This window comes from Aythya marila (genome assembly GCF_965140915.1).
Source record: "Aythya marila genome assembly, chromosome: Z".
Classification (NCBI taxonomy): domain Eukaryota; kingdom Metazoa; phylum Chordata; class Aves; order Anseriformes; family Anatidae; genus Aythya; species Aythya marila.
The window spans coordinates 47,816,604-47,960,782 of NC_139080.1; the positions used below are offsets into that span (position 1 = coordinate 47,816,604).

The following is a 144,179-nucleotide window of genomic DNA, read 5'->3' on the forward strand; positions in this document are numbered from 1 at the left end:
AAACAAAGGGAAATAACCAAGCTTGCTTGGGTGAAAGTACTTTTGTTACAAAAACATTTGTGATAGATAAAGTTTGAGAAATCAATTTATTGTTTATTTGTTTTGCTTTGTTTTGTTTTGTTTTCCCTCACTTTTTGTTCTTTGGGCTGCTTAAGGGGCCATGTAGAGCCTTTGCACACTTTCTGCCTGGACTTTTATCCACAGAATCTTTTTTAACACAGCAGTATCAGGGATATTTTGTGCTCTGCTTGGAAAACATCCAAATACGTTCATGTGATTGTTGATTTCTATGGTGGTACAACTGTGTGAGGTGAAAACAACAACAACAACAACAACAACAAAACACTGTGGTTTTCAATATTACAGCTGTGACACCATAGTGCTATTTTGTTTCACATAAGAGGAATATGATTCTCTCAGGTTCTCTTTGTAACAAATGCCTATGTGAAAATGTCAATAAAGCTTCAGCTGTTCCTAATCAGACAGGACTTCCTTCATTCTTGATCCAAATTTCTCAGACCCACAAAGCTACTATTTTCCACTGTTGTTGCAAGTCACAAACATTTGAGGTCTTAGCTTCAAACCTTTAAAAATAATACCTGAATCATGAGTCATGGAAGTCTCTCACTGCAAACAAAGGAAAAACTAAACTTTTCATTGAAGACAAATTTACTCCCTACAAAATGAAAGGCAGATCCTGCTTGACGAACCTGATCTCCTTCTATGACAAAGTGACGCGCTGGGTGGATGAGGGAAAGGCTGTGGATGTGGTCTACCTTGACTTCAGCAAGGCTTTTGACACCGTTTTCCACAGCATTCTCCTCAAGAAACTGGCTGCTCTTGGCTTGGACTGGCGCACGCTTCGTTGGGTTAGAAACTGGCTGGATAGCCGGGCCCAAAGAGTCGTGGTGAATGGAGCCAAGTCCAGTTGGAGGCCAGTCACTAGTGGCGTCCCCCAGGACTCGGTGCTGGGGCCGGTCCTCTTTAATATCTTCATCGATGATCTGGACGAGGGCATCGAGTGCACCCTCAGTAAGTTCGCAGATGACACCAAGTTAGGTGCGTGTGTTGATCTGCTTGAGGGTAGGAAAGCTCTGCAGGAGGATCTAGATAGGCAGCACCGATGGGCTGAGGTCAACTGCATGAAGTTCAACAAGGCCAAGTGCCGAGTCCTGCATCTGGGGCACAATAACCCCAAGCAGAGCTACAGGCTGGGAGAGGAGTGGTTGGAAAGCTGCCAGGCAGAGAAGGACCTGGGAGTGATGGTGGATAGTCGGCTGAATATGAGCCAGCAGTGTGCTCAGGTGGCCAAGAAGGCCAACGGCATCCTGGCTTGTATCAGAAACAGTGTGGCCAGCAGGGCTAGGGAGGTGATCGTCCCCCTGTACTCGGCTCTGGTGAGGCCACACCTCGAGTACTGTGTTCAGTTTTGGGCCCCTCGCTACAAGAAGGACATCGATGTGCTTGAGCGGGTGCAGAGAACGGCGACAAAGCTGGTGAGGGGTCTGGAGAACAAGTCCTACGAGGAGCGGCTGAGGGAGCTGGGTTTGTTCAGCCTGGAGAAGAGGAGGCTCAGGGGTGACCTTATCGCTCTCTACAGATACCTTAAAGGAGGCTGTAGCGAGGTGGGGGTTGGCCTGTTCTCCCACGTGCCTGGTGACAGGATGAGGGGGAATGGGCTTAAGTTGAGCCAGGGGAGTTTTAGGTTAGATGTTAGGAAGAACTTCTTTACCGAAAGAGTTGTTAGACATTGGAACAGGCTGCCCAGGGAAGTGGTTTAGTCACCATCCCTGGAAGTCTTTAAAGGACGTTTAGATGTAGAGCTTAGGGATATGGTTTAGTGGGGACTGTTAGCGTTAGGTCAGAGGTTGGACTCAATGATCTTGAGGTCTCTTCCAACCTAGAAATTCTGTGATTCTGTGAAAATGATTGCTAGAACTCCCTAATATAGGCATATATAGAGACATGTATACAGACAAAATATAGAGACATACAATGATTTAAAAATATGTTTTCAGAATTGAGCTATTTTGGACAGCTTGTTTGAAACGGCTGGCTATGCAAAAGTGTGAAAGGAAGAGGTATCTTTGTTTCACAACTCATACCTGCTGTGCTGAAGCAAATTCTCCATTCCTCAGAGAACAGTAGGTTTGCAAGGCAGGAATGCTTTCTCCCACTGTTAGTCATGAAGCATAATGCACGACTAATTTGTCTACAGAAATGTAAATTTTCAGATAGAAAACTGAAGTAAAAGTGGATCTCTGGTGAAGTATTAGCTATCTGCTAAATTAGGAAAATCATGCTATATATCTCTGCCCTGCTAAGTAGTTCTTATCTTCTTGTGGGTCTCTGTTGTCTTTGACATTTCTATTTGCCATGTGTAATAGACATAATAAATATCTTTTTAAATGTATAGTAGATTATGTTCTTAGTTCTGCTTTCAACTGCGGTATCACTTAAATACATTTATTGTATGTCCCATTCTAATAAGTCCTCATGCTCTTGTACTGGGCAGCCCAGAACTGGGCACAATGCTCCAGGTGTAGCCTCACCAGGGCTGAGAAGAGGAGGAGGATCCAACTCCCTTGACCTGCTGGCAACACTCTTCTAAATGCAGCCCAGGGGCTTCTGGCCCCAAGGGCACACTGCTGGCTCAAGTTCATCCTGCTGTCTACCAGGACTCTCAGGTCTTTCTCCACAGGGTTGCTTTTTTAGCCGGTGAGCCCCCAGCTTGTACTGGTGCTTTGGGTTATTCCTCCCCAGGTGCAGGACCCTGCACTTGCCCTTGTTGAACTTCATGTTGTTCCCCACTTCCCAACTCTCCAGTCTGTCCTGATCTCCTGATCCCTATGGTTTGTCAGCCACTCCTCCCAGTTTTGTATCATCAGCAAACTTGCTGAGGGTGCACTCTGACCCTTCATCCAGGTCACTGATGAACAATTTGAAATTACTTCATGTTTAAGCTGAAATTTACCTCTAAGTCATTTTCAGTAGCATTGCTGGTTATCAAGATTGCAAACCCATGTAAATACTCACTGTTCATGAAAATGGATTTACTGATCCCTGTGCTTCCAAAGGTGCTTCTTTGACTGTTCTCTTCACCTTGCCTTTCTTGTACAGAAAAACATGTTTTTTTCCAAGTAGACATAATTATGAACAATTTCTAAGTGCTTATCATCCCCCTGAACTCATTTCCTCCTAACACTGTTCACGTCAGAAGAAACAGCAAAAGGGGGTGGGAAGGTATAAGGATAAAGCAGTAGAGTCAGTTGTTATCTATCAACACTGTTCTGCTTAGTTATACAGGCCTTTGGCTGTATTGGCGCACAACCCCTCCTCCCACTTTTTTTTTTTTTTTTAAATTCATCTCATTTTATCGACAGAACAAAAAATTCTAGATTCAGATAGATCCTAGATAATTATTGATAGAAAGCTTTACAAAAGTCACATAGCCATATAGAACAAGGGCTACTCAGCAGGAAGATAAGTGCCACCCAGCCACTCACTCACTTTCCCCAGGTGGCATGAGAGAGAATCAGAGAGGTGAAAGAGAGAGATCTCATGGCTTGAGATAAAGACAGATCACTAGACAAAGCAAAAGCTGTGTGCACAAGCAGAGCAAAACAAAGAATTCATTCACCACATCAGCATGCTGGTGTCAGCCACTTCAGAAAAGCATGTTTTATCACACATAAAAGTTTCTTGGGAAAACAAACGCCACCACTCTGAATGTCCTTACTTCCTCCTTCTTTACCACAGCTTTATTTCTGAGAATAGTTCCATGTGGTGTAGGACATTTATTTGGCCAGTTCGAGTCATCTGTCCTGGTTCTGTCCCCTCACAGCTACTTGTGCACCCTCAGCCTCCTCTCTGGAAGGGCAGTATAAGAAAATGAAAAGTCCTTGACTTAGTGTAAGCACCACTCTGCAACAACTAAACATTGGAGTCTTAGCACTATTTTCATCAAAAATCCAAAACACAGCATCATACAAGTCTCTACAAATAAAATTAACTTCATCCCAGCCAAAACAATGACACACTGCAAGCAACAAAGTCAACGTACTGCAGAGGCAAAATTTAGTCAGCAAAGACTTTAAAGAGAAAAACAAACAAACAAAAAAAATCTATCTTGTTTCCTCTATGGTAAAGATACCTAAACTGTACTGTATCTAAACTAATACCGTAAAATCATTCATTGAAAAATCAATTTTTTAAACATTAGTTTAACCATAAAAGTTCACTTATTTGCTGGTTTTGCTCTTGATAATAGGAAGAAACACATAGTTCTCCATTTGAGAGCTGTTCTGGACCCAGTAAGGCACTTATCTGTATAATTAATGAACTTAAATCAGTTCTCTGTACACAGAGCATGAGAAGGTAGATAAGAGGCAGCTAGTTTGGTCCTGTTCTCAGACTGTCAGGCATTTAACTGAAAAAAAAAAAATAGCATTTCTGAGCATCAAAGCGTGGAAATACATAGAGACTACGACATCTCAGAAGTTATTTTTCCCTAAAGCATTAACAATACTGCCCACCTCCACATGAGATTTGGTAGAGTAGGAGCACTCCTAGGCTAGCCACTTGAGAAGACTGGGAAGGCATTGTATCCTGCTACCCTAAACCTGCTTTATGAATTTAAATACATAACAGATGCGCTTTGTAGGCCATTCCGCAGTTCTGATTCACTCATGGTCCATACTGCAGGGGAACTACAAAGTCATAGCTAGCTTCCTCCCACAAATTTTGCACCACAAAAGAATCCAGGGTATGCATAAGGATCCCCTCAGGTCTCTTGCAGTTGGTATGTAATATGGACACAGTGAAATGTTTTTAAGGTTGCCAAATAAAGACATGTTCAGTGCCCTTTATACTTATTTGGTCAAGTCATTTATATTAAATCTGTCTGCAGTATCATTCACTGCTGCTTATTTAATGCTTGAAAGTTTTTTATCCATTAACTCTGTGCATGTGTGCGTATGTATCTGCATGTAGAAAGTGTTTATCTTCAGATTGATACTCATTCACTATGACCCAATTTTACTACCAACATATGCCCTTCTTTTCTGTAAGATAATAGGTATATCGTGTTATATGGAGCATAACAAAGATGTTTTAAAATCAGATGTGCTCTCAATTCTCTTCTCTAAATAGTTTCAAGTTTCAGTTTTGTCTTTTTTTTTTTCCATTCCATGCTCACAATTTAATCCCACATTAATCAAATAATTTAATACAAATAGAGATTGAATTGTTAGATGACCAGCTGTTTTCTGCTTCTTCCACTGTAGAGATGTATAGCCAATTATAGCTAAGATCCTTTACAGTATCTTAAACAATATATTAACACCATAAAAATATGAACTGTACTGCACTGCTGAGAATATGTATAATTTGAAAATCTGAAACAATTCAAACTTGCAGGAAAATTGTCTCACTTTGTGTATTGTCTCACTTTGTGCTGATCCCAGATTTATTATGATTTTGAAGTCAAGCTGGTAGAATAAAATTCCTAATGTATTGAACCATTAAGAAAAAGTTCTGAATGAAATTCATAAAAAATGTGAACAATTTTAGACATTGCATTTTCAGTGAGCTTGTGCTATGATTGAAATTATAGTAAAAAAAAACAAACAAACAAACAAACAAATAAAAAAACTAAGAATTACCAGTAAAAAAAAAAAAATAAGAAATTAGTTACTTTAACATATGCAGATCGACTGCATTAATACTGTATTAAAATATATATACATATATAATTAATTTCATTAGTTTATATTTTCCTCTGTTTGTATCTCGTGCTATTTTACCAGTTGAGATGAATCTATGCCATTAATTTTATGCAACTCAAGGCAGAAGAATGTGACTGCTGTGGGAAAAGAGTTGGTGCTGTGGAACACATGGGAAGACCTCTCATCTCACCAACTAAAATGATTAAAATGATAAGTGAGATACTTAATCCTGGTTGCTCCTAGAGCCTACTGGGGTGAACTTTCCTAGGAAAATGCAGAATAAATGAACAGATCTCTACAGAAGGAAATATGTTAGTCTTTATTGTATTAACGAAAGAGTCTAGTTTGATATTTTGAAATATTTCTGGACAAACTACTTGGTAAAGGTTATCAAATGCCACCATAGCTAACACATTTCTAAGCAGTTTTTTTTTTTTTTTTGACTAAAAAAATAGTAAAGTGACATTTTCTTAATACTTCCTTGATATATTATCTTGGAAAAAAAAAAAAAAAAAAAAAAGGAAAAAAAAGTTAGAAAGTACCTCTAGAGGTCATTACCTTGGGACTTGTTTGGGTGAGCTTTGAAACTCTGAAGATTCCACACTGTTTTTGGGCACCTCCTTCCAGGATCTGCACTGGAAGCAAATTGTTCTTTATAACTAGCTAGGTTTTACACCACTGTGATTTATGACTTGTTTTGCTGTGCACGTCTGGGAAGTATCTGGCTGGTTAATGCTACCACATGTCCATTCACCTGGAAGATCACTGTTGGAGTGTAATGTACAAGTTTAGGTAAGTAAAATGATGTCCTGGTGGACAGCAGGCTGACCATGAACCAGCAACATGCCCTTGTGGCCAAGAAGACCAATGGTACTCTGGGCTGCATTTGGAATAGTGTTGCCAGCAGGTCAAGGGAGGTGATCCTGCCCCTCTACTCAACCCTGGTGTGGCCACACCTGAAGTACTGTGTCCAGCTCTGGGCTCCCTAGTACAAGACAGACAAAGAACTACTGGAGTGAGCCCAGTGAAGGGCTGCGATGATGATTAGGGGACTGGAGCATCTCATGTATTAGGAGAGGCTGTGAGAGCTGTGCCTATTGAGCTTGGAGAAGAGAAGACTGAAAGGGAATCTGATCAACATGTATAAATATCTGAAGGAAGAGTGTAAAGGCTATGGGGCCAGACTCTTTTCAGTTGTGCCCATTAACAGAGCACTGGAACAGGTAGCCCAGAGAGGCTGTAGAATCTCCTTCTCCAGAGATGTTCAAAACCCACCTAGATGTGATCCTATGCAGTGTGTTGCAGATGACTCTGCTTGTCAGGGTGGGGTTGGACTCGATGATCTTCAGAGGTCCTTTCAGCCTCAGCCATTCTGTAATTCTGTAGTGGAGATTAAAGATCTTCTAAACTAAGAAGAAACTCTTAGTTTATTTACTTATAGCCTCAAGTTTCCTCAAATGTTCTTCCAGTTTTCAACATTCCTTTCACTACATAAAGCTCTGTATAGCTAAGAATATTGCAACACTGGCAACAAAGCTCATAATAAGACCTTGTAGGAAAGGAAAAAAATAATAAAATAAAAATTAAAATTAAAAATAAAAATAAAATAAAAATAAAAATAAATCACCCACACTTTCATACCCACCAAGCACCAAGAAGTGCATGTCCAAATTGTTTATCAAAAATCAGGTGCTGCCAAGGGTGCAGCTAGGTGTCTTTCTAGCATTCAGACTTCTCGGTGATGCGTAGGCTATTATTCCTCCATACTTCTTCTGGGTCTCTTTTAACATTGTTGATGAAGTGCTGACTTGGATGTACATTTTCATTCTTGTTAAGATCTGATAGACCCTTCATGCTGTCCAGTGTCTGTGAATCACTGGTATTTACTGACTGCCCTTTGTCTTCCAAAGGATGCTCTGATTATACACATAGACTTGAAGGGATCTTGATGATCTGCTAAAATAGGTGCCATTAACTCATTCCATATCCATATCTCTTCTGGTACTGTTTATTCCCTTTGATTCTCCACACTCAGACCCTCTCATTAAAAACAATCTAAACCTTTGTAATACACTACCTCCATCTAGACAGAGTCATTTGTCAAGAGTTTTAAACCGGTGGTGCTGACCCCAAACTTCTCCTGTATGTACATATGCTTGTCTGTATGTAATCTACAATTTTCCTAATGCTACTCAAGCAGCTGTGTCAATACAGTGTAGGAAGGAGGTGGTGAGATGAAGACAACAAGCTGCAGAGGGAGGTAGGAATAGCTTACTGTTCTGACAGTGAGGAAAATGCAGCCACAACCTAAATCCTCGTTTCACATCTCTAAGTACTCTGACTGCTTTCTCCTTCCACTCATGGTGCAAGCAGGTGTTGCTAATTGACCAGTCCATGTTACTTGTTTCCTCTCATTAGTAGTCTGAAAACAAAATAAAGTAAAATAAATTAAAGTAAAGTAAAATAAAGTAAAATAAAGTAAAGTAAAATAAAGTGAAGTAAAGTGAAGTAAAGTAAAGTGAAATAAAACAAAACAAAACAAAACAAAACAAAAATATTTATTTTCCACCAACATGATGGAGAAAGTATCTTTGAATTCTCTGGAACCACAGAGAGAAAACTTCAAGGATCATTTTCCTCACTCTTTCTACAACATAAAACTACATTTACAACTACAACTACAGCCAAAGATATTCATAGAATTGTAAACTCATAGAATGGGTTGTGTTGGAAAGGACCTTAAAGATCATCTTATTCCGACCTTCTGCCAGGGGCAGGGACACCTCCCACCAGACCAGGCTGCCCAAAGCCCCATCCAGCCTTGCCTTGAACACCTCCAGAGATGGGGCATCCACAGCTTCTCTGGGTAACCTGTGCCAGTGCCTCACCACCCTCTGAGTAAAGAATTTCTTCCTAATGTCTAATATAAATCTACCCTCTTTTAGTTTAAAACCATTCCCCCTTGTCCTCTCAATACACTCCCTGACAAAGGTCCATCTCCTGCTCTCTTATATTGGAAGGCTGCTATAAGGTCTTCCCAGAGCCTTCTCTTCTCCAGGCTGAACAACTCCCCAGTCTGTATTCACTGGAGAGGTGCTCCAGCCCCTTGATTTTCTCTGTGGCCCTCCTCTGGACTTGCTCCAACAGGTTCACGTCCTTCTTGTGCTGTGGGCCCCAGAGCTGAGCTCAGTACCCCAGGCAGAGTAATCACAAGAGTAGAGTAAAGGAGGAGAATCACATCCCTTGACCTGCTGGCCAAACATCTTTTGATGTAGCCTAGGACACAGTTGTCTTTCTGGGCTGCAAGCAAACGTTGCTGGCTCAGGTTGAGCTTCTCATCAGCCAACACCCACAAGTCCTTCTCCTCAGGACTACACTTAATCCATTCTCTGCCCAGCATGTACTTGTGCTTTAATTCAAACATAATTCTGTTGCTAATACTGCTAGTTTCTACTAGTACATAAGACTACATTGAAACATAAGCTTTTTTTGTGGCATAACTCTAAACATCTAATAGTAGGAAAGTATCATTTGTTTTTAATTTCCTAATGAAAACAAATTCATTCTGTATCAAAAATTAATAGGAACAATTTGCCTAAGTATTTTTCAAATCATTTCCTTACTCTATTAAAGTATTACCTAGAATTTGCTTGCTAAAGTACAAGGCCATCAGTTGGTCAAAACTCCTACATTCAGAATTTTGTCAACAGAAGAATAAATTCTCAGAGGCTATTTCACTTATTTTAGATATATTTGATTCACTTTAATTCAAGCCAGAACTGTTTGAGGCAACTTTTCATATTTTTCTATATTGATTTTGTTTTTATGGCACATTTATTCTTCCCAGTGAGCACCCAATTTCAGGTTAGTAGTTTCCTATCACTGTGGAAGTGTGTGAAATTCTCATTTTCCTTTGACAAAAATATGTTTTCCTCAATATAACACTTGAATGAAAATACTTCTGGTTTTTTTAAAACATGATATTTTTTGTAACTATCTACATTCCAGCATCCACAGGCTGTAAACTACTCAATTCTGTCTCAAGAGATGAGTGCCCAGATTAATAATACTTATGCAAGATCTGAAACAGCACACTGAAGTCTGTCAATCAGCGCTCAAATGTTTATGGAAGACTGAAAGAAGAAGAACATTTAAATCAGAGCTATCAACTTACCCGTGAAAAGTTTGTGTTAATTCTTACTTTTAAAATGGAAAACGTTTTAAAAAGTTTGGAAGTTTAAAACATGGAAAAGTTTAAAACATGGAAACATTCAAAGCGTTTAAATGGCAAAGGTGACACATAGAAATGAATGGAAGAAACTGCTGATCTAGAATGGCAGTGACCACTTAATTCTATCACATGAAGGGAGTACTAACAATCTTTCTTCAATAGAAACCTAAATGCTAGATATGTTTCTCCTTCAAGTTAAGAAAGACAGAAAAGATTTGATATGCAGATGCCGGAACCTTGAATTGTCATCACTGAACTGTATATTAACTGTGTAATAGAAATATGTATTGTGTGCTACATGTTGGTTCCAGACTTCAGAAGAGTACTCAAGCTGTCTATTCCAATAGTGTTATTCAATGAAAACAGGCTGAGAAGACATGATCTTAGACTATAGACTACACAATTTCATTACATGAATAATCAACGCACTTAGTCTAGTTAGGTCTGGCACAAAAAGCATGGGAAAGCCTTCAGTGCTCTTCTAGACTCTTATGCCCACAAGAATATTAAGGTTACAGTAACTCGACTAGGTATTTATATATGAAGTAATTTCTGTTATTGCTTCTACCAATATAACAGGGAGTTGGAGGCAGAACCAAAACAGAATAATTTTTAAGTTATTTTGAGAAAGGAAACAGAAATAATACACACTGAAACAAGATATTTAATCTAAATTTAACTGAATTGTACTAATCAAGATTAAATAAAAAAAGAGAGAGAGAGAGAAAAAAATCCATGGTCAACACCACCAAGGGTCCAGAAAATGTTAGAAAGGGATTAAGAAAAAATGAGTGCTAGTTATGAATAAATGAAATTTTAGACCATGTATAGAGGAACACCATGTAAAAACAACATGCCAGTATTTTTATTAATACTAGTTAGGGATTTTTAGTCTCTTTCTATGAATGTTTTCTCCCAGGCTTATTTTTGAAGTTTTTTTAGGCACAAAGTGTCATAATTCTGTGTAAAATACACTATAATTAAATAGGTGTTTCTATCCTCCACTGACTGTCTGGCTCAATGCTGATCAGCAGTAGCTATAATCCATGCAGTTTCCACAAAGACTAATGATAACTTGGGTTATATCACATTCTGGTAAGCGTATGTATGGAATTCCTATATTTTGCTAGCTCAGCTGTAGAAGGCACCTATTAAAATGATTGTGAAGGTCTTCTGGTAAGTCTTTTTACCCACTAGCCTGGTGCAATCTGGTTCTATTTGTTATATAGACTCCTTGAAGCCTGGCTCTAATGAGTCTCTTTGGGCTCTGGGCAAATGGGATTTTTGTAACACACAAATTTTCTTTCAATATATTTATTGAATTCTCACAGAACTTTCAAAATGCAATAGTGTATAATTAACTGTATGAGTTATCTATAGGTTATTATTATTTTTTTTTAATTTGTTTTCTATGCTGAGCCTCTCAAACGGTACTACCTTCATGAATCTCCCTGATTTCATGACATCCTTTTCAGGTGGTACTGCAAGTGCAGAAGTATACAAAGTAACTGAGGCTTTTGTGCAAGTGCATGTTTTAGATCATTTCTGGTTTTAAGAAGGTACATGTGTTAAGCACACCTAGTAGTCTGTAGGTTGCCGTTTCTTCTGTTGTGCATCATCCTACTATAAGCTTACTGAAAAATATCCGTATCAAGGCAACACCATTAATATCCTTAGACAATCACAGCTGAGACAGCACTAAAATACAGTAAATCATTCTACCAAGTTATGTACGTACTCCATCTGCAGTATCAACACAGAATAGACTAGTATTCAATTTTGTTTTTACACTTAAGCATAAAAACTAGCAAATGAATCTAAACTAAAGTTACTTTATTATAATTATCACCTCCCCTTTTACCTCCCCTCCAAAAAAAAAAAAAAAAAAGTAATGAAGATATTATACATAAAAATGTAATGAAAAAGAATAATAAATACAAAGTTATATAAATACTGTGGAAAACTGAAACAATCTGAATATTTGTTAATTAATCCAACATTACTATATGCAAAATCACATAAAGGTTATCTATGTCATATTTTCTATCTTGTATGTAAATAAAATTAATTGCTTAAAAATGGATCAACATTTCCTATTTTTTCACTCCTCTCTCAGTATTAAATTTTTGAAATAATAGAGCTTCAGTATCTTCTTCAAAAGCTACCAATAGGTAAAGTTGGGATGTTATGCCTTTTTATCTGATATTTCTCACAATGTTTTTTTGTTGTTGTTATTGTTGTTGTTTTATCTTTTTGTATGTTTAAAATATTATTCTTAAATTCTCTTGGAAAGTATTAAAACACATTAAATAAACAGCCTATGTGTCTCAAATATTTCTCTACCTGCTTTAGAGCAAAAATTCTCAAATTCTCAGGATGAAAATGAGTATCATGTATTTGCAAATTAAGTTCATCAAGCTTCTTGTGTTTCAAAGTCCATCTAAAAGAAATAATGAAGAAAAGATGTATTTTGGAGTATGATCTTTCTTGTCTGTCACAGAGTTTTCTATCTACAGAAATTATCAAGGGGTTGAGGGGGAGGGAATGTTATACTTTGCCTACCAAAAGCCTGAGGACTACTACCTCTGTGTGTAAGTGAAAGGTAGAAGGGAAGATGTAAGAATGGGAGAACAGTTTAAATTTCTGCAATAGCAGTATGATTCATTTGGTATTCTCTCTTGCTGTGACCAAAGAAAATCTGTGAATAAGGGTCTCACCTTACATGACAGAAAATCATATCTGTTTTAAAAGGATGTCTGGCTAATATCAGTATTTTCCATCCAGGCACATTTAATAGACTCCTTTTCCCCTTCAGGAGTTTATCATTCCTTGACACATAGTAAGGAATCAATTAATTACAAAAGGTATGTAACTATTCTAGTAAAAATTAAGAATTTTACTGACTGGAAGAAAAATCTAAGTATGGATTGAGACTTAACTATGAAAAAAATAAATATTTTTCCCCTAGAATTTCCCCATATTGACCAAGTACTGAGAATGAGAATCTCACTTTATATATGTTATACGTTTTTACAATAAATCCTCCAGCTCTCTAATACTAGTGGTTTATTTTTGAAACCCTTTAACTGGATTGAATTCATTCAACCCAATAAACCTGAGGCTGAACTAATTAAACCTTTCAAGCCTCAGTTAGTTTTTGAATTTTAGTAGGATTGAAGTATCGATTTAATTTATTTTAAATATGATTTTCCACCTATTTTTGACATTTGTTTCGATTCTAAATAGAACTGATTCATTGTAAACTTGCCCCCGGAAGTCAAATAAGTTGATCAGAAGTCACCATCTCTGCTGCCCATGTAGGTTGGGGCAGTGTCTCTATCAACCTATTTTCCTATTTCACAATGCCAACAAAACTAAACTGTCTAACTGCCTGCATCTGAAATAAGAGGGTGTCCTGGTTTCAGTTAGGACAGAATTACTTTTCCTCCTAGTAGCTGGTAGGGTGCTATGTTTTGGATTAGGATGAGAAGAGTGCTAATAACATGTTGATGTTTTAATTGTTGCAGAGCAGTGCTTACACCAAGCCAAGGACTTTTCAGCTTCTCACTGTCCTGCCAGCTGGCAGGCTGGGGGTGCAGCAGGGGCTGGGAGGGGACAGACTCAGGACAGCTGACCCAGACTGGCCAAAGTGGTATTCTGTGCCGTATGGGGTCATGCTGAGCAATAGATAGGGGTGGCTAGCTGGGGTGGGAGGAACGCCTCCCACCAGACCATAGGGCAGACCAGAGATAGGACATCCACAGCTTCTCTGGGCAACCTGTGTCAGTGCCTCACCACCCTCTGAGTAAAGAATTTCTTCCTAATGTCTAATCTAAATCTACACCCTTTTAGTTTAAAACCATTACCCCTTGTCCTCTCAATACATTCCCTGACATAGAGTCCATCTCCTGCTCTTTTGCAGGCTCCCTTTAGGTACTGGAGGGCCACTGTAAGATTTCCCTTTAGCTTTCTCTTCTCGAGGCTTAACAACCTCAAATCTTTCAGTCTGTCTTAATAGGAGAGGTGCTCCAGCTGCTCTTTGATCATCCATGTGACCCTACTCTGGACTCATTCTATGTTCTTCTTGTGCTGGAGTCTCCAGAGCTGAACATAGTACTACAAGTGGGGTGTCACAAGAGCAGAGTAGAGGGGGAGAATCACCTCCCATGACTTGCTGGCTACCTTTCTTTTGGTGCAGCCCAGGACATGATTGGCCTTCTGGGCTGCAAGTGCACTTTGCCAGCTCATTGTGAGATTCTCATCAAGCAGCACCCAGAGGTCCTTCTTATCAGAGCTGCTCCCACTCTGTTCTCTGCTCAGCCTGCATTAGTGCCTGGGATTGACTTAGCCCAGATGCAGCACCTTGCACTTGGCGTTGCTGAACCTCATGAGGTTTGCACAGGCTTACTTCTCAAGCCTGCCAAGGTCCCCTTGGATGCCATCCGTTCCCTCCAGCATGTTGCTTGCATAATGCAGCTCAGTGTCATCAGCAAACTTGCTGAGGTTGCAATCTCCTTGTCCATGTCACCGACAAAAATGTTAAGCAGCACCAGTCCCAATACTGACCCCTGAGGAACACTACATGTTGCTGGACTCTACTTGGGACATTGAACCATTGTCTGCAGCACTTTGAATGCAACTGATAGCAGTAGATATTTAATCCTGTTTTGTATGAAAGAGATACAAATAGGTATTTTAAGGGAAGGCAAGATGACCCAGGCCTTGGCAATGTGTAAAGGATGACTAAGTGAGGAACTGCTAATCAAGAAGACCATTATGTTGACATTCTTGAGGGAGACATCCTGACTATGCCTTTGAACAGACACCAATCAACATAATATGAATAGTTGGCTGAAAAACAAAGATTAGAAGTATTCTAGTGTAAATTAGCTGTGAACTAGTCTCATCATATAGTAGAAATCATGCCCCTACACTGGGAGACCCCTTACCAGCAAGGGACCCTTCTTCTCTGAGGATACACAGAATGATTCTGTCATGTCAGTTGTATGTGAATTGTGTAACCAACCAGAGGCTATGGGCTTCTACAAATGTGTATTTGCAGTGATAAGGTATTGTATAAAGAATGGCATCAAAAGTTTGAATGTGTAGCAACTTTGTGGGAAACCACCTGGAACCCAGTCTTGCACAATTCTGAAACAAATAATTTCTAGATCTAGTGTGTGGATTGACTTATTGCACATCAGGTAATGAATCATAATTTTTTATCAGACAACACAGACATCCAGATGATTCCTTAACCTCCAAGTGGTCCATCCATCAAATCCATGTCTCTCCAATTTAGAGACAAGGATATCATGGGGGACAGCGTCAAATGCTTGGCACAAGTCCAGGTAGATTATGTCAGTTGCTCTTCCCTTATCCACCAACTCTATAATTCCATCTTGGAAGGTCTCCATAGATTTGCCAGGCATTATCTGCCCTTAGCAAAGCCATGTCAGCTGTCCCCAGTCACCTTCTTATCTTCCACGTGCCTTAGCATAGTTTTATTATAAATGAAGTCTCAATTCAACCTGAATTTTGTAATATTTATAAAACAAATATTTATAAAAGGTATAAAAGCTATAAAAGGTATAAAAGGCAAGTAAACAGCACTGGGTGTGTGGGGAGTCTATGCTCCACCAACACGCACACACAAACATCAAACATTCTAAATATACAGAACATTGCTTTTACATACTAAACCCGAGTATGCCTATACAATCAGAAAAGATAACAAACAATCCTTTAAGTTCCATGACTTAACAGTCTCCATCTTCCATTCTTTTTCTCAATTACAAACAAGTCTCCATTTTCCATTCCTTTTGAACAATATGTCTTGCTTTAAATTGTAAAGCAACTCGGTCTTCAGGCCTTATGTATCCCGTTCTTCCCATGATTATTGATGACATCATCACATCGTGTTGCCTTTTATTATTCTTTTTTTCTCTTGAGGGCAGGCTCCTCTCTCATACCCTTCTCTCCACAGCAGTTCTTTTCAAAACAACTTTTCGTTGGTCAAACAACTTCGCATATAACAACAACTGCAAACACCCAGAAACTTCCATGCCTTAATGGCTGGAGAACATGAAACCCTGAGTCTCCTGAATCACCCTTCTTTGTTCCCTCTAAATTCTTTTATATTCCTGATGGCCTCATCGTTAAGAGTCTAATGTTATCTCAACCATGGGGCTTTCCAACCCCCATGGCCACATTCCCAAATCTCCCCCTTCTTTATTAATATCAACCATTTTCTTGACATGGATTACCACTCCATATATAACAGTTTCCAGGAGGATCTGCTCCATGATCTTACCAGGCACAGAGATGAGACTGACTGGCCTGTTCTTCCATGGGTCTTCCTTCTTTCCCTTTTTAAAACTGGGTGTCATGTTTCCCTCTTCCATTCAGTGGGAGCTTCACTGGACTGCCACAACTTCATAAATATGATGGACAGTGACTTAGCAACTTCATCCACCAGTTCTCTCAGGAGAACCTTCAAATGAATCTTATCAGATCCTATTGTGGGAACAAAAATGTTTTTGCACCAGAATTGGTAACATAAGCACAGTAAGTACCAGACATTCTGCTTCTTGGGAATACCCAATATATGGCAGGAGGAGTAAGAAAGACAGGTACTAAATTGATATTCAACAGAAAAGCATTTACTGGATGTATGTGACCACATAAGAAAGAGTTTTGTTTTTTTTTCTAGAGATGTTACATTGCTTAGAGTTATGTTTTTTAGAGGAAAGGAACATGGTATTGAGGTGTGCTTGCAGTGATAAGAAAGCTTAGCAGAGGACCTTGTAAAATGCAGACAACCAGACTCCTTAGAGCAAATCAGGTGAAATTCTCAGTATCAAGTCAAGACAGATAAGGGAAGAAACATTACCACCTCAAAGAGTAAAAAAAAAAAAAAAAAAAAAAAGTCAAAAGAAATTTGAAAAGTAACAGGCTGGCAACTAAAAGCCATGTATTGTCTGTGAAGCATCAGATAGGTTGTGAACCTGGATTACCCAGTCAATGAGGAAACAGGGGAAGGTCCTTGTCATTGAGAAATACAGCAGATAAACTGTACTTTGTGACTAGTAGGTACGCTCCTGCTTGCAGGACGCCCACCATTGCAATCATGAATTGATGCTACTTGACTGAGATCCTCACCTGAGCATATGTTATTGGCAACAGAGTGTCTCTCACACTATGGTGGACCTTCAGGTTCTTTAGATGATCTTGAACCTGATCTTCTCCTACAGTGGGTAGTTCCATCATTCTCCCAGTCCCTCTTTGCCTTCTGGGACTTGGGCCATGTGGCTGAAGCTCTTGTCAGTAAAGACTGAGGCAAAAAAGTCATTAAGTACCTCAGCATTCTCCATGTCCCAGGCAACCATGACTCGTTTCCTTCCACAAAGGACTGACAACTTCTCTAGATTTCCTTTTATCACCGATGTTGATGTAAAAACCTTTTTTTTTTTTTTTTTTATTGCTCTTGACATCCTTGGCCAAATTTTCTAGTAGGGCTTCAGCTTTCCTGATCTGATCCCTGGCTTCTCAGACAATTTCTCTGTTTTCCTCCCAGGCTATCCGTCCTCGCTTTCACCCTTTGTTGGCCCCCTTCTTCTGCTTGTGCTTGTCCAGGAGCTCTTTGTTCATCCATGCAGGCCTCCTGGCATTTTTGCCTGACTTCCTCTTTGTTGAGATGCATCACTCCTGAGCTTGGAGGAGGTGATCCTTGAATATTAACTGGGAGATTTTTTTTTTTCCAAGCTTGCATTCAGTCAATCCACTGACTCATGTAGCTGGAGGCTGGCTGAACTCTCACATCCAGGTCACATTCAAAGCTGCAAGGGTTAAACACTTAGGTTTGCCCTACCCTGCATAAGGATGAGTCAGGCAGCAGCTGTTAGCAGTACAAAAGAATGGGTAAATGGCCTTGATGGGCAATCTATCTCAAACCTTCTCAATCAATTGGACAAACTTTCTGACCAGCTCAGGGGTCACAGGACCACTGATAGGTCTGCCATGGGAATGTATGGCCATGCAATTCTCCCTTCAGGTAAGAACACAGAGTATTCTGTGGACAATGCCCAATACCCAGAAAGAGAGAAAGAGCTACTGGCTTGTGATAATCACAGAATGGCAAGGTTGGAAGTGTAGCCAATAACATAGGCTCAGGTGAGGATCTCAGTCAAGTAGCAATTTTATTCATGATTGCAATGGCAGGTGTCCCACAAGCAGGAGCACACCTACTAGTCTCAAAGTACAGTTTATATCTATATATATAGTTCTTTCTCAACGACCAGGACCCTATCCTGTTTCCCCATTGACTGGGTAATCCAGGTTCACAACCTATCCGATGCTTCAGAGACAATACATGGCCTTCAGTTGCCGGCCTGTTAATTTTCAAATTTCTTTTGACTTTTTTACTGCTTGAGGTGGTAATGTTTCTTCCCTTATCTGTCTTGACTTGGTACTGAGAATTTCATCTGATTTGCTCTGAGGAGTCTGGTTTTGCATTTTACAAGGTCCTCTGCTAAGCTTTCTTATCACTGCAAGCATACCTCAATATCATATTCCTTACCTTTAAACAATGTAACTCTGTGCAAAACCAACATTTTTAATCCCTCAGAAGGGACATGGGAAGATCATCAAGTCTAACCCCCCTTCCAAGCAGGATCACCTGGAGCACATTGCGCAGGATGCCATCCAGATGGATTTTGAATATCTCCAGAGAAGGAGACGCCGCAACCTCTCAGGGCAACTCTCTGCAGAGCTGCTCTCCAGTAGGTTAGCCCCCAGCCTGTACTGGTGCTTGGGGTTATTCCTTCCAGGTGCAGGACCCTGCACTTGCCCTTGTTGAACTTCGTGAGGTTCCTCTCAGCCGATCTCTTAAGCCTGTTGAGGTCCCTCTGAATGGCAGGACAGCCCTCTGAGGTTATCAGCCACTCCTCCAAGCTTTGTGTCATCAGCAAATTTGCTGAGGATGCATTCTGTTCCATTGTCCAGGTTGTTGATATATAAATTGAACAACACAAGACCTTGTACCGACCTCTGGGCACACCGCTAGGTACAGGCCTCCAATCAGATTCTGCACCACTAAGTATGATCCTGCTCTCGGTTGTTTCCCAAGGTACTGGCTCTCTGGAACCTCTCTTTTATTGCCAAGAGAAGACCACTGCAACTGCCCAGAATTAGATGCAACTCAGCCCAGAATTAGATGCTATAGTCTGGAATTTCCTTTTTAATTTCTCCTCCCTTTACAGGGTAAAGAAACAATAATGTAGGTGTGTTAGAATGAACACATTCCTTGCAAGTGAGTGCAAAAATTTCTCAACAAATGACTTTTTTGGATATCACATGTGGTCTGATGATTTCAGGTATTGTCCCCAAGATAATCCTAGTTGTTCTCAAACAGTATTTCATGCAAGAAGCTGTCCTAAGGAGCACGCACATCTTAGTTTTATTCAGCAGCCCATAAACTGAGGGACAGGTCCTTCAGTAAAAGCGGATGGCTTGTGCAGGTTTAGCGTGGTTTTCTGCATCCTCCAGGTAAAAAATAAAAATGGAACTCTAGAATTGGTTCTTACAGAAGTCACTCTTAACACTTCTTATTTTATAACCTATAGAAGCAACAAAATTCTCAACACTGTTTGTGTAAAGGCAGTATGGAAAGTGATAAGATAGACCATGCAGCTCAAGCTAAAAAATGTTACTAACCTTTATAAGTGGGTGATTAAATGATGGAAATGCCCATGGAGCATCAGCTGTTAAAAGTAGCAGATTCTACGTCTGCTACGTGTGAAACATACACTAGACATTGCAAATTGACCAAACTGAAAGGAAATAAAATTGACACTTGGGATATTTGGACTCTGTTGTATGCCTCACATCATGCATAGGATCAACTAGGAGAAAAAGATGAGGAGGTGAAGAACTTAGAAATTCAAAATCCAAGGAGGATAAAATTAACAGAACACCATCTTAATCAGAAAAGAAAATCTTAGGGCTTGTGTACATAGGACCTTTGCAAACTAAACAATTAGAAGTTGAAAAAGTTCAAGACTTAGAGAAGGGTTTAGAAAATGAGCTAGAGAAAGCTAGAACAGCAGCTTAGTTCCTAGCAGAAGCAACCTAAAGCTATGTAATCAATTTATCAATTCAATCATAGCAGATCTAAGAGAAAATTTCCTTTGCATGAAGTGCAAAGGGTACAGAGAGAACTGGCAGAGGAGCTGGCCAAGCCACTGTCCATCATTTATCAACAGTCCTGGCGATCGGGGGAGGTCCCAGTTGACTGGCGGATAGCAAATGTGACGCCCATCTACAAGAAGGGCCGGAGGGCAGACCCGGGAAACTACAGGCCTGTCAGTTTGACCTCAGTGCCAGGGAAGCTCATGGAGCAGATCCTCCTGAGAGTCATCACGCAGCACTTGCAGGGCAAGCAGGCGATCAGACCCAGTCAGCATGGGTTTATGAAAGGCAGATCCTGCTTGACGAACCTGATCTCCTTCTATGACAAAGTGACGCGCTGGGTGGATGAGGGAAAGGCTGTGGATGTGGTCTACCTTGACTTCAGCAAGGCTTTTGACACCGTTTTCCACAGCATTCTCCTCAAGGAACTGGCTGCTCTTGGCTTGGACTGGCGCACGCTTCGTTGGGTTAGAAACTGACTGGATAGACGGTCCCAAAGAGTCGTGGTGAATGGAGCCAAGTCCAGTTGGAGGCCAGTCACTAGTGGCGTCCCCCAGGGCTCGGTGCTGGGGCCGGTCCTCTTTAATATCTTCATCGATGATCTGGATGAGGGCATCGAGTGCACCCTCAGTAAGTTCACAGATGACACCAAGTTAGGTGCATGTGTTGATCTGCTTGAGAGTAGGAAGGCTCTGCAGGAGGATCTGGATAGGCTGCACCGATGGGCTGAGGTCAACTGCATGAAGTTCAACAAGGCCAAGTGCCGAGTCCTGCATCTGGGGCACAATAACCCCAAGCAGAGCTACAGGCTGGGAGAGGAATGGTTGGAGAGCTGCCAGGTGGAGAAGGACCTGGGAGTAGTGGTTGATAGTCGGCTGAATATGAGCCAGCAGTGTGCTCAGGTGGCCAAGAAGGCCAACGGCATCCTGGCTTGTATCAGAAACAGTGTGGCCAGCAGGGCTAGGGAAGTGATCGTCCCCCTGTACTCAGCTCTGGTGAGGCCGCACCTCGAGTACTGTGTTCAGTTTTGGGCCCCTCGCTACAAGAAGGACATCGAGGTGCTTGAGCGGGTGCAGAGAAGGGCGACGAAGCTGGTGAGGGGCCTGGAGAACAAGTCCTACGAGGAGCGGCTGAGGGAGCTGGGTTTCTTCAGCCTGGAGAAGAGGAGGCTCAGGGGTGACCTTATCGCTCTCTATAGGTACCTCAAGGGAGGCTGTAGTGAGGTGGGGGTTGGTCTGTTCTCCCATGTGCCTGGTGACAGGACGAGGGGGAATGGGCTTAAGTTGAGCCAGGGGAGTTTTAGGTTAGATGTTAGGAGGAACTTCTTTACTGAAAGGGTTGTTAGACATTGGAACAGGCTGCCCAGGGAAGTGGTTTAGTCACCATCCCTGGAAGTCTTTAAAAGACGTTTAGATGTAGAGCTTAGGGATATGGTTTAGTGGGGACTGTTAGTGTTAGGTCAGAGGTTGGACTCGATGATCTTGAGGTCTCTTCCAACCAAGAAATTCTGTGATTCTGTGATTCTGTGAAGTGTTAGTAGCTGTTGTGAAGGCCGAAGGAATTTTTGATATTCTTCTAAACCTTGAACTTTCTCAGTCAATTTTTTTTTTTTCCAGACTTTGTCAACCTTCTCCCAAAGACATACTGCTAGAAGTTCCTTCCAGTCCTGAGCTGGGGAGAATTCACCCAGTTAGCACTATAGTGACATAAAGGGTTGGAATAATGGGAAATAGCAAAGCAAGTGTCCGATGGGAAATTATCCAGTGGAAGCCCCATGAGGGTCCATTGCAGAATGCTTAGGCCCTTCCTATAGGAATACTCTAATTGGTACAACCAAGAGCAGAGCATGTATCCATATGGAGGAGATGCAACTTGGCTAATGGAAGTCTGTTTAACACAGATACACGTATGCTTAGGGAAGACTTACAAACTTTAGCCAATCCAGACATAAACCTTAGCAGGTGGATGCAACAGATTTTATCCCCGTTATTCCCAGTTAAGAGTCATAATCCTCTCTTTTGAGAGTAATTGCACTGTCGTAGCACACTGGAATCATCAGGAGGCATAGTCAGTCACAGGGGAAAAACTGTGAAGCTGTTCAAACTGTGATTTATTCTAATCATAGAATCATAGAATCATAGAATCATAGAATATCCTGAGTTGGAAGGGACCCTTAAGGATCATCAGGTCCAACTCTTGACACCGCACAGGTCTACCCAAAAGTTCAGACCATGTGCCTAAGTTCACAGTCCAATCTTTTCTTAAATTCAGACAGGCTCGGTGCAGTGACCACTTCCCTGGGGAGCCTGTTCCAGTGTGCAACCACCCTCTCTGTGAAGAACCCCCTCCTGACGTCCAGCCTAAATTTCCCCTGCCTCAGCTTAACCCCGTTCCCGCGGGTCCTGTCACTAGTGTTAATGGAGAAAAGGTCTCCTGCCTCTTGACAACCCCTTGCGAGGAAGTTGTAGACTGTGATGAGGTCCCCCCTCAGCCTCCTCTTCTCCAGGCTGAACAGGCCCAGTGACCTCAGCCGTTCCTCGTACGTCTTCCCCTCAAGGCCTTTCACCATCTTCGTAGCCCTCCTCTGGACACTCTCCAACAGTTTCATGTCCTTTTTATACTGTGGTGCCCAGAACTGCACACAGTACTCGAGGTGAGGCCGCACCAGCGCAGAGTAGAGCGGGACAATCACCTCCCTTGACCTACTAGCGATGCCGTGCTTGATGCACCCCAGGATACGATTGGCCCTCCTGGCTGCCAGGGCACACTGTTGGCTCATATTCAACTTGCTGTCTATCACGACCCCCAGATCCCTCTCTTCTAGGCTGCTCTCCAGCGTCTCATCGCCCAGTCTGTACATGCAGCCAGGGTTTCCCCGTCCCAGGTGCAGGACCCGGCACTTGCTCTTATTGAACTTCATGCGGTTGGTGATCGCCCAGCTCTCCAACCTGTCCAGATCCCTCTGCAAGGCCTTTACGCCCTCATTTGAGTCCACAACTCCTCCAAGTTTGGTGTCATCAGCAAACTTGCTCAAAATACCCTCTATTCCTACATCCAGATCGTTTATAAAAATATTGAAAAGTACCGGCCCTAAAATGGAGCCTTGAGGGACCCCACTGGTGACCGCCCGCCAGCCTGACACAGCCCCATTTACCATAACCCTTTGGGCCCTGCCCGTTAGCCAATTGCTCACCCATCGTATGATGTTTTTATTTAGCTGTATGGTGGACATTTTGTCCAGTAGGATCCTATGGGAAACCGTGTCAAAAGCCTTGCTGAAGTACAAAAAAATCACATCAGCTGGTTTCCCTTGGTCCACCATACGGGTGATCTTATCATAAAAGGAAATCAGGTTAGTTAGGCAGGACCTACCCTTCACAAACCCATGCTGGCTGGGACCAATGACTGCTTTGTCCCCCAGGTGCGCCTCAATAAGTCCGAGAACCAACTTCTCCATGATTTTACCAGGCACTGACGTGAGACTGACAGGCCTGTAATTGCTAGGGTCTTCTTTCTGACCCTTCTTGAAAATCGGCACAACATTTGCCAGCTTCCAGTCTACCGGGACCTCTCCAAATTCCCAGGATCGTTGAAAAATAATCGATAGAGGTTCCGCGATGACATCCGCCAGCTCTTTCAGCACCCGGGGATGAATCCCATCCGGACCCATGGACTTGTAGGGATCCAGGTGGAGTAGCAAATCCCGCACACGTTCAGGGTCAGTTGGGAGTTTGTCATCCCCACCGTCCCGGTCCTCCAGCTCAGGGCACCCTGGGTCCCGAAGCCCATCATCGGCATTGAAGACAGAGGCAAAGAAGGCGTTAAGCGTCTCTGCTTTGCCTACGTCATTGTCTGTGAGGAGACCTTCCCTATCAAGGAGCGGCCCTATGTATTCTTTAGTTCTCCTTTTTCCATTTACATATCTAAAAAAACCCTTTTTATTTTCTCTCACAGGCACAGCCAGCTTCAACTCTAGCTGTGCTTTGGCCACTCGAACTTTCTCCCTACAAACACGAACAGCATCCCTGTATTCTTTCCATGACGCCTGGCCCTCCTTCCAGTAGCGAAACACTCTCTGTTTCCGCCTAATCTCCATTAGAACGTTCCTGGTTAGCCACGCCAGCCTCCTGCCCCGCCTGCCTGACTTGCGATATTTTGGAATTGCCTTATCTTGTGCTTCTAGGAGGCATCGCTTAAAGAGTGACCAGCACTGGTGGACATCGAGGCCTTCAAGAGCAGTTTCCCAGCGGACCTTACTGACTAGTTCCCTGAGCAGCCTGAAGTCCGCTTTCCCCATATCTAGGGATGAGGTTTTGGTGGCACTTTTCCTTCTGTCACCATAGATTTTGAACTCAACCACTTCATGGTCGCTATGACCGAGGCGGCCACCAATCACCACATCTCCCACCAGACCCTCTCTGTTTTCTAGCAACAGGTCTAGGAGGGCACCTTTCCTAGTTGGCTCCGTTAGCACCTGCACCAAGAAGTTATCATCTAGGTGCTTCATGAACCTCCTGGACTTGCTCGTGTCAGCCGTGTGGCACTCCCAGTTAACGTCCGGCAAGTTGAAGTCCCCCATAAGGACAAGGGGAGTTAATCTCGAGGCCTCTCTTAGTTCTGTAAAGAATAATTTATCGGCGCTATCATCCTGGCCAGGGGGTCTGTAATAGACTTCGTTCGTCCCTTGATCCTTACCCAGAGGCTCTCAACTTTGCCATCGCCGACCTGAAGTTCCACACAGTCCAGCCCCTGCTTCACATACATCGCCACCCCACCACCTCGCCTACCCTGCCTGTCCCTCCTGAAGAGCCTGTAACCATCTATCGCAACACCCCAGTCACAGGACTCATCCCACCAGGTTTCGCTTATGCCGATGATGTCGTAGTTGCGGGACTGGGCCAGGACTTCTAGCTCATCTATTTTATTCCTCATACTGCGTGCGTTTGTGTAAAAGCACTTCAGGTGCGTCTCCTTACACTCAGCACCTTGTGGATCTGACCAAAGGACCCCACTGGCACACAGCCCCTCTGATTCTAGCGTACCATCCCTTAGGTCTTCACCGGCGCGCCTGGTTTTAGCCCCTTCCCCCTTCGACTCTAGTTTAAAGCCCTATCTATCAGCCCTGCCAACTCCTGACCTAAGATCCTTACCCCTCTCCGAGAGAGGCGCATCCCATCCGGTGCCATCAGGCCTGGTGTAGCGTAGACCTTCCCATGATCAAAGAAACCGAAATTCTGCCGGTCACACCAGTCTCGAAGCCACGAGTTTATGCGAACAGTACGTCTTTCAGCTTCGTAGCCCTCATCATAGCCCTCACTCAGCTTCAGGGACAGGATAGAAGATTTCATAAAACCCAAACTTCAATACTTCTACCCACAGTAGTCTAATCTTTAGCCAGAGGAGACCAACCTATAACCAAAACCATGTCAATAAAGAAAAACAAGGCCATTGAAAGATGCAGATCACGTCAGCCTATGGAAATCCCTTTACAAAATCTCTGGAATACACAGAATATCTGTGTATTTACTCTATATTTACTTTACTATTATATTTACAGATATTTACTCTGAAAGGAATTGAATGATTTTGGAGACTTCAAGAAGCGCTTGGACAAGGTGCTATGAGATATGATTTAGTAGCTTAGTGTTGGTGATAGGAGGATGGTTGGACTAGATGATCCTGTAGGTCCTTTCCAACCTTGTATTTCTACCATTCTATGAGAATATAATGATCTACTATACCCAATCTATTGATACTTTTATGGAAGCTTTCACAGAGATGGAAAGATGAAGCAGGGACTAGAGCACCTTCCACCAGAAATCACTACAAATCCTGATACCTTTGCCAGTGAATTCTTGAGGAAAATACTCAGTCAAAATGGCCATTAGGAACCTGGGAAAATTGGCTTAGTTTGAGACAAGGAACAACGTAAAGGATGTTGATTCTGTGGGTCTTAGCTAACACAACTGCATGTTAACCACAATGACAGGACAACGCCAAAGATAAGGGAGTAAAAGACTGTATTCATAGATAATGGAACCAGAAAGAACTGGCTTGACTGCTGAATCCTGTCAAAGAAAGGAAAGGTCACAAGTTTAGTAGTGAGGAAGACTTCTGGCCATCATCAAAAGACCACCAGCGTACACTGGACAATCACCCAAGATCTCCAGAATGCATGTGAATAGGGATGGAAACCTATGTTAATGATTTTTCAGAGACATGATGAATACACAAGAGACATATGGGAAATGCAATGAATATATATATATGGCACTAGTATAAGCACACTGCCAGTAACCCTTGGTGTGTGTGTTAGGCGGAGTGATCCCCCACACACCCAGTGCTGTAATAAAGAATACTTGCTTAGTAACTTTGGTTACTGAGTTTTCACTGTGTCAGGTTCTTAACAGACACAGGAGCATCCGTGAACATTATTGCACTGTCTATGGTAAACTCAAGCCAGAAAACCTCAAGAGCAGGTCTTTTTAAGTAGCTAAAATGGAGGCCATCTGGATGCCCCAGTTTGGGAAAACATCACATTACAACCAGACAAATTAAAGGGAATAACATATAGCACTATTAGCAAAAGCCCAAAAGGAAGAATTTGGGGTGTATCAAACTTATCTTACAGTGGATTTGTCAAATACTTTTTAATGGTATTTTGAGGAAGGACCAAGTCATTTCTGTTGTGTATAGCCATAATGCACTACCATTGTTGGACCCATTGCAACCACAACTGATGATGCTTGGGCAGGTAACTTCATGAAAACCTGGACACAAAACAAGACGGAGTGTGGTAGGATTAAAGCTGATACAATGATTGAAGTTTACAATCATGCAACTTGAAAAAAAATATAAATACTGAGATGAGACTGAGGTAGTAATTAAGGTAATAGAAAATTTTGTACATCAAGGTGTTCTCATAGAGATGTTGACAATCTGTAATGTTCCTCTGTGGCCTGTGCACAAAGGAGATCAGACTTCGAAGCTTGGTCTAAAGAGCTTTGACTGCCTGTACACTCTGGAAACTCTTGTAGTTGCCAAATAAAAGGAAGTTGTGACAGCAATTGCAGCAGTGTCTTTGTAAGTAATTATTACTGTAACAGACACCCTTGTACCCTTGCAGCAGGCTTTCTGTTACAAATGTGAGTTTTGCATTTCAGGACTTCTTTTTGCATTCACTCACACCCCCAAGGTTACTAGTCTTCCTTCAGTATTGTCTATACACATGTAATCACATATGTCAGAAAAATTGTGATCAGAACCCAAGCAGTATGTAATGTCATTTGTGAATGACATTTTAATCCACTCACACACCAAGGAGAGAACAAAAGAACTCAGAGAAGACAGAGAAGAAGTACTTCCTGTTCAATTAAAATATGACTTAAAATCAAAAGGTAAAAGGCTCAGTTAGTTCAAAACTAAGTCAAATACTTAGAGATGTTGTTGGGTGAAAAATAGTTGGTCCTTAGATGTTCATAAATTGGAAACACTACAAAAATTCTGCACTAACCAATATTCACTCGTTATGGTCATTTTTAGGCCTAATTACTTTTTCCCAAGACATTACAAAGCCCTTTGGAGAAAGAAAAAAAAAAATGGCTCTACAGTGGCAACTCAAGAGAAATTGTAAAAAGATGTGGGAAAAGGAACAGAGTCAAGCACTTATATATTTACAAAGAGCTACTGCGTTAGCCCACTCAGACTCATCTCTCCCCTTTTCACCAGTTACCTGGATCCTATGAAAGCACTGGAGCCATCAATTCTCAAATTCAAACAGGCAAGTCAAGGCTTATGCATCCAGACTTTGGATGTAAATGAATAGAAGTTCAGCTCATGTGAAAAGGTTTGCCTCATCCTAGTACGGTGTATGAAATATTGGAGTTATGTAATTGGAAGGTCCAAAGTGATGATGAAAACTGTACATTCCCCTTTAAGGTAAGTAATGTCAGGTAAAAACAAGGAGAGTCAGGTTAGCAACATCAGAACTGTACATCAGACAGTAGCTTTAGCTCATCATAATGTCAGCAATATCAATGCTGTAGTCAAAACTCCATCCCAGGAATCTACAGTCCTATATGGGTGGTTAGTGGAGGGCGATTGGAAAGGGATATTTCATACCATATGAGGTCACACGCAGCACTAAAAGGTGGGAAAGGGGAAGGAGGAGGTTCTTGTTATGAAGACGTCTGTCCTCGCAAAAAAAATGACACGTGTATTGAAGCCCTGATTCCCAGGACATGGCCAAGCATTGCTTGTTGATGAAAAGTAGAGAATAGTTGTTTTTTTTCTTCCCTCTTTGCTTCCACATGGCCTTTCACCCCACTCCCCCGCCCTTCCTTTACTCTTTAATTAAATTACCCTTATCTCAACCCGTGATCCTTTTTTATCTTTCCATCATACTTTCTTCTTCCATCTTTTTGAGGAGGAGGAGTGAAAGAGCGGTTTTGGTGGAGTTTAGCTGTCCAGCAGGGTAAAACCACCATAGAGCCACAGGCACTGCTGGAAGTTTTGAGAATTTGAATTGTCAAATGTTCTTCTGGTGGTTTTTATGGCTCAGCCTAGATCAAAGCTGGCAACAGTCTGGCCTTCATGTTCAATTAACAAGGAATCTGGAGACTTCAGATGGCAAGCCAGTAGCACAGAGATGAATGGCAACAAACAGCTAATCTTTTCCAGATGAAAACAGGAGTTATCAGAACCACACACACTCCTGAACATAGTGAATAGCAAACTGAAACAGCACACTGGAAATAAGAAATAGGGTCAATAATATGTCCAAGAAAGCTGTATACAAGTCTGAGCACAGCACAGAGCACTATCCTGCTTGCAGCTGTCACAACTTGTGTTCAGGGCAGAACTGGGAGAGTCATGTTGGAATTTAGCATCCTCTTGGAAAGGGATCCTGAGTTTAAAGAACTGGCTGGAGAAGGAAAAGATAAATCAGATCAACTCACCACAATAAAGGAGAGTAATAATTATTACACCACAAGAAGAGTGAATGACACTAGGTGGAGGCCTAATATAAAAATGAATGTATACTGCTAGTATGACAACTGACTTTCTTGTCTATGGCCAACGCAGATTGCACAGAAGTAAAAGTTCCAGTCCAGCACCGATATATTAAATGACCATGGTCAGCTGATTGACTTTGGGGTACCTCTGCCAGTGACAGTTCAAAACAACATATATATTTTGGTTGTAGTAGAACCTTTAAGTAACCAACACTGCAGCCATGACTGCGAAGTTTTTTTTTAACATCTTTTTATAATTGAGTCTGCCCCATACAATAGATTTTGATCTCTGCACCCCCTTTGTCAGAAAAGTTATATACAAACTGTGCAAAGCCCTAGGAATAAAGCAGAGGTTCTACACTGCCAGGCACTCCACATCTTCACATTTAGGTAAACCACACAATTAAGGAAGCTTTAGAAAAACAGTGCAAAGCTAACTGCAATGCAAGAATTAGGATGAGAAACTCCCCATCATTTTCATGGAACTGAGAGAATCTAAAGCAACTCATGATTATAGTCCTAATTTATGATGGGGCAGCAAAGGAGAATGCCTAGGTCCTCATGTTTTGGAATAGGGTTACCTGACCCAAGCATAAAGTAATTACAGATGAGTAGGTAGAAACATAGAAATAACCAGGGATCACCAACACGTAGAAAGACAACTGGGGAAAGCCCAAATGGATATGGATGAAAGGTTAGCATGTGACTGAAAACCAGTTATGTGGGGTGTAAATGAGGCAGTAATGTATGGGAAATAATACCCTGTGAACATTCTCTGACACGTAAGTGGGATGGACCAGTCTACTTTGTGGATGAGGTTAGTCCTGATGTTTATCAGGCTGAAATTTCACAGGGTAAGCATGGTAGGCTATGGAGGAAATAATTCCGTTTTTCTCAGTTGAAAAAATGAAAAAGTGAACCTTCATCTGCCAAAGATAAGCACCCATAGGTGAGTTCCCTGAGCAGATTTGAGTAACTTAAAATTCATCTTTGCACAGTGTGGTAATAGCTATTAAAATGTAAATAGTTTCAAACACTTCTGTTACAACTTTGTCCTTTACTGGGGCATGGGGGTGAGGGTTTGGCCAAAACATCCTTCTCTAGTTCTACTCTTCACAAAAACAAACAAACAAAAAAAAATGCAGTGATATTTACTAATTCTGTTGATAAATGCAATGAGAGTAATAACAGACAAAAACATCCAAACAACTGATGAGGAGCTAAGACCTGTGCCTTTACCGGTTTGGAGTTGCTATACAAAGTAGTACATTGGATTGGACTCTTATATGCAATGGTTTAAAGGCAACAGCATGAGTGAAACAAATGAATAGACCTCTCATACTTTCCATACTCTCAGATGACCTGATAGTCCCATGTGCCTCTGGTGATTTGCTATGCTTTTATTATAGCACACACACTTTCATAGATGATCAGAAGGGAATTATTGTGTCTTGTAAACCACTGTGGAATTATGCAGGGAAAATCCCAGATGTCAGCATCACCTATGATGTTTATACTGAGAAGCATGAGGCAGCACTGTCACCTATTGCTTGAGCTGCAAGTTCTCCTTTTAGTTTTGCTTTTGTAACAGGGCCTAAAGTCTTAAAAGAGACAGGTTGTGTCTTAAAAGAGATGAACTGTACTTTGGTTCAGACACCCTCACCTGTCTTAAAACTAGCCGAATTGTTGCAGAAAGGACTTCTGTGACTGGTACACTCTTCTGGCCCTTCGTAATATGGTTAACATAACCAACACCATTTTGTAAGGCAAGCTGTCATAACTTGTAAGGGGGGTGATCACATATAACCCCCCTTTTCTCTCCCAGTTTTTGGCACTGTGATAAGAACATCAGCCCACCAGTGATATCAAAGCCCGAGCACTAGGTCACCAGTGTGTGATGACACCCATTATGGAACAGGGAATTGTAACAGTATTTGAGATACAAAATCAAGAAGCAGCACATCCTAAGTGGGACTTGGAACAGATCTGCTACTGGACAGAAAAACCTTTGTTTCCCTGGTGGTCAGGAATGCCTCCACCATTGCTATCTTCCTCCAAGGATCAACTGAGTGACTCATGTTCATTTAGGTATAGATTATGATTATTGGATCACACACTGATCATTAAGAATTTGACTGAGTCTTCAGAGGGTCCAGGTGACTGAAGAGTCCAGTATCTCAGAATTCTAGATAATAAGAGAATTACACTAGTTGCTAGCAATTCTGCGTAATGGTAAGCTATGCCAATTATTAGAAATTCTGTGTAAAAATAAACTATGTTAAATACTAGAAATCACAGATAATAACCTATGCTGATTGCTAAAATTTTCATGTAATCATAGAATCATTAAGGCTGGAAAAAACCTCCAAAATCATCTGGTCCAAATATCCCCCTACCATCTATGTCTCTCTCTAAACCATGTCCCTAAGCCCCACATCCAACCTTCCCTTAAACACCTCCAGGGATGGTGACTCCACCACTTCCCTGGGCAACCTGTTCCAATGTGTGACTGCTCTTTCTGAGAAGAAATGTCTCCTAATTTCCAGCCTAAACCTCCCCTGGCACAACTTGAGGCCATTTCCTCTAGTCCTGTCACTAGTTATCTGCGAGAAGAGGCCGACCCCCAGCTCCCCACACCTTCCTTTCAGGCAGTTGTAGACAGCAATAAGGTCTTCCCTGAGACTCCTCTTCTCCAGACTAAACAAGCCCAGTTCCCTCAGCCGCTTCTCACAGCACTTGTGTTCCAGGCCCTTCACCAGGTTCGTAGCCCTTCTTTGGATGTGCTCCAGGGCCTCGAGGTCCTGTATTAGTGAGGTGCACTCAATTCCCTCGTTCAAATCATCAAAAAATATATTAGAGAGGATGGGCCCCAACACCGACCCCTGGGGAACACCACTGGTGACCAGTCGCCAGCTGGATTTCACTCCATTCACCACTACTCTCTGGGCATGGCTGTCCAGAGAGTTTTTATCCCAGCAGAGCATACCTGTAGTAATGTTCTACACATAACTACAACTCTGTGGCCAGTCCTCATTCTACAGAGGATCCCTAAAAGAATCTGTCTGTCCCTATAGCAGTGTGTGACAAAGTCCTTCAATTGGGCTATTAAAGACAGAGATTTGAATAGAAAGTCTCACATTGGCTCATCCCACTGAATGGAACCACATCCAGTAAAGATGTCAGTTATCCCCTACAAACACTTTGGGGAAGTGTAAATTATCTTTACAGAAAGTCTGAAAGGGAATTACACTTTGGCATTGGGAAGAAAAAAATCAAACTCTCCATGGGTTTAATCCTTTCATCACCAATTAAATGTATCTCTAAAACAGGACAAGCCAAGGCATTTAGAAACATACAAATTCAAGTTTAAAAGAGGTTTGCAGAACTTTATAGGTCCTAATGGAGCAGGCTTGTTTGCTAGTGATGCTGTAAATCAACTAGACAGCAGACAGTGCGATATTGGTAGAAGACTTCTGATGTGGGAAAATATTCTAGAAAATCATGAATTGTTTTTGCTTTCAAGTACTCAGTATTTGGCAAATACATGTATTGTACATACGGCTATACTAAGTATGCAAACTCAGGAAATATTAAAGATTATAATCATTGTCATGGCTGGAACGGCTAGAATAGGTCAAATTTTTACAGAGGTGGTATAACTGATCAAATAACAACCATGACAGAGATATCTCTAACTGAATGCAGCCCATTGATAAATGCTACTTAACATCCAGATACAAAACAACTGATTTTTCATAATCTCAATTTCAGATGCCGACTATTTAATGTCTATCCTGTAATCCACTTCTGTTTGCAAACAAAGTAGAGCTTAGCAATGTTTTCTAGAGAGATGAACCACTCTACAAACAAATAAATAAACATCTCTAAAAGTATGAATGCAGAAGGTTGTCATGAACATGAGTCCTGGTGTTGTTTGTGATCTTCAAAGGCTAGAGAAACAATCCTTCTTTGTTGCCACACCCCACAATCTATCTTCATGTATATTCAATTTAGTAAAGAATAACTGCTCTATTGCCTAGGTTGGTAAAGTTTTGTGTCAGAGCTCCTGGCAATTACTGTCATTTAAATCTAGGAAAATTAAACAAATAGTTGCATTTCTCAACAGCTGTTCCTGTAATAACTCTGACATTCATATGGGATTTCCGATTTGACAACCCCATTTAAACAGTATGCCATTATTAAGCTCCAATTTCAAATTTACCAATTCTTATCACATATTTTATGTGGTATATGTCTCAACATAGAGAGAGGTTCTCAAAGTGAACCATATTCACTCAGTCCATCTTATATCAATAGTTAGAGCAGTAAAAGCAATTTGAAAAACAGCACCCTTTATTTCCATAACAATATATTTCTAGCATCAATGCTAAGGTAGGCAGGAGCAAGGCATTATGAGTAGTGTTAGACCTTGTTAAATTGGTCGCTCTCCCATAAGAGATGTTCTCAATCATTTTCCATCCCATAATAACAAATTCAAATACTCACAGTTCTCACAAAATTTTGGATGGCTTGTTGGACCAAAATGAAAACTTTTACAGCTTGAGACACTGACTTGCAATCACTCACAGTTCTTCTAGAAAAACACCCTGGAAGGTGCCCAGCAAAGACTGTGCGGGGAGCGTAATGCAGGCTCCAGGCTTGTGCTCAAGCAATCCCAGCTCACGCAGTCTGAGTCCGGCTGAAGCAGAACATCCCCATCACATCCAAAGCTGCAAGGGTTAAACACTTAGGTTTGCCCAGCCATGCTTAAGGATGAGTCAGGCAGCAGCTGTTAGCAATACAAAAGAATGGGTAAATGGCCTTGATGGGCAATCTATCTCAAGCCTTCTCAATCAATTGGACAGACTTTCTGGCCAGCTCAGGACCACTGATAGGTCTGCCATGGGAATGCATGGCCATGAATTCTCCCTCCAGGCATAAACACAGAGTATTCTGTAGACAATGCCCAGTACCCAAAAAGAGAGAAGAAGAGCTACTGGCTTATGATGATCCTGCTCTAGGTGGCTTCCCAAAGTGATGGCTCTCTGGAACCTCCCTTTTTTTCCCAGGAGAAGACCACTACAACTGCCCCGACTCAATCCAGGATTAGTAGAAAACTTATTATTCTGTGTTTGTACTGCCTCAGAGTTTTAAAGCTACGGACTCAATACATGAAAATCAAAAAAGATGGTGTTTCACTTAACTATAGGGTCTATATGTAGGAAAGACAGAAGCATTGTGGAAGCATAAGTAGAAGCATAGAAGGAAAGCAAGAAGATCCAAACCAGACAACAGAGAATTGCACTCCATCCCACACAAAACCTCAAGACAGGTATGTAATTCTCTTTACCTCACTGTTCTAAGAGAATGAACCCCTTTCTTCCACACAAACACTCACACTTTTTTTCTAATGGTCTTGGAGAACTGTATCTTTAGTTATCTTTGCTGAAAGTTTCCTTAAGGTGTGTGAGAAACACTCCGTAGCCAATAACTTAGGCTCAGGCGAGGATCTCAGTGAAGTAGTAATTTATTCACGATTGCAATGGCAGGCACCCCACAAGCAGGAGAGTGCACCTACTAGTTCCAAAACACAGTTTATATACCTTTTGATGGCAGGACCCTCCCCTGTTTCCCCACTGAGTGGGTAATCCAGGTTCACAATCTATCTGATGCTTCACAAACAATGCATGGCCTTCAGTTGCCGGCCTGTTAAATTTCAAATTTCTTTTGACATTTTTACTGCTTGAAGTAGTAATGTTTCTTCACTTATCTGACTTGACTTGACACCGTGATTTTCACCTAATTGTCCTAAAGTCTGGTTGTCTGCATTTTACAAGGTCGCCTGCTAAGCTTTCTTATCACTGTAAGCATATCTCAGTACCACATTCCCTCCTTCTAAACAATGTAACTCTGCAAAAACAACATTTCTATTCCTACAAGGTGTAAATGGATAATCTCCCAGATTCTGGGGGAAACCTTTGCAAGAAGAATTCCAACCATTACATACTGTCTTTGAAGAAATAGAGAATTGTGAAATTACCCTAGAGCTCTCTAAATTCTTTATTCTCCTGTTTTGAGCAAAATATACATGCTTGAACACTTATGGTCTGATATTTTATTTTCTCACTCAAAAAAAGACTATGATTGGGAATTTGGATCTTTTCCTGCACAATTGCTACAACTGACTATACAGATCCCAAATGTATAGACTTGCTTGAAATAATTTCCAAAAATAATTTTCCATTTTTGTACATTGACTGCATGTCTCTGCTAGTTACATACCTACACCTAACAATACTTCATTGTTCTGTTGATGCATTAAACTTTCTTTGTCTTACAAAGATTTAAAGAAAAAATCATATTGTGTCTGATATGCTTGCCAAGGCCTACCCTGAAAAAAAAGCACTCATTGCATTTGTTGAGGCAGACCATGCCTCAGCTGCTCAGCCGCTTTCAGTGTTGGACCAATTATTTAATTTGTCAGAGAACACCATCCTACTCATCAATGTTTCCCATTCTGTTCTCTGTTAGTCTGAAGCTATGAATGGCTCATGGACTTCCATGCTTGAACAATGTAGCAAACCCTGAGGGACTACGATTTGATGACACCACAACTCATTTTCATCACTCCATCTAAATTTTTATCCTCTTTTCTACCAGAACATCTACAGGTGATTCTTCTTTTTTTCTGGCCCATGATTAGATGCTTATGCATGGTTTCATCTGACAGTGGGATTGAGTGCACCATCAGCAAGTTTGCTGATGACACCAAGATGTGTGGTGCAGTCAACATGTTGGAGGGAAGGGATGCCATCCAGAGGGACCTGGACAGGCTTGAGGGGTGGACCTGTGCAAACCTCATGAGGTTCAACAGGGCCAAGTGCAAGGTCCTGTATAAATCCCAAGCACAAATACAGGCTGGGTGGAGAATGGAGAATGGCAGCTCTAAGGAGAAGGGCCAAGGGGTGCTGGTTGACAAGAAGCTCAACACAAGCTAGCAATGTCCACCTGCTGCCCAGAAAGCCAACTGTAGCCTGGGTTGCATCAAAAGTATGGCCAGCAGGGTAAGGGAGGTGGTTGTCCCTCTCTTCTCTTCTCTTGTGAGACCCCACCCGGAGAACTGCATTCTTCTCTGGGGCCTTCAACGCAAGAACACTCAAATATTTGTATGAGTCCAGAGGAGGGCCATGAAGATGATCAGAGGGCTAGAGCACCTCTCTTATGAAGAAGGGCTGAGGGAATTGAGGTTGTTCCGTCTGCAGAAGACAGCTCCAAGGAGACCTTATAGTGGTCTTCCAGTACCTAAAGAGGGCCCACAGAAAACCTGGGGAGGGAGTCTTTGTCACCAACTGTAGTGGTAGGACAAGGAAAAATGGCTTTAAACTAAAAGAGTGTAGATTTAGATTAGACATTAGGAAGAAATTCTTTACTCAGATGGTGGTGAGGCACCAGCAAAGGTTGCCCAGAGATGCTGTGGATGCCCCATCCCTGGAGGTGATTTGAGGCCACGCTGGATGGGGCTTTGATCATTCTGGTTTAGTGGGTGGCATCCCCGCCCATGGCAGGGGATTGGAACTGGGTAATCTTTAAGGTCCCTTTCAACCTAAACCGTTCTGTGATTCTGTGCCAACCTCTAGTATGTCTCAGTGTATTTCTTCCTTGTATTTAACTCCCTCAAGACTGTGCACGTTTCTTTAATTAGAAAATGATGGCCACTGTAAAGAGACGAGAAGCTTGCTGCCCCTATTCTAGATGTCCCTGGATTTAACACTGATGGTTCGGTAGATGAGACTTGTCTGGTAATTTCCAAACAACTGCCTTGACAGTTGCCACAGGTTTTCTCTCAGCTGCCATCTCAGGTGTTGTCCTTCAGTGTAATGAAGACAGAAGTGGGGAGCATCAACTTAAGCTGGGAGTCATGAGTGAAGACTGTGTTAAGAAAGTTGTCCCTAAGGCTCTTGCTGCTGTTTGTCTGGGATTTTGGAGGTGCACCCCTGCTCCACACACACACACTCTGTTTTCCTCCCTGCTGCGTGGAAGCAGAGGAGGACACTTGTAGGGCACCCTGCCGAGGGACCCGCTCCGCCATCCCACGAAGCGATGCCACCACTCCTCCGACACGAAGGCAGCTTCACTCCAAGCGCAGCCTACGCCCTTCCGAGGTCTCCTTGCTCTCCTCCCGGCACCGTCCCCCCCACCCGGCGGGCGCAGCGGGTGCTGGGTAGGGGGGGGAGCGGAGGCGCCCAGTAACAGGGGAGCAGGGGGCGGTGGGCGAAGCGGCCGCGCATGCGCGCTGCGCCCGCCAGCGGCGGGGCGGGGCGCGCTCCCTGCGCTCCTGTCGCAGTTGTGTCGGCGCAGTGCGCCTGCGCGCCGGCGGGGCGGCCGGGAGGGAGGGAGGGAGGGAGGGAGGGAGGGAGGAGGGGCGGCGGAGGGCGGGGCCCGGCCCTGTTTTGAACGGGCGGCTGCGGTTGGCTCACTATTTGGCAGGAAGGTGAGCAGGCCTCTATCCTGCCGGCTGCGCTGGCGTAGGCAGCGGGGGGCTCCAAATGTGGCAGAGCCGAACAGGAGGAGGCGGCGGCGGCGACGGCGGCGGCGGGGGGCAGGCGAGACAAGGGGAGCGGCCGAGCCCGCTGCCGCCGCGGAGGAGCTGAGCTGAGCGGCGCGGCGAGGCACGGCGAGGCGAGGCGCGGGGGGGCGGCTGCAGCAGCGCTGGCACCCCCGGGCCGCCCGCCCCGGCGGCAGGTGAGCGAGGGGGGGGAGGCGGCGGCGGCGGCGGCGGAGGGGGGGGGGCCGGGCCCAGTACCGGGCAGGGCCGGAGGGAGGCGCTGTGCGGGGAGGGAGCCGCCGCCGCCGCCGCTCCCGGCCCGGCCTCCCCTCCCCTCCCCTCCCCTCTCTCCCCTTCCCCTCCCCTCCCCCGGGGCCGCCGCGATGTGCTCGGCCCGCACCCTGCCCTCCTCCCCGCTCCGCTCCGCCCCCGGCCCCGCCGCCGCCACCGCCACCCTTCCGTGCTCTGCGGCCCCGCTCGGCGCCCGGCCCCCGCGGCGGGGAGGGCGGGCTGTGCACCCCCCACCCCCCCCAACACAGCACAGCACAGCACTGCCTCCCTTTCCCCTTCCCCTTCCCCTCCGCCGCCCAGCCGTTGCACTGCACCGCCGGGCTGGGGCCCGCCGAGGGGCCGCCCGCACGGCTGCGGCCCCCGGGGTAGCGGGGGCGAGGCGCCCCGAGCGGGTGTGTGAGTTGTGTATGTGTGAGTGAGTGAGTGCGGGGATCCTTTGTCTGCTGCCGCTGTTCCCCTCCTCCCTCCCTCCCTCCCTGCCCTCGCTCTCCCGGTGCCTCTCGCGCTCTCCTCCCTCCCTCCCTTCTTCCTCGCCCTGCTCCCTCCCTCCCTTCCTTCCCCTCGCTCCGAGCGCTGCTGCAGCTGCAGGTTTGTAAATACTGGACCAACACACGCACACACACACACACACACACACACACACACACAACATGGCTGACGCTCGCCCTGCTCCTCCACCAGGCTCTCCGCCTTCTCCCTCTGTCTCCGCCGCTTAGCCTCATCTCCGATTAGGCTTTTGTTTCTTCCCCTTCCCCACCCCCCTCTCCTTCGTCTCCCATCCAAAAAAAAAAAAAAAAAGGGAGGAAAAACAATTCACCCTCCTTATTGCGCGCATGGCGGGATTTCAAGGGTAAGGATCCTCGCTTTGGGAGCTTTCTCCTTTCGTTTTGCTGTTTACCACAAAATGAAACCTAAAAATCAGAAGGGGTTTGGGAACCTGGCAAGGCCGGGGGGAGGGCAGGAGGGGAGGGGGAGAGCTGGTTGAGCCCCGCTGAGAGAGGCTCGATTGGAATGTGCGTATCATTTTCGCTTTTTGGGTGGGGGGAGGCCGATGCACCAAAGTGCTGGCACAGACGAAATACTGTATTACACTTACAGAATGATCTAGGGCCATTTCTTTCGTTTCAGGGTGTAGTTCAGTGTAAGGTATCAACTCGGTACAGTCACATTTAAAAGAGCTGAACTAGTTGGATCAGAACAGGCATTGTGCAGATAAAAAACAAAAACAAAAAAAAAAAAAACGCAGCACAGGCTTTTTGTGTTCTGTTGCATTCCCTGTATCATCTTGTCAATATCTCAAATAGCTGGCAGATCATGGGGTACAAAACTGGAATTAACGCTTGCCAGGTCTTTGTGCTGCTAGTTTTTTATCACAGATTAATTTGCCCTTGTGATGACAATAGCAAACTGAAGCATTTCCTTTTTGTTAAAAGGCGCACTCCTGCCTTCCAGCTTCCTTTTTTGTTCAAAAGGCATGGCATCGTGACTTAACTGAGCTCCTGAGCTAAAACAAGACAGCATGCTTCTGACCTCTCCTAATGCAAGGCAAATGTTCAGTTCGATACCCCTCCCAACCTCAGTTATTCAGAGCACCCCCTTATGGCTTCGATGGAAACTGTTTATTTTACTGCTTTCTTATGGCCTAAAACCAAAATAAGGTAGTTTGCTGGGCACATCTGAAATGACCTACTGTGAACAGATTTATATCTAGGATGTAACTGTAGGGAAGAATGGTGATGATGCAGAGGTGGATGCCTCCTATTGCTTTCAAGACGTGTTATTGTCACTCACAGTAAATGTTTCATTCTTCAAAGGTTGAAGGCATGGGATTTATTCAAAGCATATGCATGTGGATTGCCCCGGCTTCTCTTAATACCTTAGCAGTGCCCTAAAGTAACAAATGTCCTAGCTAGCTCTGTCGTCTTTGTCTACTTGGCTTTGGAAGCTTCTAGTAGAGAAGCACTGGGATGGCGTAGTCATACAGCTTTTAACTGATACATAGTTACTTAATTCTAGGGTTACAGTGTAATATATATAAATACTTTTTAATTTTGTGACTCTTCTCACCTGCTTTTTCTATCCATGTTAGCAAGTGTTGATTAACGGGCATGAGTAGAAAATAAATTGTAGTAATGAGTTTACAACAATGTAAAACTTGAGTGGAGTCATCCAAGTTACAAGATCATTTTGGAATGTGTATCTACGTCATGGCTCCTGAGCCAACTGTAATACTCAGATGGAAAAGTCTGAGCAGAAGTCTGTAACTTGATATATCATTAGTTTCCTACGGCAGTCAGTTACTCTTCTTTACATTTAACAACCTGTTCAAGAAAAGAATTTTGGTAAAGCCACTAGAATACTGTACTAGCAGTAAATAATCTGTCGTTCATTACAATAGCCACTAAATATTTTGGAGTCACCACTCTTCTGCTAGTAGTGTGAGATGGTACCAAAGGGAAACTGAGGTATGCAGCTCTTCAATCTGAATAGACCTTTGGGTACTTAAGCCTGTTCCTTAGGCTACTGAACAAAATGAACAAAATAAAAATATGCTGTCCACAACCCACCCATTTAAGGATGGATATGGATTGCAAAGAACCACTTAGTTGCATTTCTTATTCTACTTAGTTGCATTTCTTATTCTAGTACATTCTAGTTTTGCTACGAATTGTTTTATTCTGTAGAACGCAGCTATGATTTGTTAGCCTTATTGAAGTTATATATTGTTTATAACATCTTTGCTCTAAGTTGGAATTGTTCTTTTGTGTGATACCTGGAAGATTTTTCTTCTGTCTTTTTTGTGTTGATGATCTGGTCAAAAATCAATATTGTTGCTTTAATAAGTGTCCCATGATGAGCCAATCTAGTTCAATAACTTGCCAAATCTTTGTGTGTTTGGTGCTTCTAAGTGAGGACACTCCAGTGTTTTTGTAACTGTGGGTAACACTGGGCTATTTTTAGCCAAATTAAAAACTAAGTATCGGTAAAACCTTCTTTTCCAAAACTGTTCAGTTGTTCATATTGGGAAATAAACCTGAGGAAAAAGTCAGTTAACTTTGATAGTTTGCTTGCTACTGTAGAAATGAATAGTCTTTTTTTTTTTTTTTTTTTTTTTTACAATAAATATTTTTCAATGAATCAAATATGTTGTGATGCAGTTTCTGTGAAATTACCAATTAAAATGTAAAGTCTTGAAGGTAACAAGTACTTCTAGTTGATCTCATGCTTCAGTAATTCCTCTGTATTATTTTGATCCATGTATTCTTCCATTGACTTTTTAGCCCGTGTCATCCATTGCCAAGATTCACTTTTTGACATGTTGAGATCTGTAAACATCCAGCTGATGCAATAACTGCTTTAAAGTGTTTTTCTTAATGTAACACTTTATTTGCTTAGTGTTTAGCAAAGGAAAGAATCTCACTAAGAGTATACTTCTGAGGAAGCAAAAAGAAAAGGCCAGTCTTTGTAGACTTTAAGGTCTGTTGCTGTGAACTTTTGGTGCTTTCATTTTGTTTTTCCCTGCTTGCTTCCCTCTTTTTCCCCCAGGTATTAAGTAAAACTTGATTTCCTGCTGGTAAGGCATCAGAATGTGCTTTTTTCTTTTTTTTTTTTCTTTTTTTTTTTTTTTTTTTTTTTTAAAATGACTTTAAAACTTATTTGATGAATTATTAAAAAAATAAAAATCTTTAGAAGCTGTTAAATGAAGCTGAACCAAAGGAGAAAATTAATTGTTATGGAAGGGTTATCTTTTCTAACATGATCAGATAGCTTGCTTCTCATATCCAGTGTGAGAGAATTTATACATACAAAAAACTAATATATATATTTATATAGTTTGTTTTTCTCGTTTTCCTTGCCTGACTACTCTCCCAAGTTTGTTAGTTTTATGATTGGAAGTCATAAACATGCTGATGTTTCTTGATACTGGTTTTCCTTGTAAGTACTTTCTGTATATCAAGATGTGTCCCACTTGCTATGCAGATGCTACTTAGATGTCAGCATACCACATGACTTAAAGGAATTTGGAAAGTGGTATAAATGTTCAGACCACTTCCATCTGTATCTCTATGACATGGATAAGTGTTGAGTTCCTCAAAACACTGTAGTTAACTAACTTGCAGTTATGTATGAACAGTTGATTCTAGTGACAGAGAGGGCTACATCATTAAAGCAGTTTTCAAGTGATGGTGAAAACATTTAATTCAAACAGTTCTTTCAGGGTGTGGTAGTGGTTGGATTTTACTTCCTATTATAGCGTAAAATGTGAATTTGTTGAAGGCAAGCAGAATTTAGGAGGTGTTTTGGTTTGGCTATTAGGTTTCTGTACATGTTTCTGGCTATTAGGTTTCTTTATGTGTTTCTTTTTTGTTTGTTACCATGTTGTAAAACTGCTGTAAAACCATGCTACATGAGGTCTGTTTTGACATGCTTACTTGGAAATGTTATTGTTGTGCTTCCACAAACTGCTGAGTTAGAAGTTGTAGTCAGTAACTGTGGTGACTAAATACTAGCTAATTGTATTCGGATATTTGCCATTATTGCAAGGTGTTTGAGAGGTTGGACTACCTTTTGTGATTATTTTTTATTTTTTTGCGCTCTGTCTACGGAATAACAGTAACTGATAATATGCTGTAGGCACAGGTAGGTAGGTTATTATAGCCTTTTTGTTAAGGTCAAGTTCATAGGTTTTTTTGATTGCTTGGTTATTGCTTTTTGTTGTTGTTGCTGTTCATTTGTTCCCATTACTGTTGAATGCTTTAATATATTCAAGTTCTTGAGCTACAAATAGTGGTCAGAGATTATAAGTCTTTTAACAGTAGCTGTATGGATTTCAATGATCTAGTAAATAATTAACCTATACAGAATGACAGTTGAGCTCTAGATTTTTCATTTCAGATGTTAGTTTGAGCAATACTCCGTTACTGTGTTCTCTATTAATTTTGTGTTTATTCTGACATTGCTAACAGTAGCCTTGTACAGGGAGAGTATTTTTTTTATCATGGTCACCAGTTGCTGAGCCCTCTTGCTGTGTTTGAAGGCATCTCTCTTTTCCTTTTTCACTTCTCGCACAGCTGTATGTGTATACTACTTTTTGATCATCTTGCAGCTAGCTGGTAGTCCCCATTTGGCTGTGCCAGCTACCCCAATTGAAAAGCCTTGGGTTCAATCACTAGTAATAGTAGAGTGCAGTAACAAAACAATTCATGATCCTTTTCCCAAGTTGTGTTTTTTTTTTTTTTTTTTTTTTCTCCTTTCTTTGATTTAGTGTTAAACTGTTGCGGAGCCAATCTGGTGAAGTCTCAGACCACATGTGTCTCCAAGTTTGAAAATGCTAGAGAATTAAAGTGCACTTGTAAAATGTGTTGCTACATTTAAGGTCAGAGGTGGGTCTTTCACCCTTTTGGTTTAAGAGCTTTCCTAATTGTTCAGAGGTAGTCTTGTATCATGAGTAACCCTGACACAGTAACCATGTAACTTTGGGAGTAGCCTGTTAAGATAACAGTTCCCTGGGAATGTGTACTTCCAGTGTTGTTTTTTTTCCCTATATGTTATGCTACTTGTCTTTTTTTTTTTCCTTCCTTCCTAGATGCCTGTTATAGCAAAGCAATTAATGAACACAGAATGATTGTGACTTTCACCTGTTTTAAAATTACTCTGCTGAATTGTAAAGTATAACATTACTTGGTAGTTTCATGTCTAACATTGGTGCTGCTGCTATGTGATACTGCTCTGCACAGATGTGGTCAGTCATTTGTTAAATAAAAAAAAGTAGGGGTTTAGTACTTCTTTTTGGTAGTGTTAATTTACTTGCTGTGAAGCATAGAAAGCTGTTCTAGATGATCTATGGTGATCATCCTGAAGGCTGCAAAATTTCACCTATATACACTTTGACACCCTTTCAAAAAAATCAGATTACTTTTTTTTTCTTTATTAATCCAATTTAAATCTAAAAATGAATTTTACTAGATCATGTTCTCTTACCCTCAGTGGGTGAAAACTGGAAGATTTGTTGGGTTTCTCATCTGGTATTTATTAAAATCAAACAATTATGTGTTGCAAAACCCATTTTACTACATTTGTATGTATGTTCCCCATGCAAAATTCTTCACCAGTGTGTTGAAAAAATTAACTTAAATAAGGGGTATAATCTTATATTTGCTGTTGAGGTTTTTAAGTATGTAAGTTTCTATCATTTTAGATTTAATTTAGGTATTGTGAGCTAAGTAGTATAGAAGAGAGCATAATCTGGAATACTTCCTTGGTGACATTTCTGCTAAGTTCTCTTGGCAACTTTTTCAAATACCTTGAAAAACATAACATCTGCTTAAGTTCATCACAGTGTTCAGGTCTCCAGTAAGCAATAATACGTACCTATCAGATACTGATGAACATCGTGCCTGTTCTTCTTTGCGTCTGTAACTTAGTCACTGGTCTTCGATTTATATGCTCCAGTTTTCATTGTAAAAATCTTTGGAGGGTAGACAGACTCTTTTTTCTTTTTTGGTAGGAATGATACAATGAAAATAAAGCTTGGAGGATGTAGGTCATGTAATTTATATCTTCTACTCACAAGGCAGTTGGCTATGTCTCTAATTCTGGACAGTTGCTTGCCCATTGTCTTCTGTAATAGTTTTTTATGCAGTCACATGAATAGCAAAGTGAAATCAAAATGGGAGCAAATACATTAGAGATTAATTTACTACCTTTTCAAAATCCTTCGGTTGCAGGGAGCTTTATTAATGGGCATAATAACTTCTTGTTCATTAATTGCTTTTGGAAGATCTTTGTCTTCATCTTGAAAAATGACACACGAATTTGTTAATGGTTGTTTTGCCATCAGTGGAGCTGCAGCTTTGAGAGATTTGATCAGTTAAACTGAATGCTATGACAAGAGTATATTCAAAAAATAGCTTATCAGAAAAGTCTGTCATTCCCTGATTCAAATAATTAACAACAAAAAAAAAATCATTATCATAAGTTCTTCTAGAGTTAAGGAATAGGCAAGGATTTGATGTGACAATGAACCAGAGCTTGTGCCTGATGTCATGTTGGTAGATAGAGCTTTCACAGGGGCTGTCCTCAGGGTCATAGTCTCTCTCTGCTGCTGAAGGGAGGAGAAAAAGTCTTCTAGGGGTGAATAAGGACAGAAGTCTCTTTTAGTCCCTTGACTGCAGGAGTGTGTATCTTGGGGTGAATTATGCCTGTCAGTATTCCGCACCTCCTTTTTTTTTTTAAAAAAAAAAAAAAAAAAAAAAAAAAAAAAAACACAAAAGAGTATTGTTAGTTGCTAGCTCTAAGGCAGAGAGGGAAAGCAACTTTCCAGATCATGTGTTGGCCTAATAATTTAAGTTTGGGGGTGGGATTCACTCCTACTCTCTGTTTTACCTATATTGGTTTGTATAGAGAGGATCATGAGACAATTTTTTTTCATATCACTAGGGACATGTGACTTTTACTTTGCATCCATTATTAATACACTTTAAAATAGTAATACCTTCCTGCAAACATGATGGAGACAGGATGATGAAGGAAACTCATTGCATTACAGATAAAAGTTTTAGGGTACATGCAGGAAGGATTTATATGAGAGGGAAGTGATTGTCCTGCTCTACTCTACGCTGGTGCGGCCTCACCTCGAGTACTGTGTGCAGTTCTGGGCACCACGGTACAAAAAGGAAGTTGAAACTGTTGGAGAGTGCCCAGAGGAGGGATCCAAAGATGGTGAAAGGCCTAGAGAGGATGACATACGAGGAGCAGCTTGCGTCACTTGGCCTGTTCCTCCTGGAAAAGAGGAGGCTGAGTAGAGGCCTCGTCGTGGTCTACAGCTCAATAAGGGGAGTGGAGGGGCAGGAACTGATCTGTTGTTTTTAGTGACCAGTGGTGGGACCCGCGGGAATGGTGTCAAGCTGCGGCAGGGGAGGTTCAGGCTGGATGTCAGGAAGAGGTTCTTCACCGAGAGGGTGGTTGCACACTGGAACAGGCTCCCCAGGGAAGTAGTCACCGTACCAAGCCTGTCTGAATTTAAAAATTGATTGGGCTGTGCGCTTAGTCACATGGTCTGAATTTTTGGGTAGACCTGTGTGGAGCCAGGAGCTGGACTCGATGATCCTTGTGGGTCCCTTCCAACTCAGGATATTCTGTGATTCTATGAAATGTATTCATTTGAGATGTTTCTTTTATCTTTGTTCACTGGGTGTATAAGAGTTAACTGAAGGAGAAAAAGTAGTGGGGTGAGATTCTTTGTGTGTAAACATCCTAGTTTCTAGTCATGCTTAGGCCTCTAACTATGTTGCTCGGAGACAGTATGTTTGAGTGGAGTGGGCACACAGCAGGGATCAGCATGAAAGGCAGAGGAGTAATTCCCTATTTTTGTGTGCACCCTGTTTATCTACAGGACAGATTTCTAGGAAGCCTGTCTTGGTTTTATGGGGATGGATACCCTGCCTTTTGAGGTGGTGTTTTCATTGGTCTTTCCTGTCTTTCCTTTTCTGGATTTCTTTCTCCCCATGTCTGATAGTTGTGTAGATTTGATCTGATTTCAAGCACTAAAGGTCAAAAAATTGCACAAAAAGGTGGGTTTTTTTTTTGTTTGTTTGTTTGTTTTTTTGTTATTATCAATGCCTAGACTGTTGTAAAATTTCAGGAAAAAAGGCATAATTATGTGTTTGTTAGTTAATCTATTTCAGGTCAGACACAAAGCTTTCTGCAGAGACTACCAAGCTAACAAGAAGAGAAAGATCTATACCTACCTTTTGCTGCAGCTGAAAGTTCTTGCTCTGAAGTCCTATCTTGATGAATGTGCTTTCTCATTTCTTTTCCATTTGTGCAATAAAGTAATTACATACACAGTAAAGTAATTTCAATGCCAGGATATTTAATGAGAGCTTATTATCCAAGTCTAAGAAAGGAATGCATGTTTTCTGTGAGACAAATAAGGTATGGTAGGGAATAAAGAGTACTTCAGAGTCACTTTGTTTTTAGGGGCTTGACTTCCTTCTTACCCTCATTTTTCACCTTTCTACTATGACAGGACAAGAATTAAATGTTGGAGGCAGCTGTTTTTGCTTGTCTGTAAAGGCAGTTCCTCAAAGCCAAGCAAATTTATTCACAGGCAGTACTTCCAGTTTTAAAAACATTTTGAAATACAATTCCCAAATAAAATTATCTTGCTTCTGTATTGAATTGTGTCTTGCATTTGTGAATAACTTCTTGATAGCATTTACAAGCACCTAATTCTACCAAAAGCCACAAAGGGAGTGTTGATTCCCAACGAAATAGATACTGTGCTTTGGGAGGGGAGGGAGACACCTCTAGAAAGGGGGATGAGTAGTTGGTGTAGACTGAGCTACAGGCTGTTTCTGACAGCTGAGTTTAAGTGGATTCCTTGATTTTTAGATTAGTTTTTCTAATTTCTGAGCAAAGCTGTCATATACGCAAACTCTTGCAGGTATTCTCTAAAATACATTTCTTCCACAGTTCAGTGAATGACTTTTCACAAAGCAACTTGAAACATTTCTACAGCCTTTTAAATACTTCAAGATCCAATTAGCTTAATGAGTGTGCAGGTAGCAGTTTCAGATCTAGCTCTTTGTGTATTTATCTGCCTATTAAAAAGTATGAGAATTAACCTGTATGAGGTTCGATCTGTTTTGATTTCCTCACTGCTTTTGGGGAAAACCATTACTTTCAGAATTGTTTCCCATCTTCCTCTTTGCAAGCTGTCCTTCCCTATCAGCTTCGACCGTTGCAGGATGTGGTGTGTTTTCTGCCAAAAATCTGAAAGATCTGTATATAAACAAAGAAAATACCATGTAGTGTTCTAATGCTGAGGGTTCTCATCTTTCATACAAAGAAAATAAATAAAACAGTATAATCAACAATTTAGTAAGTTCTTATCATACCTTTGCTCATTTATCCAGTGTTGATTTAAATATTTAAGTAATCAGTATTGGAGATTTCTTTTTTTTTTTTTTTTTTTTTCTACAGCTTTACTGCTCTTCTACAAGTAACAGTTTTTATTTTAAAGTGCTGTTCTTTCCCTGACCCTACAATTTTATCAGGGTTGGGAGGAAGAACGCACACAAAAACTAACGTATTTAGCTGTAGCTGCTAATATAACGCTGAATTTTGTTTTCAGTGCCTTACCATTACTACACATGACAACTTTGACAATCATTGTTTGACAATCATTGCAGCTATTCACCTTCTAAAGCTGATAATCTGTTTAGGTTGATATTTATAATAACACCATAGAAGCAAAGTGAATATTCTGCAGTTGGTCTGAAAAATAACATATCATTGGCTGCCGTGGCAAGAGTCTTGGCATTCTTACCTGCAAATGCGTTCACTTAAGTGACTTACTGTTCCAATGTAAACAATTACTTTAATGTATTTGCATGAGAACTGCTTTTGGCTAAGTTAAAATGGCTGGAGGTGAAGAAAATAAGTAAGATAAATTCAGTTCATGACTAGTTGCTTATTTTTTTTCAAGATGCAAATAAAAGACAAGAGATACTTTCCGGGAGTCCCATTTCTTTTTTCTCCATTTCAAAGATAAGGTAAAACTGACTGCTGATGATTTAAATTGTCTAATCATGTCTGTAAGTTTTTCTTTGAATCAGGCATGTAAGGAGACATTTTTTTCTTTTTTTTTTTTTTTTTTTGCACTTTGACTAGCAACTTAGGATCTCTGTATCATGCAGCATCATGTGTCATGTAGCAGCTTGCAAGATGTTAATATTTACAGTAATTTTTAATGACATTATCCGTTCATTTTTTACGTGACGAGGAGGCTTTTTGAGTCCTGATTTACCCACTGTCTAATTCATTAATTCCTTTCCTTTCCCCAACTAATTTTAAAAGAAACAGACTTTTAATAACGTAAGGGCAGTCAATATTTGGGTATGACAGATATTCAAGTTAGTGCCCCTGATGCATTCAATGGTCTGATATGATTGTAGTTACAATGACTTTGATTGTGGGAGAAGTATAGGCATGCATGTCTCAAATCCAAGAATAAACGGGCTCATAGAACAACTTGTCAACTTTTGGGTTGTATATAGAGGTAATGCATTGTAAATGCATTGTCCCTCTTACCAATTATTTTGCAGCTGTATCTTTTTTAAGTGCCAAATTATTATTTATTTGTCTATCCTTATTCGTTATTTAGGTTGAGGTTTGTAGCAATTAAATTTTGACTTCTTTTAATTAATGCTGTGGATAATAGCTTGTCATGATAAAAATTTCAAACATGCATTGATTTTGTCTACTTTTAAAATTGGTAGATTAGTTGCTGTAGCAAAGATCTTAAATAATGTTACATAAATACTTGACTTACTATCCGACACTGATGTCTTCTGACACTGAATTCTAGCTCCCTCCAGACTGGTAATCTGCTACTGCTCATCTTGGGTAAAGTGATTATGCTGTGAGTAAATTATAAAACAGCTACAGAAATTGAATGTAGACCCTAAGAATCAACAACTTCTAAACCTTGGACTGTCATTCCTGAAAGAAGGGAACAAAATATGTTCTTGGTTGAGGACCTTGGTGAATAAAGTTGTAGAAGGCTTAGGGAAAGTTTCAACTATGTCACCAGAATGTTTGCTCTAAAAAACTGGTGCCACAAATTTTAAGGCTGACTTAGGAAAACACTTCAATTACGCTTATTTTAAATTCAATGTCACAGTGGCTTAGTTCAGTACACCTTAGAATCCAAATGCATTGGACTTAGAGGTTCTCAAAACACATGTTAAAGACAAATTTTTTACTTACAGTCCACTGGTAAATCAAAGAGCTTGAAAGTGGTCTGTGATACAGCAAGTCTGTTTTTTCCATTCCTTTATGTTATGGTATCAAACTTACATTCCTTCAGTGTTGGCAGCAATGTGTAGCAGCATCTGCTAGTCTGGATTGTTGAGAACTGACTACTGGACACTTAAAATGTCAGTGAAAGATCAAACAGTCTCCTGAAGAAATGTGAACCCAAGAGTTTGATTTACAATGATTAATTAACATAAGACTAAGTGTAGCAACTTACAGTCCATTATCTTCTAACAGCAGGGTTAACTATGTTTGCCCTGGGCTTGCCCTTCAGAATGCCTGGGATGTCCTTTTGACTAGAGCACATTTTAGACTTGGAGAATAGCAATTAAACCTACCCTTCAAACAAAAGCTAATGACTTAAGTAGCACCTTTGAGGAGACACTTAAACAGAGAACAGGGAAATGTCTTTTCAGACAGGCATTTCCCTCTCTGATTTGCAGAGATCTGTCATTGTAACTGTTAACCAAACCAACCTGAGTAAACTTGCTTACAACTGTAAAAAATGAGTTAGGTCAACTCAATCTGTAAAAGAATGAGTAAGGACAAAATTTGCATTATACTACTAGAAGTTGCATTTACCACAGAATGAGTGCAAGCGCACGATGATTGGCAGCACCTTATTACAGTACACGTACCCTGGGCAGGGGTTGTTTCTGTGCATATGCTGTTGGGTTCGGAGGAGGAGGAGGAGGATGGCCTATCCGTAATCAGAAGCTACAGTACTTTGTATTTACCATGATGGTAAAGTGTGCAACTTAAGGCAATTACGTGGACATGTAATAGCTTGTTACCTTGATGCCTATACATGTTCTTGCCCTGTGGTTAAATGTAAGGTAATTTGAAGTAGACTGAACAATTAGGAGTAATTTATGATTACCTTTGGGTAAAGGGATCCAGGGAAGGTTCTCATGGATTTGAAAAAATACGCAGTCTTTTCAAATTGTTGATAGGAGCATTGCCTTGTAAGACTTTATTTTTTTTTTTTTAATATTAAAGGCTGTGCCTTTATTAAATGATCAGTCAGTAGAGTTGGAACATACACAAGGCTTAGCGAGTAGTTCTTCATTGCCATGAAGAATAACTGTGGGATACCTTAAAAGGTCCACTGTGCTTCAGAGTCTTGGCATATTGTGCAAAGTCACAAGAAGAGCTGAAGTACTGGGATGAAAAGAAAGTCATATCTTTAATATTACCGAGTGATAAATTTTACCACTTTTAAAGCTAGCTGGCTAAACTAGCTGTTTATATTGGTTCCATACTAGAACAGAAGGATACTGAAATCAAACTGTTAAATTCCTATTCTCCTAATTCTTCTGTTGGCATAGACAAATCATTCCAGAACAAACAAAAGTTTTTGCTTAGCCAAACTGCTTGAGGAGAGTAGAGTACAGATTTAAAAACTCTAAAAATGCTCTATGATTGTGTCTTCAGTGTTCTGGTACTGAAGGCATGCATACTATTGCAGTAATGGGCAAAATATTCTTTGGCACAACTAGTTCTGCCAAAGAATAACTGAAAGTTTTGTATATAGAAAAGTGTTACGCTTTTTTTTTCCACATCTTAAAAGGGAACAGACCCATAGTTAGTTTTTTAATTTAAAATCCTCTACGTAGTTTCAGGTGGAAATTCAGTTTATGTTGATGAGTATATTCTGTTGGTTTAAGTAAGCTTTTGTAAGCACATTGGACATTAGCCTATTCTTTTCACCCTTTTTAGCTCAATTCCTGTTGATAGTGGAACAGCCAGCGTGCATGTTTTTAATACCAAAGTTCAAATCAAATTTTTGTGATTTTTGTGTTCTGTTTTGGTATGTGTTATTTGGATTAATATTGTAAACAATGAATTCTTCAAAGGGCAGAGATATGGCAATATGTCATTCAGTCCCTTAGCCAAGTATTGGTGTGATGTTGCTGATGTGGTAGGCAAGTCAAATAAGAAACCATTATGTTTAAATCCGTTTGATTTTAGACAAATACATGGTACCTGGCTTTACTGCAGATAAGTCCTAAAAGCAGACTAAAACTCTAAAGCTTTGTAATATGTTCTCCTGGAGAACTTAACCCAAAGAACTAAAAGTTATTTATGAATGTGTTCTTAAAGTGGTAGTCATATAGTTGTCCTTTCTCCTGATACCTGGGGGGAACTGCAGAAAACTGATTTTATTTACTGTGATATAAAACTTCAAACAGTTTGTCTTTTTTTTTTTTCCTCATTACTTTTTGAATATGTAACTACCCATTCCCACCCCTTTTTCCTCAGGAATTTAATTCTTTAATGATTTTTGTCACTTCAGTTTTGTCAGTGCTTTTAATTTTTTTTTATGTGTGTGTTGATGTCTGTCTTTGAAGAAAAATCCTGTGCCTATAGTGAATGGTAACCATCAGCGGACATACTGACAGCATGTCTGGTTTACTGAAGGTTGTTTGCTGTGGTCAGTTTCTTACAGTCAGCCAACATGACTTGAGGATAGGTACTTAAAGATTGGATATAAAACCCAACTTCACCAGTTACAGTGAAAGTGATACAAAAAGGCTACAAGTCTTTCTTGGCCTTTTTTGTCCTCTGAAGAACTGCAGGGACGTGTAGAGCAGCACATAATTACCATAATGATTTGATCAGAGGTTCCTTAAGTGCTTATAGTTTATCTCAAGCCCAAAACAGTGTGAAGAGCCTTGATCTATGAACTACTGAGCTGCATCAGGCACAATGAACATCTCTTGTTAGGTGCACCTGTCAAGGAAAGATCAAGAACTTTGGAAAACAGATGAGCTAATTTCTACGTAGCAGTACTGGTCTGAATAATGTATCTTCTCTGACTTCTGCGTGAAAAAATGTTGAAAAACAGATCAAGCACATTAGAAATACACTTTTCTTTCAATGAAAGCCAAGTTAGTTATCCCCTTTCTGTCCTTCTTTATCCATATTTTTAAGTCCACAAAAAGAAAAATCAGCTGGCCTCTGGCTAGCTCATTTGGTAGCAGAAGATTCTGGGGAGAAGAGGAGTCAGTCTTGTGTATCTGCATTTACAGTGCTGTTGTGAAGATCACTCAGTTTTAGTATACGTGGGTATATCCGCATTTGGCAGTCTGCATGGTGTGCAAGTTCCTAAAGTTCAAAGGAATGCATTAATTTGCTGACTATACACAAGACTGAATATGTAAGTTTTTTGTATTGCTTTGACTTCAGTAATTGCTATCCCTAATGCATGAATAAGGCTACAACTTGAAAAGAACTGTGCTAGAATATTTTACAGACAGCTTAATGTTCACAAATTTTATGGAAGCTTAATATTTCTGAAGATTTCTACTAATATCTGCTCTACCAACAAATGATTCTTCCTTTTATTAGTTAAGTGTTCTTCCCTGACCAGTTTCAATGGCAGTATCAGCCTCTAGTGGTTTGGAAATTGTGCAAGTCTGTTTACAATTATCTGTATGGATTTCTTGCTTTCTGTTGAGCTTATATTAGCTATAAGTTATCCAATGTTTTAACATTATTTAGGAAACAGATCTCAATAACTGATAGTGAGTTGTCCTGTGTCTTGAACTGTTTTGCTGCTTAGAGTTAGTAAGCTACATTTCAATGCTGCCAATTTGAGGGCTGAGAGGTATCTTTCTTATCAACTAATATCATTTAAAACTTGTGAGGGCAAAAGAGGAATTTCATTGCTGAAGTTCACAGTCAATTTACCTTGACTGCGTTTGTGCAGGTATTAAGATACACTTTAAAAGAAAAAAGGGGGGAAAAAAAAAAACACAACTATATATGGTGATATTTCAGGTGTTTGTGTGCACCAAATTTCTGGACTGGCAGTTTTTCATGAACTCATCATTTAAAAATACTACCAGTATTTTAAAAAATTACTGTATTTTTGCTCCATAAGGATCTGTTGCAATGGTTGCATGTTCTTTTGGGAAAATAAATGTTAAACCTATTAGAAGTATTTTTTTAAACATAGTGAGATATAGTGGGGGAGTTGTATTGAAACAAGTGGCTGGCTATTGCAATTTACATCAGTGGATATCTGTAAGCCTTCAAAAGTTCCTTGCGTAATCTGCTAATGTGTCTTTATAGGTGTTCCATAGAAAATCCAAATATTTAAATGTTTAGATTATTAAAAATATCTGTTTTATTATAACAGTAAATCTTTCACTTAGAAGTAGTTAGCATGGTTGGGATATGACAGTAAAGCTTGTGGAACACTTTGGCGGGTGGTAGGTGCTGAATATATGGGAAAATGCAGTAAATCAGTTTCTCATACTCTTTTCAGGAAAGAAATCTTATTGAATAGCCCTGTACCATATGAATTAAAAAGCAAAGCAGCTCTCACGTTGATTTGAAAAAGAACAAAGTCACTTTATTTCATCAATCACTTCTTTAAATGAAAAACATTGTTTGCTTTAACCTGCTTACGGAAGCTGTTAAGTACCAAAAATAAATTATGGTTGTGTACTGAGAGGTAGTTTTCAGTAGGTTGGTTTCTTCAGCTGTTGATGGTTCTTATAGACATAAAATGTACCATGGTCTCCTGGGCAGTTCTGATAAACAAACCATGCTTAGCACATCTTCTGGGATTCGTTTTCATTCATGTTCCATTAGTGATACAAAAGGTAAAATGGAAGCATGCTTACAAAATTTGACAGAAGATTTTTAGGCAGCATACTTCCTTAAAAATAAAGATGGAAAATGTATAGGAACAGTATAGAAACACAAAACTTAGAAAGTATGGGTTGAGCTTTAATCAGCATTCTGTCAAATAAAGAGATTAAAATAGATGGCCTTGAAGACTTCTCAAAATGGTCTGCTTCTCTAACGTGCTGTTTCATTATATGCTTTACAGGGAGGGGGAAAGCACTTACCTGTCTGTGAAGCCTTCAGCATACACAATAGCTCAGAAACATCTGGAAAAACTATAGACTGGTAATGCAGACATCTTTAGGAAAACTGTTGCCTTGTTTTTATATAAGCTGGTAATCACTATTTTTAGAAACAAAAGAAAATGCTGATAACTGAAGTAAAACTCGAGAGTTCGGTCAATTACTTGCTTTTTTGTTAGGGTATGTGTTTGTTTCAAAACAAGTTTTTTTAATTTGGTGATATGGCGTGGATCATTTTGTTTACTGTAGAGGAAAATGTTATCCTGCCCCTGTTTTTAAAACAAAACAAAGAGTCTTTCTTAAATCATATGAAGAGAATTGAACAATGTGATAAATTAGTCTTAGGATAGCCAGGATCATCATATTCTTACTGTGTTCGGACTGGACCACTGGCATATTAGTAGAATTAGGTGTTAAGGCTTCTAATGGAAGAAATAAAATTCACCAACTTGTTAGTGAAGTCATAACCCAACTGCTGGTGTCCTGGAAAATTAAAGGAATAGGATAGATTTGTTTTCTAACAAATATTACATTTTTTTCTTGTGTTATTACGGCAAGGCATATCCTCTAACTCTACCAGTATGACCAAAAAAAAAATCTTACAGAAATAGGATTACATTAAATCACAATGTTACCTTTTCATGATTTCATTATACTGGGTTAGTAGGACACCTCAGCAGTGTTGGTCGTGGAACTTGATTCCAGCCAGCTCTGTGTGTGAAAAGATCTGTAATGCACTGGAAACGGAGAATATTAAAAGATGATTGCACAAGCTGAATGTTAAAGCTGATGGTCTGGGGAACCTTTCAGCCTCAATATTTATACCTAGAAAAGTTAGCTTCTCTTCTAGAGAACTAGCAAGATCCAACTTTGTGACTCTTTTGTAAGGAGGTGTAGCTCACATGACCAAGGCTGAATTACATTATAGTAATCTTTCATTTAAAAAAATAAAAATCAAAAATCCAATGCATTGCTAATGGAACTAGTTAGCATGAGGAACTGTGTTTCTGAAGATCTTCTAGAAATAGCTGTATTAGTAGAGTAGATCAAGAATGATTTTGGAATGCTAAGATCCTACTAAGTGCATCATGAGAGGTAGATGCTGAGTTGCTGGACAGCTGGGCCAAGTGTTTAGTGTGGTGTTCACAGCTGGAATGTTTGGCTTTTAGAATGGTATTAACAATGCCTAAAGCATTTCTTAATACCATTTAATTAAATAAAAATAAAAAGTGGTTTTGGTTGTCACAAATTGTGTGCCTGTGTGCACTGTTTCAAGAAAGCAAGAACAATAAGCAGGTCATAGAGTCCCAGAAAGGTTTGGGTTAAAAGGGACCTTAAAGACCACCAGGTTCCAACCCCCCTGCCATAGGCAGAGACACGTCTGTCTAGACCAGGTTGCTCAAAGCCCCACCCAGCCTGGTCTTCAACACATCCAGGCATCCACAGCTTCTCTGGGCAACCTGTTCCACTGCCTCGCCACCCTCTGAGTAAAGAATTCCCTCCTATCATCTAATCTAAATCTACCTTCTTTTAGGTTAAAGCCATTGCAATGAGTCCTAACGCTGCACTCTCTGATAAATAGTTCTTCTCCATCTGTCTTTAGATACTTAGTCAGAAAGAACAATGTTATGTGACTGCCTCCCATAGAAAGGGCAAGGGACAATTTCTCTTCTTCCCAAGGTGGGAACAAGAACAGATTTCCTGTTGATCTGCAACTGACAGTCTTAATTCACTGACTTTATAAAACAGGAAAACTTTTATCTCTTTCACTAGAAATGTTGACAATCTTACTAATTCTCTATACCTAAAAACTGTTGCTTGGTTAGTGTATGTGAAGTGCTTATGTGATAATCACACTTTAACTTGTTTTCATCTGTTCTAGATAAATATTTTCTGCTTGTAGTGCTGTTCCACCTTTCAAACCTGTAAAGTGAAGATGTCATCCTGAGTTACTAGTATAGTTATTTTGCTGTAACCAGTAATGTATGTATGGATACGTGTGCTTAAAATTCATTCTTACCAGTGATTTTCATTAGCTCTCTTCCGAGAAATTTGCTCTGAATGGTTAGGACAACTTCTTTTCAGTCACTTTAATTCATCAAGAGATAAAGGCTGATGTGATTAGGGCTAATAAAGTGTTATTTGACAGCACTTTGTTCCTTAACAATATTAACTCATTTTGGTCCATTTTGCAGAATTTGGTAAAATTACACTTTTTAAACAGGAAGGAGATGTGAAAAACACTTCCAAATTCGTTTTGTTTGTCCTTAAAGTTGTGACTCATAATTTAAAATCAAAACTACGAGCCATTGAGTTCTATGCATTGTAATGAAAAATTATGCTGGGATTATCTAACTATTTTTTCGAATACTATTTTGAAAGCTTATATATACGCCTATTCTTCTATAACTTTAAGAGAATATGTGTAACTGCTTGCATGTGTCCTGCATCGTGCAGTAGCATGGCTTAAAACTCTTCAATATTTAACTGAAAGTGATCTATGACTTGTCAAGTATCAGGTTAAGTTTTTGGTCAAATGCGGTTCATTATTAAGATTCACTTAAGGTTCGTTATTATGATACACTGCAATGAGTGTGACTTAAGAGCTGAATGAACGGAAGAGAAGAATTAACAGAACTTCTGTTATACAAACAATTTATGAATGCGGGTGACATTGTGAATTGTCCTGGTTTCCGTTAGGACAGAGGTAATTTTCCTCCTGGTAGCTGATAGGGTGCTATGTTTTTGGATTAGGATGAGAAGAGTGCTGATAACATGCTGATGTTTTAATTGTTGCAGAGCAGTGCTTACACCAAGCCAAGGACGTCTCAGCTTCTCACTGTCCTGCCAGCGGGCAGGGTGGGGGTGCAGCAAGAGCTGGGAGGGGACAGACCCAGGACAGGTGACCCAAACTGGCCAAAGGGGTATTCCATACCATATGGGGTCATGCTGAGCAATAGATAGGAATGGGGGGGCCGGACTGCTCGGGGATAGGCTGGGCATCGGTCAGCAGGTGGTGAGCAATTGCATTGTGCATCACTTGTTTCGTACACACTGTTGTTACTAGTACTGTTATCATCATTATTGTTATTTTTCTGTCTTAATGAACTGTCTTTATCTCAACCCACAGGCTTCACTTTCCCATTTCTCTTTCCCATCCCAGAGAGGGAGGGAGGAGGGTGAGTGAACAGCTGTGTGGTGTTTAGCTGCCGGCGGGTTAAACCACAACAATTGTAACTGATACTTCAATGGGTGAAAAGAGGGAGGAGAATCTGATTTGAAAACTTTGCAGAAACATGTTTTCTCTAACGAAAAGATGGAAAGACCAGTATTCAGCAGTTGGTCAGAACTGGTTGGTGTAAGATTAGAGATTTAAAATTGTTTTCACTTACTGCATTTTGGAATTAACATGGCATGCTGGCAGGATGGTACTGTGGTTGGTAAGTGATGCTACAGAAGCTATATAGAATTTTGTGGTACTGCAATTCTGTTTATGCTGGAAGCTGCTTTGTGTTTAAATTTGGAAGTGTTCGTTTGGAATTGCTTTTGTTTGCCCAAGATGGACCATTAAAGTTTGCTCCTTTTAATGCTAGATGTATGCATTAAACTAACTGAACTTCTAAGAAAGTTTCAACCAAAATTGCTTCTTTGTCTTCATGATGATATAACAAAGAAAAATATTTTTTTTCCCTGGAGAAACTGTAGCCTTCTGGATCTTATTTGACCTTTTAAATAAGAGAGGTGTAACAGGATTATTCAAGAGTGTGTGTATATGTGTATATATATGTCTTTGATAAGGACATGGTGTTATTACTAATGAAAAAATAGTGAAGTAGTAATGAAGAACATCAACTCTGAACAATTAAACAGTGAGCAATTCCTGTTCATGCATATTTAGCAGTGACCTACTGGGGTTTGGCAACAGAGCTCTCTCTAAGTTCTTACATATGTTTTCTTTCTATCCAGCATTGTGTGGGCTGGGTAGGATTGTGACCATAATTTGGGAATGTGGCATTTGTTGTGCTGCTGAAGACCAGAGAGGCTTTGTCTGTTTGTATTCTCTGTTCTGCTTTGTGTGTTTTTATTTTAATAGATTTGTTTTTGACTGAAATGCAGGTTTTCTCAGGGGTGATGGCTAAAAGTTATTTGTGACAAGTAGCCCTCACTGAGAAAACCTAAACCCCAGGCAAGCATGTATTATAACCAGCTTTACGAATAGGCTTAGACAGAAAAAAATGCTGCAGTGATTCCGAGAGTATTGGTGTGAGGAACTATGTAAAAAAAATTTGTGTGTGTGTGTGTGCAAATATATAAATATATCAGTATATGCAGGGAAGAGTGGAATCTGTAGGGAATAATACAGGAAGAGGGTGTAAGGCAGTGCTTGGGAAGTAAGGTCTTTAAACCATGTTTAAAAAGGAGTGAAAAGCTTGTTTTGCTTGCATTGAACACGCTTGGAGTGGTAGCTTTAGAAACTATAGTGCAACAACATGTTTTTGACAGATAAAGAGACCTAGGCAATCTGGAAGGATAACTGATGCGTAATGAATGCGGAGAGCCAGGCGAGGTGGGTGCTGACAGTGGCAGAGACTTCTTAACCTGATACTTTCAATAGAAGTGCTTCATTGTACCTATACAGTATTAACAGGCCTTTCTGTTATGCAATCATTAGGGCTTATCTCACATCTCAAACAGCGTTATCATTGTACTGAAAATACTGTGAACTGTGAGAGGAGCATAGCTCTAGAGAACATGGCAAAAATTAGCTGTATTTTTGTGTTCAGAGAAGTACAGAACTGAAGTACACAGCTGGGCGATTTGTTGGACTTAGGGTTACTGTAAGTGGGATTACATCAGTCTGGTAGCCAGTCACTATTGGGGTTCCACAGTAAAATGGGGCTCCATTTTAGGGCCAATCTCCTTTAATCTTTTTATAACATTATAATGAGTGGTGTCTGTTCCACTCTGCCCTTACCTCAAGTACTTGTGCGAAGTTTGGGGTGCCACAGTATGAGAAGGACATAAAACTATTAGAGAGTATCTAAAGGAGGGCTGCGAAGATGGTGAAGGGTGTACAGGGCAAGACATGTACATAGCAGCTGAGGTCCATAGGTTTGCTCAGTCCCGAGCAGAGCAGGCTGAGGGGAGGCCTCATGGCGGCCTGCAGCTCCCTCATGAGGGGAGCGGAGGGGCAGGCGCTGAGCTCTGCTCTCTGGGGACTCTGAGACGGAACAGCATGGAGCTGGGACAGGGGAGGGTCAGGCTGGGGTAGGGAAATGGTCTGCACCCAGAGGGTGGTAGGGCACCGGGACAGGCTGCCCAGGGCAGTGGTCACAGCACTGAGCTGGTGAAGGTCAGGAGACGCTTGGACACTGCTCTCAGATGCATGGTTTGGTTTTTATGTGGTCCTGTGTGGAGCCAGGAGTTGAACTCAAAGACCTTGTGCGTCCTTTCCAGCTCAGGATATTATGTGATTCTGTGATGCTAGAGTGAAGCAAATCTAATGGGTGCAAGACTTTGCTATTAAGTAAGAATTAAACAAATATTAAAAGCAATGTGTTGTAGCAAGTACCAGGAATCCTACTGGGGGGCGGGGGGGGGGGGAGGGGAGGAATTGTATTGATTTAGCAATGTAGAGTAACGGGAAATTTTTCCATAATCTTCTGTAGAATAAGAATTGCGCTTTACACATTTATCAAACAATGTTTTGTACACCAAAAAAAGTCAAATTTAATGTAGGTGTGTCCAGGCTTGTTTTCTTTTTTGAACTTCATAGATGAGGTTCAAATACTTCCACAGATATTTCACAAGTACACAAATACTGTGTGCTGCTTCTTGTCTATGTGTTTAGCTTGGATGTTATTTGAGCATTTTCTTCATTACTGTGAAATATGAAAGTAAGTAAAATGTTTATCTTGGAGTTTTAGTAGTGAAGGCCACAATTGTTCATGTTGCAGTTATTACGTAACTTTATATGTTGTAAAGCAAATAGCTTTATCAGTTTTCTTTGATTGAAAATGTCCTGGGGTTCTACTTCCCACTTTCTCTTCAGTTTAACAGATCTTACTCCTAAGAGAATCTGTAGTAGCATCAGGCAATTAAACACATAAAATGACTGATATGTGACCCAAGTCAGAAGTTTAAACCTAAAACTTATGTCCAATGATATTGGTGTCAAAATTTTCACTTGTAATTATTTTGTAATTAAATTTTGATGCTGCATAATGTGTAGATGACACATACGTAAACATCAAGGTTCTGCTTGAGAACACGATGAGTTAAGAATCTTTCTGTGTTAGGTAGCAGAGACATCCAATTCTATTCCGTAACTTCTGGGTGGCGGTCTGTCTAGGGTAACTGCTAATTCTGACACTGCTTTGTTCTGAATGTCCAGTTATAGTGCTTTCTAAAAGTAGTCCTTTGACCATTATAAAGTCAGCATGAATATAAAGGTGTTTTTCTAAACTGCCCTGTTAACAAGTTACCTCTTAAAATTATAGTAAATTCTAATAAATTCTATGCTTAATCCTTTATCCTCTGATGTTAACTTCATGCTAGAGTAGAAAACTCATAATGGCAAGGCTTGTTTTGTTAAGCATTGACCTCCTAGCTCTGTAGACATAGAAAGCAGGGTTTCATTTTCATAACTGCACGCTAAAGCTTCCTGCACAGTGGTATCTTGAACTACTTTGAACAGAGATTGGAGGTTTAATAAATAGGACTTTTTTCACATTACACTGAAATTCTTACTGGACTTTATATATAGGAAACTTAAGATGATGTCATCCAGAGGAACCTTGGCAGGCCTGTGCAATACTCATGCAGTTCAACACAGCCAAGTCCAGGGTCCTGCACCCGAGCCAGCGCAATCCCCAGTGTCAATACAGATTGGGTGATGAATGGATTGCAAGCAGCCCTGCAGAGTTGGCTTTTGGGAGGTACTGGTGGATGAAAAATTGCATAGGAGCTGGGAATGTGTGCTTGCAGCCCAGAAGGCCAATTGTATCCTGGGCCACATCAAAAATATCTAGATGATCTTTCAAGTTCTTCCCAACACAAACAATTTTGTGATTTTTCAGATGCTTCTAGGCATTTCTTTGATGGATCAAGCTTCAATTTCTGCTTTTGTTTGCTAAGAACCTTTGGACAATTTGTTCTAAAGGCTTTTTACTCCCCCACTGAAGACAGAAAATTCAAGCTGGTACAACCTAAAACTTGGTAACGTTAAAGGTAAATACCAGTTCTCTTGTGATGTGTTCAAACATACATAAGCCTACTTGAACACATGACTGAATGTTTTAAAATATTCAGTCATCCACACAAAAGTGTGTGCAAAGGAATAAAATCCTTCATTTGGAAGGGACCTTCAAAGACCATGCAGTCCAACAGTCAGACCTCTGCAGAGCTAACCAGAAGTTAAAGTATGTTATTCATGTCTGTTGTATATCCAAATGCCTCTTGAACGCTGACAGGCTTGAGGAATCAGCCACCTCCCTAGGAAGCCTGTTCCAGTGTTTGACCACCCTCACGGTACAGATTTTTTTCGTGCTGTCCAGTCTGAACCTCCCCTGGCACAGCCTTGTGCCATTCCCATACGTCCTGCCATGGGTTCCCAGGTAGCAGAGGCTGGCACCTCCCTCTGCAATTCCCCTCCTCAGGTTGTTGCAGAGGGACTTTGAGGTCACCTCTTGGCCGCTGCCTCTTCTCCAGAATGGACAACCCAAGTGTCCTCAGCCTCTCCTCATGCAACATCCCTTCCAGACCTTTTACCAGCTTTGCCATCCTCTGGAATACTGAGAAAAAGGGAAAGAAATAATGTGAAGTTCACGTGCAGTAGTACTACAGTGCATGCTGGGCTCATGTGCCTAAATGTTGACTAATTTTAGCTATCTATCTGTACTAGGTCTGGACTGTTTTTTTTTTGTTTTGTTTGTTTTTTTTTTAAAAAAAAAAGTTAAATGGATCTGAGGTACATGTGTGTTTTCACTGGACAGATGTGCATGTAGCCATAAGGCTGTGACAGACAGCTCACCTGCTAGTCGCGTCATCTCAGGACAAATTGTTTGACAAGCTTAATATTCACTGGTTTTACTTGTGACCCACTCAATGAAATCTTTGATATGTATAAATGCAGTGCATTTCGTGCAAACCCCTTGGAACTACAACTATTGTATATCACTTTTAGAAGCTCTTGCATTTTTAAGCCAGAATCCTACATTCATGTTGGATGTAGATTTTTTTTATTGTTAAGGTTAACATACCATATCAAGCCAGTCACATGAGGATGAGATGACATTGCTGTACTTTGTAGATGACAGGGAAGTCTAAAATACTCCCGATTGTGGTAGGGTTTAGATAAGCTCTAAAAATTGCCACTTTGCTATCTTTGAACTCCTGAACTTGAACTCCTACAAAGCGAGAGTTGAGTTCTAGATACCTAAGCTTTCAAAACAGTAGCTTTTAATAAAATAGTAGCTTTTAATATCTGGAGAGACTTTAACCATTATAGCTTTCTAGAAACAGTGCTGAAGGAAGCAATTTCACGGGTGTGGCACTAGTCAGATTCATCCCACGTTCTTGGGAAAACATTTGAATGTCTTGCATTTTATATTTGCCTTTCACATATGGATATTTTGTTTTACAACTGCAACGTATACTTCTGTGACTGTCTTAAATACCCTGCCCTTTGTTATAGGGTGCTTAGAGAGAACCTGAACCATTCTCTCTCCAAGTAACATACAGCTTTTCAAGGGACAGATGCCAGCAAAATACAGCCAGTCTTGGTCCTTGAATTGCATATGGTATATACTTCCTATAATTTATAGCAGTTGTCCAGGATGGAAGAATTGGATACGATCACCCTGTGTTTGTTCGTTTGTTGGTTTGTTTGGTGTTTTTCCATAGAAACTGAAAAATCCTATTTGTTTTCTTGTGTTGTAGAATATTAAGAGGTGGGTGCTGTAATGCAGACAGGAACATGCTTAACAACTTCTGTACCTTTCATCGCCTGCAGCATCTATTTCTGTAAGCGTAAGGGTAATGCAAACTAGGCTAAAAATTATTCTATAAGGTTTCAGAGGAAATAACATATTTTTAGCATTTAACCTGTAACAATCCTTTAAAGCCAGAAATAGGTGCATTATATGATGCAGGGTGAGAATCCTATGCTCTTATGCTTTCTGCACCAATATTTTTAGTACAGTTTTGAACTGTAGTATGAAAGTTCTCAAAGTTAGTCTTGTGAGATGGTATTTTGATATTAGAAGGGTGATCACTGAGCCCCTGAAATTTAAAATACCAAAATTATTTACAATACCAGTTTGTACTACTGGATCTAATGAAGTTCATCCTGATGCCTCTACAGAGTGGCTGAATTATGTACTCCATCTGAGTTTGTTTTAAATTAAATCTGTTGCAAAAATAAGAGCTCTTAAATGCTAAGTTGGATGAAGTAAGGGAGACCAAGTGTTTTAATAGTATACATTATGATGAAAATTGAGTGGAAATAGAGAAAAAATTATTCTGTTACTGCAGTAACAGCTACATCTTGGTAATTCAAGGGAAAAAACAGGTAGAGACAGGAAACACTGGAAATGGTACTTGGAGGATTTTTTATTTTTTATTTTCTGTGTAAGACCGTTAAATGCAGTCTTCGAGAGCTACCATTTGTATGTGTTGTTGCAAAATTATACTAATACATAAGTTCCCTGCTGTACTTCAAAACAAAAAACTCCAGGTTTCACCCAAAATACCGTTTTTAATTTCAGTAAAGCTACAGTAAAGACCTGTGCTTGAAAGCTGGCTTAGACAAAACTTGTTCAAATAGTTGCCTGAGATAGCTTTACAAAGCATACTAATCTTAGAAGTCTACCTGTCTTGTTCTAAATCATTTGGAGTTGTCAGTAATACCTGTGGGGGGAGTATTGGGATAATTGTCAAATTAATATACTGCTTATAGTTTTTCTACTTTTTTTTGTTTTTCTACAATTCCTAAATGATCTCAGTTTCTCTGGTTCTGTGCTATATTGGGAAGTTTTTGTCTCCAGAATTTACAAACTGTCCACTTTTTCTTTGTTATGTTAAAATTTTTATCTAATCTTTCCATTTGTTTATGCTAATAAAAAGGTATTTATAATCAAAAACTGCAGTGTGCTGTCTCTTGCAGTGGACACAAAGTACAGGAGTTTGCTGAAAGGTTAAAACAATTTTTTCAGGTCCAAAATAATTGTATATTTTTTTCTGTTATGTTAGTGGAACATTTTATTGTGCTAGCCTTTAATAAAATCATCATATTACTTTTTCTTTGCTTTATGAATATGAAGATACTTAAGAAAACAAACAAACAAAAACAGTAGTGTTTCTTTCCCTTTAGCAGAAATGGTATATTGTTTACAGTCCCTTTCTCCCTAGAAGTCACATGTAGAGGCACCCTATCAACAAAAAGTAATTTGCACAAGTTTCAGGTTGTCGGTCTTCTGTTGAATAATCTGCAGTTGCATCAATGTAGCATTGTAGATAGAAAATAATTTTATTTCTTAAGTGTGTATTTGTTTATTTTTGTTTGTATATATACACAGAGTCGTATGCCAGTGCTATTTGTTTTTGTACAATTCTAGATGAATAACACACCTATGGGTAGAAGAAAAACTGTATAGGATATTGAGGGAAGGGAAACACTTGATTTGGAGTCTGTCTGTTGATAGATCCAGAGTTGAAATGTATTGCTCTTCATCATTGTCAACTGTAAATCACCTTTGTGTTTACAGGTTCATGTACTCTTATCTTTTTTTTCTCAGCTGTTAATACTTTTATGAAGCCTTAGTGATAGGAAGTAAAGTTTTTAATAACTAATTTGCTGATGAGTCTGTAGGTTACTTATACTTCAAAGCAGACTTGTAATTTGAATGGTTGAATTCTCACAGCATGGGAAAGCTTTTGTTTTTCTGGTTTTTGTTTGTTTTTAAGTAACACTAACTGAAAGTAGTCATGTATTTTTATCCTCCCAGTTATTTAGGGGATATTCTAACATTAAGATCCTGCTTAGGGGAGGGTGTGTGTGCAGAAGACTTGAATGCAATCATCCTTTTTGTTCCTGTGGTAAAATGTAAGGAGTCTGTGTTGAGATGCCTGCGTCATCCCAGTAGCTTGTGCTGAAACCATGGTTCTACTCCAGTTGCAGTGTATACCAGCAGCTCCGAGCCGAGTTGCACAGATCAAAATGTTACTTAGCAAGACATCTCTTCAGCTGACAGACTTAATTTCAGAATGTCTCCTTTCACGAAGTGGTCTCGGGACATGCAAGGCTGATCCTTCGCTGAACAGACTGTCAGTGCAGGTTTAGAGGGAGCTGCGAGCAAGTGTTAAGAGCCCGCTAGGTGGTGCCAGAAGGCCTGCTCACTGGCAGCTCTTGAAGCTGTAACAGACCTTAGAAGGCAGAAACCTGTAGTTAATATCAGAGGTGTATATTTTGAATTTACAGTTCTGTGTCTTAAGTTATACAAGCAACATGTGCTACTACCCTCTGCCTCCTTCCAAACGCTTCCTCCTTGACTGAAGCAGTGCCTCAGCGAGTCTGCCAATACTTGAACAAAAAGTTTCCACCTGTGTTCATGGTGGTTAAAGGTTAGAAGCATCTAAGGCTGTGTTTTCAGTGCCATTTGTGTTGATTATCACAGCTATGATGTTGTGCTACCTAACGTCCCTCTTCCATGGCAACAGCAGGGTCCTGAAGCTTTCAGTAGAATGCAGTAAACATTTTTTGCTATGTGCTGCAGTGAAATATGTGTAATTTAATGGAAAAATAAACGTGAACATGAACTGAAAGTTAAAGTAGAGTATGATTTTAAGTGATTATATTAATTCTGTAGAGTTAAAAGCTCATATGTGTGTTTAATTTTTTCTAAATAATGAAAAGGTTATAGAGGGTGGTTAAACTGCCTTACAGGAAAAGCTGTGTAGTCTGTATGCATGCTGTTTTTTCTTTCTTTTTACCTTTATGGTGGAAAAAATACAGCTTTAACGTAGCTCTATTTTTTCAGTCCTAACGCATCTTCCTCCCTATTCTGTTAGTATGATTGTACTATTCTAACCTGGTCTTAGCACTCCTTATTTTGAACAGCCTTCTTAGTTGGTCTTCACAACTGTCAGAGTAAAGCTAAGACAAATTGAATTCATAATGCAACCTTTAGAAAAACACATTTTATTTCATTTTTATTAAAAATAGAGAAGTATACTAGATTGCAGCTGATTCTCTCTGGACTGTAGGAAAAATGGATTTCTCTTATCTGGGTACACAGAGGCTGTGAGACTCGGTATGGCAGCATGTGAGAACGCTGCTGTGAATTCGTTTGTTTTCATAATCAGGAATATTTCTGTGTTAAAGTATTTTGATCTAGCATAAAGTATTTTTGAGTTTGGTGAGGAAAAATTATCTTCATCCTGTGTCCTAGTAAAGTGGTTAAACCAATTGCTTCCTCTTGCATCTTCAAGTGCTGTTTAAACTTCCAGTGTTGTTGCCGTGGTATCCTTCAGCATTGTTGTGTATACAGTGGTAGATTTTGAGAGGAGGTGAAATGTGGAAAAAAATCATATGCTGCTTTAAAAGAATGTTGAACTTTCATTTCACAAATTTGTACAAGTTCCTGACTGAATGTTTAAGTTAATTCTTCTAAACACTGATCTTTCTAAAAACTCTGCTGATTACCAAATCCTTGCTTAAAATAGAAAAATGAGAAATTGGTAAACAGTTTTGTCTCTCTGCTCTTTTTTCCTAGGAGTATTCCTCTGTAATACTCCAACATGCCTAGAAATTAATGAATGTTATTCATGGAAGAATTGGCAAATGCTGTTAGATGTAAATTTGCTCATTTTGCGTAACACTTGGACCATAGCTGAAGGCATGTCCTTGTCTCTTCCCTTACTCAGTAAGGCACAAGCATAAGATACACCTTTTCTCTCAGCTTGGTCAGTGGTTAAGGGTATTCTTTTGTTTTAACGTGTGTATCAAAACTGACAGCAGGCTGCAAAACAGAAATAAAAGGGGGAAAGCCATATTTTGTTTAACAGATTACAGAGAACATGATTACAGCAATGACATTTCTTCAGGAAAAGGAGCTAAAAAGGATGGTCTGACATAACCTGCTGTCTTAACTGCATACAACCCAAATTTAAAACGCATAATTGAGAGTATTACCTAAGTGTCTCTTAACTGTGGACAGGCGTGGGTCATATATATATATATATATATATATATAATATGTTATCTGTTGTATATCCAAATGCCTCTTGAACGCTGACAGGCTTGAGGAATCAGCCACCTCCCTCTTCCAGTGTTTGACCACCCTCACGGTACAGATTTTTTTCGTGCTGTCCAGTCTGAACCTCCCCTGGCACAGCTTTGTGCCATTCCCATGCGTCCTGCCACGGGTTCCCAGGAAGCAGAGGCTGGCACCTCCCTCTGCCCTCCCCTTCCTCAGGGAGTTGGAGAGAGCCACGAGGTTGCTTTTTGGCCTTCTCTTTTTGAGACCAGATAACCATAGTGTCCTCAGCCTCCTACACAGGATATGCCTTCTATCCCTTTTACCAGCTTTGTTGCCTTCTCTGAGATCTTTCATGTACCTTAACGTCCTTTTATGTTGTGGAGCCTAGAACTGCATGCAATGTTCAACATGAGGCTGTACCAATGCTAAATGTAACAGGAAAATCACCATTTTTCACCAACTGACTCTGCTGCATTAATGCACCCCAAAATGTGGTTTCCCTGCTTGGCTGGCAGGGCACATGTCTCATGCTGAGCCTGCTGTCACCAGCACTCCCAGGTCCTTTTCTACTGAGCTGCTGCAGCTGTTTGCCTCCAGTCTGTGCCTGTGTCTGGCATCACTCCATCCCAGGTGCAGCACCCAGTGTTTTCCTGACATTTGTTGAACTTCATGCCATTGCTGATTGCCCAGTGCTCTAGATCCCAGTGCTATCTAGATCCCTCTGCAAGGCATCTCATCCTTCCCAGGAGTCAAGAGCACCTCCCAGTTTCATACCACCAGCAAATTTACTGAGGATGCATTCCACTCCTCTATCCAGATCACTGACAGAAATGCTGAACAGGACTGGCCCAAAATAGAGCCCTCAGGGACGCTGCTAGCGACTGGCCACCAGCAGGATGTAGTCCCATTCACTTAAAAGCCTTTGAGATCTGCTGTCTAGCCAGTTCCACACCAAGTGTGGTGTGTGCCTGTCCCGTTTCAGTTGGACAGTTTGTCCCTCATGGAATTCGTCTGGACAGTATCAAATGCCTTTGTAAAAATCCAGGAAAAACTACATCTACCATCTTCGCTTCATCCACTAAACAGATGATCTTATATGTTATCAAATTAGTGAGAAAAGCCTTTCCTTTTATGAATCTGTGTTGTGTATACCTAATGGTTGTGTTATCACTTGGCACTTTAAGTGACTTGAGTTTACTAGTTGTTGTAACTTAAATCCTCAGTAGGACTGGAAAAAGTTGTCCTCAATTATCTCCTTCATCTAGAGGAATGTAATGACTGAATGTTCTAGGACTCGGGTGACTTTAGAAGTAGAGAATCACCAAGAACATCTGTAGGTCTTCTATGAACCGATGACTTGTTCAGCTAGTTGATCTTGGGTAGTTGTAGTAATGGAGTCTGGTTTTGATACCTCAAAACTCTAGAGTTTTTTTCTGCAGACTTCTTTTTTAAACCTTATGTGGAAAGGTTACTTTGCTATGTGGGTGTGTTTTATTTATAATAAATGGAAATAGCAAGAGCTGAAGCACAACCCTACTGAATGTAGAAACCCTGAAACAAGAAGTTGCGCTTAGTAGATGTTCTTCCCTGTGCTAAGCTAAGTGGTTTTAAAGAAACTTTCGTATGTTGTGTGTACTTGATGTTGATCTGATACGGAACTTGACTGAATATGATGGAAAAGCAGCATCCTTATTGTTTGTTTTGCTGTCTACTGGCCTACATGCCCCCTGTTTGGTCAGTGTGTTCAGAATAACAGAATATGAATGAAATTCCAATTGAGCATGAAATCAAAAAATACTGTTTTATTTTAATGCTTATTTTAACAAAGCTTCAAATCAAACTACTTATACTTCACCTGTTTTGTTTTTCAGAGCGATATAACTGAAAGTGCATCTTCTACATTTGAAGAACAATTTTTTCATTGAATAGTGGATTAATAAGTAGCTGTTTTATTTCATAAGAAGAAGGTATCTTGGGATCTGGGAAGAACTGGATTTTCACCCTAGTCCAGCAGCTTTGCTGCTCACTTAAACACAGATGAATGAAGACCCCATTTGGAAAATCACCAGGTCAGCGGTCCAGAGCTGATGCAGGTAAGCCTGTTTTTTGGTTTGCCTTTTTGGTTTGTTTGCTTTCAGGACGTAAAATTGTTCTTACTTTGTAGATTTTTTTTTTTTATGTATTATTGCCTTTTATAAAGGTGTTGTTATTTCCATCTTAAAAGAGCTCATGTTACAGAAGCTGATAAATTTGATTATGTCTTTTTAATTTAAGTGTTACAGACCAGTATATAAAAAGTATTTAGTGGTCTATAATATCAAAGTCTTAGTAGAACTGTATGTTAAATAAAATTCTGAAGTGGAACAAAATGAGCTTTTTATAGGATTACATTGACATTTTAAGGGGCAAATTCCTCTCTTGCTTATCTCAAAGATTACAGACTATTGCTAGGATGTGTGTTATCTAAATTGAAGATTAGTCAGAAGTATTTAAAAGCAATTCAGAGAAACGCAAAACACAAGTTAGCATTCAGACTTGTATGACCAGTTGGGCTTATTTAAAGTTTTGCAGCTTGGCAAATCTCAGTCAGTCTTGGGTTCTCTATAGGATCATCAGGATTACCAGTGATGGTAAGTAAGGATTATCAGCAATGATGCAACAAAAGCATCAAGTGAGTAAACAAGTATTGTTCAGTATTTTGCTGCTTGGTCCTGCAGAAACTAAGCTAGACTCTTACCTACTTCAGCAGTGCATTCTGTCTGGACTAGCATGCAGGACAGGGCCTAGGAGTTACCATTTGCAAGTTAAGAATTCTATAAACCAGTGTTTGAGGATGAAAATGTTACAGGTGAATGTTCATTCTTCTGTTCGATTATCTGCTTTTTAGTAGTACTTATTTAAGTAATGTAAATTGTTTTGTATATTTAGTCAGTTTTCTGCTATGAAGTGCATTAATAGTTTTTATCTCATGCTGTAAAGTATCTTACTATTTTATACCGAAATGAAACTCGCTAATGACCTGCATAGGAAAAAACTGTAGATGCATGGTGCAGCGTATTATCTAACACTAACCATTGTGAAGCGGTGCTTTTCTAAAAATCTCAGTAAACCAAATGAATATCACCTCACACTGGAAAAGGTCAGTTAGCTTTTTAAAATATGCAAGAAGTAGCCCATTCTGGTGGTTTCAGATACTTTACCAATTAATTGCTTCATGCTGAAGCAACTGATGATGGACAATTTCTCTGAAATGTGTTGGTAACTTTGTTTTTACATGTGATTAGCTTCCATTAATGTTTCAAACATGACTTCTGCAAATATTTTTTAATAAATAGTTTCAAAGGAGTGATCCATTGCAGAGTCATAGTCACTTGTTTCAGTGAGTTTTCATCCAGACAGCTGATAAGTTATCCTTCTTCTTGACACTAGCAGAATACCAGTGGGAGGAGAATTGTATTTGTGGGAGGAAAAAAAAAGGAAAACCTCTGTACTGAAGGTTGACTTTAGTACTGATGACTTTGTAAGTATTAGTGAATCACTGCATCCAAGTTCAAAAAATTCAGACACAAAAATTCTAACATTTCCCTTAAAAAAACTTTATCTATAAATCAATTGTGATATTTTATTATTATCAATAAAAATTATCAATAAAACTACAGTACAGATTTGAAATGTCATAAAATTAAACATATTTAGAGTATGATTGCATGGCTAGATAGTATCTATTAAAAAAAAAGGAAATTTTATTTAAATTTATTGTAGAAAATACTGCTTCCTACTTATCCTTTCAACTGTTTATATATTTTATTTTTCAACTTTTTTTGAAAGGTTCCACTTTCCATTATTATTTCATTGTGGTTTACCCTATGCAAAATCATCAATAAATTTACGCTTGTTTCTTTAGTTGCTCCTTTTGCTTTATAATATTTACAACATTTATTACATTTACAACATTTATTACAACATTTACTGTTTAAATCTTTTTCATTATCAAATTTTCTAATCTTAACTGAGAAGTCCTTAAATTTTAGTAACTTGATGAACTGTTATTTAAATATAACCCATAAGTCATATGCATTTGGTCAGCCTCAACTCTTAGCACAGTTGCTGTGTAGGCTTGTGTATTGCCTCTGGCTTTTGTTTTCTTGAAGCAGACAGCTGCTGACCTTTTTCCTATTGTTGCTTTTGGTTTTTACCGTATTTGATGAACTGTGTTTCTTTTGGAGAAGCAAATGTGGGGATGCAATTATTTGTTATTTATTACTTGATTATGGATAGGTAGGACAGCAGGCAGCTGTCATTAGAGGGACTGCATAGGCCACTCTGTAACAATGATCAGGCATGAGATTTTATTTTAAAGGCAGATACTTAATTTTAAAGTCAGGAAAGAGAACACTGGCTTATTACAGGAGAAATTTTACTGAGACTGATCACATTTTCCTTTGGGAAGAAAAATAGCAATAATTGAGTTTGTCAGAATTTATAAAATGATTCTGAAGGCAGGAAGTGATATAAATTAAAATTGTAGTAGGATAGTTGTTTTTATTTTTTTTTGTATATATTTTTTAATTTGTTTGTTTCTTTTTTAAGTGTTTCTGGCAAAGGAAGCTGTCAAGCACAAGTCAAGTGACAGTGGCTAAATGATGACTGCCTCTTCTTCTAGTGCAGAACTTCCTGTGCTCCATCTTGTGGCCATTGCCCCTTGTCCTGTCCCCACAAACCACTGAAAAGAGGTTGGCCAAATCCCTCTGTCTCCCACACCTCAGGTATTTATACACATAGAGGAGATCCCCTCTCAGTCTTTCTTTCTCCAGGCTGAACAGACCCAGGCCTCTCAGCCTTTCCTCATAGGGAAGATACTCCAGGCCCCGTATCATCTTTGTGGCCCTCCGCTGGACTCTTTCCAGGAGATCCCTGTCTTTTTTGTACCGGGGAGCCCAGAACTGGACACAGTACTCCAGGTGAGGCCTGACCAGGGCAGAGTAGAGGGGGAGGATCACCTCCCTTGACCTGCTGGCCATGCTCCTTTTAATGCACGCCAGGATCCCATTGGCCATCTTGGCCACGAGGGCACAGTGCCGGCTCACGGTCAACCTGTCATCCACCAGGACCCCCAGGTCCTTCTCCTCAGAGCTCCTCTCCATCAAGTCGTCCCACAGTCTGTACTGATACATGCGGTTGCATGGTATTAACTTAATGAAGCACATGCTAAACATATATGACTACAGTACTCAAATCTCCACCTAAATTCAGGGGTGACCTTATCGCTGTCTATGGGTACCTTAATGGAGGCTGTAGCAAGGTGGGGGTTGGTCTGTTCTCCCATGTGCCTTGTGACAGAACGAGGGGGAATGGGCTAAAGTTGCGCCAGGGGAGGTTTAGGTTGGATATTAGGAAGAACTTCTTCACTGAAAGGGTTGTGAGGCATTGGAATGGGTTGCCCAGGGAAATGGTGGAGTCACCATCCCTGGAGGTCTTTAAAAGACATTTAGATGTAGAGCTTGGTGATATGGTTTAGTGGAGGACTGGTTAGTGTTATGTCAGAAGTTGGACTCGGTGATCTTGGAGATCTCTTCCAACCTAGATGATTCTGTGATTCTGTAAACTATGCCAAACATCACTCCAGCAGGGAGGAACAGATAAGGTTAGGATATAAACTCAAAAAGGAAAGTGTGGAAAAAGTGTTAGCATTGGGAAGAAGAGTTTAGCGCTAGCATTTGTTAGATAAAGTGAGAAGAAAGCTGGAGAAGCAGGAGATAAGAGACTTAGAGGCAGTCGATGATCTGTGCTCCTTCTCTTCCAACAGTGCAGGGATGCTTGCTTGGTAAGCTTTGTGTCTTCACTTCTGTGTGGAATAGCTGGGATAGCATTTTGCTAGCACTATCATTGTATGTTAGTGCTAGTGCAGTAAATGTATTTATGAACAGCAATTCCTAACCTGTTTTATGTGTCAGCTTATTCAGTGTTTTAAACTTTTGCAAAACTTTCTCAATGCTAAGTCCTTGGCAGGGCTTTGATACAAATGTTTGACTCTGATGAAAGTACTCCTTAATGCAACAGCATGTGACAATTAAATGCTTAATTCTGTTGCTCTTGACTAGGAGTTATGTTTGTGTTCACTTTCTTTTAGGAAAAATACATATTACTAAGCATGTAAGAGCTTGAGCCATAAATATTTTCCCCTTTCTCAGATCCACCAAAGTTAGAGTCTTTGCTGCTTGTTAAAAAGAACTTTAAAACAAATCCATTTACTTCTAATTTTTGTTCAGTGTTAACTTATTCTTTTATTTTTATGTTCAGAGCAATTTAGTCGTACAGAGCATTTTCAATGTTACGTAAAATATAGCATATCATGGAGTGTTCTAGTTAGAACTTGTCATTCCATAATACAGAGGAGATAAAGAAAGTTTAAACCCATTCAGTCAATGGCATTTGTGGTATACATGTATAGGATGTCCTCTAGTTAGCATGTTAATTAGTATTCTCTAATTATAGTTAACTTCTCTGAAGTCACATTACTGCTTGTGACCAAACTGCTTGACCCTAAAATGCTTGGTACACAGATTTTTTTTTTCTCTGGAAAGATTTTTGTGAAGATATTGCCCTTTAAATACGGATTTAAAAAAATCTTCCTGCTGCAAATCGGGCACTTGACAGAGAATGTGATAGAAGCATAATTAGATTAATCAAGTGGCTGTGATAGTACCACATATCTGGGGAGAATTTATGTAGGTTGGGTTATTGCTTTATGTTCCACAATCATTAGCTGAAGGAGAAAATCAGCAATATATGCATATGTTAAATGATAATATTTTTTTAAATTTGCTTTCAAATGTTTTATATCAAAGACACATCAATGTAACATCTCATAGGTGTAATTCGTTAAAATGACATGTATTTACAAGTGAATAGCTCTGTAGAGAGATCTACAAGCTCTTGGTAATTCTAAATAGGGAAAGAAGAATCCTTTGCCTCGCTTGTCACAGGAAAATAAGTTTCTTGTGCATCTTTTATGGTGAAAATTTATTTCTCCTTTTAATCTTCGGTGAAAAAAAATAAATACATAATACTTAAATCTTTTAATGTTTTAGAATATCTTACTACTTCAATTTTTTTTAACTCCCGTAAGTAAAAGAAAAATGGAACAACATCTCTAAGTATTTCTTCTGGGAATGTGTCCTGATGGATTTTACCACTTAAGAGAAATGTTTTTGCATCTATTTGAAGGCCATTCAAAGGCTGTTTTGTTTCAGCTGCTTAAAATGTGTGTGTGTGTATACACATGCACATTTAATCCTGACATGGGTCAGGTAGTATTCATTTTGGAACAGATGGACAATATAGGTGCTTTATGGTGCAGTTAAATGGAGTTTTTGTTCTGTTACATGAGCTGTGCACGTTTTTCCCCCGTTTTCTTTCAGAATCCTCACTAAAATTACATGGATTATTGATGTACTGCTTCAGTATATCTTGTTAGCAGTAACCTGGATGCTGTCCAGAGTGATAAATAATAAAGTGGCACTATTTACATCTTGAGCACTTACTTTCCATTCACGTTGAAGTCTAGCTACAATTCCAGAGTGTCTCTGGATGCTGTTGAACTTTGTTGAACACAATGAAAAAACTTTGCTTGTTGAACTTTTCATTGAACACAATGAAAAAAAAAAAACCTATTGCTGAACTATTTGCTCGAACAAAGAAAGATTTAGGCAGAATGATTTCTCAGATAATTCTGCCTTTGGCTAGAATATATTAAATGTAAGGATTTTGTGGTGTTCAATCTTCCTGTCTAGAGGTCCTGTAGGTGAGATAAATGTTCATGATTCAGTGAACTCTTGCTACAATTTGAGATTCACCTGAGTGAAGTGCTACACAATTCACTAGTTTGAGAGGTCTTTAAAATAAACGTGTCTTTTTGAGACATCAGTTCAGCCAACATAAAATCTAAAGGTGGTTTATTGCCAACAGGCTTGTAATCAATACCAACGTGGGTTTGTTCTAGGATTTTCACATACATGTTATCTTACTTTCTTCTAAGTTTGTTATATATAAATGTAACTTGTCTATTTATCTGAAGAGGGCTATCTCAAAGTACTGGTGTGAGGACCTGAGCAATGGTCAGTCAGTTAGCTTTGGTTTAGAGCTTTAACTGCATGAACAAACAAGTTTCTTCAGCACCTGTCAAGTTTTTGTCTTCACCTGACAGCAAAAACAGTAAAACTCACCTCTCAAACCTTAGCAGACTTTTGTTATAAATACTTCTTGGTTTGATACTTTTCACTTATGTGGAGATTGTGTATGCATAGTCAAAAAAATTTTGACCTAAGTGAAATCAAGAGAGAAGAAATCTGTCTGTAGAGCATGGATCATATCAAAAATAAGTTCACAATGTAAGTTACTGAGCATGGCAAAGGCCTGTTCCCAGTGGTCTGCATACCTTCTCCCTTGAGGTTCTTACTTTTGTATACCTCTAAATTTCTTTTTCTTCACCTTGGGAAGTGTTTTGGGCCCCTCTTCTTAGGCACAGGTTCACAAGAATCCTTGAGCTGAGGACAGAAAGCAAGTTTTCTGCAGAGTCACTCTGCAGAATAACTAATGAAAAGATAATGAACCTGGGGAATGCTCCTCTAAACCATGACACTCCATACTTGCAGGTAATGGGGTCAAAGAGTGCACCTACTAGAGCAGTCAGGAGTGACACTCAATCCCAGCACAGGATAACTCAGTCCTTCTGGACAAAATGTTCAGTGTACAGCTAGACAAATATAAAATACAGTGCCTGAACAGGTGACTGATGGGTTGGACTTAAAGGGGTTAATGAGGTTAAATCACACTGGTGTCCCGTCACTGGTGGGATTCCCAAGAGCTCAATTATAGGGACAGTCCCCTTTAATGTTTTTGTAATGAATTAGGAGGAGCTGTTGACACCCTTGAGGGTGGAGATGCCTTGCAGAGAGATCTTGACAAATTAGTGTGCTGGACAATCACCAACTTTACGAAGCTCAGCTGGAGCAAGTGCCAGATTATGCACTTGGAACAGGGCAACCTTGGCTATCTGTACAGGCTGAGAGATGAGAGTCTGCAGAAAGGGATCTGGGGGAGTTCTAGCTGACAGCAAGTTGGTCATGGGTTGACAGGGTGCCCTGGCAGCTAAAAGGGCCAACCGTATGGTGGGGTTCATCAAGCATGGTATTGCTAGCTTCTCAAGGGAATGGATTGTCGCACTCTGCTCTGTGCTGGTGCGGCCTCACCTCAAGTGCTCTGTGCAGTTTGGGGTGTCACGGTATAAGAAGGGCATAAAACTATTAGAGAGCCTCTAAAGGAGGTGTGCAAAGATAGCGAAGGGTCTAGAAGGCAAGACATATGAGGAGCAGCTGAGGTCCATAGGTTTGTCCAGCCCAGAGCAGAGCAGGCCGAGGGGAGGCCTCATGGCAGCCTGCAGCTCCCTCACGAGGGGAGTGGAAGGGCAGGCGCTGAGCTCTGTTCTCTGGGGACAGCGACAGGACCCGAGGGAACGGCATGGAGCTGGGACAGGGGAGGGTCAGGATGGGGGTTAGGGAAACGTTCTGCACCCAGAGAGGGGTGGGCACTGGGACAGGCTTCCCAGGGCAGAGGTCACAGCTCCAAGCCTGCTGGAGTTCAGGAAGTGATTGGACAATGCTTCCAGACATATGGTTTGGTTTTGGATGGTTCTTTGGGGATCCAGGAGTTGATGATCCGTGTGGGTCCCTTCCAACTTGGGATATTTTTTTTACGATTCTGCAAAATGCATGCAACATGAGTAACAAACATGAGGAGGAGGTTGATAGCTGCTGTCCAGCTGGAAAATTGATTTGATTGCTATCAGGGAAACCTGGTGGGATGAATGACACAACTGGTGTGCTGCAGTCAATGGCTACAAACTGTTCAGAGGGGACAGACAAGGAAGGAAAGACTGGGGAGTTGCCATCCATGGAAAAATAAATGGATTGATTGATCAGGGAGAGAACTGTCATTGAAGAACTTGTGTGCACAGGTCAAGAGCTTATGGGTGAAAATCAGAACAAGTCAACAATGGAAACTTTGTGCTTAGTGTCTGCTACAGGGCACCTGATCAAGGGCAGGATGTTGATGTTGAGTTTTTTTCAACTACAGGAAGCAATGCATTCGCAGGCCCTGATCCTGTAAGGTAACTTCAACCACCCTCACATACCACCCTTACATCTGCTGTGTGTATAAAGAAATTAAAAAAAAAAAAAAAACATTTTTTGGAGGGCACAAGAGCTCTCAGTTCTAAAAACAGGAGGTTGGGCAGGAAAGGCAGGAGACCAGCTTGCCTAAGTCAAGACACCTTAGCCAAACTGAAACACAAAAGTGAAATGCATTGGCAATGGAGCCAGAGGTATCCTGAGAATATTATAGGGATAATATCTTGGGAAGATTATAGGCATATATATGGCTTAGGAGTGTCGGGAGCCAAGGCATAGCTGGCATTGAACTTGGCTAGACAAGTAAAAAATAACAAGAGTTTCTTCAAGAACATAGGATAACAAAGGAAGATAAAAGAAACTACCCCCACTGAAAAGTAAAACAAGAGGCCTGGATACAGTTGATATGGAGAAGGTTGAAGTACTCAACTTTTTTTGCCTCAGTCTTCACAGGCAAGTGCTCTTACCACACCTCCCTGATCCCAGAATCTATAGGCAGGGACTGGGGGAACAAAGTCCCACCCACTGTAGAAGATGAGGTTTGAGACCATCTAAAGAACCTGAATGTGTACAAGTCCATTGGACCTGATCCCAATGAGATGCATCTGAGGGGCCTGAGGGAACTGATAGATTAAATTGCTAAGTCACTGTCCATCATATTTGAGAAGTTGTGGCAGTCCAGAGAAGCTCCCACTAGCTGGAAAAAGGAAAATGTAAACCATTAAAAAGGGAAAAGAAGACCTGGGAAACTACAGGCCAGCCAGTCTCGCCTCCTGTGACCTACAGGATCATGAAGCATAGCCTCCTAGAAGCAATGCTAATGTGCATGGAGAACAGCGGTGACTGGTGACAGCTAGCATGACTTCACAAAGGGGACAAATCATGCCTGACAAATTCGGTGGCCTTCTACAATGTAGTTATGACATTGGATAAGGGAGGGGCAACTGATGTTGTCCACCTGACTTGTGCAAAGCATTTCATATTGTCCCACACAATATCCTTTTTTCTGAAATGGTAAAGAGACATGAATTTGATGGTTGGACCACTCTGGATAAGAAATTGTCTGGATTGCTGCACCCGAAAAGTTGTAGTCAATAATGCGGTATCCAGGTGGAGACCAGTGATTTGAGTGGTGTCCCTTGGGGGTCTGCATCAGGAATGGTTTTATGTAACATGTAGCATCTTTGTCAGTAACTTGGACAGTGGGATTGAGTGTGCCCTCAGCCAGTTTGCAGGCAACACCATGCTGAGTGGTGCAGCCAACATATTGGGAAGGGATGCTATCCAGAGGGACCTGGACAGGATCAAGAAATTGGAACATGCAAACCTCTTGAAGTTCAAGAACGCCAAGTGCAAGGTCCTGCATCTGGGCCAGGGCAATCCCAAGTGCAAACACAGGCTGGGTGGAAAATGGATTGGGAGCAGCCCTGAGGGCCTGGGGGTGCTGGTTGATGAAAAGCTCAACATGAGCTAGCAACATGCACTTATAGCCCAGAAAGCCACCTGCATCCTGGGCTGCATCAAAAGCTGCGTAGCCAGCAGAATGAAAGAGGTGATTCTCCCCCTGTGCTCTGCTCTTGTGAGACCCCACCTGGAGTACTGCAAAGTAGTGGATGCCCCATCTTTAGAAGTGTCCCAGGTCACGTTGGATAGGGCTTTGAGCAGCAACATGATCTAGTGGTAGGTAGGTGTTATTGCCCATGTCAGGTGGGGTGGAACTGAATGGTCTTTAAGCTCCCTTTCAACCCAAACCAATGCATGAGTCTATGATAGTGTACTACATGAATGTGTATTCCTGTTCTGATGATGAAGTTCCATTGTGAGAACAGGTTTATTTTTTAATAATTGTTTTTAACAAAACACTCCCTTATTTTTAATAAACAATCTTGTTACATTAAGTATAAATCATTCATGTCCGTCTCATACACAGAAGAGGTAGCTAATGATATGGTCAAAAAGTTTGTTTAGTTGTAGTCAAGTCTCAATTACTCTTGAGTTTCTAATTGCACTTTTGTTACTGTTTCTGAATTCCTGTTAATAGTTCTTATAAAGATGCTCATAAGAGCAAGTGTAGAGTCCTGCACGTGGGAAGGAACAGCCACACATATCGGTACAGACTGGGGGACAACTTGATGGAGAGGAGCTCTGAGAAGGACCTGGGGGTCCTGGTGGATCAGGTTGACCGTGAGCTGGCACTGTGCCCTCGTGGCCAAGAGGGCCAATGGGATCCTGGCGTGCATTAAAAGGAGCGTGGCCAGCAGGTCAAGGGAGGTGATCCTCCCCCTCTACTCTGCCCTGGTCAGGCCTCACCTGGAGTACTGTGTCCAGTTCTGGGCTCCCCGGTACAAAAAAGACAGGGATCTCCTGGAAAGAGTCCAGCGGAGGGCCACAAAGATGATACGGGGCCTGGAGCATCTTCCCTATGAGGAAAGGCTGAGAGGCCTGGGTCTGTTCAAGCTGGGGAAAAGAAGATTGAGAGGGGATCTCCTCTATGTGTACAAATACCTGAGGTGTGGGAGACAGAGGGATTTGGCCAACCTCTTTTCAGTGGTTTGTGGGGACAGGACAAGGGGTAATAACCACAAGATGGAGCACAGGAAGTTCTGCACCAACATGTGAAAGAACTCCTTCAGAGTGAGGGTGATGGAGCACTAGGACAGGCTGCCCAGGGAGGCTGTGGAGTCTCCTCTGCAGATACTTGAGGCCCGTCTGGGCGCCTACCTGGGCAGCCTGCTCTAAGGAACCTGCTTTGGCAGCGGGGTTGGACGCGATGATCTTTCGAGGTCCCTACTGACCCCTCCAATTCTATGATTCTGTGATTTAATTGCTGTTCTAGTTACTCAGTCTCATAACAGCCTGAAATTGCAAACAGAATCTTTGCGGTATTAGTTATTATGAAAGGCTTGTTAATCTGCTTTTCATTCATTGCAGTTTTATATGTTCTGTAGGCTGAACCACACGGATACTTCCCTTGTGCTGGTCTGGCTAACTCAGAAAGGCATTCATTTGCATTAACACAAAGATGAATAGTTACACAGTCAATTGATTCTCTTAACTGTTGTAGGGAGTTGATCATCTCAACTGTGGTGGCCTTTCTTCTAGAACAAACACAATTCAGGTCCCTGTTGTGTTAAATTCAGCTTTCTTTGTATCTATTGTGGTTAGCTCATTCCCCAAAATTAATGAGCTTGTAGTCCTTGTCTGTTTCTGCAGATCTTTCTCCCATTGTGGGAGTTGATTGATCGATCACAACGTGAAGTGTTTGGATAGTTTACATTCTGGCACTTAAAAGGAAAACTCTTACGTAAGCTCACTTTCTTTGACACTGTATACACGCTTTATTTTTCAATAATTTCGTCATCATTTATGTTGTAGGTCATGCAGGAGTCTCTGCCAGCATGATGAAGAAAAGAACTTCCCACAAGTAAGTTGTCATTATTTTTACAAAAGCATAGCTGTCAGTAACTTGAAGGTTTGTTCTAGAAATATATCTGTATTGTTCTGTTTTTTTCCTGAAAATCTTATGGAATAGTATTCAGTCTGTATGCGTGTTTAGGGTCATAGGAAAGACTAATCCACTAATGGAGCTTTAAACAGCATTTTCAATGTTACTTTGAAATTGTCTTGTGAAAAGAATTTTATAATTACTTTGGAAATCTGAAGCAGTTGCAAGCCAGAAACTGGGCATTTTTCATTTTGATAAAGTAAAGAACATACTGAAGTACTTCTGTGAGAAGGCTGCTATTTGTGTGTGAAGGATACCTGCTTATACTATACATTCGCAGCATGCATTGTTTCCCGTTCAACATATTTAAATAGCAGCAGCAGCTGAATGTTGGTGTGTAGCTGTGAGAAAACAGAGGTAGTACTCCAGACATGACTGATCTCAGTGTTGAACAGCGAGGTGTATATGGCTGCATCTCTGGTGGGAGCAATCTGGGCTGGTTAAGCGTGAAACTTTTTAAAAACTTTATTAAAATGTTACTAGTTGCATTTGAAGTGTAAAGTCCTGTAATGATGGTATAGAACATGCATCAATCCAAATCGATTTGTCTGGCAGGTGCATTTTCTATGATTAACTTATTTGATAATTGTTTCCCAGAGACAACACCTGATATAAAACTACTCTAATCCCTTCCACCAACTCATCATTATCCATTCTTGTCTATCTTCATAGAAGGCAAACAGAAACATTTATTTGTCTAGAGGCAGGTAGAGTTGGTTAAAACTTAATTTTTCTTGTTCTTTTTCAACCGCTCAGAGAAAGGAGTATATGATGGGAAGACTATCAGAGGTGGGTTGCCTTTTGTACTTGAGGGTGGCTAGATTTGTCTTTACTGTTGTGTTGATATACACTTTTTAAATACCTAAATAGGCTATATATTTCTTAGCATGAAGGCTATATGACATGATGATGAGCATTTAACTTAACCATCCAGTTTAGCTTTATGTTAATTTAGCCTAGTTCTATTGTTTGTGAATCATTTAGTAAAGGTGTTGTGTAACAAACCAAGATGCGTGCTGCTCATTGATTCCTCAGAGAATGAGAGACAGTAGAGAATTGTTTATATGTGTAGTTTACAGTAAGCTAGTGGATACTAAAGACTAAAAATGTATGCTAATACTACTCTGAGCTGTTAGAGTAGACTATGAGTTAGTAATGCATGCTTTGTTGTTGATTTAGTTAAGGTGACTTTTACATTCCTCACTTAAAGAATAAGGAACAAGCCTACTGGCACTTGAATGCCTGGGGGGGTGGGGGGGGGGGGGCAGGGCAGATTTTAACAGGCTTCTGAAGGTTTGTGGCAGAAGGAGGAGCTGAGAGCATGGAAGAGGGCGTGATTCTGTAATCAAAGAAGTGATAAAATGAGCAGCACAGGATAGTCTTCTGAACTCTTATGTGGTAGTTAATTGCTGAGCCGTCTGGGAAGGGTTCCCATGGCTATAGGTCAGTTACAAAAGGACAGTTCTTCCAAATGCTCTGTCAGTGGGTAGTGATGATCTCTGAATGTGAAGCTGATGTCATTGGTGTCAGATCAGTCAGTAGTGTCTCAGATCTTTCTTTCCACCTTCTTTGCGTAAGGAAAGAGTACTAGAGTACATATAAAAACAGTCCTTTATTCATATGCTGCCCAGATGTTGTGTAGTTGACAATTCAAGGACCTCAGTGCACAGGTTGTACCTACTGTTTAATTAGCGATGAGCCTAGCCTTTTGAATTTCTGAGCCCACTTTAACTTGCATTCATGGCTCCTGCAGCATCATAAGATGAATTTTGCAACTGAATTACGGCTTTTGAAGGAGAATGGAAAATACCTTAAGGCTTCTGCCTCGATTGATGTGCCTCATAGTCTTAATATTGTGAAAAGTAAATAACAATTCTTGCCATTCTGCTTTTGCTGGTTGTCTGTAGTAAGGTCACAATTGTAGTAAGTCTGTGTCCTATTTTTAATAACTTTTCTACTTTACACCATGAAAGACTGAAATTTTACTGACTGTTTTTACTGTGCTGCTCCAACACTATTTTAGCATTTTCTTCCCAGATTTTTTTTTTCAGTTGTGCCTTTTTTGCAAACTCTGAGTTATGGCTTTCTTTCATCCTTTGCTGTTTTTTTTCCTTAGTTCTACCCTGTGGTGTTTCTCTGAGATGAACATCAACACAAAAATAATTAAAATAAAATACCTAAATGGACAACTTTAGATTAGTGGGAATCGCCATGCTCCTTTTATAAATGCCCATTTGTCTTCTAAGTACAACCATAAGGCAATGATTTTCTGCTACCAGTCCTAAGTAATTTTGCACTACATTGGTTTCTTGGTGGCAGCTGCCAAATAAGTCTGTATAAGGACCATCTAAACACAGCTTCAAAACCTATGAAGGTTTCTTTCTACCTGTGTAGTCTCTAGCAAGTTTATGAATTATCTGGTTTTGATAATGAAACCTTTTCACATAACTAGGTTTTGTTTACCAGCATAATGCCTTCAAGATAAGGAAGAGGATCTGAAACCCTTGGGGACTGAAGGGCCATTTACGATGAGGACATATCTGATGTGTCAAGAGCTGTTTCCAGGACTTGCTGTTTTCTGGTTTCACATATCTAGGAAAACTTACATCAAACTTTGAGGAAATCTTTGTGGTATTTTTAAGGATAATTTTAATAAAATTGAAGTAAAACATTTTGGGTCTTCCAGGTATATCATCTCAGAAGGTTATGTACATTTGTATTAGTTGGTGTATCAGCAAGACAGTGTACGCTTGAGGAGATTTGGATTGACTACTGTTGTCTTGTATGAAAATACATTGGTAGCTTTTACCTATTGTCTTTTAGGAAGCTATACTCTCTTACCACATATTCAGATGCAAGAAAAAGTAGATTTTCCTTGTCAATTTACTTGTTTAAAGATCTCTTTTTTTTTTTTTTTTTTTTTTTCACTAAAAACCACTGCAAATGAAAAAGAATGGCTGTTCAGTAAGTAGGACAGCCCTCAAAAACAACTTGAACTGCAGGTATACCTGGATTGCTTGACTGGCAATTGTGCACCTCATGCTTTTTGCTCTGTGAGGCATTTTAAAAGGTAGTTACCAGTCTGAACTCTCTTCTGTAGCGTTTTTCCATCATATTCTTTAAAATGTCTGTGAAGCTTCTCATTTGTTACAGTTTAAACATTAAAGTGGGTTACGCTTTACAGTCAGAAAGTAAAATCAACTGTGAGGTCAAAAATTAAACTGTGTATTTTACCCTTTTCAACAATCAGGTAATTGGCAACATAGACAAACTGTCAAAAACTGTGACATTATTATGTCAGTGTTCAATGAGCTGTTTTACCTTTAGTTTGCTTTATTCTGTCTCAAAATAGAAGGCTGATTCATTAGAACTAAGTAAATTAGTTGCATGTAAAACAAACTCATTTCAATGACAAGAACTAGTTCCTTCATTTGGTCATTCATAGTAAAGCATGACTGACACTAAAAAAAAAAAAGTAAGAACAAGAATTTGAAAATGTGTTCTATTTTCTGCATAAAAATTATAACCAGTTTCATGGGAAGGTATCAGTTAACTGGCAGAGTTTATAATTTGTGCTCTCAAAGTTAGGAGTACAAACACAACATGGTTATCCTGAAAAAGTCCAATTGTCACAATGGGGCATTTTGACAAATACTATGGAACTTACTGCTAAGAAATTCATCTGGAGGTGGGACAAGCTGATGAAAAAATGATACATCTTATTTTTGATAAAGTTTGATTTCTATGTATTTCTATGTATTTGATGTATGATTTCTATATGTTCGTATGCATAGAAATATTTATATCATACAGTTATATATCATTACTCTAAGAGTGAGATTTCACTGTTATGACTGTTTCTGGTCGTTTTTGGATTCATATCATACATGTGAGCTTTCGTCATTTCTAGAGACTTATCTATGGTTAGTGTCTCTAATCTAGGCAACAATACTTTTTTATTTTCGCAATTGGTATTCATTCTTTCCATGTTGCTTTTAAGAATGCTGGTGGTGTGCATATTTGACTGTCATTTAAATGAAATATTGTACTAGTAGTAACTAATCCAAAAACTTGTTTTAGAACTAGTTGACATTCACAATAATTTTGATCAGGCAACCCTCTAAGTAATCATTTTAGGAATTAATGTCCGTATTGTAACATGCTAAAATAGAAATAATATTTTTTTATCACCTGTATGCTGTTAAAATGTTCAGATGCTTCTTTATTTGTTTTTAAAACTGTCAATTAATGTTTTTAATAACTGCATAATAAAGCTTTGTATAAAGCTTTCTGTGGTTTGAAATTTCAAGCCAGCTTACATGCCCACTGATTAGAACAAGTGATACTCAACAGAAATTGCCATGCAAATTCCATGAAAATACAAAGGAAAAACAGAAAAATACATTGAATCATTCTACTATGTTAAAGAGTATCACATCTATTGCTATTACTGTTGCACATCATTTTTCTTGTTTTGCAATAAAAAGGAATGCTAGAGGAATGTTGTTTCTGACATGTCTTGAAGTTAAAAATATATGTAAGTGTAAAAGGAACCTAAATTGAAACCACAAGTAACAGGAGGAAAAAAAAAGCCATGGAAGAATTTTAGTCAACCACCAGTTATATCCACCAATTTCTTCCCCCAGGATAAGGGAATACTATTGTACAGAGAAAGCAACGAGGTAGTAAAGTTGTAATACTGTCAGGTAACTTTGTGCTTTGAGACCTGTTCAGGTGAGTTTTACATTCAGTGTTGCAACTTAGTTCTTAAGCAAACTAGTTTTAGAAAGGACACTTACGAAACTGACCTTCTGAAGCATGTCAAAAGTGTTCCACTACTTCCTTTTTTTTTTTTCCCAATAGTATGATATGCTTTATATCTCCTTAAAACAAAGTATACACTTGTTGTCTGGAATAGAATTTTGGATATGTACTTGTTTAATATTATGTTTGTATCTGTGTACAGAAAGCATAGAAACAATGTGGGACCAAGCAAACCTATTTCTCAGCCACGAAGAAACATTGTAGGCTGCAGAATACAGCATGGATGGAAAGAAGGGAGTGGACCTGTAACACAATGGAAGGGCACAGTTCTCGATCAAGTTCCTGTAAATCCCTCTCTTTATCTTATAAAGTATGATGGATTTGATTGTGTGTATGGACTAGAACTGCACAAGGATGAAAGAGTTTCAGCACTTGAAGTCCTTCCAGACAGAGTTGGTAAGCGTTGGTTTTTTTCCTAGATACATACAAACGGACGTTTACTATTAAATGTTCTCTACTAATCTTTCACGACATCTCCAAGATAACATCTGACTATTTAAATTACATTAGTCAAATGCATTTTTGTCACATGGGAGGTAATCTAAATGTTCTATTTAAATTTTCTTGATTTCACAAAGATTTGATGATACCAGTGAGTACAGTGGTATCTCTTGTCTTTAAATAGTGTGCAGTATATTCTGCAGTTTTTGTTTAGGGTTTTACACTTTGAGTTTATGAAAAGTTAGCTTTGGTATTTCTGTTAAAAATTTGAAATGTAAGACATTTTGGTTATATTGTCTGCTCTGTGTGTCTGATATTTTTTCTCATGTACTTCTTCCGCTAAGTATTTCTAATAACAGGAGGAAATGCTTTCAGAGTAAAATAACTTGATTAATAACGTTACTTAATAAATGTCACAGTTAGTACTGGATTATTAAACTGCAAGTTTTTTCAAACAAAAACAAAAGAGTTCAGTATTTAACCTAGTTAATTCCTAACCCACGAAAGGACTAAGCTGATATTTCTTAGGACTGCAGACCAATCAGAAGTTGTCTTTAGAGTGGTGTTAGAGGAGAACCAGTCCAAAAACTTCCATTAAAAACTTCATAGAACTGTTTGGTCTTCCGTACTCTTCTTGGCTGGCTGCCCTTCTCCCTGTCGAGTACCTAGTTAAAATGCAAAAAGTCTTCATTGCTGTATCCTCAGTTGTTCTTCCTTTACCTTTTTTTGTAATTACTTCTTCTTGGGCAATACAATGTTTTTATTATTTTAATAACTCCATTTTTCTGCTTTTCTTCAATAGTAAACTCTCTGGAATGGACAGCATTTTTTATATACGAATTAAATAACTTCCAATCAAACTTGTTCGTGAATCGTGAAAAATTGTTTTATGAATGTACTTATGAAATGCTGTCATTTCAGCTTCATCTCGGATTAGTGATGCCCACCTGGCAGACACAATGATTGGCAAAGCTGTTGAACATATGTTTGAGACAGAGGATGGCTCAAAAGATGAATGGAGGGGGATGGTTTTGGCTCGAGCTCCTATTATGAACACGTGGTTTTATATTACCTATGAGAAAGATCCTGTCTTGTACATGTACCAACTTTTAGATGATTATAAAGAAGGTGACCTTCGCATTATGCCTGATTCCAGTAAGTAGGCCAGTTACACCTTTTCTATTAGAAAGTGACACCTTTTTATATTATTGTTTGGCTATGATTTATTTACGGACATGAGAGTTTGTTTTTGGACACGATCTTGTTTGTTCATCCCTTTTTTTAAATGAAGTATAATATGAGAGCTAACCAAGATAACAGTGTAACCAAGATCACCTGTGTTAGCTGTTGACACATTTTACTTTAATCAGCAGACGTAGTAGCAAAAGAAAGCCATTTTCCATATTTATTCCTAATTCTGCTGAAAATATGTACTCTGGATTTTTTAATAGAAACGGGCAAGCAAGAAGTTTTTCACTATTGTGTATAGTGAGAAGTATCACAGATCATAGAAATGGCTCTTGATTTGCATTTCTGAACTAGTTCTTATAGGAATAATATTTTGGGGCCTGTTAGTATATCCAGATTACTTTAGTTGTGATAGGTGTCTTCAGTGAGGGAAAACTTTCAGTAAAGGAAGAAGCACTAATCTTTTGAAAACTTGTTTTGTCTAACACATTGCAATACCCAAGCAAGAAAAATAGTTCAGTACATGAGAGGGATATTTTTTCCTTGTATTTTGAAGTGAAAATTTTTATTTTGTTTTTCCTAGTTATGTAGAAGAATTTTCACAGAATGAATATTGTTCAAAGCATTTGGATAGCCAAGTATAAAAAAGAGAAGAGATTTATTTCTCCCATGTACCTAAAACACTTCCCTGACAAATGATTTGGGTTTCAAAGTGAATTAATAATTGGGTAACTAGTGGAAGGCTATATAGTGCTCTATGGAAGTATTAGGTAAAACTGATTTGGTGAATCCTTCAGATGTACATACTACTGATAACATGCAGTCTGCTGACTAAATAGACAAGTGCAATTTATTTGTTTCTCGTCAATAGTAATCGTTTATTTAGATGTTGTTCCCTAACCCTAACAAAAGCAATATATCTGCCACTTGTAAAAGCGTAAGCCACATACATTAATGAAAAAAGTGACCTTCCTATTCCTAAATAAATAAGGCAAGCACCTGTCTACTGCTTGACTCTCTTTCCAAAACCTTTCAAATATATGCTACCTTCTGTGAATCTGAATGTTTTCCAGATAGATTGATTTGTGTCCTTACATCAATGATTGGATATTATGGGTAGTATTTTTCAAATCAGATTTTAATCTACCTGGAAGTACTTATGTTAGTTTGGTAGAACTTTCCATAGTACTGTAACTAAAACTTCCAGGGCATTTTTTTCCCCTTTTCCCCTTCAGCATCACTTTTTTTTTTTTTTTTTTAGGGAAAAATGCATTTCTGGATATTACACTAAAACTTGATCAACATTACATAATTCCTTCTAAATTAAAATGTGTTAAGCTTGAACTTAGGCTAACAAAGACTCTTTACATAAAGCTGATATTAAGAGGATGATAACTATGTACGATGATGCATTTATGGAAAATCTGAAATAAAAATTTGCAGAGAAACTTCATAAGTTTGGGGAAGAATCTAAGTGTAACTACGTCAAGCCAATCCATTCGCTCATTTGGGAGTTCTTTCACAACTCACAGAATTGAAAAGAGAACGGATAAAATCTGTAAAGGGTTCTCAACTCAAGCACGAACAAAGTATTTTAGAGGCTTAGGATTTCCAGAATAAAAGCCACAGCAGGTTGGACCATTACTAAGAAAATTCCTCACTGGAATACAAAACACAATTTGAGCTAAGTGTATTCTAAGTGTATTCAAAAAAAGAGACAAACTGAGAAATAAATGTATGTTTTGATGTGGTTAGCTTCCGATTCTCAAGTATGGTGCTTTTACTGCTGATCACATTTGTTCTGTAATTGCCTTGTAACCAACCCCCATTGGCATATTATAACTCATGCCTTTTTGCATCCACATTTGGCATAGGCATTGCTGAAAATACAAGGATATTTCTGGGAAGGTTTTGCTAGACAAGCAAATAATATGGTTACACTTTACTAGTGACATCTATTCCAGCATGGGATCAAAAGCCCTTTTTAATAAGGTTACATTTACTAGACATCTTAGAGGTTTTTTTGTTGAAAGGGCATGCATACATTCAAATTTTGAATAACGTGTATAGGGAGAAGGGAGGTTTAGTGTGGCAGCTAATGAGGTAGATACAGTGTCACCTTCTGCTGGTGGCTTAAATTCAGTTATAGAAAATTTCTGTGGATAACTTCTGTTTAAATCTTCATGTTGATAGATTTACCCCTTTAACGAAAGTGCTGTTTTTGACTTCATAAAATTGAAAGGGGGGTTGGGGTGACCACTATGGTTTCCAGAAGTGTAACAGTTACTAAGTACTTGTCTGAACAAAGCTTACTTTCAGTGTACTCTGTATTTAAGCCTTCTGATTTTTTTCCTTACCCATTTTGCAGAAGATTCTGCAATTGTTTTGCATACTGAAATACCATCAATCCCTGCCAACTTACACTATTTTTGTGTTACAGATGATTCACCTCCTGCAGAACGGGAACCAGGTGAAGTTGTGGACAGCCTGGTAGGCAAACAAGTGGAATATGCCAAAGAAGATGGCTCAAAAAGGACTGGCATGGTCATTCATCAAGTTGAAGCCAAACCATCAGTCTATTTCATCAAGTTTGATGATGATTTCCATATTTATGTCTACGATTTGGTGAAGACATCCTAGACATCATTGTGAACTTTTGCCAAATTTGTGGAACTATTAAATGTAAAATTTGTAGACACAAAGACTTGACTGCTTTCCAGTTTAATGAAAGCTTAAATGTCCCTGCGAACCCACAATCTCTGCCAGCAAAACTGTTTTGTTCTGAGTAATACAAAAAAAAATGTATGTGAACGTGACACATTTTGTGTAAGAGAACTCCTTTTCTTGAAGGAAGTCAATATATCTGGGCAGGAGGGAGTTAAAAGCAAAGAACAGCTGCAAATTCAAGCTGTGTAAAGTTGATCTAGTATTGTAATCATTAATCTAAATTTTTTTCATAGATTTTAACTTTCTTCAACCTTGCACTCACCTGTTCAACTGCCACATGCAAGTGTAGTTTGATATTTTGATATGCCTTCTTTTGTAATATTAAATTTAATTTCTTGGCTTCTGGCAGTCCTTGTTTTCAGGGTTGGGACAGAGTTGACTTTTCAGAAGGGTTTTAACAGTTTGTGCAGAGTTAAGGAGTGCCTAACCCAAGTAACACCAATCTGCTGTGTTTCTACACTTTATTTCAAATTCAGCTTTATAAGAATTGCAGTACGTGGAAATACTTGTGCATTTTCAGTAGTCACAGGGCAGTAGGATATCAAATGTTTGACTTATGCACCTTTCAGTGAAAAGGCTTTAAACTATAAAAGTATATTTAATCTGTATAACCAGTTAATTAGAAAATGCAGGTTAATGGCCCATATTTACAAGTTGTAGGAACCAGTAAATACGTGCAACAAGGCTGCCTTCAATCCTAAATGTTGTATTTCTGTATTTGTTTGTTATATACACTTCTTAGCAAAACCCAAGTGCTTGGTGCCACAAGTTTAGCGGTATATATGCTACTTCGGAAGACTTTAGACTACGCATTGGCAATCAGTAGTCTCTCATTTAATATCAAAACCTAGCAACCTGAATGTTTGTGTGTGGACTTAGATGCCTAACAGTAGCTAATATTTTACACGGTAAATACAATCTCAAAGGGGGGAGGTGGGAGTAATTTTTTTTTTATTGAAGACAACTTTAGAGAAGGAGAGGCATTTGTTGCCTTCTGCTCAGTCTGTTGCATTCCTTTTTTGGTTGTTGTTTGATTGATTTCTTTTTGTTTGTTTGTGTATAACCATTTTGTTTTAAGAAGGCATCTTCCCAACTTACTCTTTTTCTGGCTTTCCCACATAAGGAGTGTCCGGACAAATCTACAGCTTAAACCTGTTGCCTTTTGTGGTGTACATTGTACTTGCTTTGAGGTATGCTGTTAACGTGAATTCTATGAACACTAGAGTTCTGCATGCCAGTGGTGTACTATCTAATGGAAGCTATAGGCAGTCTCAGTGGTTCAGTCATCTGCATTAGATTGTGGATGTAAATAGCAGCCCACAACAGCAAAATCCTTTCACGGTTTTAATCTTGCAAGATAGTTGTAAATGAAGATTAAGGTTTTTTTTGTGTGTGTGTGCTTTTTTTGTTTGTTTGTTTTTTGTTTTTGTTTTGTTTCTTTTGTTTAAGTGTGGCAGCTTTTGAAAGTATCAGAATGGTAACAATGATCAGCACAGCAACAAAATTGTCATGTTACATTAAGGCAGAGCTCTGCAAGTTTCAAAGAACTGCTTCACAGAAATGCAGTTTGTGAAGACGGTCAGCACTGCTGATGGAAGGAACAAATACACTGATATCCACCCTTACGCCATTAGTGGAAGGATGCAGGAGAGGTGCTGTTAATCAGAGAACAGAGGTCTGTATGACCTCAACTGTGGGTATTCTTGATACCGAAGACTCAGTGGTTTAAGCCCCTTTCTGTCCATTTTTTTGCCTATTTCATATTTTAGCCTTAAGGCTTGTGCCTCATTATGCTGTTGAATGGTAATTAATACTCACCATATAAATATGATACCTTAATTCTTTGTCCATTGCTACTATATTGCATTATGTCCAGTATTTCATCATGGGCAACCAAAGGCAGGCTATTGTATTTCAGTGAATAGCTTCTCAATGCAGTCCCTAATTCTAAGTACCCAAGTCGTAAATGTTCCTTGTGTTTTGAACAAAGTGAGCAGATTTGCAACACAGTGTTTTCATCCTGCAGATCTGTTATGTGTTTTCTATTGACTCTTAAGAGTCCTGCATGTAAATCTCAAAGCTGAGCCTGGCTCCATGAGCCCAAGTTGATATTTGTGGCACAAGAATGAGTGAGTGTATTGATTATACACAAGACACACAAATAACCTAGTACACTGAATTTGGGGCTATACATCTGAGGAATATGAGGTTTGGTTTGAAATGTCTGAGGTTTAGGTCTACTGGAACATTTTTAGCATTAGGCTTGCATTTGTGGGTTTTCTGCAAGCCACTTTAATACACCACATATTATGCCAATTAGAGTATAATCTATAAACTGTAAATTTTATGGTTGTTTTTAGATGTCCCCATTGTCTGTTGTATAGGTATTTCTTTTAATCTTTTTTTCCTCTTTCCTTTTCTTTTTTTTTTTTTTTTTGGTTTTGTTTTTGTTAGCTTAAACCACCTTTTTGAGGCTTGAGACTAATTCCACTCCCTGCCCATCTGCTCTGGGCTTTGTTTTAGGCTCATGTTTCAGATCTGCATGCAGTGCTTGCGTTACCCTGGTAACTAAATGTTGGTTCCTTGTTCTAGGGGTTCAACATTACTTTCCAAAATTACATAGGGCTTGTGATGGCACAGGCCATGGATCTTTGTATAAAAGTTATTGGCCTTTCACATTTACCTGCTGTAGTATTGTTGTATATTGTGTGTGTGCGTGTGCGTGATGTCAGGCTGCCATGTAAAACTTTTTAAAAGAAAAAAAAAAAGTTAAATGCAGACCATCCTTTTTTGCATGCTTAGAGGGTTAGAACGTTCAATGTAACAAACTAAAGTTGCATGTTAAAAATGTTTAGGTTTTGGTTTTGTTCTGTTTTTATTTTGTGTTCAGTTTTTTGTGAATTTGCTTATTGTGCTGTTTTAATGGTTGTTAGTAGGATTAAATGCACCGGTGAGACGAGCATAGTGCCAACGGAAGGTAATTTTCCAGTTGTATGTGTCATACAGCATTTGAAGGGACCACATAATCTGTTAAAGAATAAATAAGACCACAACTGATCAGTAAAACACTACATTTTTTATTTTTCTTTTGAGTGCCAAACCCTAAACTAGGTAGGAATAGACTCTGGGGAAACCCCTTTTTATTGCAACAGGTAGATGCCTTCATTAAATAAATCATTTAAAAACGGAGGCTTTATCTTCAGATAGAATTGATTAATTGCTTCTGGGGGATAGAATTACATTAAAAACAGTTTCTGGTTCCTTGAAAATGCTGTGCTTTTTGTATTTTACATCATTAGTGCAATTTGGATGGTTCTTGGTATGTGTATAGTTCAAAGGTCTTCGTGTTCACATTTTAAAATTAGGTAATGACTTCATCTTTAGAGCTTGGTTTCATTATTTTTATTTTATTTTGAACAATGTAGACAGTTCCCTGTTCTCTGCATTTAGAAGTATAAACACTTTAAATCTGTTACTTAATTCTGTAAGTAATTTTTATAATTATGATGTAACTCTATCCTTAAAACATTTAAAATAAACCCTTTATGTGCAACTTATGACTGTAAACTTTGTTCTCATGAGCAAAATGTAGTGATGTGATTTCAGATTGTGAAGAAGCAGTTTCTTCAGTTTTCTAATTAAAAAAGATTTATTATTTTAATGCTGAGCCATGTATGCTGGTATAATACCCTATGAAATAAGGTTGGTTGTAAAGCTAAATCTTTACTCTTTTTTTCCAAGTGAGTATAAACGCTGGTAAGATGGAATTTGACTATGGTGTAAAGCATACTGCTTAAATTGTATTTTACCAAACAGAAAAATTGCTGTTTGAGGGATTACACTATTCTGTGAGGGAGCATCTATTTCCAGAGCACACAAAAAGTATTTCAGTGGTGGTGAACAATAGAAGCATTTGGCAATGTTTAAGTGATACATTCGTTTGCTTCAAATTAATGTGCTTAATTCTTTTTCCATTAAAAAGTAGATCCAAATTAGAGGTGATGAGTCATGAATAGAAATAACATCACCATGCTTCAAGTTTTCTTAAGCCATGGAGGTTTTTCAGACTATCATGTGAAGATTTATTTCTTTTATGTTGGTAAATTACTAATGCAGGCTTTCAATATTGAAGAGATTTTCTTTATTCTGCCCTCTTCCTTCATAGCACGATGGAAAGTATTGTATAGATACCTTGAAATACATATTTTGGCACCAAGTTCATTAGATATATGCTGAAGATTATGCAACATACCAGTATGCAGTTGGGATGAATACCCAAGCTTCCTCGGTTCCCTTAGTTCAGTGTCCTGTTTATTGTATCGTGTTGCCTGAGAGACTGGTCCCTGTGCATATTGCGTATATCTGCCAATTAGGGAGAATCTAAGACTTGTGCTGAGCAAAAGCATCATCAAAAAGCGGATGTTAATCTGTGTGAGCTGCCTACGTTAAATTAAGGTTAAAAATAGATATACAAGCATTTTAACTAATGCCCAAACCTATTCTGTATTACAGCTGTTGAATCAACATCAGTTTTGTAGTAATTTTTATCTTTTCATAAAGGAAGTAATCATGAAAACAAAGACATTTTAGTTCTCTGTTACTGTAGTAATATAAAAGTGCCCCTGAAAGCTGGTTGCTTAGGAGGTCATTTACAAGCAGTTTAAACGTCTGTTTTGAAGACAGTAATGCCAGCAGACTTTTGAGCTGGGGGTGGGAATCCTAGCTGGAGCTACGTTCTGCTGTACTCCACTTCCGCATCTGCCAGGTTCCTCCTTGAATAGGCTATTTTCAGAAAGAAACGTTATTTTCATATTTGCTCAGTGAGATATTTACTTTGAAAACTAAAATATTTTTTTCAGTATTCATGCTGTATGCAGTTGATCCACTGATGACTTCAGCAGATTCCACTGCTTATAGGAAAGGATAAATTTTAGTAAGGGTATTTTGGAGGAGCTTGGGCTGATGGAATTTATGATAATGGAGGTCTCAAAGGAGAAGTAAGAACAGGGTTGAGAAAATGGTAGGTATGTTATTTCATCCTTAAGCACTGGATAATAAAGATTTTAACTTCTTGCATGCTTCTTAGATGCACTTCTTCCATCTGATTTGAGCAGGCTTCTTTTGTTTTTTAAGAATTTGCCACCCTGACTTGACATTTAAGAGTCTTGTTTCTAATAATAAAACTGTCACAGAATCACAGAATGGTTGGAAGAGACCTAAAAGACCTCATTCCACTGGCCCTGCCGTGGGCAGGGATACGTTCCACTAGACCAGGTTGCCCAGGGTTCCATGTCCCTGTACATCATTATCCAATGTATAGCATTGTATAGCAATGTATAGCTGCATTTAAATTATATCAGGCTGCTCTCTTTGCCAGAGAGAATTGTTTTCAGCGTGGAGTAGCAGCTTCCACAATGTCACATCTAAATTCCTGCATGGTTCATTGTGTATTTTTTTCCATTTATGTTGTATTCTAATATACTCTTCTGTAATTATCCTTGAAAAGTCACCACAACTTAAAGCACACTTGATGCTACTTTTAAGTGCAAATTAAGTTAAATTGATACTATTTCATGTAACTAGCTACTATGTTGAGAGGGGAGAGAGGTTTGTTTTATTGTTGTTGTGTTTTTTTCCCCTCCTCCCTTACACTGTTTATGTGGATGATGGCTTAGTGACGGGGTTTTTAGTCCTTTAAATATGAGGAAGGAAAAGTAATATCCTTTTGCCACACTGGAACCAGGTTTTGGTTTGCTGTTTTCAGTCTTGCTGCACTAACTAGTTGGACTAAACTGTAGCAGAACTGCGCTAACCATACGCATGATACATACCTTTGAGCTTGATTGTTGGATGACTTCTTAAACTATCTTCATGAAGACTTTGGTCTTCCACTGGAGTCATAGCCCTGGGAATACTGGTTGTTGTGCTTTCTGTAAAAGTTCTAAATAAATGGGTTTTAAAACACTGTTTAACTCCTAGACATTTTTAACTTACAAAAGCAGATGTCCATTGAACACTCGTGAATGTGATGAATTAGAAAACAAAACAACCTTTTAGGACCTCTGTAGCTAGGGGGGTAGCCTTGCTGAAAGGGACCTGGAGTCCTGGTGGGCAACCAGCTGAACATAAGTCAGCAGTGGGCTGCTGCAGCAATGAAGGGAAATTAGATCCTGCACTGCATGTGCAGGGCATACTACTAGCGGAATTAGGAGATTCATTCTACTTGACGCTTTTCAGGCCATACATGGAGTACCATGTCTAGTTCTGGTCCCCACCATTCGATGAAGTTGTGAACAGACTGGAAAGGGTCCAAAGCAGGGCCAGAAAGATGATCACAGAGGCTGGAGGGGCCTGCCCTGGAAAGTATGAAGGATTTGGGTCTTTCACCATGAAGTGGCGGGGGGAATGGGAGGGCATCTTAGAGCATTCCACTAATTAAAGGGTAGCTACAACTAGGATGGAGGCGCTCATGTCACAGTGAGCCACATGAAGAAGACAATGGGGCAATCTGGTACACACTGCATCAGGAGGGGTTTTATCATGATACAATTAACCACTGGAACATCCCCAGGGATGTGGTAGAATCCAGTCCCCATCACTACAGGTTTTCAAGATGCAGTTGGATGGTGCTAGACAATCTCATGCAGGCTCCCTTTCCCCATGAGAGGTAGGACCTGATGATCTTTGGTGGTCCTTTAGAACCCAGGCTTTTCCATGATTCTATGTTTCTTTTTAGCTTTAAGGGAAAAAGAAAAAATCAATAGTAGAAGCAATGCAAAAGAAACCTATAATATAAATCAGAGCCTGTGCTCAGAGGTGTAAAAAGGATAGCAACAGCACTATAAGAAACCATTCTTCCTAGTTTACCCCACACTTAATTTGTGAAAGGATGAAACTATATTTCGTTGTGAATCTCATGTTTTGTTCACTCATTCTTTTTCCTGCTTTCAAATAATATTTGTTCTGTCCGTCAAAGTTCTCTTCTAGTGCTGTTTACTGAGAAGCTGGCAGAAAGAAGGAATAAAATGAGAAATTAGAATTATGGGGCAGGGTTTCCGTTTGGTTTGTAGGTGTTTTTTTTTTTTTTGTTGTTGTTGTTGTTGTTGTTGTTGTTTTTTCAAAATCAAGGAAGTAAACCTAGCCTTATTGAGTCAGAGTATTTCTGACAGCAAGGAAGAAATATATTGAATCATAAACCAGAAATAAGAGCTCATTCCAAGAGAATAAAAATATAGCTAACCAAAAAGATGCTGAAAGTATATAATAAACAATGTTTTAAATGTTGCTGAAAAGAAAAAAGTTTAACTATTGCCTGGGATGGTCAATGTTCTCTAATGGGGTAAATCCAAATATAATTCAGCTGGTCTTTTATATTAAAAGTCTAGGAATGTACATGAGGAGAATATTCAAATCATTCTGGCTTCCACAGAATTAATTTAACATGGAGAAATTCTTGTATGTAAAACATAATCAAATTGCTTAGGCAAATGGCGTAAATTAACATCATATGTGCTCCTGATTCTGAATTTTTACAACTTAGCCAATAATATTCATATTACAAAAGTACATCTAGCTTAAATTACTGCTAATTATTGCTAACAACATACACTTGGACATAACCTGAAAGTGTGAAAATGAAAATCTAAATGGCTTGAGACTACAGTAGGTTGTAGAAGGTAAGGAAATACATGATTAGTATTAAAAATCTCACTTTTGAAAATGTGATGCATGCAGTCATCTCCCTCAAAACTATGTTTTGCCTTACTGCTTTGTGCTGAGATGCTCCTCTGTGAAGTAAAAACCTTCTTAGTATTCAACACAGGATGTAAATTGCAGAGATGAGTGATGCTGATGACTTTTTCTATTTGGGTCAAGAAAGGGCAAGGGAAAGTGCACCTTACTGCTGAAGAGAGATTTGAAGCCTGTAGATTCTGCCTTCTGATGTATCTCTGTTTTTCAACAAATTATCTGATTATATTGGTGGCAAGCACCTCAGAAATAACTAACACAATTTTGAGATTTTATTTTTTTATGTTTATGCTTGCATTAATCGTTAATTTGAAATGGCTGCATGGCGACGTAAAGGTGCAGAAATGTCTGCTAGAGAAAAGGGTGCTGTGGAGTGAAGAGATCACTGGGCCAACTGACTGAAATTCTGAACCACATGTTGGGATGGCAGTGAGACAGCAGGCTCCAGCAAGATACAACAGGAACTGAATCAGCTTTTTACTGGCTCTTTGCCATAGCTGTAAGGAGATAAATACCCAGTTCTGAAGCCATAATCCTTTAATTACTGGGCCAGATTAAGGCTGGTCCAGTCGCATGCTGTAGTGCTCTTTGCAAGATGGTTCACAAGAGAGAAGGAAGGCTCTGCCTCAGTGCTCTGAGCCACCATAGACTCCTCCTGTTCTAAAAATCTGTTATTTGTTTTTGAGGTCTAAGTGCATCTCACGGGAAGAGTTTGTGGCCAACCTGAGTTGTGGAACATGATGTGGTTTCACTGTGAACATTGAAGACTTTTTTGACTATTTTTGGTTTGACTATTTTTTGGGGGGATGAGGAAAAAACTAAACTACCTAACTGTACAGGCAACACATCTGACCTCCTAGCAGCAGCTAACTGACCCATAGAGCCTCCAGGTCCTTACATCCTAGGCCTGACCTTCTACCTCTTCACAGTGCCCCATTTCCAGTGACCAGTTCCTGTGGCTTGGCACCATCCTGTTTTCAGGATTAACAGCCTCCTGGACTGCATTGTGATTGCTAGCAAATGACTGAGTAATACCATAAAAGAGGTCTTCCTGGTCACAGCCAAAAGGCTGTCCGTGTGTGGTGGCCCACAGTGGAGCAGTCCGCTCATGAAGGACTGCAGCCCATGGCGCAGACCAAAGCTGCAGCAGCACCTGCAGGGCTGCAGCCTGTGGGAAGGACCCTATGCTGGAGGGGAGGAAGAGCATAAGGAGGAAGGAGCAGCAGAGACAAAAATTTATGAACCAATACCAATCACTATTCCCCATCCTGCCTATGCTGTTGAGAGGAGTATGAGGAAGAAGGAGGCTTAGGAGTGAGGCTGAGCCCTGGAGTGTGTATGGTGGGTGTGGGGGAAAGGGGTATTTTTTTGTCCGTGTTTGTTACACTGATATTCTACTTGTAATTGGCAATGAATTAGAATGATTTTCACTAAGTCAATCTGTTTTGCCCATGATAGTGATTGGAAGGTGACCTCCCTTTCTTTATCTCAACCATCAAGCTTTTCCATCTTATCTTCTTCCGCTGTTCTGTTGCGGAGTGATAGAGAGCTGATGAGGACATGGTGGCCAGCTGAGGTCAACCCACCTCAAGAGCATAAGAATTTATTCTATTCAACAACCTTATGCATGATGTTTTCTTTTGGCTAGCTAGGATAATTTTGTGTGTAGTTGAAAATGATGTAATTATATGAAACTCAAAGACGATGATAGAGAGACTAAACAGGTAACACCTGAGTCTTTGATGTCTTTCATTCACCCAAGTTGAAAGTTATTCCTGAGGTCTCAAATACTGTTGCTGCTTTCTAAACCCATATTAACTAGAAGAACAGACCTTCAATGTTACTTCCTAGTTTGTTTTTTTTTTAAGTGGCGTTTCCAACCTATGCCAATTATCTGGTGTTAATTATTTCTCAGTGAAAAAAAAAAAAAAAAAAAAAAAAGTGTTTTAATTGTCTTAGCTCTCAGTTTCTAATGGTTTTAAAATTAAAAGGCATAAGACTAAAGGCATGCAAATGTCACATTTTCTGTGTATGCCTGTACAAGAGGAAGTTCTTTGGGATTGTATAGTGGTTAGATAAAGCTTGTTCAATACAAATAACAGTGACTCTCAGCTTGAAAGTAACATTCCCTTTCTGCAATCAATAAAAGCAGAGATTCGCTTAAGAAAATAAGGATATATAGAGAAAACTATCTCTGTATGCATCCTCCTGAGACAAGTGATTGCAGTAGGGTCAATGTGCTTTGCTAAAGCTCCTATGAGGAGCTCCTACAAGCAGGTGTCAGCTACATTGGCAGCTTGATTTTTTTCAGAAGAGTATTCTAGATTTCATCCTCAAAATACTTGCATGGGGTTGGCTGTTTTTTGTTGTTGTTTTGTTTTGTTTTGTTTTTATTTTTTCCCAGGCCTTGGTCCTTTATTTGCTAATGAAGGAAGTTACAGAATGGGAAACTTGAACAGGGGGAATAAGAAAAAAAAAAAGTACTCAAATGCATGCTCTGTGTTTGTGTTCATTTTTTGTAGTATGTATCTGTCATGAACATAATAATCTAATAAAACAATAGATCGTTCTGAGTACTCTTTTAAGGATCAAGCTAAATATATATATATGCTGAAAGTATGCTATACATGATAAGCTTTTTATTAGTGTCACCTTCCCTTCTATAAATAAGAACAACACCATCATTGTATTCTTTAAAATAAAACTCTTTCAACTCATCAAACAATACTGTGAATGGTCACCTGAAATCCTTGCATTAATTAAATTATTCAAAGTCAGTCTCGATAGAGGCTGCTAACAAGGTTGACAGAAGTAGATGCTGGCCGTCCTTTCCATGACATAAGCACATTATTTGAGTTTTGCCAGAGGTTGTGTTTATATAGAGTGATGCCATTTACTTTTATATGCGCCTACCAAATTACTGAAACAAAGCAACGGAAGCAAAACACTGGAGTCCCTCATACTCAAGACTTTGTGAGAGCCAGGCTGCCTTTCTCCATCAAAGGCTCTGGAAACAAATAGGATTAGATGGTGGTTGCTAGCGTCATTAGAGGACTAAACTGGATTCTGCAGGAAGTCTCAAACTGCCCTGTATACCCAGAAAAGCACAAAAATACAGGATCTCATTAATGCTGGATGATTCCGACCCTAGAAGGGATGGACGAGTCAGAGGTCTCATCGCAAAGAGATATCTAATTACACTAAATAAAAAAGCAAAAGAATGAAGAGGGAAGTGTTTAATTTCAAATGAACATGAGCAGATTTTTATTTCAGTATTTTTCCGTTGCTGCAGGTACAAATGCTGTCATTTGTTGCCCTGCTGCTGCTGCTGTGTTACATCCCTCTGAGTTGCTTCCCCACTGAACCAGTTTGGAAGTCAGGTATGCTGCAGCACTGACTGGGACAGCCTAACGTTGTTTGGCAGGTTGATACACAGGATGAAGTTAGATACAAAGGATGCTTGAATCAGGATTTTCATACTGTGAGAAGAAATCAGTAAAACTTTGCTAAATTATCGATGCTCAGCTACGTTAGTTTTGAACCCAGGCACCTTTTGATGGCTGCAGTATGTCATTAGGCACATGACAGTTTGAATAACAGTAATAAGACAGGGGCTAATGGTTTTAAACTGAAAGAGAGTTGATTTAGATTAGATATTAAGACAAAATTATTTGCTAAGAGGGTGGTGAGGCACTGGAACAGGTTGCCCAGAGAAGCTGTAGATGCCCCATCCCTGGAGGTGTTCAGGGGCCAGGTAGGATGGGGCTTTGACTAACCTGGTCTGGTGGAAGGTGTCCCTGCACATGGCAGGGGGGTTGGAACTGGGTAGTCTTTAAGGTCCCTTCCAACCCAAAACATTCTGTGATTCTATAATCATACAAAATTGTAATCTAAAGAACCTGTATGCTATTGATTTGGTTAATTTTCCTACTTGAGAAGAAAAAATAGTAATTGTTTCTTCTTTCATTGTTGGAACACAGTGAGGTTGTATAGCGAAGAGTAGATCCAAGAATATTAACTAAGGAACATTCACAAAGTATTTATATTACTGCAATATATAATAATGGCCTGTGTATTCAGGTCTTCTGATCTCAGCTTAGAAAACAGTGTCAAATGTGTCAAATCTAAAGAGTGCTATGAATATCCTATAACTATTTTAGCTGACAGACTGTACCTGAAAAAAATGAATACTTTTGGCTCAGTATCTTTGTGCAGTGGTCTCTCGTCGCACAGGTCACTGGTCAATGTATTGGGTTGAGATCAAAAGGATTTTCTTCCTTCCCTTTTGGAAGACACTGTGTACACTGTGGAGAGTAATTTTAACTGTTTTCTCATCAATAACTCAATTACACTAACTCTCTTCTCTAAAGCTTATTACTGTGAAGTACATAAAGGACCTCCTCAATGTCCATGTTGTGTCTGTGAATTAAAAAATAACTACTTCATGTGGTTGCATCTATTCTTGTTATTTATGTAATTAATTAATCCACTGGCATTTTCCTTCAATCTATGCGTTCCTTCTGTTGGTGTCTCCTTAGTGGACTGCCTTTCTGACTAGCAGTTTAAACACAGTGGTATGCCCAAGGGCCAGTTTCTAATCTGGCTTTTCAGGGATTACATTTAATTTTGCCCAAATAAAGTTCACCTTGATCAGGTCTGTCACTTCTATTTTTAAATTGGGGTATTATTAAGTAGATGTGTTGTATATACTGTATGCTAACGATTAAAATGAATACAAGTCTAACAAGCTCAACAAGCTCTCACCCACGTAACACTGCCTTTTGGGTACACTTAATCAGTTCTTGCCTTACATCTTCACTCTGTGTGTACATGGCTTGTCCAGTTGTGTTACACAGGCACATGTTCCCTATGGACTGCTTAAGAATTATGAACCAACTGAAATTTAACAACTTTTCAGTATATACTAGTATATAATATTATATACTGCAAGCGATAACTGGACTTTTTAGAGACTACCTACTGGAAATGCTTATTGGATCAAACCCTTTACTACTTAGAACAGTGCCAGCTGTGGAAGAGGTAGATGATTTTTATCTCAGTTATTTTACCCTGGGACCTACCAGGAGGCTTCCTCTGGATGAGTATTGTTTACAACCTTTCTGATAGTGTCATCTCTGAGCTAAACACCAGTTCCCTTGAGAAAGGCTCACATGTTCCGAATAAAGAGCTCCATTATTATCAGGAGATGGAAACCAGGGAGTAAAATAATCACAATAGCTTTAGCACCTCTAATGAGAATAGTATTAAAAAAAAATTAGTAGCCAAAACAGGTTCTGTCCTGCTTGGGATGCATCACAAAGTGAAACTTGGTCCATGCTGGTATTACAGATCTGACTTTACAGTCAGATCACAGAATCATCTAGGTTGGAAGAGACCTCCAAGATCACCCAGTCCAACTTCTGACCTAACACTGACAAATCCTCCACTAAACCATATCCCTAAGCTCTACATCTAAACAACTTTTAAAGACCTCCAGCGATGGTGATGCAACCACTTCCCTGGGCAGTCCATTCCAATCTCTAACAACCCTTTCAGTAAAGTTCTTCCTACTATCCAACCTAAACCTCCCCTGGTGCAACTTTAGCCCTTTCCCCCTTGTCCAGTCACCAGACACATGGGAGAACAGACCAACCCCCACCTCGCTACAGCCTCCTTTAAGGTACCTGCAGAGAGCGATAAGGTCGCCCCTGAGCCTCCTCTTTTCCAGGATGAACAACCCCAGCTGCTCTTGTTTCTCCAGACCCCTCACCAGTTTCATTGCCCTTCTCTGGACTCACTCGAGCACCTTGATGTCCTTGTAGCAAGGGGCCCAAAACTGAACACAGTACTTGAGGTGCGGCCTCACCTGAGCCAAGTACAGGGGGACGATCCTTTCCCTAGCCCTGCTGGCCACACTGTTTCTGATACAAGCCAGGATGCTGTTGGCCTTCTTGGCCACCTGAGCACACTGCTGGCTCATATTCAGCCAACTATCAACCACTACTCCCAGGTCCGTCTCCACCTGGCAGCTTCTCAGCCACTCCTCTCCCAGCCTGTAGCTCTGCTTGGGGTTATTGCGCCCCAGGTGCAGGACCTGGCACTTGGCCTTGTTGAACTTCATGCAGTTGACCTCAGCCCATCGGTGCAGCCTATCCAGATCCTCCTGCAGAGCCTTCCTACCCTCAAGCAGATCAACACACGCACCTAGCTTGGTGTCATCTGCAAACTTACTGAGGGTGCATTCAATGCCCTCGTCCAGATCATCGATAAAGATATGAAAGAGGACCGGCCCCAGTACGAAGCCCTGGCGGATGCCACTAGTGACCGGCTACCAACTTGATTTGACTCCATTCACCACGACTCTTTGGGCCTAGCTACCCAGCCAGTTTTAACCCAACGAAGCATATGCCAGTCCAAGCCACGAGCAGCCAGTTTCTTGAGGAGAATGCTGTGGGAAACAGTGTAAAAGGCCTTACTGAAGTCAAGGTAGACCACATCCACAGCCGTTCCCTCATCCACCCAGCACGTCACTTTGTCATAGAAGGAGATCAGGTTCGTCAAGCAGGACCACCTGCCTTTCATAAACCCATGCTGACTGGGCCTGATCACCTGGTTGCCCTGTAAGTGCTGCGTGATGACACTCAAGATAATCTTCTCCATGAGCTTCCCTGGCACTGAGGTCAAACTGACAGGCCTATAGTTTCCTGGGTCAACCTTCCATCCCTTCTTGTAGATGGGCGTCACATTTGCTAGCTGCCAGTCAACTGGGACCTCTCCCAGCAGCCAGGACTGCCGATAACTCATGGAAAGCGGCTTGGCCAGCTCCTCTGCCACTTCTATCAGCACCCTTGTGTGGATCCCATCCAGCCCCATTGACTTGTGTACCTCCAAGTGCCATAGCAGGTCGCCAACCATTTCCTCATGGATAGTGAGGGCCACATTCTGCTCCCCATCCCCTTTCACCAGCTCAGGGTGCTGGGTATTCAGAGAACAACTGCTCTTGATGCTAAAGACTGAGGCAAAGAAGGCATTAAGCACCTCAGCCTTTTCCTCATCTTTTGTAACAAGGTTTCCCCCCGCATCCGTTAAAGGATGGTGATTCTACTTAGTCCTCCGTTTTGCATTGATGTATTTGTAAAAATATTTTTTGTTGTCTTTAACGGCAGTAGTCAGATTGAGCTCCAGATGAGCCTTTCTGATTTTGTCCCTGCACAGCCTCACAACATCCTTATAGTCCTCCTGAGTGGCCTGCCCTCTTTTCCAAAGATCATAAACACTCATTTTTTCCTAAGCTCTAGCCACAACTCTCTGTTCAGCCAGGATGGTCTTTTTCCTCAACGGCTCATCTTTGGGTACGTGGGGACAGGCCGCTCCTGAGCTATTAAGATTCCGTTCTTGAAGAGTGCCCAGCCTTCCTGGACTGCTGTGCACTTCAGAACCACCTCCCAAGGCACTCTGTCAACCAGTGTCCTGAACAGCTCAGTCAGCCCTGCGGAAGTCCAAGACTGCAGTTTTTGACTTTGCCAAGAATAGAGAACTTTACCATTTCATGGTCACTCTGCCCAAGGCAGCTCCCAATCACCACATCTCCCACCAGTCTTTCTCTGTGTGTGAGCAGAAGGTCCAGCAGGACACCTCCTCGGGTAGGCTCACTAACCAGCTGCATCAGGAAGCTACCTTCCACACACTTCAGAAACCTCCTAGATTGCTTCCTCTGAGCTGTATTGCATGTCCAGGGTATGTCTGGGAAGTTGAAGTCCCTCATGAGAACAAGAGCTGATAATTTTGCAACTTTTGCCAGCTGCCTGTAGAATTCCTCGTCCACCTCCTCATCCTGGTTTGGTGGTCTGTAACAGACCCCCACCAGGATGCTTGCCTTGTTGGACTTCCCTAACCCATAAGGACTCAACCTTACAATTCCCAGGCTCAGCCTCAAGTTCCACAACATCAAAACACTCAGATCAAGAGCAGGTGCAAAATAAGACTTTCTGTGATATCATACTGTGTTTTTTTTGTGAATGTCCTGTAATGTCCTGACAAAGATTATCACACTCAGCTTTTTGGGGAAGGTATTTGGTTTCTCTAACATTCTGTAGCTATTTACTATACAGTTTCAAGAACTTTATTATGACTGTCATTGAGGCTTATAACCTAGAGCACATCAGCTAATAATTTATAATTTTCTTTAAATGCTAATATGAGTGCATGTGCCTATCTTCTGTATAGACAGGGTGCTCTATCCATACAACCTTCCACACAAGTTTTATTTTCATTTTTTATTTTTTTCCTGTCCTCTCTTGCTTGTATGCTTATGGAATGGGGAAACAGTCTGAAGTGATTTTGGAAGGCAGTGCAATTTTCTTCTCATATACAAGATCATTGTTTTTACCAGCTGGAAGAATAACCAGAGGGAAATAAGTGGTGGTTGATTTGCCTGGTGGCAGGCTTTCAGCGAGTTACAAATAGAGGGAGCCGCAAAACACTGTATTATTTATAGCTGTATTCCCTGTCAGCCTGGATTACCTTGTCTGCTTGTTATTTTTGTCACAAACCCCAGTACAAACAGCTGTCAGCTCAAGCCTTTTGCACACAGCTTTTTCTCCCATGGAGCTGTAGGTACCTGGGAACTTTTCCCTGCTTGCCCAGAGGCCTAGAAGACAATCTTAATAAGTCTTTTTCTCATGGAACAGTGCAGTTTCTGGCTAAATGGCTTTCTAAAATACAGAGGTGGAATGGTCACAAGTTCCTTGGATCGTTGCTTCAGTTCATAATTAACTGAGGAAAAATGTTCTCACTGGTTGAAGGAGAAACTGGAAGGAACACCAACAACAAACCTATGGAAGCCTCGACTTGCTTTTCCTGTGACTCTCCAGGCTCTGGAGGCCCCGACTCTGTCCTTTTTCGAGGGTAGTCTCACGAAGGCAGACAGTAGAGCAATCTGAAGGATTTTGTTAGCTGAACTTCCCTTGTGTGCTATTTTAAACACAGGCAAATTTTTATAACAGCTTTTATCTTCTACTTTGGATATCAGGTGGAAGTCTGAGGGAGAACAGCACAAAACAGCTTTCAAAACTTGGAGAAACAATTAATAGGAGATAGGAGAAATGCAATGATTACATTGTTTCACGTATCACTTCTGTTTTGAAAACAAAATTTGGGGATGTTTTCAAATCCAAACAAAACAGCATAAATCAGCCATCCATGAACATGGATAAATATTGCACATGAATCAAAAACTCTTTCCAAATGCCCACAGCATTTTTTTTTGTTCAGTGAAATACCAGAATAGTAATTACAAATTAGTCAGATACTATGCCATAAGTTAAAATACTCTGATTCTAAAGAGTAATTTGCATGTATTTAAATCTCTTGTAAAAGAATAATAATAACTAGACTCCTGATTATGCCTTTTTAAAGATGCATGAACTTTTGCATAAGAAGCAAGCAGCCTTTTCATTAGCAGTTTATTTGTATTACCCTTGACTCCTTTAATAAAAAAGAGGTGAGAGAAAGAACAGGTGGATGGATCTCTCAAATCATACTGATCCAACCACGCAGTTACTTTTGATAAAGCATACTTAAATAAGATTGTTGTGTTATTTTTGTGATGCTTCTTTAGGATTTCTCTGACAAACCCAAATTTTTAAAGAGAGAACTGGTTTCTTTCACTCAGGACAGAAAGCGAGGGTAACTAACCAAAAAGGTGGGTCAGGTCAAAATTTCATGAAGATCCAGGAAGAAAGGGGCAGGGAGGACCTGTGCTCTGTTTATTCCTGTAATAAATTAGATTTGAATTTTGACTTCCAGTATCTCAGTTCTTACAGTGCATCCTATACAGTCAGTAGATGTATATGATAGATGGTAGATGATCAGGAGACTTCTGTGGAAGTGGGATGTCATTTCACTGTGGACTTAGTTGCAATATACTTAACCACACACTTGTTATGATTAACATTAGTTCCACTCCAGTATTCAAATCACAATACACACTTGTCACAACTCTCTGTTCCCAAAGTAAAATCGCTGGATTTTTGAGGGCCAGCAGCTGAAAAATAGGAGCAACAGCCAGCCTAGAAAGCATTTGCATACACAGTTTTAATGTGAAATATTCTATATGATAGCTCCATACTTAGATACCTGAAGTATCCATTGTAAATAGCAGCACTTGGTTTGAGAAATATTGATACTTCTTGTTTAAGCTATACTCTCTTTTAATCAGATGTGTAATTAATGAATATAAGACAATGTATCAGGTGTATCAACCTGTCACACCCCTTTAATTAAATTTTAGAAATCTTCTACAACCAAGACTTACTTCTTTTTTTTTTTTTTTTTTTTTTTCTTCTTCTTCAAAAGTTGCTTTAGGCAGAAGAGATTGCACACTTGCAATGTAATGCTATTTTTATTAATTTCTATCACAGTATCTGGTGGATAAGCAGTATTCAAGCCAAACACGTCAACTGCACTGGAATAGAATGTGACTTTCTACTCGGCTCGGACAGAGCACAGACAGACCTTTATACAAGCAAAATTCAGAACGTTTCCCGTGCTAGAGAGCAATCCAGAGTCAAATACCCAACAAAAGCTGCCAAACTCTTCTGGTGAGACCTTCCCAGGAGAGAGGGTGAACCCCAGGGCAAGCTGATGAGCCCTGACGTTGGTGCGGGAGGGATTACTGCTCACGCTCGTTATTTTCAGTAAGTTGTAAGGCCTGACCTTCACAGGAACACGTGAAAAGTCAGCTCTGGGTCAGACCCCCCCCCCCCCCCCCCCCCCATGACCCCGACCCGCCGCCACCCGCCGCCCTTCTGCCCGTTACCGCCCGAACAGCGCCTCACGGTGGGGGGAGGGGGCGGTGCCTCGCCCATCCCGGCGCGACCATTGGCCAGCTCCGCTGTCAGTCAGCGGCGGGCGGCTATAAAAGCGGCGGGGCGCGGGGGGGGTCCTGCTCCCCGTCGCGGAGCGGCCGCGGGGGGGGGGGCACCCAAGATGGTGGACGTGTTCGCGGGGCGGCTGCTGGTCGGCAGGGACGGGCGCAACGTGGACGCCGAGGAGGCGCTGCAGAACAAGGTGGTGGGCTTGTACTTCTCGGCCGGCTGGTGCGCGCCCTGCCGCGACTTCACCCCCGTGCTCTGCGACTTCTACACCGAGCTGCTGGAGGAGAGCCAGCCGCCCGCGCCCTTCGAGGTGGTCTTCGTCTCCTCCGACCACAGCGCCGAGGAGATGGCGGGCTACATGCGCGCCATGCACGGCGACTGGCTGGCGCTGCCCTTCCACGACCCCTACAGGCAGTGAGTACCGCGGCGACCCCCGCCCCGGGTGGGTGGCGGGGGGCAGCCGGGAGAGCCGCCCGGCTGCAGGGGAATACAGCTGGAGGGCTTGGACAGGTCCGGGGGGTGCACAGCAAGGTGGTGTTCAGTGAGATCAGTGAATTCAGTACTGCTGAAGGATGTTTCCCCTTTAAATCGCGTACAAGTACACTGACAGAGTCATTGTTACAGCTGTCATCGAAGTCAAGGTGTTTGGGTCACTTTTAAACATGGACTAGGATGTTAAAGCATAAAAAAAAATTAGGAGACGTAGTTAAAGTTGATGAAGAACACAATTCTAGTGCTTCCAGTAACTTAGAGAGGTCATTTAACACCAGACCCGCACCTGCGTGCTACCCAGGACAGAGCTGTCATATTCCCGAGCTGCTCGCTCAGGTCGGTGTGGGTTTACTAACACTGTTTGGTCGGTGCACTTGGAGAACCTCCAGTGCAAACAACCTGAAGCCAGGAATTATTTCATTCTTTCTTGGCTCATTCCTGGATGTCAGCAACCAGTTAGTGCTAGGTCTTTTGTTTTTAATTACAATTTCCATTGACTCAAAAACAGACTTTAAAAAAGGAGCTTTTTTTCCATAATTCTCCAAATACTCCCCAGGCAGTAATTGTATTTAGCAACTACTAATACTAACAGAATTCAGGAAAACTTCCTGAAGGCAATGTAGTGTTGCATGCAGCACGCTGTTTGGCATAGGCCATGGGAATGCAATTACAGCTTCAGGCTCTGTGGATTAGGGTTTTGTTCCGGACTCTGCTGTGACTTGCCCAAGTCACGTGGAACACAGGTATGGTGGCAACCTAATCGGCTTGTCTGTGGAAATCCTTAATGACCTCCAGACTCATCTACAGCAACATGGCTTGTGCTGCTGGGGCAGCGGCACGAACGTAGCATTTGAAGAGGCTCATGGACGAACAAAGTATAGAGAGAGATGAGAAAGCAATGATTTTGAAGTGATTTATTGCATTTTACTATAAGGATCTATGTGGATGTGCTTAAGAAGCTGAGTTTGAATTAGCTGGCAATCTGGCTTCAGAATGAACCGTACGGACATTAGGCAAGATGGATGCATATTTGTTAAACTTCAATTCTGGCTAAATGCTTTGGTTCTAAGAACACAATTCTAAACCTAGTAACAATTTGATATTTTAATACTTTGTATATTAGTTAAAATAGTTTAGCTGGTGACTTTAGTGTTTAAGATACACATCTGCAGCATATACCGAAGTCCTTTGTAGGGACAAAAGAGCCAACCTGAAGCTGGATAAAACACATTTCATATCTGGAGGCATGGAGATTATAGGGGATGAATTTTGGCCTACTTAGAAATAGCCTGTGAGGTGGTGTGCAAAGTGTATGTACCTGCAGAGAAGCAAAAATTTGAATTCAGAGCAGGATCTCAGGACTCTCCTGTGCTGTCAGCTCTGACAGTTTCCCCAGTTTCCCTGACGTAGGGGCTGCATCTTTGCTGCTGCATATCATCTGTGCCATGACTAACAGGAAATACTGCTCTTGGTGCCTTGACTGCTTGTGGCTTTAATGTTGGTTCTGCTGCTGCAGGCACAAGCTTTTGATCCTTGCAGAAGTGGGGACAAAGATGATTTAGAAAGAAATGAGCAATAGAAGGAGAGCGGGAACAGTAGAGAACAAGAGAAAAGGAGGGAGGGAGCATTTGTTAACAACTAATGTTAGTAAATGAGGACTGCTGTTTACATGATGGTATGTGAGGAGACTGCTCTGTTTATACTGAGCCCTGCTATCTGCTATGAAATCAGTTATTCTCTGTAGGTAGGTGTCTGTGGCAAGCTAGTAGATCTTCAGGCTGCCAAGCAGACTATTTAACTGGGTACATGGGTGACACACTTCAGTGAAACCTGGAATCCTAAAAAAAAAAATCTGGGAAAAAAGTATGCTTATGTTTTATATTAAGAAGCTTTAGATGAGTAGATGAGTGTGGATTGGCAGCTGTGGGGGTATCTGAGGATGGTGAAACTATCTGTGAGGAGCTGAGCTGTAGCCTGTTCTATCTATTCAGACTGTTATCCCAAATCTCATCAGACACTAAAACAGAATCACATCCTTGCAATGTGCATGCTTGTTAGTCACTTAACAGTGACATCACACTTAATGGAGTAAGTTTGTTGCTAAAAGAACACACATGGCTGTGGATTACAGGGTGCACTGTGGAAGTGGATTAGCAAGCTGTTGCTTTTGAGCAAAAGCAGTTCCAGGTGAAAGCTGTTTAAATGTTGCCAAAATTACCTTAGTGTATGAACATGCTATTTATATTCCCAGTCTGATAATGACTTTGCCCCATGTTGTCTATCTCTCAGAAACCCTCATGTGTAGATATTAACCAGTGAAATAAAATTATTCCACATATGTTGTGTTAACCCAGGTATCAGCAAAGCACCACATGACAGCATGTTCAGTCTCACTCCCTGTCACCCAGCCCGGTGTGCTGGGAGAAAGAATGGGAGTGGAGGAAACTTGTGGTTTGGGATAAAGGCAATTTAAGATGAAGCACATCTGCATACACAAGCAAAGGAATTTGTAATAAGGAATTCATTTAGTACTCCCTGTGGTGGATGTTGATTCATGTCCAGAGAAGCAGGGCTCCAACACACACAGCGTTTACCAAAGAAGAAGACAAATGTTGTAAATCTGAATGTCCCTCCTTTTTCTCAGCTGTTATTGCTGAATATAATGCTACAAGGTACAGGACATCCATCTGGTCATTTGGGGTTAGCTGTGTCCTTTTCCAGACTCTTGCCCACCCCAAGCCTCCTTAGTGGCAGGGCAGTGTGGGAAATACAAGACCATGACTGCGCCAGCACTGCCCAGCAGTAGGCACTTCTCACAAGAATCAGAGGCCTGACAGTTGCAATGGGTTCCAGTTTGCCTGAATAATCTTCACATCCTCATTTCTTGTATTTCATATGCAGATGAAAGTTGCTCTCTTGTGTGGCCAAGGCCATTTTCAAGGATTTGACTGAAAGGTTCTCTGTGACTAAGCAAAAGTTGCTCATTCAGTCTTTCTTAGCTATCATTTTTTTTTTTATAGCTTCCTCTTCTGAATTGTCTTTTTGTTTCCCTAGTCAGTAAAGACACTATATGTACCTTTACACTTACCTCGGAATATCTCAGCAGCTGATCTTTGAAAATGTTGTTATCATCACTTTATTTTACTGCAAGAAAATTGAATTTCCCTTTGGCATGTGATGTTCTGCTTGCAGGTAGTGACTCCATAAATTGTCTTTGGAGTTAGCCCGTGGATGGTCCATATAGTTCTCTGGGCAGGTGAGTCACAACATCTGAGATCCCCATAGGAGAGAGAAGGTCATCTTAATAGGTTTTCAGAAGCTTTCATAAACACCTCTACCCATATTAATGGTGATGAAGATGCATTATCTGCAGATGTGCTCCTCAGTCATCTTCAGGTCCATTCCTATAACCAGCTGTGCACAACACATAGGACATAGGCCAAATCTGTGTGCATGCTTCAGTCTGGTTTGATGCAAGCAGCCTTCAGTCCAGAGCTGTGTAAACAAGAGGCTGTGCTGGGGTGGATAAGCTGTATATGCATTCTCTTAGCAAAGCAATTGATTAGTTACATCCAGTCTCCATGGGAAATGAACATCAGTTTCCTACTGTTCTGTTTCTGCTACAATTGTGTTAGGCATCTCAAACTATTTGGTTGTCTGCTGAACCAACAAAACACATCTTCCATCTTGTTACTCATACCAGTGGTATGAGGTGATGACCTTTTGCATTCTTTCTACATGAGCTTGCTTCATACTGGTTTATTCCTCCCATTTTAGCAGACTTCAGAACAGTCTGTGGAGATTCTTGGTAGCTTGTTTTTATTCCAGAACTGTCTGAGCAAGCAAACCTGTTGTTAGATGGTTGTATTGTTTCTTCTTTAATATTTCTTGTATTATTGCTCTGCCAACTTACTGGCAGAGCAGTATCCTTCACCTGCTGGGGATTTTCCTTCTCCTGGAAAAAATAAAGATGGAAAGATGTGTTTCAGGAATGTTTTGTCTGGGCCCGTATTTTGCTGAGGATTTGCTTTTTGTATTTTTAAGACTCCTCATTTCAGTGAAAAATGTAGAGAATGTCTATATGCATAACATCTATTATTTCTAACAATGCCTACAAATGTTTTCTTGCATTCATACCACTAATAAGGTGAAATGTCACTTCTCAGGGTGACTAGAAGGCATTTTTAGAACTTGTGCCTTCCAAAATGAACAATACAAATTTAATGGCATCTACGTAGTTTGATTCCCGGGTCTCTGATCTGAACATCTGGATACACGTGTTGAGAGCATGCTATGGTAGGAAGCAGATAATTTTCAGACTGTCTCACTTAATTTGAAAACAATGGGAAAAGACACTGGTGTGGTTCAGACTTTGTGACAGTCAGTGTGAACGTTTCCCTTCCTGTTTGTATCCAACAAATAGTTTACTTTTATTTTGCCGCTGTGTGAAAGTAGTATTTTTTGCTGTTTTGTGTATTTGGAAACAACTTGTTTTTGCAGTGTTGTCATAAGCAAGGGAAGAAACTTCAAATATGCCATCTCTGCTTTTCTGCCTGATTTGGAGTCAGGACTGTGAATGGGTTCTGGAGTTCCTTAAAACATTCAAGGCTCCTATTTTCAACAGCACGCTCAACAACATACTGTTTTTTTTGTTGTCCAATGAAACAGAACATGAACTCTGTCCTGTGATGCCAAAAAACAAACTTCTTTCAATGCCCTGTGTTATTAATAAATAAAAGTAATGCCAACAAATTGTTAGTGCTAGTGTTTTTTTAAGTTGTAGTCTCGATATTGTTTTATTTCTGGCTTGTGTCCTAAATTTTCCTTTGTTGTTACTGGAACTAATAATTTACCAGAAGACAAAACTCATTTCTTCTGTATCCCAGTAACATCATTAAGGGGAATTTCTTGTGTAGAAGAGATTGTCTTTCTATGAAGATAAATGCATATGCCTTTTTCTCTCTGCTCATTATTTTGTCCTGTAGGAAGTAAACAAAAGCTGTTGTTGCTGTTAAACTGTTTTCCCTGGAAATCTTTCATCTTGTCCTTTCAGTTTCAAATGTCATGATCAGCTGAAATGGTTTAGTAGGTAGTATTCCTCCATTCTCCCCTATTGTTGCATGTTTCTATTATTTACATCTTACTCATATCTTTCAACTCATCTACAGAAACAGTCGGTGAAGTCTGTTTTATGACGTGTGGCTGATAGCTTGCTATTTCTGCATTTTAATCTCTGGTGTGTGATTTATAGTCATTCTTGCTGACATCGGTATTTTTGTTTTTCTTTGGATGTCTTGTGTTCTGTCTCTCTTTCTCCCAAGTATTATTTTACTTCCAGTATTGAGTTTTGTCCTGTTGAAAGCCATCCTTCATAAGTATTTTCTCACAGATTTTTCTTGGGTTACCTACTCATCAACTGTTTGAATAGATCCTGATTTCTCCCATGGAACACTGCTATTTATTAGGCTTTTCAACTTTTAACCTGTATTTTAACTGTTTTGTTTAATTTGTTTAAGGCAGTTACTTGTAATTTATATGGATTTCTGTCTCTTGACTTTGAGAAATGGCCACTATCAGTAATGTCTGCATGATGGAGAGAGGAGTTGAATTTTTTTCTTGATCAACTTCTGTGTGGTGCTGCTTCCAATTTTTCTTTTGTTTACGTTTCATTATATAGAAGTCCTGTTTCACTGAAGGAATTTAAGACACTTCTGCAATCTCTTCTTACAGTGAAGAATTACGGACCATACTTTAATGAAGGTTTTAGGAAATACCTTTATGGAGTTGGCCCACTTCAACATATCTGTACTGGAGTAATAGCTAATTCTAATTTAAGTGAGATTGTTCTCTTGTATTTCCTCCCATCCATCAAAAGCAGACTAGAAGACACCTGGTTCTGGCTAACAAAAACAAGGTGGAAAGGTATGTCACACTTTCCTGGACCTCTTTATGGTCCCCGGGAGTCAGTCTCTGCTCCTCTGGAGACTACGAACAGCAGTTATGGGAAGGTTGCTGCAACTCCTTCAGCTAAGTTTCACGATGTAAACTCCCAGTTCAGGTTGGGTAAATAATATTGCAGCCTTGTCCACCTCTCTATACTACCCAGTGCTGTACCTCAAACTCTGAGAAAGTCCAGACACTCGTTCCTTCTGCTCTCCCATGTGTAGCAACCCAAGTACCCTTCATGAGAGACTAGTTTTCCTAAAATGATTCCTAATGATGTCTTTTATTTTTAACTTTTTTTTTTTTCTCTCAGTGATCTGAAGAAGAAATACAACATTACAGCAATTCCTAAACTGGTGATTGTGAAACAAACTGGAGAAGTCATTACTGACAAGGGAAGAAAACAGATCAGAGACAAAGGGCTATCCTGTTTTCGGAACTGGCTTGAGGGTGCAGATATCTTTCAGAATTTTTCTAGCTAAATATAAGTTGAGAGATGAAATCATGGAAAACTTTGTAGAGCTCTCAAATGATTGTCATCTTCAGAACAAGAAGGGTAAGGCTGCATTATTTATCTTTGCTTGAAAACAAAATTTGTTTTCAACTTGAAGATTAGCTATTCCAGTAAGTCATAAAATGCAATTTTTATTTTACAATTACTTGTAGTGTTTTATCTACTGAACCATGAATGAACCAAAGCACTCCTGATAATACAGAAGAACTTAAAGAGAATAGCCTATTTTAGATAGTAATGAAGAAGCACTATAATATCTATGCAAATAACTTATTTTGCAAAATCTGTACAGTAAAGATCTCGTTCACGAACTTATTTTTTGTGGTGATCTTCTCTGGGGATTAACACATTTTGTCAAGAAAATCAAATTAAATTGTTTGCTTTAATAAACATTTGTGAAGTATACAAGTCTAAAGTTCTTTTTTTTTTTTTTTAACAACCTAATCTGAAAATGAGATGTTTAGTTGTCAGTACTGATGAAATACTTTCTCTGGTTTTATATTTGGGAACACTTATGTAAGTCTTGCTAGGTTCTCTTTACCCCTGGATTTCTAAATTTGGCACTGGAAGGTAAGTTATCTCTCCAGTTAACGTCATCTTCCTGATCAGGTGGTGTGTAGCAGGTACACACTGTTAGAGTGCCTGTTTTGGTCTGCTGTTATTCTTGGTCTGTAAGCTCTTACTAGCTGCTGAACAGTACCAAGGCAGACCTCCACAAACTCCAGCTGCTCTCACACAAAGTGCAGTATCCCCTCCTCACTGTCCTAGCCTGCACTTCCCAGAGTCTGCTTCCATTGACAGCAGCACTCCAGTTTTGTGAGCTGTCCCACCACACCTGTGATGCCAAGGAGGCCTCTCTATCATCCCAGACTTCCAACTTGCCCTGTTTGTTTCCCATGCTGCATGTATTAGTTGAGATGCACCTGTTCGTTGATTCCCCAGAATGGACCTTTCCCCATGAAGCTGTTCTGTGCATACTCCCTTCTTTACATGCCTGTGCCTGAAGTGTTCCCATTTCATCTCTGTGTTGTTGGTTGCAACATTCTTTCTGTCCTCATTGCCCGGGGCCTTGGCTTGCCTGTCATCCAGTTTCTTTATTTTTCTTGAGGAATCTTTGTCTGACCATGAGGAATCTCAGCAAGGATGGTCTGAAGTTGGTGTGTGGATGATTTTACTGTAACTGTGTCACTCTCCTTTAACGTAGGAAAAAATATTTCTCCCCTGATGAGTGTGTGTCTGTGTGGAAGGAAATGTGTAAAAGAGGTCATGTGCACCAAGTCAAAAAGCAAGTACTCCAGAGAAACTAAGTTATTAAAGTCAAAAATATTAGATGTGGCAAATGTTCAAGAGTTGTGAGTCAGAGCATCTCATATCATCGGCTGCACCGATGGGCTGAAGTCAACTGCATGAAGTTCAACAAGGCCAAGTGCTGGGTCCTGCACCTGGGGCGCAATAACCCCAAGCAGAGCTACAGGCTGGGAGAGGAATGGTTGGAGAGCTGCCAGGCAGAGAAGGACCTGGGAGTGATGGTGGATAGTCGGCTGAATATGAGCCAGCAGTGTGCTCAGGTGGCCAAGAAGGCCAACAGCATCCTGGCTTGTATCAGGAACAGTGTGACCAGCAGGGCTAGGGAAGTGATCGTCCCCCTGTACTCAGCTCTGGTGAGGCCGCACCTCAAGTACTGTGTTCAGTTTTGGGCCCCTCGCTACAAGAAGGACATGGAGGTGCTTGAGCGGGTGCAGAGAAGGGCGACAAAGCTGGTGAGGGGCCTGGAGAACAAGTCCTATGAGGAGCGGCTGAGGGAGCTGGGCTTGTTCAGCCTGGAGAAGAGGAGGCTCGGGGGCGACCTTATCGCTCTCTACAGGTACCTCAAGGGAGGCTGTAGCGAGGTGGGGGTTGGCCTGTTCTCCCACGTGCCTGGTGGCAGGACGAGGGGGAATGGGCTTAAGTTGAGCCAGGGGAGTTTTAGGTTAGATGTTAGGAAGAACTTCTTTACCGCAAGGGTTGTTAGACATTGGAACAGGCTGCCCAGGGAAGTGGTGGAGTCACCATCCCTGGAAGTCTTTAAAAGACGTTTAGATGTAGAGCTTAGGGAAATGGTTTAGTGGGGACTGTTAGCGTTAGGTCAGAGGTTGGACTCGATGATCTTGAGGTCTCTTCCAACCTAGAAAATTCTGTGATAACTGTTCTTTAAATGACAACTGTGGGGATACTGCAGGCAACTTCTAATTTTCACTGTGTAACTGTATAAACAATTCTCAGGTTCTAAGCTAATGAATGCCAAGCTCTCTAGTGAATTTTCCGTGAAAGTAATGTGCAGGCTGTGCCTGATCTTCTGGGACCAGCTAATGGCAAATGCGTTTCAAACAGGAGATGAGAAAAGAATAATAAAAGTATTTCAGAAAAAGTTTTTACACATGGTGCCTGAGTGTGGAAAATCATGGCAAGAGCATCCACAGTAACTTATTGGCAGATGTCAGGCATCACTTTGACCCAGGTAGATTGGTACATTGTGTGTACACAAATGGAAGAATGCAGGATTTTAAGACTCAGATTTAATCAGGTCCTTTGAATAATTCAGACACGTTGATTCAGTAACATAAATTTCCTAGCTGAATTTTAACTTATGATGAATTTAAAGTATATATTATGAAATATCTTTTTGAGACTCATTGAGGGCTGGGTTTGCATATCAGTGTTTAGAATCTGAATTATTTGTTTCCCTTGTGCTAAATTAATGTATACTTGAGAAAAATTTACACTAAAAATTTACACTAAAATATAGGGTAGTGGAGAATACTTATTAGCAGCACCACATGAAATTAGAGGGGCAGATCTCAGTGAGATAATAGTAAAGGTTTGTTAATTTGGTGTTAATTTAGTGTTCATTGGGAACTAAATGTATCAACATATTAACCTGAATTGTAAATGCTATTTGTTAAAATATCAAATCAACATCTGATGTTAAAACAAAATAAAAACACCACAAAATCATGCTGTGGACAGTTTCCTATGCTTTTATAGGGACCCTCAAAACAGTAACTGAAATAGTAAAAATGAAGGGATTTTAGATGAAGTTAAGTTTGCATTCATCTCACTGCAATGGTCACTGAGATTTAGCCATGTGCCTATGTGGTTTTCAGTAAAGGGCACTAACTTTTTAAAAAAAAAAAAAAAAAGTTGTCATTGACAATGTATTATCTATAATTTGAATGCTGTTTGGCAGTACCTCTCCTGCCCTAATACTGCTGCTACCTGGCTTGTGGAAGAACAGAAAAACAGACAGAACTACAATGTTTTTTTTTAACATCTATTCTCAGTTCAAAACTGTGTCACAGTCATACCTGAAGGTTATAATTCAATTCTTTCTTCATGATTACTAAATAAAGTTAAGTGGGATATGGTCCACTTCAGTTCCAACAACTAGTCACTGTCAGTTTGTGGTTCAAATAGTGAACACTGAACCAAGAATAAAATGTCAAGAATATTTTTCTGTGCATTACAGAGCAAAAAGCAGTTCATTTATCTAGTTGCAGAATTTCAGGTCATTCTAAATTGTGCTAAAATACTACATTATTTAGCTGTTAATGCAATTCTAATAGTCTGTCATTGGATCTAGCCGCTAAAAGCGGGAGTAGCCTGAATGCATGTTTTTGTTAGGAAAAGAATAAAAGCAAAATAACTGTTACAAAAGGTGTATTAATTTTACATTACTTTGACAAAATACTTTGATGAAGCCTTGCATTTTTCTTTCACATTTTGTCCAAAGCAAGGTTCACATGTTTGGCTAAGTAGGAAGTGTTTTTTTTGGCTCTGGCTGATGGCACTTCACCTAGGGTTGCAGTGTGTCTTCCAAATAGCACGTATGCCAATTTTTGCCTAGTAGAGCGATTTCCTGTGGTTGACAGTCATGCTTCCTTCCAAATGACTTCTGAAATTCTTTGTCCGCCAACAACCTCTTACTGGTCTGGAATTATGTTTTGGAATCAAAAGTAAAGGTCTTTGATCCACATGAAGTCAGATATATGGTACTAAATTCAGTACTTTTAGTTTTTGTCTCTTGGGTAGAACATATATTGTGGCTACTGTTAGTACTGAGCACTGTTGTAATAAGATACATTAAACAGTAAGAACAGCTTAGTCACTTTTACAATTTGTATAGTTCAGCAGAACACATTGATAGATCCAAAGACAAGGCCAGCATAAAGTTTGCTCTTCCATGTGATTGCAATTTTTGTATGACTTGCAATGAAAGGAATACACAGGCTTGCATATTTTAGCCTTTGTGTCTCCTGTCTAGATGGTTCTATGGGAGCTCTGGTTTAAAAACAAAACAAAACAAAACAAAACAAAACAAACAAACAAACAAAAAACAAACAAACAAAAAAAAGGACTGCAAATCTTACGCCAGAATGTGATGGAACCATGATAAATACCAGAAAATAGGCAGAAAATAGTGATCGTTATCAAAACTCCTTTATTTTCTCTAGAAATAGGAAAAATGAAATTAACAATTTTGTCACACCTAAACAATAAAATTTTGAAATTTGGGCTGAAGAATAATGATCTAAAGTAGTTACTGCCCTCTTGGGAATTTCTTCAAATACTGTAATGATTTCTTGAACATAAATTTATCAGTTTAATATGTTTAATCTTTTATTAAAAGTTTAAACTTTAATTTTGCGTTTTAAGATCAGATGCTGATAAGTGTCGGCTCTAGCAGTTCCGTGTTCTTTGTGTTGGTAATAATAATAAATGAGCAACCCTAAATTTTGTTCTGTCAGGTTCTATGAAGATAGACATAGAAATAAGTGAACCCAAACAGATGTATTTACGCATTCTACCTCCTCAATTTCATTGAACATTCCCTAAATCAAGTTCAATACGGTTCATGACTCTCTGAAGTCTCTCACTGTGCATTGAAGAAGTTCCTATGGAATATGCTGTTTGTATTAAATAATAGTGGTAATAATAATTAATCACAGTGGTACAATCCCAAAGAAATACTTCAGCTGCAAGTTGAAATAATTTAGCACAAGAGTGTTCTCAGACTCCTGCAACACTGGGTCCTAGACAAGAGTCCTGACAATTCAACTAGATAAAGTACTACAGGCAGGTGGTGAATAAGACAAGTATTGTCCTGAAAATATCTGTGCCATGCTGACACTGCAATTGTTCCTGTGTAGATTTGTAAGATGTTGATAAATGAATATATCCTATAAGATGATAAAGGATTGTTTTGCATAGTCCATAGCTAATCTTCGTATATTAATAATCTGAGATGCAAGTATAGGGCATCAAAGAAAACAGTTTTCAACTTTTATCCGTACAATGTTAATATGCAATTTTCATGAAAATATAAAATGTACTAGTATTACTATTCTTGAATCAGAATAGTATTAAAATAAATTATTTTAAACAAGTGGATCTGAATCAGGCTGTTTAGTGAGGTTCTGTACTTTGGGTATTTTGGTTTAAAATATACCCAAGTTACTAACAGGATAGGTTGAGGCTCTGTCTTTCATTTAGCAGATAAGCTTGTCTGCCTGGACATAAAAGAGGATATTTTGAGTCAGTGTTCAAATTTTCTTCTTCACAGCCATCTACTCATTATGTTTATTTCTCACTCTGAGATTAAAAACAATTTTCCAAGCCTCAAAAGGTAACTTGGGGTTCCAAACCTGTAGTGCAAATAGTGTGCCCTCTCTGCTCACAGTTTCTTCTGGAATAACATAAAAAAACAATGAACGCTGTCTCTAGAGACTGAGATGTTTGAAGGCTGCTGTGGAACTCCAAGTAAGTTGATGCAATGCCAATGCATTTTGTGACTCAGTGTAGTATGTGTACATTGAAGGTGTGTGGCTGCATCATTGTCAGTTATACCAAAGCAGAATTCCATGATATAAAATCAGGTGTATTTTTCCTATGGCTTCCTAAGGTAGCTATGACAGGTAGTCCTATGTGGTGAACAGAAAAAAAACTGGAAGGGCAGACAAAGAGAATGATTTGAGTTCTTGATTCTATCCTGGTGTCCCAGTCCTTGTTTACTTATCTATGTTAACACACACATCTGTAACCCTGGTTCCATGTTCAGTTATTCAGCAATGCAGCTAGTCTGTGTTTAGGAAGAGCACTGCTTTTGCTAAAACCCTTAATTAACAACTATCACCTACTTAGTGTTCATGTTAATAGTGTCTCAGTTTAGATTTGAAGTTGACACATTATCACATTCTTCTAGGAGAACAGACCTTGCCTTTTCCAAGTGGTAACTGTTTTGAAATCTAAACAATTGCACATTTAAGCTCACACAAGAATTTGAATATATGTGGAGTATTTTACTGTGTGTGGTGCAGAAGGAGGAGAGAGCACATGCAGAGACCAAGGCAGAAGCATTCCACGTATAGAAACAAGAAATGAACTGTTTGATGTACACGTAGCTGTAACTACAGTTATGAAAGAAACTGCATCTCCTAGCAAATGCCCCAAACCAATTTTCTGGCATGGAAGCAGGCCTCTACATGCTTTCAACTGGGTCAAGGGGGCATAGCAGAATTGTGAGCAAGAGCTGGAAGGAGCTGCATGGAGGTAGGTGGAGGCTGTATGGCTGTGGGAACTGAACTATTGGGGTGGAACCAGTACACCCACTGGTATTAAGTTTTTCTCCACACAGATGCTGCTTTGCCATGTCAGGCCCCTTTGCAGAGCAGTTTTTTGTCTGCTATAAATTTATATAAACCCTAGTACTGCTTTAAGTCAGAGTTTGTATTCATGGAGGGCTGAAAATCTGTTGCTCTCTGTTCTCCAGTACAGCTGAAGAAGTGACCTGATTCTGCCTGACATGGACCTGCAATGTAGACTGTTCGCTACACAGCATATTTTGTCTAGTGATGCACAAAAGTATAATAACTTAGACTTAACAATTTTTATTCTGTTCTTCAATTGTCTGCTCTGCTCACCTTTGGAAAAGCCAGAGAATTGCAGCCTGGAAATCCAGGTAGAATGCTTCTTGCTCACCAAACAAGCCACCCTTTATAATCTGTTTACCAGATTTGTTTTGGAAAGCGTTGGCACATTTATCCTTTGAAAGAAGACAATAGGCTTGAGTTATTTGATTTCAATCCCACCCTAGAACATCTTTATGTAATTGTTGCATGCCAAAACAAAACGCAGCAGAAGCTCTGAGGACACTAGGTGCTATGCTGAAAGTACTTGATCTGCTAGAGCTTAAAGGAAAGAACTAGATGGGACAATTGTGTGCAGTCTGGATAATCCCAGCTGTACTCATTTACAAAATGTAGTCAGCAAATAATTTCAGTCACCAGTTTGGAGATCCAGCAGCAGGAGACAAGCTTGGTCCTTAGCTTTGCAAGGTGAGAGAAGGAAAAGGTGGCAAACTGCATTGTAACCTCCTCTCCCTGCCCTGTTTTGTGCCCACATTGTGAAGTCCTATCTCTTGACCTGCTTTCAGGGTTCAGACTTTGCTTCTAAATCTTTAATGGTTTACTTCAAAAAGAGATTCACAGTTCCTGAGGACTTGTGAGAATGGATATTTCAATCTCACCAGGTATCACACTAGACTAAATACAAGGAGAGTTCAGCTTAATGCAGGGGTTAGCCCTGGAACAGTGGTTATCTGCTATTTTTCAGCATATAACCTTAACTTTTCCATGTGTTTCTCCAGTTCTCATTATCCATTTTTATCACTAAATTACACCAGCTCCCAAATTTCTATACGTTAGTAATAAAAAAACGAACAGGCTTGTTTTGTTTAAATTAGGTGTATTTTACCACGTATGTTTTAAGTAAAAGTTTTTGTTTGTTTGTTTGTTTTGAGTTAGTCAGAAATTTAAGCCAGAAAAATAAGTTTAAAATTGATGGTCTATGTGTGTGTGTCTGCTTAATGCATGCAGAATTTTGGTTTATATAATCTGATATTTTTTTATATATAATTTGATATCTATGTAATTTTTATATAATTTGATATATTTCCTTCTTCACAGTGAGGGTGACGGAACACTGTAACAGGCTGCCCAGGGAGGTTGTGGAGTCTGGAGATATTCAAGACCCGTCTGGACACCTATCTGGGCAAATTGCAGAGAACTCTTAATCAGACAAGAAGGCATTTCTCATTTGTATTAGTTACCCAAAGTAGGAGGATATGTGACAAACAAACCAAACAACAACAACATGAAAAAATAAATCACAGAATCACTTAGGTTGGAAGAGACCTCTGAGAACATCTGGTCTAACCTTTAACCTAGCCCTGCCCAGTCCACCACTAAACCATGTCACTAAGCACTACGTCTACATGTTTTTTGAAAACCTCTAGGGATGGTGACTCATCTACTTTTGGGCAGTTGTGAAGCATACTTCACAACACTTTCAGTGAAGAAATTTTTCCTAATATCCAATTTAAACCTCCTATGGCACAACTTAAGGCAATTTACTCTTGTCTTGTCACTTGGTGCTTCAGAGAAGAGCATCACCTCACTCCAACCTCCTTTAAGGTATGTGTAAAGTACATGAAAGTCTCTCCCAAGCCTTCTTTTCTCCAGGCTAAACAACCCCAGCTCCCTCAGCCACTCCTCATCAGACTTGTGCTCCAGACCCCTCACCAGTTTTCTTGCCCTTCTTTGGACAGGCTCCAGCATCTTCATGTCCTTCTTGCAGTGATGGGCCCAAAACTGAACACAGTACTCGAGGTGCAGCCTCACTAGAGCTGAGTACAAGGGGATGATCACTTCCCTAGTCCTGCTGGCCATGCTATTTCTGATACAAGCCAGGGTGCTGTTGACCTTGGCCACCCGAGCACACTGCTGACTCAGTCCATCAACAGCTGTCCACCAATACTCCCAGGTCCTTTTCCACTGGACAGCTTTCCAGCCACTCTTCCCCCAGCCTGTAGTGCTGTGTGGGCTTGTTGTGTCCCAAGTGCAGGACCTTGATGAGCCTTGCTGAACCTCGGACAGTTAGCCTTGGCCTATCCAGAGCCATCCTGCTCTCAAGCAAATCAATGATCACACCTACCTTGGTATCATCTGCAAACTCTTGATGCACTCAGTCCACTCATCCAGGTAATTGATGAAGATATTGAAGAGGACTGGCCCCAACACTAAGCCCTGGGGGATACTGCTAGTGACCAGCCTCCAGCTGGATTTATCTCTGTTCACCACAACACTGGGCCCCGCCACCTGGCCAGCTTTTAACCCAACAAAGCATGTGCCTGTCCAAGATGTGAGCAACCAGTCATGCTGATTTGTATTCATATTTATGATTCATATTTTGATCATACTTTTTTTTTTTTTAATCAGTAATTAATCACTACTGTTTTTTACCCCTAACTTTCACCACATTGAAAAGCCCTCTATCTTCTTGTTTGTCTGGAAAAATTAAACTGTTTCTTGATAGTCTATTGCACTGAAAAGAAACATCAAAGATTTTCTAAGACATGAACCTCGATCTGCCCCCTGAAGCAGAATGATCCTGAGATGGCAAGCCTATCTTTACAAACAGTGTCATTGTAGGTTGGGAAGAATATGGACTCATCAAACTTACATCTCATGGCCTTACACCTTATGGCCTTCCGGGATTTTAAAAAGGCAATAAAAGTATGCAACTAGATTTTTAACAGATTTGAAACACGAAACCTTTTTCACCCATGAGAAATTGACCAGGATGAAATATCACTTATTGAAAGAAATGTTTTACGTTTTTCAATGAGTGATTGCATAAAGATCAAAATTCCTTTGTTTCTCTTAATTCTGATTTCAAATTGCTCCAATAAAATTGGTTGTCATTCTTTCTTTCTTTCTCTGAATAACAGTTCAGAGTTTCACTGACCTGACACCCTTCTGATCCATGTGAGAATACTCCCAGTGGCTTCTCAGCCTTCTGGTTTATCACAGGCAGGAAATTTGTTGCTGTGTGTAAAATAAAAGCAACTGTGAAACAGTGCTTCTATTTAAAATGAATTTAGCTGTTAAACTTTTTTATTTTCTCACCTTTTTTTCTCCCTAGTTCAGATAGTGAGATATTACCTTATTAGCTACATGTGTGTCTGGCACTATTCACAGCACTGAGGAAGTTAACTCAGCACTATGCTGTCTCAGTTAGGTGAGAGTATTGAGGTATACTATGATAAAAAGAACAGCTAAATAGATAGATTCATCAACTATTTGGAAGGCACACATATGAAACCAGCCAGATTCTTGAAGAGAACTTCTCCTGTATGCAAGAGCAGAGTTGATTGCCTACTTAACTTAAATTTAATGCTGAAAAGCAGATTTTAGTGGGTTTTATATCATTTAAGGATTATCTTCGGCATAACAATAATGTTTATCTTTCCCTCCTTGTGCTGACATCACCACAATTATGACACTGATTTCTGGCGACACTTTTCTCTGTTTACCGCCAATGAGTATCTCCAGGATTTACATAAACATTAACCATAATTTTGGAGGAAAATAAAATGTGTAGCAGCTCCCGTTATATAACAAAGTAACAATTATTCTCCACTTAAAGTGTCCAAGTTCAAGCATTTTTATCAGCATGCTCAAAATAATAACTTGTCCTTGTGCATTCTGAATGTGGACCAGCGGTGTGCTTTTGCATTACTTGCACTAAGTGGAAATTCAGCAGGGCTGCTATAGACCAAAATAATAGCAAAAGCAAAATGATGGAAAGAACAATGATGAAAAGCATAATTATTATTATTTTTTTTCTCTTAGGACTCATAACAGCAAAGCGGATAGTACAGCATTGTTCTAATTATGAAACTAGCAAATGGATTCACAAATGGAAACTAGTAAGCACAAGAAAAATAGCAGATTCTCAGGCACATTTTTACAGTTCTGTTCTTAGCCTTCAGTTAAACAGGATTTGTTCAGTAAGAAGAAAAAAAAAAAATCTTTGTCATGAGAAACAATGCAACAGTGTTTTTTTTTTTTTGTTTGTTTGTTTGTTTGTTTTGTTTTTGTTTTTTAGCTTAGCTTAGTCTAGTAGAGAAGTTTTTCTTTCAAAACACTAGAAGCTGAAAAGCTGTAAACTAACCAGGGAAATAATGACTTAAAAGTTGTTCTTAGCAACAAAATAATGAACATTATTTAGTGGCTAAAACTTTTTTTTAAACAAACAAACAAACAAACAAAAACATTGTGCCAAATTGTTCCATTATCCAGATCCAGTGAATGCAAGGCAGCAGCCAAAGGCAGCTGATTTTTATTTTTTTTTCTGCAAGGTTTTTTCAATTTGTTTTCGTTGTCTTCTTTTGTAGATAAATCTTCCTGTTTTCTTTGACTGCGAACCTTGATAATTTTATGTCAGACACATGATTCAACAAGAAATTATGAAAGATTTTTGACATTTAGTTTTTGGCTATTTTTATTTCTAAATCTGATTTTCTTGAAGTTTGCTAAAGACTAACCCTAAACTAAAGGTCTCATTTGAACGTAAAATGGCACCAACATTTTGTGCATGTCTAGTCAAGTACATCCAGATTTCACCATCATCAAAATACCAGTCATCCAAACAGTCCTGGGAAGCAGCTGATACAATCTGTATTCATTTTACTGATGGGGAAAATAAAGTATAATAAAACTGTCTGGAAAGGTTCCTCATGAAATCTGTGGCAATGCCAGGACCTGAACACAAACTGTGGTGGGATTTGATTCCTAAGCCAGTAGTTACCAAACTATGCCTGTTGACTCACTGCAGAATTATGGTAAATAATATATAGGTGATCCACAAAACCGTATTGCTTTGATAAAGTTTCCATTAAAAAGTTGTTAGGAAGGGAGTGTGAAAAGTTATGCTCTCTGGGGTTAAAATATTTGGAAAGCACCACATTTTGCTGTGGATAAGAAAAAATATAACATAGTCAAAAGGCCTGTAGCTGTAATTGCTAAAGTTTGTGTCTTCATGAACCTGCGTTTTTCTCTTAAGAAAAGTATGGACAAAAAACATGATAGCAAGACATGTTGTTTAAATGCATCCACAGCACCAAAGGTATGCTTATCTTAGGAAAAAGGAAAAAAAAAAAAAAAAAGTGAGGGAGGAGAGAATATTTACTACAAGAAAGTTGATATAGTTCCAAGCACACGCATGACACTAGAGATAATGGAGAAAAGATGCAGAGACGCCCACAGGTGCCTTCTAACTTTGCTTCAAAGAGATGGGCACACATTTTTTCTAGGACGCATGCTCTCAGTCTTGCCCAGGCAGACTTTTGGTAGAAGCAGCTCATACCTGTGGTTTTTATCTCTGTGAAAGCAGGAGCCAGCACTGCTGTGTGGGAGCAGGAGCAGCAGGACCAAATCCAACAGAGCAGGAAGAACGAAGCATCTGGGGCCTGGCTGCTGAACAGAGGGCTTGGGAAGAGATGGGCAGAGAGCGTAAGGCTGACAGCCCAGGGTGAAGAACTTAGGGAGACACTACAAAGGGATGGGATGATCCACGATGGGAGAAACTGAATTTTGGTCTTGCAACCATATGGTTCTGATCCGGGATGCACTGCTGGATTAGAGCCGAAGCGGCAGGGGGCTGTGTGTTACAGGAGGGCCCAGAAGCAATGGGGATAGGGCTAGACTGCCTCCACATGCCCTGCAGTGCCATGCTGCAGCAAGGGGGCCAAGAACGCACAGCTCCAGTGGGAGGAACAATATCCAACACAATAAAAGTAGCTATTATCTGGAATTGCTTGCTCTTTCTTCCATTGTATCAGTCTGAAAGACATGCTATGTGAACATGGCTTCTTTTTGTGTGTGTTGGTCTGTTAAATAGTCCTTTTATCTCCCATCTTACCTTTCCAGCAGCCAGCTGGATCTTCAAAGCACCACTTGTTCTCTGAGCAAGACATTGCTTGCTCATTCTCTATTTGGCCTCCATTCCAAGTACATTGAAATTGAGACAGTCTGAATAAGGACTTCATAGGTAAAGGTTTTACTTAGTGGCTGCAGTTCCTACCAACATTCATATATACATCATTCATTTATATATACACATGCACATATATATATACAAATACACATAAATGCACACACGTACACACAAACATTTACATCAAAGCAGAATGGGAGATAAATAACTTTAAAACCAGAACATTGCTAATTTAGTGAATTCCTATGGTTTTTTTTGCTGCAGTGGTTTACTGCTGCTCTCACAGTGGTTAACAGATCTGGGAATATTATTCTAGAGTTGAGAAGAAAACAATGTAGTAATACTTTCCATTAGTAATATTAATATGTAATATGGCAGCCATGGTGGGACAATCTCCACTACTGTACGATGGACTTTCAGCACAGTCCATAAAATTTACGTCTTCTCAAATGAAACCCATCTCTCCTGCATCTCCCCGCATTATACTGGGGGAACTAATCTCTCAGGAGATGTGATCTGAACTGCTTAGTCTAAACACTTGTTAACAGAAAAGAAAGGGTGATCTGAAAGCACATCAGTCCTAGTCAGATTTGGCTCTCACAGACTAAAGTGAGTGCTCTGTGTCTTAGCCCCTAGGTGAAAACACTAAAATGTGATGTTTTCCCATCTTCCTCCAGCAATGAGAGTCTTGAACAGATACAGAAGTATCTGGCACTTACAGGTAGGTATCTGGTTCCTGGCTCATAGCCTCACAGGTTTACTCCTAGAGAGCACACCGAGTTTTCTAGCCACAACCAAGTCCTGATCCTGCAGCACACGAGAAGTTCTCATCTCAATGACCTGAGCACATGAAATGTGCTTTCTGGAGGCTGTACTGAGACTTGCAGTATTACTTCCACCAAGGCTGCATTAGGATTGGAGTTTGCCGTTTTCCATTTTCCATTTCAGCGATTAGCCACGAGAGGGCAATGTCATCCTTAAATTCAGTTGCTGAGGAGCAGAAAACTTCCAGTCTGCCGTCCCCTTTCACTGATACCATCATACGCTGCTCACTGAGCTGCTCTTATTTAAATAGATCTACTTAACAGTATGCTTATTAATCATTGATAACTGGAAGGCTATTTGTTGGCAAAGGTGCTGAAGCATCAATAACCAGGGGACCATTCACCAGTGATGGGTCACATAAGCCCCCAAATTCTTTTTTGTTACTTGAGTCTCAAATGTGTGTGCTCTCCTGGAATCTTGTAAGGTGTTTTCTGCATTTATATTCAGCAGGTAGGCAGCTTCAGACTTTAGTGGTGGCCTGCTATCCTTAAGTAGCGTAATTATGAAACACGTTATAAAACACGATCCCTGTGACTATCTGTGAGAGATGGGAAGCTTTGGCGTGGGAGAGGGTGAGGAGGGGAAGGTGATAATTACTGTTCAGTGCCCTGGTAACATGCATCAGCATTTATTTTACATAAATTGCCCTTTACACCAGCCTTGGGTTATTTAATCGGTAAGAGCTCTTCCTACTTAACAGTTAGCAATCTGTGTTTGCTTATTTGACCCCAAGATGTGTTAGACAGTGCCTAGTCCCTCCATGTACACCCACCTCTTTAAAGTTTTTACATGTAGTTTTTCTTCTCTTAGTCTTTATAGTCACCCTTAGCCTGTTCCAGTCCAGGCTGGATGGGGCTTTGAGCAACCTAGTCCTAATGGGAGGTGTCCCTGCCCATGGCAGGGGAGCTGGAATGAGATGGTCTTGAAGGTTTTCTAACTGGAGACTTTCTGTGATTTTAGGATTCTACATGCAGAGAGGACAAGCTAACAGCATCCGTCCCAGGGCTACCATTTTATTTTGCCACCTCACACTTCAGCACATCAGCGCAGTATTGCAACATGCAGCTCCTCCTCATGATTCTCTCGTCACCACAGCAGCAGCAAAGATAAATGGTGTTCCAGAAGGGACACCTCAGCAGAAATCCATGCCAGGCACACATCTCTGTGTCTTACATGAGGCATTTAATATCTTCCAGGATAAAGCCTACAAAGTTTGCCCAAGAGAGCCTGTGTCACCCCCAGGGTTAAGCATCAGGGCTTCCTGGGTCCAGGCCTTTTGTTTTGACACAGCTGTTTGGAAAGAAAACTGTAGGCACATTCTGAGGGGGAGTATTCAGTCTTACAATTGGTGAAGCTCCCACAATAGTTTGCTTAACTGGGAACAGACATGCTGTATATTTTAAAACCCTAACATCAAGGAGAAAAAAAAAAAAAAAAAAAAAAAAACATTCCCATTTGAGTTCAGAGTTCAGGATTCTAATTATTCTAATTTTTCCTTTTTTTTTTTTTTTTTTTTTTTTTTTAATATATCTAAAAAGCTTCACGAAACAAAGAAGAATATTGAAACTTGAATATGTTATATTTCTCTGAGATTTTTCTGGAATTTTGTCATGCAAAGATTTGAGAACCAGAAAAGTTCAAATTGCTGATGTTTTTTTCCCAACATTTGAAAATGTTCCCAGCAGATGCCTTTGTTTGCATTCCTTGATGCCGTTTGCCATTGTAGATAATGTTAATTCAGTGGATGGTGTGATTATTCATGTGTTCTGGTACTGATGATCTCTGAAAGGAACTTTGTTGCCTTACTGTGAACAGTACACTGTCATCTCTCATCTGCTTTGTGGTTTTGACTGCCTCAAAGGCTATTTAGCATCTATCCAAAGCTTCTTCTGCTACCTGAATGGTGCTTAAGGATCAAATCATAAACATGCAGACTGTAAACATCCATACATTCCAAATTACAATTGCTTTGTAACTCCAATTTCACTTTTTCTAGCGATTTAAAACTTTTTAGTCTTCAGCTTTTTTTTTTTATTCTTCTTTTGTTTTTGTTGGACAGAGGTGCTTATTAAAAAATGCAAAAGTCAGTTAAGTGTATACACTTAAAGTGCAGCTCTTAGTTGCTTGTCAGCTTCACAGTTGTCTAGACACAACCTCAAAAACAAAACCAAACCCAAAACAAAACAAGAACAACAAACAACTACTACCAATAAAAACAAACAAACAAACAAACAAAAATAAATCCCTGTCAGTTCAATTAAGAGCCTCATTCCAACTAAAGAAGCTAAATGTGAGATAGAATATTCTCTTAGCACCTTGTCTGCTCTTACAGAATATATCCAATTTGAAACAAGAGATGATCGGACAACTAGGCTGACTGGGGAAGCCCTACACATGGCTCTGCAGTGGTAGGCTACCTGTTGGAGAGTTATGATCATACATACACTAGTCTTTTCTTGCACTTGAACTAAGCTGGATGGGAAAGAATAGGAAGTTTATTTCAAGCTTTATCTGTCCTGCTAAAACAAACCATGTCTCTTATATGGCTTATCTGACTTTCCCTCACATTCTGGGATCTTCAACTCTAAAACACATCTGGGGACAGAAGGATATTGTTTTTCCAGAACTTGTACTGTAGTTTTTGGGACCCTGGCTTAGAGATGTGGGACATGTGAGATGTCAAGAACAGATTTTCTTTTGCTTCTCAGTGGATCTGTTTTCGAAATGCTAGACTGTATTGCCAGGTACAATACTATAGAGCATGATGCATACGAATATGAAAACCTGTCTGATTGATTCAACAAGACACACTATTGTAAAAATATTTTAAAAAGACCTCTGACTATTCCAAATAGCAACACTGTTCTTTGCTGAACATTTTTTAAGCCTCTATCATCGTTGCAGGCTACCTGGATCTGTTCTTAAACAAAACCCTTTAAAATAAATAAATAAATAAATAATACTTTGCAAAATAATTCAGTTTGAAATCACGGTTTTGTTTGTTTGTTTGTTTTGTTTTGTTTATTTGTTTTCCATTGGATCCTGTAATGATTACCTTCTCTGTAGCTAGGAAGGAAATCTAGATAAATATTTTAGTCTCTCTTATTTGCACTCAGATTTTGTAAGCTGACATGTTTTCATTTTGTCTTTCATGGATTTCAGCAGAGGAGTTCAAATGTATATACTTTCCTGTTCTTTGAACGTAACACAATACTGGCCAAGGAAATATTTGGCTTGAAATTAAAGCTTGGAAAAGATATATATATGAAAGAGCAAGAGGTTTCCCATCAAAAAGTCAAATGAATTTGACAGAGGTTTGAAAATGCAGTACTGTTGTTATGATTCCATGTTCCCAATGCCTTAGAATTTTATTTCTATGTCTTTTCATTACATCAGTATTTGTCTGAGGGTATAGAACAGAAATCCTATGCACAGGAAGAATCCTATGCATGGTAGAGTTTTTATTTCTTAAACATATCTGCAATTTAAAAAAAAAAAAAAAAGACAAAAGATCTGTACAGTAGATCATTCAACCTGCAGTGATAATGTGATGGTTGTTGTTACTGGCGTGGAAATCCCTACAAATGCTGCCATGTGTTATTGGCTAAATCCAACATTAATAAGGATTAAAGCCTTATTCTAATGCCCTATTCATTTTCTTCCTATTATGACAAACAGAAGACTAATGACTTGTAGGAGAAACAAGTATGTTCCTTGCCAGCTTCCAGCCCCACCTGTTTCCTGACGCAGCTCCTAGAGCACCACTGACCTTCCCATTTTTCTCACCCACCACCTATTTCCCCTCATTACTACCAGTGGGTTTTGACCAACTAGATCATATGGTCAGTGTGCTCTTTCTGGAGTGATGTGGAAGATGTGCAGTGTTATGGCAATGAGCTCCAACTTCCCTTATTGCTGGGACTGTGTGGGTCAGAATATTCCTTCTCTTCTGGGTGCTCGAGTTGGAAGAGGGGGAAGCTGTGATCCTCTAATGCTCAGACACAGTACTACCAGACAAAAGAATGTTAAGCACAACAGACAATGCTTATGTGTCTAAATTAAAAAGAAATTTCCAAGGACTTGTTCTACTGACAGTAACAAGGAGTTGTTTGGTCACCCCAGGTACGGTCTTCTGCTACTTTCTGCCAGATGTTCCATTCTGGGGACTTGGTCTCTATCCATTTCTTCTATTTTCTGGAGGCTTGCCTGTATCAGAGACACCGGCAGTCCCTGTTTTGCTACCTACCTTGTGAAATCTCCTCCTGGCAAAATGCAGCAGAGCAATTCTCCTGTAGAGATATCAGACCTGAACAAGCCATGGGTGACAGCAGGCAGCAGCTCCCTGTGTCTGGGTTCTGGAGAAAGGAAGGCCCGGCAGTGCCAGCTGTGGTAAAGGAGTTTTGGGCTTCAGGGGTGCTCTGGTGAGGATAGGGAACTTTGTTACAATCACAGAATCATAGAATGTCTTGGGTTAGAAGGGACCTTAAAGATCATCTGATTCTAACCCCCAGCCATGGACACAGACATCTCCCACTAGACCAGGTTGCCCAGAGCCTCATCCAACTTGGTCTTGAACACCTTCATGGACGGGCATGCACAGCTTCTCTGGACAACCCTAACCCTCTAACCACCCTCTGAGTGAAAAATTTCCTCCTAACCTCTAATCTAAATTTCCCCTCTTTTAGTTTAAAACCATTCCCCTTGTCCTGTCATTGTCTGCCTGAGCAAAAAGTTGCTCTCTATTTCTTTTTTATAAACCTCCTTTAAGTCCTGAAAATTTGCAATAAGGTCACCCCAGAGCCTTCTCTTCTTTAGGCTGCAAATACACAGCTCTCTCAGCCTTCTTCATAGGAGAGGTGCTCGAGCCCTCTGATCATATTTGTGGACCTCCTCTGGACCCATTCTAACAGATAAAGCAGAAAATTTAGCATACAAGTGTGCACCTGGAGTCCCGCATCCTGCAAGGTGTTGAACAGTTCTTGAGCAGTGCTGGTATCTAAGAGAAGATGCTTTTTAATTGCTTGCTTTGTGTGCTGAGGACCAGCTCTCTGCTTAGAGCTTGTAGCAGCCAATGCAATACAAAGGACCATCCTAATTTCATTAGTAGCCTGTGGACTTTGTAACAGATGAATTATACTTACTAATTAAAATCAAGAGTCAATTAAGACTGTGAAATCTTAGTGTGACTGAGAATAGCTTAAAAATGTAAACTGCTTGCAGGATGAAGTCTCAACATTCTCATGGAGATTTATTATTTTTGTGATCAGGAATTCGTGATCTTTCTAAAAATACAGTGTGAATATAAGAAAACAGTGTTGTGACCTGGCAATAAGCTGCTGTCCTTCTTTCTCTGAGAGTTTTTACAGAAAGCAATGAGCTCATCCTATTGTGCATTCTGCAGACCAAGTGGCATTCTCAGGGAAGCACTATTAGTCTTGGGAAGAGCTGGTGCAGGCTTAAAAGCTGTGATTGAAGTGGGATGCAGACAGGAGACTGTTTCCATCTCCCATTAGATGCAGAAGTAGGAAGAGCCTGTCCTATGACTGAAGAGTCAATGAGAGCAGATGTCTCCCAGGGGAAAGCTGAGAGAGCCAGTGATCAGGGAAAGATACTGAAAATCACACTAGTTTATTTTCTTTCCAGCTTCTGAAATTCACTTGCTTTGTGACCTTGTGCAGATCTCCCAGCTGCTATTTCCCATGAATTAAATGTGGGTGATGTTTTTCCACCTTGAAAAATGCTTTGAAATCAGAGGACACTAGAAACTGTAGAATTTGTCTGAGAAATCAAAAGTGACCTGTTGTACCCAGGAAGGTTACAGCAGAAATAGGCCTTCACTTTTCCCTTGCTTTAATGCTAGTAACACTTTGTAGTTCTCTGAGGACTTCTCTTCCTTTTGTTTCCCAGATCTTGATCTTTCTTTTTTTTTTTTTTTTTTTTTTTTTTTCCTCTCATCCCTCAGACCTCCTTTTGAATCTTCTGTCATCACAGTTGCACAGCATCACACCTAAAAAACAAAGCAGCAAATCTACACAAAAAAACGACATTGTCACCATTTCCCAAATGCTCACACCAGCACCACCAGGGGCTGCAGCAGAGCTGTAACGCCAGCCTGTGTGATAAGGGGGCGGAAGTGCTTTGGGCCACAGGCATGCTCCTGTGAGACTCATCAGAGGGGCGTGGACATGCTGCAACTGCATTTCTTGGGGAAGGATTCTCCTGCCAGCTGCAGCCACCCTTAGTGGCAAGAACCCTTGTAAAACAGGACATCTCCATCACAAAGGGTTCTGTTTGAGCTCTCCTACTGCTCCTTGTTTCCCACAGGGGGTGCAGCCCTGGGTGGTGCTGATGGTGGTTCATGGCAGGAGTGACACTGGCACCTCTCCTATCATCTGTGCAGATGATGAGGTGGGTTATAAGAGCACCCTTGGCTGGCAGCCACAGTAGTGGGCCCAGGTCACAGCAAGAAGATCATTTTACTTCTTCCAGCCAGTGATTTATCTGCTCCACAGGGAAGTGACAAGGGATCTGGACTTCTCCCAAGGGGTCTGAGACTTCAAAAGCTGCTCTTAAGGGTCTGTGTAATCTGGAAAGATTCCCAGTGGATCTCATGATGTCTTATGATCTGCCAGATGCACAGGCTCAGTAGAGATAAGTAAACTGTAGTCCCTAGAGTTTGCTAGCAGGCCAGAGTGTCCATTGGGTAGCCATGACAAAGCTGGCATCGCTCTTACCCCATTTTGTGACTGGAAAGTTCAGTGAACCACCCATCACAACACTTCCTACGGGGAGACAGGGCACATCAAATGGTGTCACTCCTGATTTTGATCCAGCCTAGCATGATGCTCCCCATGTTGACTCCAGAAATCACAGGAACCCTGTGGGAGGCAGCTGTGGGATCACCCGTTCTGCAAGAACACGCTGCCTGTCTCCAAGAAAGGCAGGCTGCAGCACTGCCTGGGACTTGGCACTCTTTCAAGAAAGCATTTGTTATAACTCATGATGACACCATTGGATATTTTTTATACCTACACCCAGTGCATTGCAGCGCACAGGTAAACATATATTTAGTTTTAAAAGATGCAAAACAAATAAGTTGTTTTCCTATGCCCAGCAGTAAAATTGTTAGTGTAACATCTCTTTTTCAACTCTGCTAAATAAAAAAGTATATTTCCCAGGCTTCAGACAGTAGCTAGTGCTTGTTGTTGTAACCTTTGAGATAAAGGGATGATCTGCAAAAAGGTGTAAAATACATAATGAATAAGCCTGCAAAGACATGATAATTTCACAATAGAGAACACTCTATATACTCCATTATATCTTTCAGTATTCCTATTGTATCTGTATTTCCTTTCTTGTTGAAATCTGAATACAGTGTTTTTCTTTTCCTCCTCTGCCACCCACTGTCTTTCCACCCTCTGCCCCCACTTCCACAATGATTCCCACATTCATTCAGTTAACATTTTCACAAACAATTGTAGCACCAATGTTTTTCAGAAAAAAAAAAAAAAATCACCCAAAAAACCCGTGGCATACCATTTTAATGGCCCTTAAATACACAAACTCATATAAAATTCTATAGAGGCAGCTGATGTAAAGTAAAAGGTAGAGACAGATAATCAGTGCTGCTCCCACTGAAGGGCTAAATGGACACTAGCACAGACGATCCTGTTTTCTCTGGGTAATAGAAGATTGTACAGATACCTCAGTCACGGTTAGGGCCCATCTAGCTTGTGTCTAGTCACCAGTTCAATACGACACCCTGCACATTCACTGAGCCAATGTCTTCACTGCTATTTACATAACTTTTATTCAACACTATTATTTGCTCATTCATTTCTGAATCTCAACACAGGTAAGCGAGTACACCAATTAACATCTAAATTAAGTGTGGAATCTGCATGTACCAGTTTCTTTTTCTCTGTTTCCCTCCAACGCTGTCACCTCCCTTTCCCATGTCACACTGAGGCTTCCCCTAGCCAGTCCCTCCCTGGCAAGGCACCCTGCTCTGTGCTGTGGGAGGCAGTGTGGAGCTGTGGACATGTGGACAGCCTGTCCTTCAAAGTCCCTGAAGTGGAAAGGCAGCATCCTGACTGAAGGGTGTGATTTCAGCCCATCTCTGTACCTCCACTGGAGGCCAAGTGCTGCTGACATGAACAAAGAAGTCAAAAGTCGGTAAGATGTTATTTCTTGCATTTATTTATTTATTTATTACAGAAGAGTTAAATAATAACTTCAGTTATGATGCCTGGTATTGCAACCATTCTGTTCTTGTCAGAGCATTTTTAATCAAACACTAATATTATTTGTGGCATGCCTCTTTTCCACAGCCAGCTGGCAACACATGGGCCATGCTCACAAAGAAGTTACTAAAAGGAGTATTGCGTATCAGTCAAGCCACAGTCTGTGGGAATGCTTGAGGCTTTTGTCAAAATCAGGGTCTGGAGACTTAGTGTCTTTTCATTTTGGATGGATATTACCTCAATATCCATCTAAGGATAAGCAATAAACAATGACGTATTACAAAGGACACAACAGTTAGAGCAGTAAAATAGTTCCCTTATACTTTGGTAATGAAACAGCATACAAAATGGCATCTGCTCTCTGAAAGAAGCTGAGGTATTCCTGGATAATTAATGGCTCTTTTTGGTTTTGAACAGGCCTTGTGTTTTTTGGTCTCTTTATACAGTATTTGTAAGTCATGTGCACAAGAGTTCTATAAACTAAAATTAAGTATATTTCTGTATCTTCAATATTATGGAATGATTATTCTTGCTGTCAAAACGATCATAAACAGAACTGAGGAATCCAAGAAGTGAGTAGATGTCTTCTGCAGAAGTATAAATTTGTTAAATATTTAGTTTTGTGTCAGTATCACTGATTCAGCCATATAGGGCACAATTCTTCATACCATGATTCTTGAAACAGAGAGCTCTCAGGAATGACAGAAAGGCAAGAGCCAGGATAGTTACAGAATTGATTCAAAATGAATAGAATTATATGCAGAATCTGGTTTTAAATTCTGACTAGTCCAGTGACACCATTGGGCCAAACATGCCTTTGCTACCTGCTCAACTTGCATGCTCTAAAATTTTATGATTCAGCCCTGAAGAAAAGATAAGATCATTATCTGAAAGTCTCTCCTCCTTGAGAAAAGAGTGAATTCTGAAAAAAATAAAAGCCATGACCAAACCCATGCAAGCTGTAGTGGACTTTCAAGAACTGCTGGCAGTACTAAGCATGTTGTACGTGTACTAATAAGCGCAGTTCACATTTTGGAAGACTCACAACAGAGAAATCATCAGGGTATTCCCAGCATGTCTGGGTTGTTTCTCAGCATTGTGCAATATGTTCCATGCTTGGATAATCTTTCGAAAAGAAGACATAGTTTTAACAAGAAAATCATCTTTCAAGTGGTGTATTTGACTCCTAGCTTACTCATAAATTAGAAAAATAAACTAGTTAGTAAGTCAGGAGAGACTAAGGGCTTTGTACCGTTCACACAGTGAGTTGGTGACTCAGCTAAGATAAAATGATTGACTCTTTTTGTTTCACTTTTTTACCCCAACCATAAAGCCTCACGCCAGTAAAAACAGTCTGCATAACTTGGTAGAAAGGTTAAAAAGCCCAGTCAAGGTCATTTTAAATTGTTTGAATCATCTGTGGAATGTAAACTCTATGATCAAATTTGTATTTAACCACGAGGCTTCCAGTAGTTCAGTGCTGGACAAAAACTGATTACACCGCAATCGAAGGGTGCATGACAGGCACAGGCCAAGAGTGTAGGTGGATCTTCTAATCTTCTGCTGGAACCTCTGAAGTGCTTCACTATCTAGATACAACAGACTCGCTGCACTCTCATTAGAGAAGTCAAACCCAAGAGTGTGCATCAGAATTAATTAACACACATAGCCTTGCTAAACAGGGCTTGTTGGAGTACGTAAGGGTAAAACTACTTAATCAGCTATTAAGAATGATGAAGAAACATTTGTGATGTTTCTGCAATTTAGCATAATAATGAAGCAATACTCTGGAAGGAAAATAAAGGGATACAGGGCATGCCCTACTGCGAGTGGGAGGACTAGTTGCACCATGTGTGAGCATTTTGAATCCATCCAGCTTGTGTTCAGAGCAGCTAAGGCAGGATGGCATTGACTTCAGTGTATGCTCCCCCAGGCATAATGCAGCTCCAAATAAGCTTGCTGCAAAAATAATAAAAGCCTTAACTTCTGCCCCTATTACTTGCACTATAGTTTCTTTCAGTCAGCAAGTATGGCAGCTCAGACTAAGAGAGCATCTCTGCCATCAGGAGCTCCCAGCACAAGCAGCCAGACTCCTGCTTCAATTCCCTGTCTGCACATCAGCCCTTCTCCAGTTCCTCTTGTGCACCCCTGGGCAGGTAAAAGGATGTGCCTAGTGTGCAGATGGGTCACAATGTTGGCACCTAGCTGAGCCCACCTCTCCTTGCATACCCCCAGTCCTGCCCCAGGAGGCTGCTGGGCACCCCGGAAAATTCATTCACTTCCAAGCATCACGACTGCTTCAGACTGAGATCATTAAAAGAAGTTACAGCATTTATACGTGCCAGTTGTCCCTTGTAAAACATAGTAAATAAACCAATGAGGAGGTTGGAATTTCCCACCCTTACAAACAGCGATGTGCTTTTCTGCCAGGCAGAGTGCTGCAGGTCCTAAACGTAACCCAAACATTACTGAAAAAGGAGAGCGATGCTGGTAGGACTAAGAGTGCTCCAGCTGCCACGAGCATCACTCCCTTCATTCTTCTACACTTAATGGGACATAACCAGAAATGCAAAGTACCACACAGCAACTGAGGAAGAGACTGAGTTTACTATTACAAGAAGACAATAACCAGCTGAATCTGCAATGAGTCATTTGTACCCGATATTGAAAGACTGTTGTGGTATGAAAAATACATAAACTTGCCTCAATGTGTTGCTGTAACACATGCACTACTTTAAATGATTTGTTTTGAACTTGATGTCATCAAGAAGTTGTCAAGAAGAAATCCAGGTAGGTTTACATCAGATCAGTAGCACATGTACGGAAGTATTTCATATATGTGTATATATATATACATATATATGTTATTAAAACAAACAAACAACCCCCCCCCCAAAACAAAACAAAACAAAACAAAAAAAAACACAACACCAAAACAAAACAAACAAAAAAAAACAACAAACAAGAAAACCTCACTTACAATTTCATAAATTCTGAAGTAAAACAAAAAGGATAAACTGTACAGCAGCATACAAAACAAACAAGCATCTGAGCAAGCAACTAAGGCTTAAGGGAGAAAAAGCCTGACAAGTCTTTGGGCAGAACTGACTTATCCAGCTGCACCTGAGAGCAGGACCTGGACCCTAGCCACACACTGCAAAATGCCACTCATGAGCACAGGGCAAGACTGCGCAGGAAGCACTTCAGCTTAACATGCTCAGACTTACAGGTGCTAAATGAAATTGGGTAGCAGTCGTTTAAGCAAACATGAATTAACCATGAGGTTGCCTCTTTCAGTGGCTATCAGCACAGATCTCAGCTTTATGTTGTGGCAGGAAACAGCAAGGGAGGTGCAATCATGAGCACAACAGGCCTGTAGGTGGCATGTTTGCTTGAGAGCTGGTCACGGCAGACCCTCTCCGAGCAAGCCACATCTGCCCATGCCTCACAGGATAACAGCATTTCCTTATTTTACCTCTCTTCTCTGTGATTAATGTATGACATGCTCAGATGCCACAGCAAGGAGAATGAACAAAATCCAGAGATTTTCCCCTGCAAAATGTTCAAATACGTAAGAAAAGATGTCCAAGTGAAAATTAGGCAATCCTTTGAATGATTTCATACTACATGGAAAGTCCCAAGCCTAGTCTTCTTTGTTGTATCAGATACATTTTTATGGCAAGCTGTGTCCATTAAAAGCAAACTAAACAAAACAAAAAAAAAAGCAACTCATCCACCAGCCTAAGGCATTTGCAGTTGTTCTGCACAGGACATGAACTCAAATAAAAACAGACCTACCATCACTCTTCCTCCTGTCCCTCAAGCAAGCAATATTCAGTTTTATACCACAGCTTCGGACTCCCATCCTGAGCACAGTGCATCTCTACCACTTCCACTCCTTGTCAAGTCATGACCTCTGCCATATCTGCCTCTCTCTCACTCCTACCTTCCTTTCTTGCATGGTTTGAACTACTGCACTTTTAATGCTGGTAGACCGTCTCTGCTGTTATGTAGCTACTTCTCTCCCATTTATTACAGTGACTACTGCAGCCCTTTCCTGTGTACTTTCCATCCTCAGCAACATTATCTTTAAATAGTTATCTAAAACCTCCATCGTAGCATTTCCTAATAACATGCATTTTGCTTGCTAGGTTAGGCCTGTTGCCAGTGAGGCAATGAACACATAGAGCTTAGCAGCTTTTACTTACTATCTTACCTTATGCACAAAATTTCTTTTTCTGTTTGAAGGTAACAAACAGACAACAGCAACCAACCAACCACAAAAACAAAAAGACAAACAAACTCACAAAACCGAACAACAAACAACAAAAAAAGCCAAAGCAAAAAACAGCACCAATTCCTCCCCCAAAAACAAACAAACCAAACCATCCAAACAAACAACATGAAACAAACAAAAACAAACAAACAACCCAAAACAACAAACAAAACCAGCACTTTGTTTGGCAGGCCAGTCTATTACATTGGAAGACTATAAAATATATACTTTCTGTAAAGAGACTGGGCGAGAACAGAATAAAAGACAACGCAGGAATATGCTCTGTGTGCACATCCGACACTGCCTGGAGGTCCCTGGTGCAGAGTGAGGAAAGGACAAGCTTGGGGAGCCCGCAGAGCAGTGCAGAGGCCTTCCTGGGGAGCCTGCACTCGCGGGTCAGCAGCAGGGGCGGGAAGTGGCGCTGTAGAAGCATTCCTTGCCTTGTGCTTTGTTTTCATTCTTTCCTCATCGAGGTGCTGATAAAGAAATCCGAAGGTGGAGAAAATTCTATGCTTGCAAGGGAGCTGCAGCTCCTTTAGCCAATATCCTCGTTGTCGCCGTGCAAAGAGCGAGCTCTCTGGAGGTGACAAAACTGGTGCTTTCAAGAAAGGAAAAGAAGAGAAATGAATATGAGGTTACTCAACCTCATTTAAAACACAGGAGACCTTCTGATTTTGTATCAGTGTGACTGGGGTCTGGGCTCCATTTGGCTGGGCTCACTTATTCTGGACCAGCCCCTTTTTTCAAAGATGTCACATATTTCTGGAGAAACAGTGGGGGGCAGAGAGAGGGTATATCCCTTTCAAAGCTGGGAGATGGAGTTGGTCGTTTGATAAGAGGCCTCATAAATAACTTTTGAAGTAACGGACTTTCAGCAGTCAATGACAAGTAAATTGAGGACTTGCCTACTCTCAGTGTTCAAGGGACATGGGAAAGCAAAGTGGAGAGAAGCATCAACTAACAACATTGTGTACTGATACAGCTGGGTGAACATGTCAGGTTATAAAAATGACAGATGTTAAATACTGGCTTTTCGTGCCACAATGAAAATAAATTTCAGACTGAGATTGTAACATTCAGTGTTGTGAAGTGTTCCTGACTTTGCTTTTATGAAATATGGATAAGCCCGGTTAACCCTTCACTTACTTGCTTGCAGGTGAGGGCAATGTCACCAAATTCAGAATGCTAGCCATATATTGTCAGTTGCTGAGACATGAATTGTTTGTACTGTATTTATAAAATGTAGTGTTAACCTGACAGCCAGATTCCTCAGTTTTCAGCTAAAACCAATTTCTATCCACATTTCTGAACCACACAAAGGCTTTGAAAATAATTTTATTTTTTTTTTCCACAAATAAATATATTTTTTTTCTATTTTGCATTATTTTTACAACATATGACTTAGTATTGCTGACTAGTATATACTAGGCAGCACAGTCATCAACAAAACTCCTACAAAATGCTTTCTACTTTGCAAGAGTATTTGTGTACTTCCCAGAGGGAGGAGAAGGATGTTAGCCTTATTCATTCATACTCCTGAGAAATACAACAAAGAAAA

At 40.2% G+C, this 144,179-nt stretch overlaps 2 protein-coding genes across 5 annotated transcripts; both read left to right on the forward strand.

The window, feature by feature from the left end:
• Window positions 1-37,597: 37,597 nt before the first annotated feature.
• SPIN1 (spindlin 1) lies at window positions 37,598-94,386 on the forward strand. 3 transcript variants are annotated; one of them, XM_082783804.1, is made up of 6 exons: window positions 37,598-37,650; window positions 69,829-70,050; window positions 81,520-81,568; window positions 86,616-86,869; window positions 87,836-88,069; window positions 90,543-94,386. In XM_082783804.1, the coding sequence occupies exons 2-6, from the start codon at window positions 69,999-70,001 to the stop codon at window positions 90,740-90,742; spliced, it is 789 nt and encodes a 262-aa protein (XP_082639930.1). In that variant the 5' UTR covers window positions 37,598-37,650; window positions 69,829-69,998; the 3' UTR covers window positions 90,743-94,386. The 3 variants fall into 3 exon arrangements, with proteins under 3 accessions (XP_082639930.1, XP_082639928.1, XP_082639929.1); XM_082783802.1 differs by lacking the exon at window positions 37,598-37,650 and adding an exon at window positions 37,657-37,901; XM_082783803.1 differs by lacking the exon at window positions 37,598-37,650 and adding an exon at window positions 38,252-38,845.
• Window positions 94,387-109,559: 15,173 nt separating this feature from the next.
• On the forward strand, window positions 109,560-116,835 carry NXNL2 (nucleoredoxin like 2). 2 transcript variants are annotated; one of them, XR_014319320.1, is made up of 3 exons: window positions 109,560-109,869; window positions 116,204-116,446; window positions 116,557-116,835. XR_014319320.1 is itself a non-coding variant. In XM_082782848.1 (2 exons), exons 1-2 carry the CDS (start codon window positions 109,568-109,570, stop codon window positions 116,370-116,372), a joined length of 471 nt encoding a protein of 156 aa, XP_082638974.1. In that variant the 5' UTR covers window positions 109,560-109,567; the 3' UTR covers window positions 116,373-116,835. The 2 variants fall into 2 exon arrangements, 1 of the variants encoding a protein (XP_082638974.1); XM_082782848.1 differs by having other exon boundaries at window positions 116,204-116,835.
• The last annotated feature ends 27,344 nt before the right edge of the window (window positions 116,836-144,179 follow it).

Coding starts and splice junctions, on each gene's coding strand:
- NXNL2 (XM_082782848.1), top strand. CDS start 109,568: ATGGTGGACGTGTTCGCGGGGCGGCTGCTGGTCGGCAGGGACGGGCGC. Junction 109,870..116,203: donor TTCCACGACCCCTACAGGCA/GTGAGTACCGCG, acceptor TTTTTCTCTCAG/TGATCTGAAGAAGAAATACA.
- SPIN1 (XM_082783804.1), top strand. CDS start 69,999: ATGAAGACCCCATTTGGAAAATCACCAGGTCAGCGGTCCAGAGCTGAT. Junction 81,569..86,615: donor AAGAAAAGAACTTCCCACAA/GTAAGTTGTCAT, acceptor ATCTGTGTACAG/AAAGCATAGAAACAATGTGG. Junction 86,870..87,835: donor AGTCCTTCCAGACAGAGTTG/GTAAGCGTTGGT, acceptor CTGTCATTTCAG/CTTCATCTCGGATTAGTGAT.